The 139,127-nt window shown below is 52.8% G+C and overlaps 5 protein-coding genes and 1 long non-coding RNA gene across 19 annotated transcripts; 3 read left to right on the top strand and 3 right to left on the bottom strand.

Moving 5' to 3' along the window:
* Positions 1-13,914: 13,914 nt before the first annotated feature.
* On the bottom strand, positions 13,915-21,392 carry NT5M (5',3'-nucleotidase, mitochondrial). The gene is made up of 5 exons (XM_062618977.1): positions 20,753-21,392; positions 17,710-17,810; positions 17,554-17,614; positions 17,049-17,163; positions 13,915-16,850 (listed from the first exon to the last, which is right to left on the bottom strand). Exons 1-5 carry the CDS (start codon positions 21,014-21,016, stop codon positions 16,693-16,695), a joined length of 699 nt encoding a protein of 232 aa, XP_062474961.1. The 5' UTR covers positions 21,017-21,392; the 3' UTR covers positions 13,915-16,692.
* Positions 21,393-22,896: 1,504 nt separating this feature from the next.
* Positions 22,897-34,522, top strand: COPS3 (COP9 signalosome subunit 3). 4 transcript variants are annotated; one of them, XM_062618973.1, is made up of 12 exons: positions 22,897-23,052; positions 25,431-25,560; positions 27,082-27,194; positions 27,300-27,349; positions 28,320-28,412; positions 29,073-29,252; positions 30,518-30,658; positions 31,724-31,897; positions 32,755-32,841; positions 33,160-33,273; positions 33,858-33,938; positions 34,183-34,522. In XM_062618973.1, the coding sequence occupies exons 1-12, from the start codon at positions 22,998-23,000 to the stop codon at positions 34,234-34,236; spliced, it is 1,272 nt and encodes a 423-aa protein (XP_062474957.1). In that variant the 5' UTR covers positions 22,897-22,997; the 3' UTR covers positions 34,237-34,522. The 4 variants fall into 4 exon arrangements, with proteins under 4 accessions (XP_062474957.1, XP_062474959.1, XP_062474958.1 ...); XM_062618974.1 differs by lacking the exon at positions 22,897-23,052 and adding an exon at positions 25,113-25,262; XM_062618975.1 differs by lacking the exon at positions 25,431-25,560 and having other exon boundaries at positions 22,934-23,052.
* Positions 34,523-38,401: 3,879 nt separating this feature from the next.
* Positions 38,402-50,113, top strand: FLCN (folliculin). Of its 5 annotated transcripts, none has more exons than XM_062618967.1 (12): positions 38,402-38,552; positions 39,243-39,521; positions 40,290-40,436; positions 41,085-41,306; positions 41,783-41,943; positions 43,178-43,269; positions 43,982-44,172; positions 45,115-45,228; positions 45,588-45,711; positions 46,021-46,152; positions 47,442-47,547; positions 48,646-50,113. In XM_062618967.1, exons 2-12 carry the CDS (start codon positions 39,273-39,275, stop codon positions 48,845-48,847), a joined length of 1,740 nt encoding a protein of 579 aa, XP_062474951.1. In that variant the 5' UTR covers positions 38,402-38,552; positions 39,243-39,272; the 3' UTR covers positions 48,848-50,113. The 5 variants fall into 5 exon arrangements, with proteins under 5 accessions (XP_062474951.1, XP_062474955.1, XP_062474952.1 ...); XM_062618968.1 differs by having other exon boundaries at positions 38,534-38,666; XM_062618969.1 differs by lacking the exon at positions 38,402-38,552 and adding an exon at positions 38,687-38,751.
* Positions 50,114-51,764: 1,651 nt separating this feature from the next.
* On the top strand, positions 51,765-52,880 carry PLD6 (phospholipase D family member 6). Its single transcript, XM_062618972.1, has 2 exons — positions 51,765-52,186; positions 52,298-52,880. Exons 1-2 carry the CDS (start codon positions 51,766-51,768, stop codon positions 52,534-52,536), a joined length of 660 nt encoding a protein of 219 aa, XP_062474956.1. The 5' UTR covers position 51,765; the 3' UTR covers positions 52,537-52,880.
* A 7,088-nt stretch (positions 52,881-59,968) lies between these two features.
* Positions 59,969-132,691, bottom strand: MPRIP (myosin phosphatase Rho interacting protein). Of its 7 annotated transcripts, none has more exons than XM_062618963.1 (26): positions 132,502-132,691; positions 122,598-122,675; positions 120,796-120,861; positions 101,893-102,044; positions 99,201-99,285; positions 94,886-95,096; positions 93,161-93,677; positions 87,565-87,706; positions 86,932-87,048; positions 84,131-84,187; positions 83,267-83,335; positions 82,969-83,058; positions 82,517-82,626; positions 81,542-81,580; positions 77,737-78,322; positions 76,738-76,854; positions 70,101-73,961; positions 67,457-67,604; positions 66,268-66,385; positions 65,693-65,852; positions 65,456-65,575; positions 64,959-65,045; positions 64,069-64,231; positions 63,589-63,674; positions 62,474-62,539; positions 60,018-60,156 (listed from the first exon to the last, which is right to left on the bottom strand). In XM_062618963.1, the coding sequence occupies exons 1-25, from the start codon at positions 132,619-132,621 to the stop codon at positions 62,507-62,509; spliced, it is 7,332 nt and encodes a 2,443-aa protein (XP_062474947.1). In that variant the 5' UTR covers positions 132,622-132,691; the 3' UTR covers positions 60,018-60,156; positions 62,474-62,506. The 7 variants fall into 7 exon arrangements, with proteins under 7 accessions (XP_062474944.1, XP_062474948.1, XP_062474945.1 ...); XM_062618962.1 differs by having other exon boundaries at positions 62,478-62,539; XM_062618960.1 differs by lacking the exon at positions 62,474-62,539 and having other exon boundaries at positions 59,969-60,156.
* Positions 89,305-93,154, bottom strand: LOC134163801 (uncharacterized). Its single transcript, XR_009964858.1, has 2 exons — positions 90,404-93,154; positions 89,305-89,694 (listed from the first exon to the last, which is right to left on the bottom strand). It is a non-coding gene; the product is annotated as an uncharacterized LOC134163801 (long non-coding RNA).
* Positions 132,692-139,127: the final 6,436 nt, after the last annotated feature.

Below are 139,127 nucleotides of genomic sequence, written 5' to 3'. Positions count from 1 at the left end.
ATGTCCCACCCGGACGCAACCTTGTTCCTATAGGATGCAGAGGGCTGTAAGAGCATGTGCACATGCATGGATATGCACACACATGGATGCACAACGCTACTCCCACACCAGGAACCCATGGGCCTGTTTCCCTGCTGACCCAGTGTGGTCCTGCTCCAGCCATCCCCATGGAGGGCTGCAGTTTGAACCTCTCCTTTGCACAGGTGCTGTATCCATGAGCTCTTTAGGATGAGGGCTCTCTGAAGGTCCCTCTTTGGTCCCTTTGCTGAGTTTTATGATGTTTTAAGCTACCGGGCTCATAATCCAGGCAACTGCAGGGGGGAGCAAGGCAGAAACATCCTCCCCTTAGAAACAGGGGGATTGCTTTTACAGTGCACAGTGTAATGTTCTCATACACACCACGTTGCTCTCGGTCCGGTGGTGCCCCTCGTTTTGGGTGATGCTGTTGCAGGCAGCAGGGCTTGCCACAGCCTCCTTGTGCTGTTGCACAGGGCAGACCTGCTCCATGCTGGTGAGACACGTGGCTGGGGCTCGGACCGCAGCGAGCATCACTCTGAGCAATGAGGAGGATGAACAAGGCAGAACCTCCTGACTAAGCATTGATTTCTGGTCCACCAGCAAGACCCAGGAACCTGCTGCCTCCTGATCAGGGCTGACCACAGCAGAGGCTGATGTGAAGCACAAGGCTTGCTTGGAGACTCTTAGAGCGAGCTGAGAGCACCGTGCTTTGCTCTCTGCTCCCATCCAGCACCTGCATGGCTGCTGCTGATTGCTCGGTGATGCAGGATGTGTTGAGTAGCAGCTGCAGCATCCCCACTCTGCTCATAGCACGGTTTGGGTTGAAGGCACCTTAAAGCTCATCCAGTTCCAACTGCCTGCCATGGGCAGGGACACCTTCCACTAGAGCAGCTTGCTCCAAGCCCCCGTATCCAACCTGGCCTTGAGCACTGTGTTAACCCCCTGGGCATTTTGGGCTTGCAGAAGCTTTTAAACACCATTTCCCTCTCTCCTGCTCCAGAGATTTGAGCTACAGCGCAGCAGTGAGGGGGCAATGCTGGGCATTGGGGTCTATGCCCTGTGCTTGGCTTTCCCCATCCCTGCCTTGGGTGCTGGAAGGGGTTTGAGGGCATCAGTGTGGCGTAAAGGTGTAGGGCAAGAGGTTTTGCTGCTGCATGTTCACTTGTGCCAATCATGGGGTGCACAACCCCCTGGAAATGGGTTTGCAGAGGATGCTGCTGAGCTTGCCTTGGGGAAGGGGTGATTTGGGCTCGAGATAAGAGCCCTATGAGCTGGTTGGAAAACAGAGAGAGGAAAAAATGTGTAAGGGCAAGAGAGGGGAAGAGATAAGCGATGAATCCGGGCTGGAAGCAGAAAGCTTCCCGCCTCCCTGGCGCCATGGCGCTGCAGGGTGGCTGTATCCGTGCCCTGACAGCCTTGGATGGAGCCGGCCACTTGGCAAAGCCTGCGTGCTGCCAGGGCTCAAGGAGAGCCATGGGGGAGCCCTGTGCCAAACCCTGTGCTGCAGAGAGCAGGGAGGAGGCAGCTCTATCCGGGGATACGCTCCGGCTTCCAAGGACTGCGAGGGGATGGGGTGATGGGGATGGCTGCCTTCAACCCCATGCAGCCTGCATCCCGTTCCCTGCCAGGGTTGCCGTTGTGGGGCACAGGATTTGGCATGTGCAGTGCTTGAGGTGGGGAGGATGCTGATTTAAGTCAATGAGCTTGTTCTATGACTACAATACCTTGGGAACTGGAATGTGCTGCCTTTCGTATCAGCTCAAGCTCTTGGGTTGGGGTAGGTTTTGCACTGAAACAGCCTGTCCAGAGCGGGTTTTGATGGCTGAGAAGGGAAGGACCATCCCCAGGCACCAGCTGGGCCCTCGTGGCTGATTCCACACATTGTCTCCTAATTGCAGTTCTTCCCGTTCCCTCAAAGCCAAAGCTGCAATTAGCTGGAGGATGGGAAACATGGGGAGCCGGGAGCAGCCTCCGGAGCTGGATCCTTTCTCCCTCCAACCAAACCAGCATTCCTACTGTCACTGCCCTCCCTTGGTGTGCTGCATCCACTTGGGCATCCCAGGAGGAAAAGCAGGTACTGGCGGCAGCTCCTCTTTCCCATCCAACCACCCTGCAAGCACTCAAACCCTCTCCCTCCCTGCCAGCTCTGTATTTGCAGCCACTGTACATACAGTCTAATCCACCCACAGGGTATCCAGGCTGTACTTGGCTGGGAAGGACAGAACATCCTTGTGATTGGAAAGGTCAAAATGAATGTCAATGCCCCGACGGCTTGAGGGGTAAGAATGCCAAAGCTGCCTTGGGGACACAGGGTGCTGGGAGGAACAGCCTTGGCTGTCGGGTACGCTGCTCCCTGCACAATAGGCACGGGGTCCCATGTTCCTGGCTCTGAATCCCAGCCCTGCCTCCTCCCAATGGCTCTGGTGCAGGATTTTCCTTCCCTCCGCAGAGGCTGGTGTGGATCCAGGGGCTGGTGGGTCCCCCAGAGGGGTCCAGGCTGGATCAGGACCACCATCCATTCCCATCAGACCCCCTTTTCCTCCTCGATGGAGGGAAACTGCTGTTGCTTCAAGCTGGGCTGGGCTTGGGCAGAGAGCTGGGATTGATTTCCAAGCGTCCATTTTGCTCCCAGCCTTGTGCCTAATGATTTTCCCTGTTAGGATCCCTGCAGCAGCACATGCAGGGACCAAGCATGGGGACAGGGGGATAGTTCAGAGCCTGACGTGGTGATGGCAAGGCCATGCTGCTGAGCTGGGCATATGGACCCATTGCATTTCATCCCAGCAAGAGGGCTGTTTATGAAGCCCCCAGTGCTGGCAGCACCAGCCCCTCTAATGACGTCCCCATCTAACGGGAGCAAAGCCTTGTTGGGGCTTGAGGGATTTAGAGGTGAATTAGGAACCCCCTCGGTGGTGGCAGCGCAGATCCCAGGAGCTGATGCATTTTGCAGTGGTGCTTTGTGGCCATGGTGGATGCAGGGGGTCCATGATGTGGTTGCATCATTCCCATGCATCTTCCTTGCCCTCTCCCCATGCAGTGCAAGGAGAAGGGATGAGACATGACTGTGGGTGCAGGATACTCCAAACAGGAGGGTTGAGCTCTCCTCAGCCAGGCAGCAGCATCATTCCCTGCGTGTTCCCAGGCCGGTGGGAGCCAGCAGTGCTGCCCAGCCTGGCCGGGCTCGCACGGCCCCGACCTTTCCGGCTTTGAAAACAGGACGGGAACAAGACGCGCTTTTGTTTGCAGCCCGGGAGCTGGAACGGGACCTTGGGGCTGTTCCCTCGCCGTTCCCGCATCCCGGCTGCTGCGCTCTGACACCAGGGGCAGCCTTGCTGCACCCTTGCGCTTGTTCCCATCCCGTCCTTCGGCGGCACAGCGCAAAGCTCTCCGTTAACCCAGGGCCACCGGCAGGGACGAGCGGCTCTAGTGAAGGAGCAGCTTTGATGTGGAGACCCCACGGGCTCTCGCTGCTGCTCATGTGCATGGTGAGGCCCGGAGGGGTCAGGGAGTTTGTGTCACTGCTCCGTGCACAACGTGACTGTTGCCCGCAGTGGCACAGGGCACTGAACTGGAAAACCAGAGTATCAGGCATGTGGGTGCCCCCACCTTGTCTCACCCCTAAAACCCAGCTTGTGGCCAGCAGCCCTGGACTGTGCTGTGGGGACACAGCCAGGGACAGGGAGCAGATGGGGCTTGCAGCAAGGCCGTGCTTATTATACCCATAACATGGGGTTGAGCCTCACGGCGAGCCGTGGAGAGAGTTGGCTGGTCCTTACCCAGGGGACCTTCAGGTTACAGAAATGAGGGACAATGAAGGGGGCTTGGAAGGATGCTGGGGAGGGACTCTTCATTAGGGACTGTAGTGATAGGACAAGGGGTAACGGGTTCAAACTGAAACAGGGGAAGTTTAGATTGGCTATAAGGAAGAAGTTCTTTACTGTGAGGGTGGTGAGGCACTGGAATGGGTTCCCCAGGGAAGTTGTGAATGCTCCATCCCTGGAGGTGTTCAAGGCCAGGTAGGACAGAGCCTTGGGTGACGTGGTTTAGCGTGAAGCGTCCCTGCCCATGGCAGGGGTTTGGAACTGGATGATCTTAAGGTCCTTCCCAACCTTAACTACTCTATGATTCCAATATGGACCACCCAAAATGAAGGAGATGCCCCTGGGCAGCCAATCCTTGCGCTGTTTTGCTGCTTGCCCTATCAGCCGTGATGCAGGCAGAGGATGACAAAGGTGGTTTTCCCTTCTAGTGCAGGAAGAGCTATTTCTAGAAGAACAAGCAAATCACTGCGCTCCTCTGATAGCCAACAGGGACCTGGCACTGCGCTGTCACCCACTACCTGCCCCGGAGCAGCCCCAAGGACAAAACCTCAGCGTCTCCCGGCTCCTTATCAACCTCCCACACGCCCAAGAGCAGGAATAACCTGCTGGGTTCCTGTAGATGTGGTTGCAGAGCCAGGTGGTGATGAGAAATGACACGGGCTCTGCCACGCCGCTGCTCGCAGCGATCGCCGCTGGCACGGATGCTCCTCCGGCACATCCCTGGGATGTGGCCCGATAACTCCCCCGGAGCCACCAGCGCTGCCCCTCTCGTGTGCCAAGAGCCTGTTTAATCCTATTGAGTGACAAATGCAGCCACCCTCTGCTCTGCAGCAGCCGTCACAGTGAGGAAAACAGGATTTGCTAAGAGCAAATCAAGCTGCCTGGGGTAATCTCAGCGCTTCGCTAGGAAATGGAAAGCCTGTTCTGCAGTGCCACAGAGAGCTGCTGTGAGGCTGTTTGTGTGTGTTTGGTCCCAAATCTCCCCAAATCCTTCTGCTGGCAGAGCTAAGCCGAGGCTGGGTGAGGACAGGTCCTCATAGGCCAGGAGTCACTATAGAATCATAGAATAGTTAGGGTTGGAAAGGACCTTAAGATCATCCAGTTCCAACCCCCCTGCCATGGGCAGGGATGCCTCACACTAAACCATGGCACCCAAGGCTCTGTCCAGCCTGGCCTTGAACACCAACAGGGATGGAGCATTCACAACCTCCCTGGGCAACCCATTCCAGTGCCTCACCACCCTAACAGGAAAGAACTTCTTCCTTATATCCAATCTAAACTTCCCCTGTTTCAGTTTTAACCCGTTACCCCTTGTCCTATCACTACAGTCCCTAATGAAGAGTCCCTCTTCAGCATCCCTATAGGCCCCCTTCAGATACTGGCAGGCTGCTATGAGGTCTCCACGCAGCTTCTCTTCTCCAGGCTGAACAGCCCCAACTCTCTCAGCCTGTCTCCATACAGGAGGTGCTCCAGTCCCTGATCATCCTCGTGGCCTCCTCTGGACTTGTTCCAACAGTTCCATGTCCTTTTTATGTTGAGGACACCAGAACTGCACACAATGCTCCAGGTGAGGTCTCACAAGAGCAGAGTAGAGGAGCAGGATCACCTCCTTCGACCTGCTGGTGGGAAAGGAGGGTTTGTAAATGTGGGGCTGGGGAAGGAGCTCCGTCGCTGTTGCCTTTGGCCACAGTCCCTCCAGCATCACCCTCCCGTGCTGTTTATTCCTGCCCTGCGCCCTTGTTGCCCTCATCAGTCCCTTTCCCTCGTGCTGGCACACGGATTCACGCAGGAGCCGGGTCAGGGAGTGCATCCAGCTGGAAGCATCAGCCTTACCAAAGGTTTGTGCCCTGGGTTGTCCCTGCACAGGTCCGGCTGGATCGGTGCCGTGGTGCCAGCACCCCCCTGCTCCCAGCTCGTGTTTGTGCCCACAGGGAATCTCATCCATGTGAAACACGCGATCTTTGGGTTTGCTGCCTCAGGACTGAACTCCGTTGCCCTCCCCAAGGATGGGTCCCTGAGCGCTGGCAGGGATTTGTAACGTGCTGTGATTTATGGTGGAGGTGGAGCAGGACGGAGCCAGCATCAAAGGAACCCCAACATCAGGACTGTCCTGGCATGACCTTTGTGTGGCCATGCAGGACAAAGCCCTAGGGACTCAAAAGTGTCGCCTGAGGACAGCAGTGGCACACACAGGATGGAAAAAAAACAGATGTGAGATGTTAAAATGCATATTCTTTTGCCTCTGGTTCAGGCTTTTGCTTCTCTGCCCCTGTCCAGAAGGGCCACAAGGAGACCCAAAGGCAATAAGGATCGGGGTGAGTGGCAGCAAACGTGGTGTTGTACTAAGAGAAATGAGCTTAGAGATGAAGCAAAGGGGCTGTGGAAATCAGGGGCTACTGAGTAACCAGGGCCTGGGGAGCAAGGAGGGAAGAGGGCAGAGCAGGTCCTGCAAGCTGACCCCAAACCCCAACCGCTTCCCTTTGCTGCTGCTGCTCCGTTCCCACCTTACCAGTGCAGGGCTCTGTGGCCAGACCAAACACCCCCCATGCACACAGGGCAGCAAAGGGACCCAGACGATGAAATAAAAGCATCGTGTCTCCTGCAGGGTGTTGAAATCCAACCCTGGGTGCCCCCAGGCAGCTCTGCTCTCCCTGCCCTCCTCCTCTCCTGGGTGAGAGGTCTGTGGTTGCTCAGCTCTGTTTTCTAACCAGGGATTTGTTTCCCTCCCAGCTGGTTCTTTGTTTTCACTGCAAAGCGATGCAGAAACCGCTTTGGCTGAGAGCAGGTGAAAGCCCAGCGCTGGTGCCTGCACCAGTTCAGACCAGTAAGGAACTGGGTATCCTGCTGGCGGTTGGGATGGAGCATGAAGGGACATGGAGAGGTCCCTGTGGTGGGATGGAGTGTGCGGAGTGAACTGGAGGACACTTGCTGGGGTATGGAGGGCTCACACCAAAGCCAGCACTGGGGACCACCATCCTCTGGGCACCTCAGGAGGGACCTGAGGCCATCAGGATGGGGCTGTCCCTGTTCTGAACCCAGGGCTGGAGTGTTCCCACCTCCCACGTCACCAGCATCCCTCTTGGGACAGTTGGGGACAGTGGCTGGCCTCCCAGACAGAGAGCTTATGGTGATGAAATGCCTCTTGAGCAGCTCCGTACCCGTGCAGCCGGACACACAAGCAGCCTGTGCCCAGGTCACGCTCTTCCTGCTGGGTTTCCACCAGCCAATGACTTATTGCAGGAGGAAAGAGCTGATTCAGCCTTAATTCACCCTTGAGGCAAAGAGCTGGTGTCTCTCCACACAGCCCCAAACCTGTGTGGATCCATGGTGATGGGATCCATGTCTCCGCGCATCCCTCACTGCCTTGCTCCCGCAGGGTCCCTACTGCCATGGGGACCCCCTGCATGATGAAAACAACTTCCAACACAATTCCCATTCACTGGAGCCTTGGCAAACCCTGGATCAGCCCCAGTTTGGGTCCTCTCCAGGCTGACCCCTGGGCAGAGGGAAGGCAAAGGGCTCCAGCACACACGGGCTGTGCCAGCCCCATCCAGGTCCCTGGCACTGGGAATCACCTGGTGAGCCACAGGCTTGTACTCACAGGAGTATTTACCTGATGGTTGTTGCTGATAACAGCCTTTTACAGCTCTCTGGGAGAGGTGAATCAGTTCAGAGCCTGAAGGGAGGTGCATTGAGCTAAAAGGGGGTTTAGGGAGAGCCAGAACCAATCCCTTCTGCTTCCCAGTGGGTATCAAGGCAGGCATCACACCCTGGGAGAGCCCATTTACCTGCCGCTTACCCCCCACTAATACTTTCTGACTCCAGAGCTCATTTTCACCCAAATTACACACAGAGGCAGAAGTCAAAAGGCTATTTCTATGCATGGCAAGAGAATTGCTGACGGAGAAACAGCTCCTGCTGAGAAAAACACTGCAGCGGGAGTCCAACCCTTTAGTAGACACCGGAGCAGCTAAACTCCATGGGGAATCGGGCTTCCTTGGGCCGCCTGCTCATGGGACTGATGGGATTGGTTTGTTCTGGGTTTGAGGTAGTGGTCAGACAACAAAATGCTTTGGAAGCGTTGGATTCAAAGGATGATTCCAAAGCCGGAGGGGGCTCCGGTTGGGAAACGTGAGCGCGGCGTAGGGTGTTTGGAGAACATGGGGTTCCTGCCATTAGCCTGCTCATATGACTCAATATATAACCACCAGTTACACACTAGACTTCATCTTGGGTCAAAAGTCATGGATAATTCAAACCACGCAGAAAATGTGGATCTCATGCTTGTTGGAGCTGTATTTTTCCTGCTATTCCTTGTTGGCACCCAACCAACCTCTGCAAAGCAAATGCACCCTGGCCCAGGGCAATAGTGGGTCGGTGTTACCGGTGATCCCACTCCGGGAGCTGCCTGCATCCCGCATCTCGCATCCCACATCCCGAGTCTTGTTTCATCACATGCACTTGCACAAGGGAGGAAAAGGGATTATCCATGCTCCCGTTGGATCACGGCATCACTCCTCAGCCCTGTTACTTTGTGGGTGACTGTAGTGAAGGAGCCCTCCTCACCACACATTAGCAGGGGTGAGGATGCTGCTGCTGTGCCCCTGCAGCACACTGGGTACCTCGCTCAGTGCATTCTGTATTTCACTTGGTCCCTCTTGGATGCTGCCCCAATTTCTTGTCTTGGGTAATGTCTTCCCCCACCGAGTGATGAAGGCACTCTGGGGATGCCAAGGGGGATGTTCAGGGATGTCCTGCCTGCTGAAGTTAATTGAGCACAGGATTTCAAAGCAGAAACATTGATCTTGTGCTCTGCAGTTTTGGCATGGGGTGGGAGAAGCGTTTATGGCTCTGCGCACCCACGAGCCCATCACTGCCTTTACACAGAGGCAGCATCCACGGTTTCCTGTGAGCTGCTTCTCTGATGAAGGCTTCACCTTTGGAATACAGGGATGGTTATTTGTAGGGAATGATTGTCCCATCTGCCAGTGGCAGCAGACGTCATTGCCTGGCTGTTGCATGGGGACAAGGGCCTGTCATGGCCCGTGGCTGAGATCATCCATCACTGCACCTCCTCTGTGCCTCGGTCCCCTCTTAGGTCATTGGGAAGGATGAGCGATCTCTCCCTTTCCTTGCAAAGCCCTTTGCTGCGCAGTGACAGTGAGAAGGATGCAAACAGCCCCTGCAAGCATGAGAAAGCTTTTCCCTGTGGGAACACAAAGCAGCATCGTGTCCATTCCGCAATCAGGAGGGGCAGAGAAACAGGCCTCTCACCTACAGCTGGGTATAAGGATGCTAAACCCCATCTCCGGGCAGTTCTTGCCTGCTCCTGTGCTTACCATGGAACCAATGACTCCATCCCAGTGGTGCTGGCACAGCCAGAGGGGTTTGATGGCAAACAGAGATCTGAGCCTGTGCTAGAGCCAGACAGAGCTTGGGAGGGCTGATTCCTCTTCCCAGCCCCCTACATCTGCACAGGGAGGAGGGAAAGCCCTTTGGGACAAGGAAGAGAAAGCACTGGAACAGGCATACGTAGCTCAGTAATAACATTAATGCAAGCACTTAGCACATAGGCAGGAGTTTGCAGAGCAGAGTGCTTCACAAACATTAATTAGTGCTGGTAGGCAGGTCAGAGATAGGGTTCCCATTTTGCCAAAGAGCAGAGAATCATCCATCTGCTTAAATCCTCTTTAATTTAACCTTGGGACGTCCATAGGGAAAGCCTGAGCCTGTTTCAGCATCAGATGAAACCACCCATGGACCCTTCAGACCCTCTCAGGAGGCAGCACGCACTGAGCAGCTCGGAAGAAGGATGTTATGGAGGGTGTTGGTGGCTTGGATTGTGCCCAAGTGTGGACCTGGGAAACACAGGGCATCTGTTTTCCATGTCAATAAACACACAGGTGTAGGCAGGGTGCTGGTGCTTGCCCTCAGGACACGTTGTGTTGCTGGAGCCTTTGGGGTTTGTTTGGGCTCCTCTCACCTTTTGCTGCCTCCTGCTTGATTTGGGGCAGGTTTAGGACCTCTCAGGACACCCAGTTCATTAGCAAAGGTGAAAGCAGCTGCCAGGAATGATTGGGGTGAGGCAGGAGGGTTAAAGCTGTAGCCAGGACTCATGGGGAAGTTGGGCCAGTCTTGGTATCACGGGTATAGGACACAGCAGCTGAAGATGCTCCGCAAGCAGGATGAGCCAAAACTGCTTAATTTAAGGTATTCAGTGCTTATTCCTTTAAAGATACCTACTTTGTATTGCACAGCGAGCATCCCTGCAATGCACGCTGCAGTGGGGCTTGGCTAAGGATGGGGTCAGGGGCAGAGGCTCAGCAAAGAGGCTGGAAACAAGTTGAGCCCCAGCATGAGCCAGGACCCCAGAAAAGCCCTTTGGGGAACGCAGGTATTGCAGGAGGATGGGTAGCTGAGGGCAGCAGCCAGCTCAGATGGAAGCAAAGCTGCTGTCACACCTTGAGACACAGCACAAGCAGCATATGGGGCAGGCAGCCATGTGTGGTGTTCCCTGTACTTTTCCCTCTCTCCATGGACCATTTTGCAGCAAGAAAAGTGGTAGATAAAAGCAGAGGGGATCCCTTCTGCAAGGAGACCCACTTCAGCAGCAGAAACTTGTTTGTCTGCTCTCAAGCTGATACTGAGACCTGCAGTCCCTTCCCAAGCACTGCATTTAAATCTCCCTCTGCATATGATCCCATCGGCCCTACAGATGGAGAAGCGTGCTCAGACACAGCACTGCTTAGTTTTCTCAGCTATTAGGATTAGTGGCTTTTTCTATGAGGTATGGATTTAGAAGCCTGTAATGCTGGAATTGTTCCTCCTCTCGGGGTGGATGGGCGCTAACACAGAGCATGGAGGAAAGGGGCAAGTCGGGCTTACAGTGGATTTCATTTCTTCTCCAGACAAAAGAGCTCCTGAATCACTTTGAGCACACCTAAATCCCTTGCTGAGCTCAGCTGGACTTGCCTTTACATTGCAATTACACAGATGCTTAAATGCTTGGCTAAATCACAGCTTCCCAATCGCTCACCATCTCCAGTGCCTTTCTGAGTTATCCCCCAACCCAGCCACTTTTTGGGTCCAGGAAGGTGCAAATGATGCAGGTAATGCTGATTTCCACTAAACCGGACCTAAGCTCAGGCTCTCACTCAGTCCTGCTTTATGGATGCCTTCCCCGGGCAGCTCCCGCATCCCATCTCCACACCAGGTTGTCTTGTTAAGTGTCTGGTTCTAATTTCTCTCAATCAGGAGCCGGGCCCGAGCAATTACATTGAAGGACCTATTCATCCAGAGGGAGAGCAGGGATCTAGGTTAATTGGGCTCACAATTGAACCCAATCCTTTCTGGTTTTGCCCAGCTTTCCTGTTCTTGCTCTCTCTTCCTGCACTGTATCTGCAAAGCTCTCTGCCTCGTTAATTAAGAAGGTAACTGCACCCCGAGGGCTGTTTTGTTCTCCCTTCCCTCCTTCAAAAGCAAGCATAGAAAAAGCAGCAAGAATTAGCTAGTTTGGGATGAAGCAACCACCTCCGAGCAGGCTGGAGCTGGCTGGGTCTGACTGGGTCAGAGCGCATTGAGCTGCTGCTGTTCTCATGGGCTTTGGGGGAACAATGCGTGGTGAAAGCAGGTGCTGGGTCAGAAACACTCCTCCAGGCACGCTTGATGCGTTCTATAGACAAAGCTGGGGAGCATGGAAAACATCAGGGTCTCTAGGGCTGGATGGGTGCTGGGTTATTGCTGGGGTTTCAGTGCTGGGGGAGATGCAGGTTTATGGCTTCTTGGAACTGCATCCCTAAAGATTTGGGTGCTTCTGAAATGGTTTTAGCCCACAAGAACGGTTGTAAATGCACAGGGGTTTGACGAGAAGGGGATGCTGGAGTTCAGCATCATGCCCCAAGGCCATGCCAGGCGAAGCAGCAATGAAGAAATGGGTGTCTGCACATGGAGTGGCCTGAGATGGGCGTCCTCCCCTATGATGGGTATTTATGGACATCAGTGTCATCCCCTGCGATGGGTATTTATGGAGCTGGATGGCATCTCTGGAGCCCTTGCACCCATAGCCCAGTGTCTGTATGAGATCATGATCAGACCCTTCCCCTGCTTGCATCCCAGCTCCAGGACCATGAACTGGGAACCTCCAGAAAAGAGCCACGGATGGGAACAGTAGGCGAGGTGGCCTCGTGCTCAGGGCTTCGGGTCCCAGTGGTACCCGCAACTGCAGCATCAGCAGCCAGGTTTTGGCAGCTTTAAGCCATGAGCCTGGCCCTGGGGATGCAGGGAGGAGGAGGTGGCCGTTGCTCATGTCTAAATACACCGTGTTCCATAAGTGTTTGCTATAACACGGGGGCAAACAAACACTTTGCAGGATGTTTGCCAGGAGAATGGGCTTCGTGTGTGGAGCCTTGAAGGACATGAGGAAAGCTGATGCAGCCTATGGCTGCGGGCTCTCATCTGGCCTCCCCAGCACTGCTGGGCCAAGGGAAGCTTTATTGCCCTCTGGGGAGTGCATTACTTAAGTCCTTGTGTACAAATTGAGCAGCATTAATCCTGCCAGGAGGAAATGACATCGTGGTGCTGGGGGAGAAGGAGAGGGCAAGAAGACACCAACAATTGCCCTGGTTCTGCCTTCCATTGGTACACAAGGCTCTGTCGTCCCCCCCCAAACAGGCTCTGGCTTCAGGGTTAAGCAGGAGCAAAAAGCCAAGGAACAGCCCTGATCCTTGTGGGATTTGGGGCTTGCAGGGATAGGAATGAACAATTTCAGCCCTGGGAGAGTTGTGGGGACGCGGGGGTAAAGCAGGGACCAGGAGGCATGGAGGAGACTGGGGGATGCTCTGAGCTGTTGGGGCATCTTCTATATGGACCCTGTAAACCCCTCATTCCTCTTCTAACCCACAGGCTTTCATGCTTATGCCCATCTCATTCTCTGCCCCATCCTGCTGTGGGGGAAAGCAAGTTGCTGGGAGGGGGCTCTGAAACTGCATTCCCGGTACCCCATAGAGCTCCATTTGCCCCCCCCCCCGGTTTCAGTGCCCAGCGGGAGGGATGCTGAGGGCATTGGGAACCTGGACTGGGATAACGCGGAGCGCTGAGGGCTGGAGAAAGGTGGCTTTTTACAGGTAGAGGAGCCAAATCCTGCTCTGCGGTCCCTTTGGAGGCAGCGCGCTCCTACACGCGATCGCACAGTCCCCTCTAGTGGATGTTTCACCAGCATCACACGGTTCTCCTGCTCTCCATGCATGGGCAGCCCTGGGCTCCAGACCCTGATCCCAAGCAGTGATCCCAGGGCATCATCCTGCTCCTGTCCTGTAGCTGGGCATGGCGGAAGCAAAGCTGGATCCGGTCACCACCATGGGCTGAGCCGTCTCTGCTGCTGCTCCATCTCCAGCTGTGTGTGGGGGTGACTCTACCTCCTGCTGTCCCTGTCCCAGCTCCATCCCACACCAGTCGCTACCCCTGCATCAGGGCTGGACCCTGCAGCTCTTACTCTCCCCCTTATCCAGGCTTTAAACTGGCTTGGAGCTATTTGGGCATCAACCAACATGATAAAGAGCTAACGAATACCCACATGGCGACAGCTTCTGAGGGATCCAGGCACGAGCATCATTGCTCCCACCCTGCCGGGTCCTGCAGGCTTGGACCGAGGTGAAATGGGCGGCTCTTGGGGTGAATTCCCGAAGGATTGGTTGCTCACACCCCCAGCCCACTCCTGGGATGCGAAGGATCCCACCACCACCAGCCTGCAGTGGTCCTCTGTGTAGAGGGCCAGGGCCAGGTCACCACCACCTCCTTCCCACTCCTCTCCATCTCCGCCTGCCTTGGAAACTGTGCTGGCCACCTGGAAGGTATGCGATACCCTGAGGCTTTGCAAGGGAGAATAAGAAGGCAGTGGGTGCAGCTGCAGACCCCCAGGTTAGCGTGCATCAGTGGGTTGTGATGCTCCATCGGAGGGATGCGATCCCTCCACCTCGTTCCATCTTACACTGGAAACATGGCCCTGGTCCCAGTGCCATCACCTGGCAGCCCTGGGGGGAGAGCCAGCCCCTTTTATAGCTTCTGGCACAACACAAGACACACTTTACAGCTTTATTTGTTATAAAACATCTTTAGGAAGCTGAGCGCTACCTAAACCCACCCCTTGGGCTTGGTTCTGCCAACAGGGACTCTGTCTAACGGCGTAACAGCACAGCAGGGCTGGTTCCAGGCTTTTTGGACCCCCATCCCCATGCAGAAGGCAGAGAAACTGCAAACCCCAAACTGCATTTCTAGGGAGCTGGATGCTGATGACCCCCAGTGTTTATTGCAGTGCTCCTCATCCTCCTCAGCTTTATAGATGTGCCTTTAAAACCAAAAGCTCTGTGCATCTTGGCTGGCCACAGAAGGGCTTGGATGGTGAAAGGGCTGATCCGTTGGGCAATGGGAAGCCACCTCCTGGTCCTGAATTTGGCAGCAGTGAACAGACCAGCTTCCTGCTTGGGATTTCTGTGCATCCAGTCGGAGCATCAGGGATGAGAAACCCCAGCCCTGCTTCCGAGTGTATTTAGTGTGAATGCGTGTGGTCTCTCCAGCATCACATGTGCTACCAAGGGGAAGACAATGGCTGGCCCTAGAGACCCACATCCCTTGGGTCTGCCCCAGCCATGGGGGAAGATGGTTGCTTTGGGGCATCACATTGCAAACACCCCCCGAACCAGACCCATCACCGGGAAAAGCACGCAGTGGTTTAAACAGGAAAGAAAGAACATCCTTATGGTACATAACCCACCACCGTGGGCCAACTGTGCTGTCTTCACCCTCCTGCCCCATCCCAAGATATGGGGCAGCAGAAAGTCCCAGGATGATGCAGGCTGCATCCCTGGCCCTGCAGCAGCCAGGGAAGGCACAGGTTCAACAGCCCCAACTCCAGTAGCCCCTCAGGATGCGATGGGCTGGCTGCTGCTGCTGAAGCAAGTATTTGTTGGCTATGTAGCTTTAAGCTTACATAGGTTTGAGCTGATGGGGGCTATAGGAGAGAGGAGAGGCAAGCTGAAGGGATGAGCAAGCAGCACGGGGTGGCAAAGCCCAGCCAAGCCCTGGCTACCACCCCTGCCCATGGGGCTGTGTCCCAGTGGGGCATTCCACTCCTGCAGCCAGCAAGTCCTTGGACCAAGGAGAGCAGGAGCACACGGTGGGATCCCACGTGGCCATGGGATCCTGGGCTCTGCAGTGATGTACATGAGCCATGATGCAGCCAGTGCGTCCCCGGGGCACTGCATGGGGCACCGGTTCCCACTTGGGAAAGCCAGGCTGTCCCCTGCCCTATAGCAGTGCCATGGGCAGGGATGGAACACTTGGCTCTCCTCAGTAACTGGGATGTCTCTTCTGGGACCAGGCGGCTGCTTTCTGGTGGCGCTGGTGCGAGCTCAGTCACTGCAGTTTGAAGCTGGATTGGTGCAGAGTCAGGGAGGCAGGAAAGAGCCAGGCAGGGGAGGAAGAAGCTGTGGGCACTGCTATGCAAAAAGCATCCTTCTTGGAGCTGCTCCTTCATCCAAACGGTCCCTTTGTGGTACCCAGCTGCAGCTCCCCTGGCTGTGTGCCTGGCACACACACTGTACATGCTGCAGCCTCATAGGCATCTCTAATGGGCTCCCCAGCCTTTAGCAGCAGTGTCCCCCAACTTCTACCCTTATGGTAGGTAAAGACTGGTAAGAGCATCCATGGCTGTGGCCATGACAGTCCTCCACCAATGCAACCCTCAACCTGCCCTTTGGACACTTGTGGTGCCTCTGCTTTATCCACTTCCCAGTGATGCTGTAGCTTCTCCACCAGCCCTGTTTCATCCAGCAGCATCTTCCCAGTGGCCCTGCACTGAAGGCTTTAGGATGCTCAGTGGCATTAACATCCCACTTGCTGACCATGCCGGGGTGCAGCACCCAGGACTTTCTGCATGGAAGCAGTGCGCTTGGTGCATGCACACCCAGAGCTTTCCTGGTGTCAACACTGGCAGGAGGAGGAAGATGGGGTGGTGATGTGAGCATGCAGCCGGCATGTGCAGACCTTCCTGGCCTTGAAATCCATGGAGCTACCATTGGATCAATGCCTGTTAGGGTGAGCCATGAGCTGCCCAGCTCCCAGGAAGGGCTGGTGCTGGCACTGCTGCTGCCTGCTCGTTGTCCCAGAGATTCCCTGGATGAGCAGCCCACGAGCAATGAGCAGCTGGGAGAAGAGTCCTTCTCTTCATCCCAAATCAGCTCTAAAGCTGTGGCACTCCTCAGGGATGAGGGCAAGCAGGGATCCCTCCCATCAACTGGAAGATGCCTCTGGATTCTCTTTCCATGGCCAGATCCACGGAGGAGTGGTGTTGTCCCCATATCACACTGCAGGGTCTCTTCCTGCAGGGAAGCACAAAGCTGTCCTGTTGCTTCAACTGAGCTGGTGCAGGGAGCCTGGGCAGCATCTGCCTGCTCCCCCTGCCCTTCCAGCCACCTGCATCCCAAAATCCAAGTATGAAGCCCTCCGAGGACAGAACAAACCACCCGTGTGATCCCTGACTGTAACGCAGAGAGGAGGATGGAGAGCCGGTCTGTGCCACACAGACACGCTGAGGGTGACCTTGTCCATCAGAAACACCAGGATGGCCTCGCAGAGGGTGCAGATGCAGCACATGGACCCCAAGAACCAGTGGGATACGCTCCCATTGGGTCCAAGGTGCAATCCTGCTGCTGCAGCACAGCTGGGCTTGGGGGCTGCTATGCGGGTCCGGGTGGCCATGGTGCTTCAGCTCGCCCTCCTCTTCCTCTCCGCAGCAGGGACGGTGTCTGTGTGTCCATGGTTTCACCCTTTAGCAGGAGTGGCTGCGGGATGCTGGTGTTTAGGTGGCCTGGCCGGGTGGCAGGCGTTTGCTATCCAGAATGGCTTTCCAGTCATCGGTCCAGGACTGCAGCCTGCGGCTGGGGGGCTTCAGCTGCAGGTGCTTGTTGTGGCAGGCTGTGAAGAGCACGTGCTCCCAGCTCGGGTTCAGCTCGGCCCCTGCAAAGCAAGGAGAGAGGTTGGCTCTCCTCACAACTCCTCTGTGAGACACAAAGGGTGACCTTACTCCGACACAAGGAGCCTGCGGACACCAGAGCCTGATCAAGCAGGGAGGGACCAGCACCCATCACACCCCCGGATGCTCTCCGCCCCTTGGGGCTGCCTCTGGTCACTCCTAGCACCCTGTACCTCCCTTACCTGTTATATCAGGTCTGTCGTCTATCAGCAGGTCAGCAGAAACCACTGTCTTGTCTCGTGTCAAAACGATCTGCTCCAGAAACTCGGGGCCGAAGTGCTTCTCCACCCAGGCATACTGGAAGGGGAGAGAACAGGGAGCTCAAGGAAGGCTGATGGACAGGGCTGCTGGGTGGAGCAGCAATCGAGCATAGCGCAAGCCCTGTGCCCCACACAGGGAGGACATCTCTCTCATCACGAGTGGGAAGGATTCGGATGCTGCTGGAGCGCAAGTTCTTTTAAAGCCAAGCAGCTTTTGATGCTGTGATGAGCTACGGAGACCAAGCACCTCCGTGCATGCAAATGGTGGAGGTTGGCCAAGAGTGGGGCTTTTTGAAGATGCTTAAGAACAAATGGGGTGGAGCAGGGAAATATTGCTGTTGGTTTACAGCTGGAAGCATGCAGGGGTCAGCTGGCTTTCACTGGGCAGCACTGTATGGAAGAGGGGTCGGGATTCGGACCTGCTCACCTTCTCATATGGGCAGTAGCGATACTTCTTGATGGGGCTCGTGCAGATGAACACATCAGTGCTGCCAGGAGGAGGAAAACAGGGGCAGAGTGTTATTGGTAGCCACTGCTTCACCCCCCCATCCATCCCAAACACCACAGGCAGGTTCCTACTCACTCGGCCAAGTTTGCCATTTGCTTCACAGCTTCCACAGCCCCGGGGAGTGGGTCCAGCTCGATGAAGAAGTTCTTGGACTCCCAGATGCTGATGGCTTTCTCCTATGTAGGAAAAGAGAGCAGTTACTGCACAGGGCTTCTCGCTTACTCTTGCACATGCATCTTCCTCACCCTTCGCTAGGACAGAGGATGGTGACAGTGGGAAAGGTGGGAGCGCTGGCTCCGGTCCCCTCCTGCTAACCCGCCTTGCCTCTGTGGGCGCCTCTGTTCCCCACCAGCCAGCCTGCACCCACTCCACACCATTTAGACTGGACATCCTCTGGAGCAGCTTGGTTTTGCCTCTGCAGCCCCAAACACAGAGGGAGCAGCATGTTCCTTCTTATCAGAACACAAGAGATTGTCCAGAACCAAATCGAACCCTGGATGTGCATCCAGAGGGGCGCTTCCATGTGGATCCGGCTGATGGTAGCCCTGGTAGCCCTGCTGTAATGTGGTGCTGTTCAGCCACAGATGCTGCCTGGCCTATTTGTTTCAATCAGATCACTTAAAATAGCAGCTGGGCTGCTCTCATAAGAGAACACATATTATAGGGTGAACTGCATGTCAGGAGGAATGCAGATGCTCATCCTCAGGGATGTCTGGGCAAGGTCTGTCAGGCAAATAGAGCACCTCCAGGCAAGGGTTTGAGACACTTCACAACCAGGTCAGCAGCCAGGCTGCACATGGCACAGAGCAGAAACTACAGGGAGCAAAACTTTGGGACCAGGGGCTGCATGTGATGGGATCCAGCTCTACGGAACAGCATCCATCCCCTGCACTCCCTCAAGCACAGACACTGGGTCCTCAAGGAGGAGAGAGCCTGGTTGTGCTGCAGTATGGCTGTGGGGAGCAGAAGCAGCCCTGTCCTGGTGTTGCAATGCAGCCAAGTAGCTGTAAATGCAGCTCGGAGAAGGTTTGAAGGGAGCTGTGCCCTGAAGGACTGATCTTCATTTTAAGCAGCTCTGCTTCTGTATTTGAGGTAGGAAAACAGGGACAAAAGGAAGTTTAAGCCTATCCCAGCCTTCTTGTATTGCAAAGGGATGGAGGAGCCAGCAGAGCATCAGAGTAGGAGCAGCCTCAGTGATGCTCGCTCTTAATGCTCATAGGAACAAACAGGCTGGTTGGACACGTCGGCAGCTCCCTCCTGCCTGCTAAGTGGGAACCTAGTGGGTAACCACCACGTTATGCCTTTAATGCATTACTTGGGGAAGAAACTTAAAAGAAGAGGCTACCCACATCAACTCTTGCTCTCTTCCCCTTTGCCTGAGCAGCAGCAAACCTCAGTGGTTCAGAGGAGGGAAGAAAAGCTTCTTCATTCATGTTAAATATGTATGAGAGACATACATATATATGTACGTATGCACTCCGATTCGGTGCAAGGGAGCCAGGCAAACACCCCCTGCTCTGCTTTAGGCCGGTGAGCAATGCTGCTTTACTTCACCATACTGACTGCAGCTGCACAAGAGACGTCTGGGAAGAGAGGCCCGATGCAGCAGAGCACTTCAAACTGCCCTGAAGTGTTTTCCTACGGCAAGGACTTCCGCAGCTCTTTGGCTTCCACTCACTCATGTCAAAAAGCATTTTGCAATCAAGTTTGATGGGGGAAGAGCTAAGGAGAGACCTGCTTGGCTCCCAGCGCCCGAATAATTCCCTGTGGCACCACAGGCAGCAGCAGATGGAAAAATCCCCAGGTTGGGAATCCTACCACATGCCAGGCAGGGCAGACCCTCAATTTCCTATGTCTCCCCATGAGCCATTTTCCTACCCATCCAAGGCTCCCCCATCCTTTCAGGTCTGTATGCTCAATGTATTGCTGAGCTGTTCTCCTTCTCAGAGCTGGGACCTCCAGCTCATTGGTCTCTTTAGCTTCTATTTTCCAGTCTCCTACAGGAGGTCAATGGTGCTGTCTGATGTCTGCAATGGTCCGTGGCCCTGCAGCCACAGAGCAGCTCCTACTCTCTTTATCCCTGGTCTGAAATCATGGATGAAATCAGAGCTGCCCTGATGTCAGTCTGGGGAGGTTTTGCTACTTGTTCAGTGCAAGGTTTTAATGGCTTTACATGATCACAGCAGACACAAAAAGAGCTCACTTCATTTAACACATCCAAAGTAGTTAAGATCAAGCAGAAACAAAAGGGTTATCACGCTCCTGTCATACTTTTAGCATCTGCTTTCCCGCATGAATGATGTCCTCCATTCCCCTCTCATCAGCTAGAGAGGACACGTTATTCCTTCAGCTCATCAAACTGTTCAGGTCTTTGCCAGTGGCAGAGCCTTGGACCTTATTCACCCTCCTCCTTTCCTTGCAGCCATCACACCTCTAATGATGAGTAGTTTTATTTGCCCCAACACCATTCAACTACAACTGCAATCTGCAGGTGAGACCAGAGACATCCCATTGAGATGGGAAACTGGTAGAGGCAGAAACCACCTTTGTGCAGCACTCAGCCCTTTGCTGAATGATAAAGGACAGCATAACAAGAGCTTCTGCTTTTAGGCTTTAATGATTAAAGGCAGCGCAATAATTCTGAAGCTTGGGATTGATTTAATATAAAGGAAGCCCTCACATGAAGCATCAATTGCATGGTTTGCTCTCAACTTCTCTGTGTCCCACTCCTCACATGGCTCTTGAGGAACTAAATAATCCACCCAGGAACATTATCAATCCATGCAGCTTGGCCATGTCAGAGCTAGAAAACCCCAGCTATGCAATTAAACCAGCTCTCCTCTCTCCTTGCATCCATCTCCATCCATCCATGCATGCAGGGAAACAGATGTGCATGGAAAACACCGGATTTCCAGGAGCAAAGCGCCTCAGGAAGCCCTCCTGCATGCAGCCCTGCGTTTCAATGGGAGCTCCATCCAGCACCAACAGCGCTGCACCTCGGACATGGAGGAGTTAATGGGTGGTGGTGGGGGGGTCCCATAGGGGCCAGAGCTCCAACCACACAGCACAGAGCAAACCAAGAGCCACGCGCAGAGCCGGGGATGATGCATAGACTCACACTCAGCTCAGGTCCCAGGCGCCCGTATTGCTCCGACACCCAGAAGCCCCTCCGGTCCTCCAGGGCAATGTAGGGCTTGTCGGGATACCTGGCTCTGAACTTCTTGAGGAAGCCTCCTTCGAAGTCAGCCAGCACCCCATCCATGTCCACCAGCACCCGCAGCGCCCTGCGGGACCCCGCTAAGGGGCCGGGACCCCTGCCCAGCCCTGCGAAGGGACCGCAGCGCCGAGGCCGGAGGTGCAAGAAGCTGCTCAGCAAGATCATGATGGAAAGGGGGCTTAAGCAGGGGATTAGGGGGGGTCTGCGGGCAAGGGGAGGTGGGGGGGGGGGCTTTATTTCAAGCACGGCCCCTTGCAGCAGAAGGGAGGAGCGGGAGGGTGCAAGGGGGATGCAACAGGGAGCAGAGGGGCTGCAAGGGGGGGATGCAAAGACCGGCGCTCGCCTCCTCCCCGCCCCATCCCTCCCTTTTGCAGCGCAGCAAAGCGGCAGCGGGACCCCGGTGCTCGGCGGTGCGTTCACCCCGACCCGGCAGTGCAAAGCCCAGTTCCTCTTCCCGGTGCCCGACCGAGCTCGGAGCGGCGGCACCGCCTTCAAGCGGCACAAACGCGGTGCGACGGCGCCGATCCCATCCGCCCGCCCCTTCCCCGCAGCCCCCGCCTCAGTTTACCCGAGTCCCAGCTTGGGGGGTACCCACAATGACCCCTCCGAGCCCCGTCCCTGCGAGCGGGTGCTGGGGTGCACATAACGCAAGGATTTTTGCAGCTGATTTGACCTAAAACACACCGATTTCAACCAATTCGTGCTCTGCCCAGGTTCTAGCTCGGTGTGACACAGATCCGTCCCCACGGGTGACAATAGGAACCTTTAAAAGACAAAACTAGCCCCAAAAGGAGCGCTGGGGGCACATCACACTCTGGGCATTCTGGTACAGGACCATGGATGGCTGCAGTCACAAAACACTGCAGGGATTTGAGCTGCTAAAGGAGGGGGAAGCCTCTGAGTGTGACTAACGGGATTAGGCAGCCGCTGAGCTGGGGAAGATCTCGACCGGTGGCAATAATACAGCTTTAGCAGCTCCAAAGTATTCCATCTTTTAATTCCAGAGTGTGTTCCAATAGAAGGCATCGTCCTTGCTTCACAGAAAGGGCAGATGAGAGATCAGGTGGTTTGGGAAAGGTCATGGCGTGAAGGAGAACTGGCAGCCGGGCTGTACGCAGTGGTGAATGTTGACAGGGAAGGAAAACGTGAAGTTTTAAGGCTGAGTTCTGCTTTCCCTTGTGCCAGAGGCATTTGTGTATGGTGAGGAACAGGATTTCAACACAGCTTGATGTGTCTGAGGAAGCAGTGAGAGAACACGCACACATCCCACAGTGAGACCTTCTTCCTTGTGGTACGGTGAAGGGTACTTCCCTGCCCACCAGCTCCTGCAGCGATGGAGCACACACAGAGAATCCCAACCTGGTTTGGGTTGGAAGGGACCTTAAAGCTCATCCACTTCCAAGCAGGGACCCCTCCCACCAGAGCAGCTTGCTCCAAGCCCCTGTGTCCAACCTGGCCTTGAACACTGCCGGGATGGGGCAGCCACAGCTTCTCTGGGCACCCTGTGCCAGCGCCTCAGCACCCTCACAGGGAAGAACTTCCTTTTATCCAACCTCAATCTCCCTGTTTCAGTTCGAACCCATCCCCTCTCGTCCCGTCCCCGCAGTCCCTGATGCAGAGCCCCTCTCCAGCATCCCTACTCAGACAGTGGCAGGCTGAAGGAGGTCTCCATTCACTCCTCCAGGCTGAGCAGCCCCATTTCTCATCATAGGGATGGTATTATTATCCCATATTATCCCATATTGTCCCATAGGGGCGAACCGTCGCCACGCTCAGCCTCCGGTCACCCCGCCAAGGGGACAACGTGCCCGAGCCCCGCGCCGCGGAGGGGGTGACGCCGCCGTGACGTCATCACGCAGCCCCGCTGAGTCACGGCTTCCCGCTCCTCCCTCCCTCGCTCTTAACGCGGGCTTCGAACGGGGGGGGCGGAAGGGCGGTGGTTGCCATGGCAACCTCTTTTCCCGCGAGAGGTGGCGAAGCGGCGGAAATGACGCAGCGGCGGCGGGCGTGGCGCGGCTCCGCGCCGCGGCCGCTGATTGGCTGGCGGGTAGGTCGGCGGCGGCGGCGGCGGGGCCCGTAAGCGGTGCCTCCTTCCCCGTGCGCGCTCCCGCCACCCCCGCGCGCGGCCGCGCCGCCAGCCGCCAAGATGGCGTCGGCCCTGGAGCAGTTCGTCAACAGCGTCCGGCAGCTCTCGGCCCAAGGTGACCGCGGGGCGGGCGCACAGCGGGGCTTGGAGGCCGCGGGAGCCGAGGGGGGCGGGCCGCGGCCTTCCCCCGTGTCCTCCTCGTTCCGCTCCCTCACGGCTCTCCCTCAGCCTCCTGTCCTGTGGGGCCTTCACCGGGCTGTGGCCTCCGGGGGGTCCCGGTGGGGTTTGACAGGGTCCGGCTGGCAGCGGTGGCCATGAGGGAGAGGTCCCGGCGGAGTGCGGTGAAGCCGGCAGTGATTCCGAGCCTTCGGGCACCGCAGGGGCTTTAACGGGGGGTTCGGCAACCCGGCCTGTCACCTCGGTGCTGAGCGGTGGGCTTTAAAGTGCACTGCACGAGCGGTATTCCATGGGGATAAAGCGGGGCATGAACAGAACCGCATGGGAGGAAGGCTGAGACTCCACCTCAGAGGTACCATAATCCGAGCGCTTAGAAAAATGTTTTAATAACCATAGTTAGAATCCTTTCGGTTCTTTGCCAAACTCCTGCTTTCCCTGTGCGTGGACACAGCGGTTCCTGGTTCTTGAACTTCCCGTGTTGATGCTTCCTAGAGTGTGTGCTGAGGGGTTGCTCCGCGTGGGATGGTTGCTCCGTGGAACTGATCACGAGTTGATGCTTTCCTCTGTGTCCCCAGGCTTTATCTCTGCATAGAGCTCCAACTTGCTCTTACATTGCTTTAATTTGTTGCATATAGAGTGTTTTTACTGGAGGGTATCACATGCAAGAGAGAAATTATACCTAAAAAGTGTGGGTACAAAGGTGATTCTTTGCTTAACTGGAGAACTTTTTACTACAAGGCTTTCTGGATGCACAAGGGGTTCTGGTTGTCTAAGTGGAAGTTCTTCCATTAGGGATAAGCCAGATAGGGATAAGCTTTCTGGATGCAAAAGGGGTTCTGGTTGTCCAAGTGGAAGTTCTTCCATTAGGGATAAGCCAGATAGTCATTCCCTTGAAGAAGCAAATCCAGGGAGGCTGCTGGAGACTGGGAGAGCCGATGGGAGAAGTCTGTGTGCTCGCGGTAGTGGTGTTCGGTTCTGGTTCTCAGCATTGGGAAGTGCATGGGAAGTGACATAAATGGATTGGTTGGGCCTGGTGTGGGTAACGTCTGCGTACACCGCAAGTTGTTCAGTGATGCTGGTGGGTAGAGGGTTGCTCAGGAGGGGTTTTGGCTTTGGTTTATAGGGGAGTGCCAGGTGATAGCTGTCATATGGAAGGATTTCTTACTAGGGAGCTCACCAGAACTAAGGTTTTCAACCTGTTACCAAGCTACAGAGCATTTTACAAGCCCTATCTCTTTCCATGCTTATGGCAGGAATTTGAATTCCATATGGAGAGAGCGGTTTGGGGTGTGAGGGCTCTTGTCCCCTGTTTGGAACTTCTGATCCCTCTATTGCTTCAAATCCAACATTTCATTGCTAGGGTTTCCCTTTTTCAAAGGAAAAGGCCAAGAGAGTTGAGGATAATGCATCTCTATGAATGGAGGCACTATTCCTCTTTTTATGAAGATTTTTGTAGGGGTGAGAGGAAACTCTGCTTTTTCTCTCTAATCTACAAGGATTGAACGTTCAAACAATCCTCTGCTTCAGCAAAGGTTAGTTTAATTCAGGTAATGGTGGGGAAAGAGTTTGAAAGCAGTTTGTGACAATCGATCTGCTTTCTTTGTAAGGTTTCTGGGCTTACTGTACCTTCCTAATTCAGAGTAGTTGCCTTTCATGCTGTGTTCATGGCTCACAACAAATAGAACGCCACTGCAGTTTTAATTACACAAACCAGATTTAAGAACAGATCTTTAAAGCCTTTTCTTGTAGGTGCTTAGTTGTAATGTTAATGTCAGCTTCAAAGAAACATGTTTATGAGCAGAGCTGGAAAGTGGTAAATAGGGCACTGGAGAAGCAGCAAGGAACAAGCTGTGGTATTGGGATTTTCTAGAGAGTGGAGGAGACTGGTTTTGGTCTTGTTTTGTTCTGTTTTTTTCCCTTTACAACGCCCCAAAAGTACAAGTGAAGATAAATTTATCCACCAGGCAAAATGTTGCATGGCAGTACACTGGTTAGAGTTTGGTAGACTTGGCTTAGGTGGAGCTTGGTGGTGATACCAGACCGTGCAGCCCATCTCTGAGGTGAGTTGATGCTGCTTTTCCTGCTGGGTTTATGTTCTAAGGGCTTCCTTTGCAATCCCAAAGGCCAGAAGCTTCACTGCCACATATGGTGGGTACCTCGCTGTTGAAAGCTGATGCCCACTGAATGAAAGAAAAGTAAATTCTCTGGGTGATGCTGCTTTTTCCTCAGGTTATACAGGGCAGGAAGAGTGTCATGAAGTATGGGAATGTGTGAGTGTTCTCTAATTAGAGTCTGACAACATGTTTTGTGTTTCAGGGCAAATGACCCAGCTTTGTGAGCTGATCAATAAGAGTGGAGAGCTGTTGGCAAAAAACCTTTCCCATCTGGATACAGTCCTTGGTGCCCTGGATGTGCAGGAGCACTCATTAGGTGTTCTGGCTGTCTTGTAAGTGGTGCTTCCTTTCAGTTAAATAGCTTAGTATGTTGCCTGGAGTTTTAATACTGAGTTGTCTCCCAGCTGTTTTTCTTTTGCATGTTTTCAGTCTGTGTTTGTTAGAATGGTGCTTAGTGATGCACATTTAGGAATAAAAACACCAACTCAAAACTTACGTTTTCCAAAGGAAACCTCTGGAGGTTGTAAATGCCATTACTGTCAAGTGTTAATATTAGGGGTTGTTTTCCTTATGGCTGTATCTATAAGTGTTTTTCCATATGTGTGCAGCAAAAAGGTATAAAACTGACTTTTAAGACTGTAAGTGTGAAATAACACTTTTCTTTCCATGGGTTCTTCTGACAGTTCTTGGCTGTTTGCCTCTGGACAGCACTGAAGCTCTTGCTGTTGTCTGTAGTTTAAGATAATACTTGAGTTGGTGATGCTGAGATAAAGGTATTTGGCCTTGAAGCTCCAGCTATTGTTTCTAGCTGTACCTAACTATAAGTGGAGCATCTACAGGTTTCACTATTACTTAACAGTTCTCTTTTCAAAGGAAAGATCAGAATCCTGGTACTCATTCTGCCACCCTTTTGAAACAAAATTACTGGAATACATGGAGAAAATGCTGTTTAGTATTACAATCTAGCATCTCATAAAAATGCAGTATGGACTTTACAACAAGCAGGGCATCAGTACTGCGTTAGCAGAATTGTATCATGGGGTACATGGAAACAATCATTAAACAGGTAGAGGAAGGAGATAAGTGTGTAGAGGAAATAGAATCATAGATTGGTTTGGGTTGGAAGGGACCTTAAAGCTCATCCAGTTCCAACCCCTGCCACGGGCAGGGACACCTTCCAATAGAGCAGCTTGCTCCAAGCCCTGTCCGACCTGGCCTTGAACACTGCCAGGGATGGGGCAATAATATGTAAAGTGTATTATTTGAAGAGATGGTATCAACAGAGTGTACTGATAGCATGGAACAGAGGAGTTTTCCCATAGGTTTTTGTGGCATTTCTTGGATGCACAGGGATTCATTGCCCTGAGGTGGGCATAATCATGGCTCATCCTCCAGAAGCAGCAGTGTGCAAGCCTATAAGGTGCTAAGGAACCACCAGAGAGTGAAGAGAAAATGCTCCTAACAAGAGATACACATCTAATAATGTAATAGCTGAGATGACCTTGAGCACATCGAAGCAGGAGACAGCTGTAGGAGAGGCAAAAGTGGCCAGAGAGGTTATGTGGCTGAGTATTACAACTCATCATCATTAGCCAGTGTTTCAGTTCTGATTGTAACTATTGTAGCAGACAGAATGATCTTTGTTTGCCATAGTTTGTTCTAAATTGCAGTTTGCACTACACTGAGAATGGGGGTGTGCAGGGAAAGTGTATTTTCAAACCTTGTGCAGCTCGTCTGCCATCTGTCATAAACACTTTGGATTTGTTTGCAAGCATCTACGTGCATCTACAGAGACTCAGTAATGAAGCTCCAAATGTGAAGTGCTAACCCTTTTGTTTGTTTGCTTGGTTTAGGTTTGTGAAGTTTTCTATGCCCAGCATCCCTGACTTCGAAACGTTATTCTCGCAGGTGCAGCTTTTTATCAGCACTTGTAACGGAGAACACATCAGATATGCAACAGACACTTGTAAGTTAAGCTTATTTTCAGACTTTATATGGGGTTTTGATAGTTTTATTCTGATTTTTCACTGTGTTGTGTTTTTCTTTGTGTTTTTTTTTTTACTGTATTTAGTTGCTGGCCTGTGCCACCAGTTAACAAATGCCCTTGTGGAGAGAAAACAGGTGAGCAACTGTTATCTAGTACATATAAGCTACCTACATATCCAAGCTCTTAAAAGGGACATGCCTTGGGCAACATGGTCTAGTGTGAGGTCTCCCTGCCCTTGACAGGGGGTTGGAACAAGATGATCTTGAGGTCATTTCCATCCCTAACTGTTTTATGATTACAGTCTCTTACTTGCTTCATAAAGATTTGCCACGAACTTCACGTTATGTATTTTTGTGCAGCTCCTTATTTGTTAAGTTTACTCAGAAGAAATGAACCTGAACCATGATTTTCCAGCTTTATTTAAGGAAAACATAGGGAAGCTGCATTATTAGGGGGAGAGTCACCTAAAAGCGTGCTCTGTCACACAAAGTACGGAATCTGTGGTACCCAGAATGTTCTTCAGGCAACGTGTGCTTGAGTAGGAGAGAGCTGCAACAATTATTAGCACTGGTGAGTCAGTGATACTGGTTTCAGTGTTATTCTCACCAGTGTTATATAATGTTCTTAATGAAATGCCTCAAAATATAAAGGAAACTTGATTAAGAAGTAGTTGACCAATGTTTCTGTTGCTAAGATACTGATCTTTTTCAGGCTACTTCAGTGAAATCTAGCCTGAAGTAGAAGCAGAGATCAAGTCTGGTCTAAGTGGAGCAAATCAAGAGCCTTGCCTTTATGACTTGCTGGGAGTCATGTCATGGAGTCAAGAAAGGCTTTTGTATCAATACAAACTCCTATATTCCTGATGAGGTTGGCTTTATGGAGCAGAATTGATGGCTTCATTTAGCTTAGCAGGAGAAGTTGTATAGCCCAGGTTAATTTTATTGTCTGAGAGACTGCAGTATCCTACACAAAGGGAACCTCAAGTTAACTATTACTGAATGGAACCTGTCAATTAGTGTTATTTTTCATTTGTAAGTGTCAACATAAGATCCAATGTGCTGCCATCTATGAGAAATTGTCTGAAAGAGATGTAATTTCTGACAGCCCCTGCGAGGAATTAGCATTCTCAGACAAGCCATAGACAAGATGCAGATGAACACAAACCAGCTGACCTCAATACACGCAGATCTCTGCCAGGTAAGGGGAGCTGTAAGGGCTTTTGGTGAGAGTAAAGCATATTTTATAGGTAGAACCCTTTGAGGAGATGCATGTTCATGTATTGTAGTATTAAATTGCCTTTTAACTGGTCTCCAGTCATAAATAATGATACACTGAAATAAAATGCCCTTCTGTGCATTTTAAATGTGCAGTGCATGTCCCCAGATCTTTTGGTTTTGTTGATGACTCTCAGAAGTCCTTTGCCATCTCTTCTCTCTGGGCTGAAAGTCACACACAGGCAGCGTAAGTGTAATACCCAGATACTGTTTGCTCAGATTTGACAAAAAGCCAGTTTGTTTCAGTGTCTTTGGCCTGAATTTGCTCTTCTGTCTCATTTCTTGGCTCCTGGGTTGGACAGGAATGTTTAGTGCAATATTTAGTGCAGGCAGTCTGTAAGGCCTGGAATTTCAGACAGCTTTGTCTCAGTCTAATTTCTTTAGCATTCAGATAATTTATAACAGCTCACAATCTGTGTTAAAGAATAATCTGTGTTACAGCCCTACCACATACCCTGTTTTGTCACTCTTGGAGGAGTGAGATTTATTGGCTAGCACCAGATGAATTCAGTTTCAGCTTCTTCCTCCTGGAAATTTGAATGGAAATGGCTAATTTATGGCAACCTGATTTATTTTCTTGTAGCTCTGTTTGTTAGCAAAATGCTTTAAACCTGCCCTCCCGTATCTAGATGTGGACATGATGGATATTTGTAAAGAGAATGGGGCATATGATGCGAAGCACTTTTTATGTTACTACTACTATGGTGGGATGATATACACTGGGCTAAAGAACTTTGAAAGAGCACTCTACTTTTATGAACAGGTAACTTGAAATCAAATGGTAAGTCTCAAGTGTGATCACTTGAAAGGCAGTAGTAGCGTACTGTAGCACTACTACAGTAGCATGTATAGTAGTGCTGAGCTAACATATCATCTTTGAATTGCCACCAAGGAGAGCAGGAAAAGCTGTGTACCTAACATAAGGCACAAGCAGCCACCAATGATTTTCAGTCTTAACCTTAAAGATATGATTCCACTAACAGATCTGTATTGCTGCTCATCATTCACATGGGGTTTGGTTGTGTGTGTGTGTGTGTGTGTGTGTTCATCATAGCAATGCATACAACCTGAGTTGGGTTCACGTTCACTACTAGCTCCTTTATGACAGGTACAGCCTGAATGGTGGTACTCAGCATGTAGTGAAGTACCAAGCAAGCTGTCCTTAGAGGTGTTTTCCTTTAAGAAGGTCTCTTCCAGCCAAGTAACTATTGCACCACAAAACTATGCATCTCAAAGGTTGATGTTAAATTTATCTCACTATAAATATTTTTCAGATGCTTGTTTATTGCTGCTGGCATAGCAACGGCTCCCAGGCTGACATGCACGATTGTGTGTTCTTAAAGCAAAACTAATGCAGTGGGTTTGCCTAAGACCTTTGCTAATTTTATGAGGGGAGTGACACGTCAAGGTTATCACAATATTGATTTCATTTTCTCTGTGAAAGAAGTAAAAAATCTCCAAATTGGGAAAACTTAGTGTATGTATGAGAGAAAAATGCTGTCAAATACATAGCAGTTTCTGTATGCAAGTGTCAGCCCTTGAGTAGCTTAGCAGCATCATAGTAAACTGAAATCCCTTTTCCTGATTCTGCTGGCCTCTTTCTGCATAATTAAATGTGAGATCTGATGGTGTAATAGCTTTATACAACCTCTTTAGGGATCTGTGTGAATCCAGGTTCTAAAGTGTATAATCACTCCTGGTAACAAGTAGCTGCAGGTGATTTCTAGTACAACTTTCGATATAGACCAAGGAAAGACATTTAGATTTCTCTTAACAGGGTTATTTGAAGGTAGGCACCACTGTAACACGATGTGTTTTGAGCAGCTTGCATAGAATTTCATATATTGTGGATGATTAGTTTTGACAGAAGCTAGTTTAAAGCTTTAATGCTCAAAGGTGAATTTCATGTCACTGTATCCCTTCCACATGTACCTTGAAACTGAGATTTTTTTTTCTTAATGCAATAGCTACCAGCACCTATCAGTAAATATATTAAATTCCTATTCCATTTCTTTCTTTCTTGCTTAGGCAATAACTACTCCAGCCATGGCAGTCAGTCATATTATGTTGGAATCGTATAAAAAGTATATTCTAGTTTCTTTGATACTACTTGGCAAAGTTCAGCAGCTACCAAAATACACTTCCCAGATAGTTGGTAGATTCATTAAGGTAAGTCTTTGTGAATACAGTTAAATAACAGAGCAATAAAGCTGAGTTTACGTTTCCTACCCTCATTTGATGGTACTTTTTAACATTGCAGATCATGGAATAATGTGCCAGAGGGCAATCTCCTGCTGCCTTTCTAGTGTACAATAGCTAAAGAGGGTCTTGTACAAACAAACTTTGTTGTTCATATTGGGATACAGGTTTTTAAACATAAATTTGGAGGAATTTTTGGGTTGAATGGTACTTACCAGTATTCTCTTCACTGATACTGCACATCCCTTGATACTGTTTTATGTTAGAACTCAAACAAGACTCGACTTTCATTTGGCTTTCAGTGTCCAGTGTCCTTGTAAGAACATTCAGCCCGTAACTTCATCTAGTTGAAGTATGAAATGCTAAATGGATTATTCCAAAACCCCAGCTTTATAAAGAATAAAAGCTGCTGAAAAAGCTGCAAGTTTGCAGTCTGTAAGCATTGAGATTAGGAGGTGTAAGGTGGAAGAGAAAAACATTAGTGAGAGAGTTCTGATCCTCAATAAATAACACACTTCTAGTTCTTATTTAACACTGAGTTTATTGATATGTGACCAAAATTGTAGAGCTCCCAAAATCTTGCAACTCCAGGTATTAATAAGCAAACTCAGACAGTTGCTGCTTTAAAGTGAACGAGTCTTCACCCTCTGATTCTCTTGGCCCTGCTGTGATGCATTGTGGTCAAGGTGACAGTGTCTTATAATCAATGGGCAGTGACTATGCACCTTGAATTCAGCTCACTTCATACACTGTTCAGCTAATGGCCTTTTCCTTGCACTTCCAGAATTAGAACTGTCGTACAGAGATCCTTGAATGAAGTTTATTAAATCTTATATTGTAGTAATACAGATTTAGCATATGAGGATCTGCCGCTGCTCTAATGCCGTGTACTGGCATCATCTATTTGGTATGAGAAATGGGTGAACTACTTAAGATCTGCTTTGATGCCTGCGTGGCTTCTAATGTCGAAGTAGTGAATAGAGGCTGGTTGAACAGCATGTTCTTTATAAAGGATTCTCATTTTTCTAATTGCAGCCCCTTAGCAATGCTTACCATGAACTAGCACAAGTTTATTCAACCAATAAACCCTCGGAGCTTCGAAACCTGGTGAACAAACACAGTGAAACATTCACAAGGGATAACAATATGGGGCTGGTTAAGCAGTGCTTGTCATCTCTCTACAAAAAGAATATTCAGAGGCTAACCAAGGTAAGACAAAGGGGGTGGTTTTGCTGAGGAATTGTGATTAGTTTTTCTCGCAGAGTATCTCTGGAATGTATTCAATTCAGAGCAAAATGATATTGCAGTAATGTCATGGAGAAATGAGTAAAGCTGAGATTTGTGTCTGAAACAAATGAGGCTAAAATACTCTATATAGAAAACCACCTCAGGTGGCTACTTATGCTTTATTTAAAAGGTGGATAAATGTGTCTGTCTATCAAGGGGGTTTGCCCATGAGATTTTCATACATAATTCAGAGAAGTTGTGAGCGCAGCGACCCAGTGACCTTCATCTCTGTTCAGAAGAGAGAACTGAACTTTACAGGATGCTTGATTAGAGAAGAGGGAGTGAATAGGACAGATTTTGGAAGTATCTGAAGTAAGGGGAAAACCAGAAGCGGTGGAGCGACGTGCTCCTTCATCTGAGAGGTCAGATTAATCCTTAAAGATGATCGGGGAAGGCTCTTTTATGGCACGCGCAAATGATGTTTGCTGCAATATAACTAACCTCAGAAGGAATACAATACATGCATCTCTTGAAGGAGATTCAAGGGATGGACAGCCACCTTATTCAAGTAAAAAGGTGAGGGAAGAGGTTGGGCATGGTCAGGACTGTGCTTGGGGTAAAAAGGAATAGCAGAAATGGAGTAACGACTGTTAGTTTGGTCTGTGTATGTGAACAGTGTAAGAGATTCATGTCTTCAGAGGAAGAGCTGACTTCTCTCTCATGGGGCTTTTATAAGTAATAACTGTGTCCCACTTGTTTTTTCCCATTGGGCTTCACAAATTGGATTAGAAAAGTTCTTCACATCTAGCTTTAATGGTTTGATACTTTCTACATTTCAGACATTTTTAACGTTGTCATTACAAGACATGGCAAGTCGAGTGCAGTTGTCGGGGCCCCAAGAAGCAGAAAAATACGTCCTCCACATGGTGAGACTCGAGACTTGGCTGAACTATCCTCACTTAAAACTTGTTCCAGTGTATTTAAGTGTCTGGGTTGGTGGTGGGTGTTCTGAGTGCCTGAAGAATGGTTCCCTTTCAGGGTGAAGGAAATACTGTCAGTGTGCTGTGGTGTTTAGACTGTTCTCAAAAAGTCATAGCAGGATTCTCCACCACGCAGCATTTGTCTTTGGGAAGCTGTTAGGAAATAAGAAGCAAACAAGATGATTCTACAAGGAGCATGTGTGCTGTAGTTACTCAAAACTCTCTTCTTGGTGATGCCTTATGTTAAACCTTTTCTCATTTCAGATAGAAGATGGTGAAATCTTTGCAAGTATTAACCAGAAAGATGGTATGGTCTGTTTCCATGATAATCCTGAAAAATATAACAATCCAGCTATGCTCCATAACATTGACCAGGAGGTAAGTCTTTAAGATCTTAACTGCTTTTGGAATTGCTACCAGAGTACTTTAGCCTGTAATCAGAGCTGCTGGGAGAAGCCAGTGTAGGTGACTTACATGAAGAGATTGAGGGCTATGAATCATTATTAGCCTATTTCACAGTAGTGGTATTTAAAGGGGGTTTAGATTGATAGTCAGTTACTGTCAACACGTTCCCTATTGTATCCTCTGTACAGCTTGAGATGTTTCAGCAGATCGACTGCTTGATGTTGATGTGGAGTTACTTGAACTGAATGGATTGGAAAGATTGGGTTTAGAGTTTTAGCCTTCAAGGATCACTTCCACTGGCTGTCAGTAACCTGCCTGTAAGCTGAGGTGGTTGACCCTCATGGGGCTGTCTGTCAGTGGCCTTGGAAAGGATTGTTAGGAAGACGTGAATCAAAATAAGAGAATAAGAAATAATGTGACAGTTATGAGAGATGAGGGATAAGAACATTTTGACATGGAACTTTGGTGATGGCAAAGGTTATTGGTTCTACACAACACAGCCGTGAAGTATCTTGAGCAAGCTGGACCAAGTAATTAACTTGATATGTATTTTTAAGATGCTGAAATGTATAGAGCTTGATGAACGACTGAAAGCCATGGATCAAGAGATCACTGTGAACCCTCAGTTTGTGCAGAAGGTAAGTGATTTAATGTCTTGCAAGAGATTCAGTGTAGTATGTGTTGCACTGAATGTCAGTGTATATAGTGTTAATAATAACATATTAATACACGCATAGACATCATGCTTTAAACATGTGTTTAAGGAAGTGCATGTTATCTGATACGCACTTTATTTTCCTACCTGCTAACTTCAAAGACCTGTCTGTCTCAAAGGTAAACCTCAGACCTGTTTGTGAAACGAGCTCACTCTCTCCCTTGCAGAGTATGGGCTCTCAAGAGGATGACTCAGGGACCAAACCATCCAGTTATTCTTGAAATTAATGTTGCTCACCACTCCGCTTTCAAGTAAAAGCTTATGAAAGAATCACGCCTGGAACAGGGCATTGAGGAGTTCCACGAAGAGAGCAGAGAGAACTGAGCTTTGCTTTTCACCTGGACATTAAGAACATAAAAGAACACCCTCTCAGTACTGTATAATATCAGAAATATTCTCTGCAAAGAAAAAGGAAATCTCAAAAAGAAACGTAAAAGTCTGTTGTGGATTTATTTATCTTCAGATTAACATCATTAATGCATTAAATAATCTACCTTTTGTTTTAAAGGGTTTGAATGTTGCTGTGTTTCTGTAGCAGTCCTTTATTTCCCTTCTGCAAAAGAAAAGTGTTATTCAGGGAAGAATACAAACTAGTGTTGGTTCACATCCAAGATAATTCCTCGTTCTTTACTCTGTATTTAAAGTTGGCTCAAAGTGCAGATGTGTATGTATGGTGGGGGGAGAGGGCTGGAGTTTCACTCTCTACATGATGATTTGCCTATGCCCGGTGTAGCTGGCTGCTGTCTATTAAAGGATGAACGAAGACCTGTGTTCTTCCCAAAAGGATGAGCGTATTAATGAGTCCTTGTGAGGTGGATGTGCTGAAAACCCCACTATTGATGGTGTTAAGTTTCTGGTACAGAATGTCTCTTAATGTTTCCTCTTGGGTCTGACTTACTAGACCTAAACCAGAGGATATTTGGAAGAGCTCAGTGTTCTGGAGGATTCTAGATAGGATGTTGTTTATGCTGAAAGACATTTAAATCTTTGTTTCTATCCAATTGGCATGAAGGTATTCAACAAACTGGTAATCAGTTCAAGTGAAGGTGATGCTGTAGATCTTTGTTTCCAAAGAAAAGAATTCTCCATGGAACATAAACAGAATTATCCTTTAGAGCTCTTAAAAGTCAGGATTTTATTTGGAAATAACATGCTGGAATCCTACCTGGGTTTTAATTCACTGTTTTAAACATGAAAACTCGGTGGTTGGATGCTTCACCACTTAAATCAGTGGGCTCTTTTTCTGTAGTTCTCGTGTATCTGACGATTCTCGCTGTTCAAACACCTTTGACACACTTCATGTAGGTGCAAATCTACTATCAGGCATAAATAAATCTGTCATCGAGTCAGAACATGAGCAGCTCAGCACCCAGTGCTTCCTACTGAAACGCCTAAGAGCTGCTTGCTGCTGTTAACCTGCCAGCTTTGTTTCAGGTGCTGAAGCAGGAGCTGAGCTTTTGTGGCTGTTGCCATGTGAAGCTTGTAGATATTGAGGTCACCCATGGTTGAAAATAGCCTATTTGTGCTTCCAGTGTTGATACAGACCCACTGGGATTTGCACTTGGAATTGGTGTCAATTCCAGCATAGCCTCTGTGACAGCGGGTGCTTTCTAGTAGAAGGGATATGTGCCCAGGTGCTTGTCTGGGTGGTGAAAGATGTCTTTAAAAGTCTAAAATTGCAGTTTAGTATCAAACACAGCATAATCCCTAGTGTTAGCAGCTCACCACTGAGTACTGCCGCTTCCTATCATAGACACATCCATATTTAAAGGCAATTTTTCCACCTTAGGTTTTTGCATCGCTTGCCTTACTGGTCTTGCAGCTATAGATATTTATCATTTTTGAAGGTGTGTTTTGCCTGGTTAATCCTGCAGTGACTTCAGTGCTGAACATACTTATGCCTCTGGTACCATGGAAGTGTTAAATTAGTAATCACTAATGCTGCGGGCTGAAGCACAGAGCTGCATTGTCAAAGTGTTCACAACTGGGTGGCAGCCATCGAAAGGGCTGCAAATGACTATCCCCAAACTACTACCTATAAAAGGATGTGGATGGCTTATCTTTCACTGCCAAGGGCTCAGACTGTCACAGCCAGCAATGCCCATGTTGCAGTGGCTGGGCTTTTACACCACCAGTTGTTACTTGTGAGTGTGGACTTAAAATCTCAGAGCTGCAGGATGGCTTTGGAGCTATGGAATTAGAAGCAAGCTAATAGATGCAGTTGGCAAATAGCAGCTTATTTTCTCCTTTTTATTCTAGCCTAAAGTAACTAAAATAAATCCATGCTCACATCAAAAGGACGGTAGAAATAGCAATGTAATGGGTTAAATGATATATTACACTATATTTCTTAACCTGTTTTTTTAAGGTTCCTTTATGAGTTGTGCTGTTGAAGATTCAAAGTCAGGTCCCACCTGTAGAATCCATAGATAAAGCGTTCACCAAAAGTGCTTCAGGGAAGGGCTTTTAAGTAAGAGTGTGATAAACAGAGTCTGGCATCTGCATGGCTGGAGATGCTATTGAAATTAAGTCAGATTTCTAATGAAGGAGCTCATTCAAGTCTTGGAACTGCCTGCATGGGCTGTGGTCAGCTGAGGCGCTTTGAGAACGCTTGAGCTTTCTGGTTTTAATTTGTATTTATTGCAGGGAAGGGCTTTTGATCAAGTGCAAGAACACTGCGTGCTGGGCTCCTCTGAGCTGAGGCTCTCTGAGGTCCCGTCTCTGGCGCTTCCCATCGTGCATGGCCACAAGATGTGCTCATGAGATAACTGAGTGCATGCTTGGATCTCTGAGTCCTCTTTTCATGTAATCAGCAAAGAGAAAATGCAGGTGTGAAGGTAGCACTGGACGTGCAGCTACACTTCTTAGCCACAGGAGGGGTGTCTGATTCAGTTCCTATTAGGAGGTATTAAGATGTATTAAAGAAGACGTGTTAGAAGCTCTTTGTGTGCAGCCACCCCTCCTGGTTTTGTGCTGCAGAGGAGCCTTGGTTGGTGACCTCTGTTAACACACCCATGCTTCTGCCTAACTCCAGCTGCCTTCTCCAACCAGGCTGGACGGAGCCTTGGGTGCCATGGTTTAGTGTGAGGTGTCCCTGCCCGTGGCAGGGGGGTTGGAACTGGATGATCTCGAGGTCCTTTCCAACCCAAACCAGTCTGGGGTTCTATGATTCTGTTCTATAACTCTTCTCCCGAACAACAACCATGTGTTGTCACAGGCACTCTGTATAAGCTAGGAGTTGTTTTCCACCCGGGCTGAAGAGGTTAGTCCTGAGCACCTGTTTAAATGTACCATTGGCAAATAAAGCTAACAAACGAGTCATCCTTAGTTTGTCTTAAATGAGACAGAGGGTCTTTTATTGGGCTTTGCCTTAGGGGTCTGGGGGGGTCTTTTGTCCTTGTTGCTTCTCGGGATGTGTGATTTTGGCTGGCTGGCTGCTAGCGTGGCAGCATCCTCTCTCAGGGCTGGTTCAAACCCCTTGTCCAAGCTCTATGGAATTACCTTGAGTAGCAACGAGTTCTTCTCGTGCAGGCAGTGCGTTCTCCTTGGGAAGTGTTGCTACAAGTGTCCAGCATGGCCTCCAGGATCAGATGTTGGATCAAACACTTTGGTATCTTTGTGTGCCAAGAATCCTCCGAGTACCGTTTCCTCCAGAGGCAGAATTTAGCCCATACATGATGGATCCAGAGGCAAATGTTGCACTGGTATTGGCGATAGCTGCTCTTTCTTGGGATTTAAGTACATTTTACTCAGTGGAATGCTCTATCCTGGTACCTTGTGGAAGGCTTAACTGCTTCTGTTCAGAATTGGGTGTTTAAAAGACATCAATGTAAAGCAAATGGTGGGGGGCTCCAGTACTTCGTTATTCTGAAGCCTGAAAGGATTACTAGTTCCCATGGAATTTGGTTTATCTTTCCATCAGCTTTCTAGGGATAGCGATAAAACTTGATTCGGTGAAGAGGAACTGGGGTAGTTTAATGGAGAACTGGTATCGAAGAGACTCCAACAAGCACGTTTCCCTGTGTCTGCTCCCTTCTTCCACGTTTTACCCTGCTTTAACGCTAGAATGTTCATAATTTAATGAATTAATGCTCATCCCATGGTTCGGTTTATGGGAGCCTCCGGCCTCAGCCTCCCCTGACGCCCTCCATCACCTCAGCGCGGCCCTTACCCCGCACGGCGCCTGCGCGACCCCGCCCGTGAGCCGCCATGCGGCCCGCACCATGTGGTGCGGGGATGGGGGGAGCGGATCCCGCTCCGGGTGCAGTCCCTGCAGGGTCGCAGGAGGCGGCTTGTCACCTCTGGGCTCCTGAGGAGCGGGCACTGCTGTCAGCTCTCTGCGGTGAAACAGCGGGACACGGGATAACGAGGGAAGGAAGGAGAAGTGTTCCGGACCTTCTCATCCTCCCCCTCTCTTAGTAATGGTTTTGCCCAGCCCCTGTGGAGAGGGCGGCCGTGGGCCGAGTCACTGCCGCACCGGGGGGGGGGAGCGGGGGATCGTGTGGAGGGCGGCGGGGAGGCCCGGCTCGGTACCGCGGTACGAACCGACTCCCCTTCCCTCTCTCCCGCTTTCCGCTCCCTCTCCTTGCCGCTCCTCGGCGGCGGGTGTGCAGTCGGGAAGCTGCGGGCTCCTCTTCCCCCCTAGCTGCCGGTAGGGATGGTACGGGCCGGTGGGTCAGTCAGTGTCAGGCGCCCGCTGGCACGGGACGGGACGGGACGGGGGAGCCGGAGCCGCGGTAAGAGCGGTCTGGGCCGGGTCGCCGGTGCCCGGGACCGGGGGGGCCGGGGAGGCAGGCCTGGGTCCGGCTGGGCCTGAGGCGTTCGGGTCCGAGGGGGCTGAGTAGAGCCGGTTACCCCCTGAGGGCCTCCGGGCACGGGGAAGCTGCGCTGGTGGTGTCCGGGCACGCAGACCCCAGCCTGTCCCTGTAAGAGCAGAGGTAACCGGTCACGGGGGGCTCCGGTCCAGTCCCCGTCCCCACTGGGGCTTGCGGTGTCGCGGGTTATTGTCGTTGACCCGGGTTAAATCAGCGCTGTTCCCACCCTGTCCGGGTGCGAAGGGCTGGGCCTTGCTCAGGTCACCCCGTGGTGGAGCTGTGCTGGTTCCTTAGGCTGAGCTTAAGGGCAGCCGCCCATGTAGGGGTACAGAACAGGACCTGTGGTGACCAGGCCAAGGAGATGCTTTAATACGTGTCGTTCTGATGTTGTGTGTGTTCTCCCTTACCCGCAGGAGGCCTGACGCATGTGCTGAGCTCTCACTATGAATGCTATTGTTGCCCTCTGCCACTTCTGTGAGCTCCACGGCCCTCGCACCCTCTTTTGTACTGAGGTTCTGCACTCACCGCTCCCCCAAGGCGCGGGCAGCGGGGACATCTCCGGGCAGAATGAGCAGGCAGAAGAGGAAGAAGGTGGCATTCAGATGAGCAGCCGCATCCGGTCGCACAGCCCAGCGGAAGGTGCCAGCGCTGACTCCAGCAGCCCAGGGCCGAAGAAGTCAGATATGTGTGAGGTAAGTGTGGAGATCTGTGTGTGGACATCGGTGTCCTCTGCCTTAACTAAAGGGCTCTTGGATTCGCTAATGCAAATCCAGTTGTTTAAGAGAGGACAAACAGTGATCTGCGCTTGTTTTGTGCGTGATTGCTGGTACCAGAAGATCTGTGAGTCCTCCTAATGATCCTAAAGGATAAGGAACTGTTCAAGATGGTATCTTGAGGTCTCCTTAAGCCTTGTGTTCTGTGAATCTCTTGTGTCTGGGAAGTGCTTTCCTTATGCTCGAAGAGGGTCTAATCGTTTATTAATAGTCATTTTAAGAGCAGTATTGATTAGGAAACAGGAAAGAAAAGGCAAAAGGCATTAAAAGAGTAGAGTAAGCATATGTTCTCAGTCATTCCTGTCCTTGTCTCCTATTAGTGTTTGTTCTGAAGTATTTGTTATTTGGTTTCCTTTAGGTTTTGGTCAGTTTTGTTAGATCAGTTGGTCTCAGAGCTGCTGTTAACTGAATTTTACCACTTGTAAAGCCAGCACCAAGTTCACAATCAAATTAAATAGTGGAAAATGAGCATAAGAAGAGAGGGAGTATATCACACAAAGTTCTGTGTGAGGAGCTGGGTCCAAATCCTCACCCTGACTCCTGTTTCTTGTCTTCTAAGTAATCTGTGTTGTCATCAAGAGGTGTAACTAACATCTCCCTATGTTTTGAAGGGCATATGCAGAGGCCTTTGGAAACCTTAGACAACTGCATGCTCATTTATGGCTGGATTTGCTTTTCTATCTTCAGGGTTGCCGCTCTCTTGCAGGAGGACATCCTGGATACGTCAGCCACGACAAGGAAACGTCAATCAAATACGTCAGCCACCAGCACCCAAACCACCCCCAGCTCTTCAGCATCGTGCGCCAGGCCTGTGTTCGCAGTCTGAGCTGTGAGGTAACTGTCTGGGAGAGCAGGGAGAAAACCTGGCCATGGCTTTAGGTATCAGCACTCTGCTCATCCTGACTGCTCTGTGCAGCCTGAAGCAAGGAGGGAATGGAGGTGGAAAGGCAGACACAAAAGTGTGTCCATGCCAGGTTTGATGGTAGCTTTTAAGGTTGATCTTTGATAACTTGAGGGTTCCTTCCTCTCACCTTGTGAGACTGAAAGTTTCCCTTGATTTTGCTCCTACCTCTTCATTGTTTTCCTCGGTAAGATAAACTGGGTTTATAAGAACATTGGACTCTGTTGTTTAGTGCCAAGGGATATTTGATCTTTGTAGACCATTAACGTTCTACATCTCGTAGAAGCGAAGGGAGAACCATACAGATCAGTGAGCATTTGTGTGTCAGGATCAGCAAAATCCCTTGTGGATTCTCAACAGTATTGTCACTGAATAGAACTGAGTTCTTAACATGCTATTAAATTGAAGCTTTTATAGTGTTTGTAGGGTATCTCTGGAGGTCTGTTTGACCACATATTTTCGATAGCAGCCTAAAAAAGGCTTGTTTTCTTCACTCAGAGTAGGAAGCTTTGTGCAGTTTATTACCATTTCAGCTGTGTGATCTGCTCAACCACTTTGGTGTATGTGCCCTTCCCCTTCAGGTCTGCCCAGGACGGGAAGGCCCTATTTTTTTTGGCGATGAACAGCATGGTTTTGTGTTCAGCCACACCTTCTTTATCAAAGACAGCCTGGCTCGAGGCTTCCAGCGCTGGTACAGCATCATCACCATCATGATGGACCGGATTTACCTCATCAACTCCTGGCCTTTCTTGCTGGGAAAAATCAGAGGCATCATTGATGAGCTTCAGGGCAAAGCGCTTAAGGTAGGTCAGTGCACAGAGTCTGTTTGACTCAACGTTAGTAAAACATTACAATAACTGATGTGCAGCTGAGTCAAAAAGCTGATCCAGCTCATTGCAGTCAGGGTGGACGTTAAAGTTGACACAAGGGACAAGGGGATGGTGTGTATCTGGGGGGCAGGAGGGAAGGAACAGAGTGCCTCTGAGATTTTAGAGCAGTCGTAACACACTTCACAGCCCTAACTGCTAGACAGTAGCTCTGTTAGAAATTTAAGTAACTAAAGCTGAGAAGGATCATGCTTTTGGAGCACTTAATGGTCATTTTAGTCAATCTGAGAATAAGATGTCCCTTCCCTCTCTTTTCCCGTAATTTACAGTGTATTTTGGATGGTTGTGTGTGATGTGCCTTTTCACTTTGTACTTTTATCGGGTGTTTCTTGCCTCAGCTCTACGTAAACATCTCTTTCAGTCTCTTACACTGCCCTTCTTCCATGGTGTAGGTGTTTGAAGCAGAGCAGTACGGCTGCCCTCAACGTGCGCAGCGGATGAACACGGCCTTCACTCCCTTCCTGCACCAGCGGAACGGCAACGCAGCCCGCTCCTTAACGTCCCTGACCAACGATGAAAACCTCTGGGCATGTTTGCATACGTCCTTTGCTTGGTAATGCCACTTGTGTTTCTAGCTTCTACACCTCCTTCATGAAGAGAATACTGGCATGTTCTGAAAGGGTGGAAATGTGATTTGAGTGTTTGGCCGTTGTTTTTCTTCTTGACGTAGGAAGTTGGACTTTGCTAAGTAGTTTCTGAAGTGGAAGGAGCTGAGCACAAGAAGATGGCAGCCTGCTGATGACTTTAGGGCAAAAAAAATTTTGTTGCTGTGAAATAATCATGGAAGGGTCTGGGTTGGAAGGGTCCTTAAGGCTCATCCAGTTCCAACTGCCTGCCATGGGCAGGGACACCTTCCACTAGAGCAGGCTGCTCCAAGCCCCTGTGTCCAACCTGCCCTTGAACGCTGCCAGGGATGGGGCAGCCACAGCTTCTCTGGGCACCCTCTGCCAGTGCCTCAGCACCCTCACAGGAAAGAATTTTATTCCTAATATCCAGTCTAAATCTCCCCTCTTAGCTGCTCTAAGAGCTCCCCTTAAGGAGCCTGCTCTTCTCCAGGCTGACCCAGCCCAGCTCTCTCAGCCTGGCTCCAGAACAGAGCTGCTCTGGAGCAGCATCTCCATGGCCTCCTCTGGACTCACTCCAACAGCTCCATGTCCCTGTTGTGTTGGAAGCCCCAGACCTGGATGCAGTGCTCTTGGTGGGTCTCATGAGAACAGCATAGAGGTGAAGAATCCCCTCCCTTGGTCGTGCTAGAGATGAAATAAACCTACTAATGTGACAGCTAATGGAAGCCATGTGTACCTAATGAAAAACCTCTGCAGTATGAAAGTAGGCGTGGAAGACAGCATGGAAAGATGCTCCTACCCTCAGTGTGTTGTACCTTGGATTTGCACTTGAAGTACAGCGAGTGTTCACCTGGAAGTGCCGGAGTATTGTGATAGGCAGTGTGGGAGGTGCACAGTAGCATGTCTGTGGCAGTCCAGTTGCTCCAGTACCTGACTTCCTCATCAGACTTCCCTGGAAAGATGCCACAGAGAGGGTTGCAACACCGGCATGTGATTTGGGTGGGGGATAAGTGTTCTGCAGAACAGTCTTTTTGTGACTCTGTGTGGCAGTGGTTGTAAGATGCACTGATAGTTACCACACCGAGGAAGGCACAGAGATGTGTTGAAAGCAAATACGTGTTGGTTAGTGGTTGGATTTTTGTTGAGCTCATCACACCAAGTGTCTTGCTAGGCTTTTGCAGGTTTAATGAATGCTGCTTATGTTTCTTTCAACGTTTCCAGGCTTTTGAAAGCTTGTGGCAGCCGACTTACAGAGAAGCTTCTGGAGGGAGCACCAACAGAAGACACCCTTGTTCAGATGGAAAAACTTGCAGGTGAGAGGGATTTCCAGAGCTGGAAGACCCTCTTTGGATGGTAAAACACCAAATTCTTTCATCTCATCAGCATCATAAGCACAGCCATCTCTCATCAACTTTAGTGGCAGCCTCTGCAGTAGCTGATGTGCTTTCCCATGTAGAGATGACTGACAGGAGCGTGAAATCCTTGTCCTCGTAGGCTCTGCATGCGCACATGATCTTGGTTACTTGAGTAGGAGTGTTGCATCATCATGATTGTTGTTCTCTCTGGCTGGCTTGGCCTTTCCAATGAATCTTTACAACCAGAAGAATTTGCAGTCACTGTGTAATGGCTTCTTGCTCCTTTTTCTACCACATTTCTAAAGGATCGTCATTGATTTCTTGCATTGAATTATTTTATGAATCCACTTAGCTTAGAATCTCCCAAACCTGCCTCAAAGCTTTGGCCATGCCCTTTAAAACAAGAATAGAGAACTGGTCAAAAGATGTGATTGTGTGTTCTCTAGAAGCTGGAAATTCCTTCCTGAAGCTTCAAGTGCTTATCTTCTATCTGAATTCCTAAACTTTGTTAAGACTTTGGGTGTGCCTGTGGTGCCAGTACTTCCAGTTGCTGTGTTCTGAACTCTCTCTTCCCACATCCAGCCAAAATCAATTGGCTGCAGCATGTGTAGGTAGTTCCTATTCCTAGAGAGCAGCAGTTCTTACGACCTCTCTGCCCTTCTTTTGCTAGATCTGAAGGAAGAATCAGAAGGCTGGGATGGTTCTGAGGAAGAAGAGAAACCTTCTTCCCAGCCAGATGCTGTGGAAGGGCAGGAACTATCTAAATGCTCACCTGAAACATCCCTGATGCCAGATTGCAACAGCTGGAATGTAGCTCACAGAAGGTTGTCTGTCTTTCGCTCTCTCAGGCACATGAGGCAGGTAAGAGAGGAGCATGTGAGGTGTCCCTGCCCATGGCAGGGGGGTTGGAACTGGATGATCTTAAGGTCCTTTCCAACCCTAACTATTCTATGATTCTATGTTACTGATGCTGAATTCCCAGCTAATAACCTCTTTTCTCCCAATTGTTCTTTAAAAGATACATTTATTTCCTGCAGTCTGCACTTCTTCCCTGGCTCTGTGTTCAACCCAGAGCCTGCACAGCTCATAACACAGTGTTCACTGCGTCTAGATCATGTGGGCCTCCAGTGATCATCAGTCATGTGGGATGGGATCATATGATTTCCATCAAATTCCGCACTCCTCTTCTTCCCAAAAGCAGTGACAGTAATTTAACACAGAGGTCGTGCAGCATCCCCAAAGCCAAGTATTATTTGCTTAAAACAAAAGTATTTCAGAAGGAAAAAAGACCATTTACAAGCAAACAGATGGTTCTGTACGCATCAAGCTTCTCTCCAGTGCTTCCAGTTACCTGGCTGAGGGGGAAGGTGCAGTGCATTTGACCCACGGTCTCTGTCACATCAGCTTGTTTTCCTGGAAAAGTACCTGCTTTATGTCTTCAGCCTCCTTTTGTTCTACTGTCTCCCAATTTAGAAGGCTCGAAGCTGTGGAACTGCAGCACTGTATTGCAAGTGTGTGCCTTTGGAGGCTTGTCCAACACATTGTTTCATCTCTGTGCATAACCCAAATCAGAGAAATGCCTGAAAGCTGTTACCATCTATCAGAAGCTGTTCAGTCCTGCCCCAAAACACTTGATCTTGGTGCTGTGGTTTAGAGCTACTACTCTGCGTACAAGACCTGCTAAATTCTCATGTTTGTTTCTGCTGTTCAGTCCTAGCCATGTTCTTATGTGGCAGGCATGGTTTTAGTGGACATTTCACTGATTCTCATAACCAATGCAGAATGGTTTGGGGTTTCTTCCAGGTTCTGGGGGCCTCAGCATTCCGCATGCTGGCTTGGCATGTTCTGATGGGGAACCAGGTCATCTGGAAAGCTCGAGATATGGATCTTGTCCAGTCTGCTTTTGATGTGCTACGGGTAAAAGCTTTTTCCTTGTGTTTCCTGGTTGCATATTTTTACATGCATTTCCTTAATAGTCCAGTCTTCATAATGGCCTGTCTCTGACGGTTAATCTCATGGAGAATGTGGTCTGACCTACGTGGGTTTGAAAACACAAAACCACCAACAAAAAAGCCACCAAAGAAAGGAGACTCAGCCTTTGGATGTTGTGGTTCTCCAACTTTCAAGCTGATTTTGGGGGGATATTTCTGATCCCCCAAATCAGGAGCTTCTCCCAAGTAGTGCTCCAAGTCTTTCTCGCTGGAAGTCAGGAAGAAAATTGTATTGTACTCCTTTACTTCCAGGGTTTCTCCTGACCTGTTTCCTTCCTTCTCTAGACTATGCTGCCTGTTGGTTGCGTGCGGATCATCCCCTACAGTGACCAGTATGAAGAGGCGTACCGGTGTAACTTCCTAGGGCTTAGCCCACACGTCCAAATCCCATCCCACATCCTGTCATCTGGTAAGAACCTGGTGCAGAACCCCCTCCTTCCCCTGTCGTGTTAAAGGGCACAAGAGTCTTATTTTCTTTATGGAGTATTGGCAGATAGTCTGACAGTGCTGCATGAACTAAAACTTGTACCACATCATTTTGTTTTCCCTGTATCCCTGTAGTGGAGAGGTGTGACACCTGCTTTAAGCACTGAGCAGGCATAGCCAACAGTTGGACCAAACACTGACAGAGCTGTGCTTTCTCCAAGCAGGGCGTGGAGCTGTAGTTTAGCACCTGGGCTGGTTCAGTTAATGCTCTTTTGGGCTCTTGTCACTCTAGAGTTTGCGGTGCTTGTGGAAGTTCGTGCTGCAACCCGGTCCAGCCTCTACCCCACGCTGTTTGATGAGGAGCAGTCCCTCAACAAGTACGAGTTTGTTGTCACCAGCGGCAGCCCTGTGGCAGCAGATCGAGGTGGGTGATTTGAAAGCCAGAAGAACCTGTATCACGGAGATTACACACACATCTTGATCTTTAACTGCTTTTTATGCTGTTCAGGTACTAGGGTCAGAAAACAACTGGGTTGGATACTGAGATGAGGTTTACTGCAGTCTGTTTAATTATGAAGGGTTTGTTTTACCAGATCAGCATTTTGCTTGACTAAAAATAGCAGTACTTGTAGGGAAATTCTTGTGTAACCCCCAGTGAACACTTTATATCCTGGAATACTGTGTGTTTATTTTGAGTACATCTAGCTTACAAGAACTATGACATTACTCATCTCCCATGTGGCAGATGGTTAAATCCTTCCTGCTCTGTGCTCTGAAAGTACAGGTGCAATGGAGAGCAGAGACTTACTCCCTGTGTAATGCATACTGACAGTATGATTACAATAGTCTACTTCCCATCCAACCAGTGTCATGTCCAGAAGCTTCTGGACTAGAATAGTCACTGAAATGTCATTTCTCCACCACAGCATCAAAGTTATTAGGCTGTGGACTGCTGGGAGAAAAGCCTCCTAAGGAATTCCAAAAGTGGTTGGGGAGAGGAATCCCTTGGGATGGTTGCTGGTTTGGGTTTTTACTAAGTACCCTGGAACTGCCCTTAAGAAGAGGAAGCAGAGACTTCAAAACTGAGGGCTTATATTTTTATGTGTATTATACAAAGTAGGAAGACTTTTCATAACTTGGCATTTTTTAAGGAGCTTTTGATACGAAACTAGAACCAACAAAATCTAAACAACAGTTTAAAATGGGTCTGAAGAAAACAAAGGCCCCTTTGTTGCAAGTCCTGTTCCTTCACAGAATTCCATGTTGCTTCTTGGATCAGGTGTTTCTCTAGTGGGATGATCTTTAGCTCCTGCTGCATTGAAGTGAAATCAAGACAGGCCACTGGGGGGAACATTTTCCTCCTTATGGAATATGCAGGTTTCTTCTGGACTCAAGGAAGATTATTATCTGTGAACTAATAGAGCCAAATCCTATGTTGAAGTTGGCTGTGCTGTTATGAATAGTGTAGCTTTCTCCATGCAGAAGAAGCTGCATTAATGCACCAGACCAAAGAACTGGTGGAAAATGAGTGTGGACTTAAACAGAATAAGAGGTGGAACAAATATGTATTCTTATCTGTAATTCCAGCAGGTATCCAGGCCATAGAATTAAATGGACTGGTCCTTGCTAACAATGACTAGTAAAGGTGTAAGCGGGTAACCTATAGTTTGTGTTCTCTTTCTCACCCTTTTCCCCCTCTTTCTGCTGCTGTAGTTGGTCCTACAATCTTGAACAAGATCGAAGCTGCCCTGACCAACCAGAACCTTTCTGTAGATGTTGTGGATCAGTGCCTTGTCTGCCTGAAGGAGGAGTGGATGAAGTAAGTGTGACTGCATTGCTTTCAGAGAAACAGCTTTGGCACTAATCCCAGAATGGTTACAGCAGAGTACAGGACAAACTTGTAGTCAGGTAACTTCTGCTGTAGTGTTGACAGTAGTTGGCTTTGCTGTTAGGAGCTGGGAATATCTGAGTTGTTCTACTCCAGTCATAGAAATCCCAGAATGGTTTGGGTTAGAAGAGACCTTACAGCTCACCCAGTTCCAGCCCCCTGCCACAGGCAGGGACACCTTGCACAAGAGCAGCTTGCTCCAAGCCCCTGTGTCCAACCTGGCCTTGAACACTGCCAGGGATGGGGCAGCCACAGCTTCTCTGGGCACCCTGTGCCAGCACCTCAGCACCCTCACAGGGAAGAGCTTCTGCCCAGTATCTAATCCACATCTCCCCTCTTTCAGTATAAAGCCATCCCCCTTGTCCTGTCCCTACAGGCTTTTGTCAAAAGCCCCTCTCAGGCTTTCTTGTAGCCCCCTTTGGGTACTGGAAGTACCTTGAAGAGCAGTCCTTTTGCCTGCCAGCAGTTCTTAACCTTTATGCTTCAGTTCACACATCTGTAGGTTTACCTACGTGACAATACTTGTCTGCCTGATACACGTGAGGATTAAGCCTGCAAATCCAAAAGTGCCTGTCCATGTGAGCTATATTCCGGTGCAGATAACATGCCAAACAGATGTCATGATTGTGCCTTGAGGCACTACGTTTTAAGGGTGCAGGTATAAAGGAACACCAGACAGTCATGTGGAATAATTCATGGAACGTTAAGATTCTGTGGATTTACCTTAGGGCCTGATTGGCACTAGATGTGTCTCCTAGGGAGGTTCCCAGTTGTCACAATGAATTGGTTTACCTTCCATTAGAATGAAGAAACAGACTAGAACTGTGCATATTACAAGTGGAAATGAGTAATCCCCCTTTTCTTGTACTCTTCTTCATTCAAAGCATGGGAGGTTTCCACAGGATACTGCTTGAAGCTGTTATTAACATTCTCTTGCAATAGGTGCCGAGAGAAGCTGCAGTTTACTGCTCATTCCCTCTTTGACATGTGCAAATCCGTTGTAATGACAGGAGTTTCTTGTGCCCACAGTAAAGTGAAGGTCCTCTTCAAATTCACTAAAGTGGACAGCAGACCCAAGGAGGATACCCAAAAACTGCTGAGCATCCTGGGGGCTGCCGAAGAGGACAACGTCAAGCTGCTCAAGTTCTGGATGACTGGCTTGAGCAAGACATACAAGTCCCACCTGATGTCAACAGTTCGCAGCCCCACATCCTCCGAGTCCAGGAACTAAAAGGTGCCCAACCTCACTTGCTGCCTTCAGATAACCGCAGGGACCCCGAGTTACCGCTGCTGAGCCCCGCAGCATGTGCATCAGGTGGATAGTGCCACTTCATCACTGTTCTCCTGGTCCTCAGACTAACTTGAAGAGCCACTTGAGTCTTTTCTAATTGCTGTGAGACTGGACTAATACGTGCTAATAAATAGTGCTGCTGTCTGTCCTAAACTCAGCTCTGAACCTAGACCTGCACACTCGAGACTAAAGGGACACTCAAAGCATCGGTGTGAGTTGATTCAAATCCCATCCTGCCTCACTAAGCACTGTGGTGGGGCAGTAGAGCTCAGTTTTAGCTTCCATTGGCAACACTTGGCTACCTGTGACAACATCCAGATCTCCTGGGAATGGATACGGTTCATCTCTCCAAATCCCACATAAATCTCCCGAATACCTGAGAAAACAAGAACCAAAAACCAAGTGAGAGCGTCACAGGGTCTGGATCCACGTGTAAATTACTTCAAACCACTTTCTGTTCGGATTTACAAGAGACTTCTTTTCTGCTGTAGCATAAGTCAGGATATCCCATTGGAGTCCTGTCACTCCACTTTATTTATTTATATCTTAACTTGAGACAGTTTCAGCATTTGCTTCGGAAACCTTGTTGAGGAGGGAGAATTGTAATATAAGGAGTCTCTAAAAGCAGCCTGCTTGCCTCTCTAGAGGGTCAAACACTCGCCTTGTTTTGCCTGCAGTTGCAAAACTTCCAGGTAATGAAGATTACCTCGTCAGGATCCGGTTGCTGGTGGTTTCCTATCTCCAGAAAGAGTTTTCTAGCTTCCTAGTGAAGTTAAGCAGGAAAGATCCAACCTGTAGGTGCTCCCTTATCTAACTCTATAGTAGCCATTTTTTTTGCTTAATAGTTCATGGAAACATTGGTGCATTTTTTTTTAATGACCTAAACCAGATTTTTTCCTTATCTGTATTGTGAGGAATTACTGTTTCTGTTGTGAAGTCTTTGTTCTGTTGTTTCCTCTGGATCAATGTTGGGAAAACTTGACGTTACCACAGACATTTGTACCAAGCTAAAGGCAGGTTTTACCCAGGTGACCTTCTACACTCATTCAAACAAGACTCGAGCTCAGAGGCGATGTTCCAACTTGTCGTGAGTTCTGTTCTTATATATATATATAAAATATGCAGGTTGATTTTTTTCAGTGGAACATCTGTAAAATGGAGACAGGCATTAAACCTCAGTAAGAGCTATTTTTGTAAATGGACAAAGCCTGGGTTTGTGTTCATTTCCTGTGTGTGTTGCTGTGGGGGAAGCAGCAGTTGATCTGTGTCTTAGCCTAAATCTAATTTAATAGGCCTTTTCCTCTTAACTTTGTATTAGTTTCTAGTACATCTGGAGCAAGAGATGCTCAGATACATTCATTAAAACTGCTTGACTGGACATAAAACAACTGCAGGAGATTCAAGCAGCGAACATGCTTGGGCAAAGGCATTACTCTGTTACTTCAAAACCAAAGCACTTGTTGAAGTTCAGGCTTTGGAAAGAAGCTTACATTGTGAGTAAGGAAACAGGAGATGGGGCTTTGAGTAATGCATGCATCTTGTTTCCTATGGGCTAGTCATGAGGGGAGAACAAAGCCCACTGTCAGTGGGGTGAAAGCAACAGAAGTAATTAGAAAGGCACAGACCAGTAAATCAATTTCCAGTGCTTGCTCTTGTAGCAGTCTTTTCTGAGATCTTCTTTTTGCCCTTGAAAGCTATTCTGGTCCAGTCCAGAGCTGTGTAACACAGCAGGTAAGACATGACTTGGCACTGCTTGATTGCTGAACTCGTTTTATCTTTCAAAGACTAGCTCTCCCAAGCAACCCGATGTTAAAACCTAATGTCCATCAAACCCGCCGCTGGTGCATGAGCATCCTGTGTTTGTGAACAGAAGTGTGGTTTCTTCTGAAGCAGCAAACAGGTGGGCACAAGGTCAAGCATGAGGCTTCATCTTCTTCTTCCTCGTGCTCGTGGAAAGGGTGAGTTGTTTGCAGTGTCACTGTCTCTGTCCTGATCTGTGTCATGGACAACCAGACTCTGGATAATGCATCATTCCTGAGCCAGGGTAAGGAAACCGCTAGCTTGGTGCTTATAAACTGCCACAGAAAGGAAAGGGGAGAGCTGCTACGTCTGTGAACACATAAAGCAGATGCTCTTGCCTGCCAGAACGGATCTATACATGGGATTATCAAGTAATTGCCTGGGCAAGTTCCTGCAGCGCCCAGATTATCCCGCGGGTGCTCCTTTTGCCGTCAGTGAGAGCTGGAATGTGCACAGCTTAATTAACCAGAAAGCATGTCTGCAGCCGTCTTTCACCACCCTCCTTCCCTCGAAACGCTACGCCTTGAAGCCAAACTGATGGAATCATGGAAGGATAGAATGGTTTTGGACCTTAAAGCTCACCCAGTTCCAACCCCTGCCACGGGCAGGGACCCCTTCCACTGGAGCAGCTTGCTCCAAGCCCCTGTGTCCAACCTGGCCTTGAACACTGCCAGGGATGGGGCAGCCACAGCTTCTCTGGGTGCCCTGTGCCAGCGCCTCAGCACCCTCACAGGGCTGAACTGCCTTACCTCCAACCTGAACTTCCCGTTTCAGTTTGACCCCATCACCCCTTGCCCTATCACTACAGTCCCTGATGAGGAGTCCCTTTCCAGCATCCTTGTAGCACCCTTAAGTCACCGGAAGCTGCTCCAAGCTCTCCGCACCACTTCTCTTCTCCAGGCTGCGCAGCCCCAGTGTCTCAGCCTGTGCTCCATCCCCTTCACTATCCTCGCTGCTCCAGCAGCTCCATCTCCTTGGCACCCCTTGCGGTACCCTCCCTCCTCCGCGCCCCGCATGCGCCGGAGGTGCCGGGGCGGGGGGGGGTGTCGTTGGCCACCATGTGGGTGCCGGTTGCAACGGGGCGGCGGGGCCTTACCGTGGCCATTGCGGCGGCCGCGGCCGGCTTAGCCCTGGCCATGGCGGCTCTGCGCTGGCGGCGTCGCCCCGTCCGTGAGGTGCTGTTCTTCCCGTCGCAGCCCAGCTGCACCGAGGCGCTGCTGGCCGAGGCGGCGGGGCCCGGCGCTCCGGTCCAACCCTGCCCCTGCCCGCTGCCGCGTAGCGACTGCTCCCTCAGCCGCTTGCTGCGGCGGCTCCTGTCCGCCCGCCGCTCGCTCGACATCTGCCTCTTCGCCTTCTCCTGCCCGCAGCTCGGCCTCGCCGTGCGGCTCCTGCACCGCCGGGGCGTCCGCGTCCGGGTGGTCACGGACGCGCAGTACATGGCGCTAAGGGGGTCGCAGATCGGCCTCTTGCGGCTCGCCGGTGAGGCCTGCGGTGGTGGCGGTGGTGGTGGTGGTGGTGGTGGTGGCGGTGGTGGTGGTGGTGGTGGCAGAGGGTTCGAGTCCCGCTGAGGACGTGGTTGTGTCGTTGTAGGGATCCAGGTGCGCCACGACCAGGGCCACGGGTACATGCACCACAAGTTCGCCATCGTGGACCGGAGGATGCTCATCACCGGGTCCCTCAACTGGACCACGCAGGCCATCCAGACCAACCGGGAGAACGTGCTGGTGGTGGAGGATGCCGAGTACGTGAAGCTGTACCTGGATGAGTTTGAAAGGATCTGGGAGGAATACAGTCCCACCAACAACAGCTCTTTATCCCAAGAACAGTGATGGAGCTGCCTTATATGGCTGGTGGAGTATTAGCAGATGAGAGCATTCGCAGCCTGTATGGACATCACTGTAGTATCCACCTGGGTGTAATTTAGGTAAGCTCTTGAGAAGCAAAGTTCTCTCTCCCCTGAATGACCCGCTTTGCTGTGGGTCAGTCCCATGCTAGGGGGAACCACACAGCTAGAGAGGGAGCTGTGTTGAGGATAGCTGTGACAGGGCTGCCTTTGTAGGCCTTAAAGCAGGCAGGCTCGTTGCTGTGCCCTGGTGCAGGTATGTTCACACGGTGCTGGCGGGTGTTTCAGGGGTATTCCAGGAAGGAATTGTGGCCCAGCACGAAGGAAGAATTAAGATAAAGTTTGCATGCAGGAGTTAAATGCCTTAGTTATGTTTCTTAGTTACGTGTTGGCTTTAATTGTTGAGAGTTTGTAAAGGAAATCTATAGACGTAAGGCGGCAGAGATTAGAAGTGTGTTTTGATTGAGAACAGGGTTCCTCTGGTTTAAGGCGAAGGTTTAAACTGAGCAGCGCTCCAGTGTAAAAGCCTGAGGTTGCCGGTGCTAATGAGCCCTCATCTTCCAGCAGGGAAGTGTTGGGATATCTGGGAAGAACAAAGATATTTGGGATCAGTCGGTCTCGAGTGCAGACCTGGCTGCAGTTGACAGCGACAGAATGGGGTGCAAGAGGGAGGGAGGTGAGATCCCTGTCCCTCCAGGGTGGAACACAGATGGGTGCACTTGAGACCATTCAAACCCTACCTACCATCTGTGTATGAACTCCTTAAACCTGAGTATAAAGTGCCTCAAAATCTGTCATTGTGATTTAAGGTTTTGCCACCAGTTTTGCTTTGATAACAGCAGTGCCGTGATGGGCGCTATCAAATTAACTGCCTTCACAGAGAACCTCGATGTCAGTGTCTGGTTCTTGTGCTCCAGGCAGTCCCTGCGGGGTGGTTGTTCCAAAGATCCAAATCATTAACATCTCCTGTGGATCCTTAAGTGTTATTTAGGATGCATGGACTAACATCATCAGAGAGATATGTTCTATTGGAGAAAGCTGGCATGGGTCTGGGGGAAAAAGCATCCCTATTAAAGAGCACCAGTGGAAGAGGCTGGGGAAGGTGGTTCTCTATTAAATCCCCTTCAACAGCATTAGATTTACACTACTTCAGCCATATTACTGCTATTAAATGCTACCTGTTTCAGTAGTAGTAGTGACTGTAAAGGCAAACAGCTCTCCTGTTCAGGCTCTGGCCTCTGCTCTCCCTGTAGCATCCTCCTCTTTGGAAGAACACACCTCGGTACACGGCATGCAAAGGGTGGTGCAAAAATAGTTTATTAGGATACAGTTAATGTAAAGTTAGGTAAATCTATTTACAAAATAAAAAGGATCAGCTACATCCATGGGCACCTAGCATGTCACACAGGGCTGTAAGGAATAAATACGGTGAGAAGTGACCTGTTACACGTGGGGAATGGCAGCTCTTAAGCTCTGGAATAAACTGGAGTGGAAGGGAGAAGGGAAGGAGAGAGGAGCTCGCACATATTGAGGAACAGGAGCCTCCAACACCCGCTCCTCTTTCCAGAGGGGAAAAAAACGACATGTGAGATGCCATTTCCAGGACTGATCCATGTGGAAAATCCCCTTAAAAGAGACTGTTCTGCCCTATGGATGGACAGAGCTTGAGGACAACTGTGTTCCCTCCTCTCCTCGGTGTGAGCCTGCCTGGGTTTGAGCCACTGTGCTTGGACAGAACCAAGGCAAGCTGCCTGTTCCTGTTAGGATGAAGGAGGAGGGTGGCCAATACCACTCCAGCTACCACCACAGACTTGCAGAACTGCCCTTTTCCTCCCCAAACCTTCATCCTTTCCCATAAATCTGAGTCTTTAAAACCATTCCTTAAAATCTCAAAGACGTCCACAACTCCAGGTCCCAGGAGGGTGGGCACAGGTCAAAGCCTCTGTATTCGTATCTGCTTCCCACTTACCATAGTCTCTAGTATCTTACAAGCTGCTTTGCCATCTCTAGTTTAGAACAAAGGGTGTTCTTGTCAGTATCACACAGGCAGCACATGAAGAAAGCACGAAGACCACGAGAGTGATTGCACTCATCGCTGAGTTCATGGCCAGTTGGCTTCATTCAGTTGGTACCAACCTGGCTCTCGGCTCTTTAGGGTTCTGCTGGTAAATCCCACACCCTTGGTTTCCTTTGGTAGTCACAGGCTGATCAGGGCGAGCCCACTGCTTCCAGCCTGGTGCTCCCTGCTCCTGTGCATTGGATCCTCTGGTGTGAAGCGATTTCTACTGCAGGATCACAGCTGTGTTGTACTGGAAGTCGTGTCTGAAGTTCCACACGACGTGCATCCTTTCTGCTGGACAACGTGTGTCTGTGCCCTTGTGACATCCAAGAGGATCTGGAATGTGCTGCACACGTGAGTTCCAGCACTACAGCAGTGCCTCACGGGCCCCAACCCACTGCACAAGGTGGCTCCACCACCAAGTAGCTCTACAGTAGCACACCACCAGGTAACAGCCTGCACGTGTGTGATGTGCCACATAAATACAACATCAGGGAGCAATCCGTATGCAACCAAACCAACCTAAGTTTACAGGTTACTGTGCATGATCTTTGGATGAGGATCTTCAAAACTGAAGGTAGAGCTCAGCAGAAAAGGTTTGTAAGGACATTTGTAAGAGTCATTAAAACCAAACCAGGCCAGTTTATAGGGTGGGTTGGCCACATCACACTCATTGCTCTTTTCCCAAAGCGGGGACATCTGGGTTAGACCAGGATTTAAACCCCCAAACCCACACCGTAGGCACAAAAAGAGGCCCCCTCCACTGATTGCTGAGTAAGAAATAGGTACAGTGCGTGCTCTGGATGCTATAATACAGGCTTTAAATTAATCCTTTCAAAGACAAGACTAGCAAAACTTGGGGTTTTCTCTAAAAAAGGGGGAAAAGATTACAGAGCAAAGGCAAGCTGCAGTGAGTGTGCTTCAGGGGTCACAACCCAGGTACTGCATCCAGCCAGGGCAAAAGGCAAGGGATTAGTGGAAGTGCAGAGCTGGTACAAAAGGGAGACACTTTACAGTGCTGGGGACAGTGCTACCCATACAGAGACTTCCCTGGGTTGCAAGATTCAGGGTCTGAAGCGAATGAACACGATTTGCTGCTGCTTTTATATGTGGGCAAAGGAAAAGGTCACATTTAAAGAAGGATTCAGCCTGTTTCAGCAGAGACAAATGGTAGGAAAAGCTCACACAGGGAAATCACGACTCAGAGCCTGTGTCTGCACCATCCTCGCACTTGACTCTTCCCACACCTCACATTTCAATGCTATCAACAGCACAGAACTGTGCAAGATGCAGCAGCTTGGGTTTCACGTGCTGCTGTGTAGATGTGATGCCCTGGAGAGCACCTGAAGCAGGTACCCGCAGTGGTACCACACACCGAAGGGTGATGCTGGGCAGTGGGACGATGCAGGTAGGGAGCTCACTCTTTCCCTCCCAATACTTCCTCCCACCTTTCCACTCTTTCTCATTTAAATTGCCACTGATTTATCTCGACAGATGAGGGAAGCAGGAAGCAGCAACCGGGTAACTACGGCACATTGCTATGGGTAAAAAGCTTCCCCGTTGGCTTTCTGCTTTGTTTCCCCTTATTTAAAGCACTGCTCTCTGCAGAAATAGATCTGGTTTCGGCTGTTTATTGGTGCTGCAGGTTCTATCTATCTCTTTAATGCCTCCTGCTTTGGAGAGATGCTTAAATACTTGCCAGGCTACAAGTGAAGCACAGCCTGAAGCCTGGAGCTTGCAGCCACCATTCACAGAGGCTATCTGCATCCCACAGCATCCTCTCATCTTTCTCTGGTACCCTCAGAACTCATAGCTACCACCACGGGACATCACATACAGCATTCCCACCGAGTCTGTGCTGCTCCAAAGGGCGCAGGTGATCCTGAGGATGCCAAAAGGCCCCTGATGCCCTCTTGGCACAGCACAGCCAGGTTCTCCCTTAGCTTTCAAAGGAACCTAATTCTGCAGTGGCAGACGGCTGCTCCTACACGCTGCAGCATGAAACCACCACCACATTCATGAGAGACCCCTCTGCTTAGGAATAAACTCTCTGAACACACAACATCCAGCAACCGGATTCACTGATGCATTAAACATTGCTAAAACCATGGCAAAGGCGGCCAGTCCCACTGCTCCCTCACACACACCCCATTCCCTGCGCTGCCCTCCTGGTTTAAGTCAGCTACGCCTGTTGTTAGTGCCAGTTTATACCCTTTATCCCCAGCAAACCTGCCTGCTCTGCTTTCCTCAGCCATCTGCAGGTCCAGAGCAGCTGCCAATGTTAAATGAAAGCATCCTGATAGCAGCTGATCCTCCGCATCTGATCCTGTGCATACAGGGGTCCTAGCAAACCTCAATTCAAATACCTTTACAGGTGCTTTGGGGTGACCACAGGAAGGTGGGGAGCGATGGGAAGACTGGTGTTTTCTGTATAATAAGGTAAAAACACAGGAAAGAGTGAAGAAAACCTAGCTGCACCCCTGCAGCACCTCACTTGGGCACATCCATAGGAAGAAGCAAGAGCTGTACAAGTGCTCCTGAATGACTGCCCCATAAACACCAGTGTGTATTTGTATGTATATAAATAAGAACACTGCATCCCCCAGCCTCTCTTCACAGGGTAATGGAGAGCCAGAGCCCAAGCAGAAAGCGCATCTCTGCACCTTCCCTATCTCCTGTAGCCCTGTTTTTATCCCACCTTCTTCTGCCTTCCTGCCCCATCCACCACCAAAGTGCTGCTGCCTTTACCAAAGCGCTGCAGCGCCTTCCTCACCCCTCTTTACCACCCAAATCCCATCAGTGTATTTCCACATGAGCTTCACCTCATGGCTCTGCCTGTTCCCTCCACTCACCCAGCTGTTCCCTATGTTAAGTATTAAGGCTTCGAGCAGAAGCACTGGCAAAGAAATCAAGTGCTCCTACTCAATACCCAGGACACCAAGAGAGGATTGCTTGGTATGAAATCATCCCTCCCATGGAGAGCCTCAAGATGCTCAGTGGCATGATCCCGGATCAGAAAAGGTCCATCTTGTGTTATCCACACCACCCGAGTGCCAATGCAGATAGCAAGTACATAACTTCCAATCCCCATACTTAAAATAAGTGCTCCTGAGCAAATGAAGTATGCAAAGGAAAAGCAGGATTTGCTGTGGGGATGCAGGAAAGGTCGGGGTCCACATGGCGAGGAGGAGACCAGCACACGTCCTTCTTGGTTGGCTAAAAAGGACAAAGTCCCATTATATGTCTTGAGAGAAGAGGAAAAGGGAGGCATCCTGGAGCCAGTGATGTCTTGCAAGGGTAGAACACGGGCCATGCTCCTCTATGGTGGGACGGGAGGACTAAGGCAGCTGCTGGCTGCTGGGTTAAAGCAAACACGATGCCAGGAGCAGCACTGAGACTCCTGGAGGAGGCTGGTGGCTGATCCGATGTGGTCCACGTGGGTCGTAGCTGGAAAGGCTCCTGGGTCCATCCGAGAGCATGTGCCTGCTGACGAGGGAAGAGCCTCTGCATCCGAGTGGTCGAGCATCCTTCCTGCCCTGCTCCTGTCTCCAGGATGTCCGTGTACACCCGGGCAGAGATTACAGAGCATCGCAATGGGAGAGCATCCCGGTACACGCTCTGCTCACTGCTCAGCGCTGGCATCTTGGCTGGGGACGAATGGGGCTCCTATGGGCAGCACCAGATGCTGCCATGAGGTGCCAGGCCGAGCACCTGGCCATGGCAAGGCCTCACAAGCTGGATGAGAGCCTGATTCATGGTTAGATGAGGCCATCTCCTGCTGAGGGTCCCAGACAGAAACTTGCTGCTGTGATGGAAGGATGAACGCTCCAGAATGGTCCAACCTGGCAGGACTGGAGGTGCCTGGAACCACCACCATGGTGCTCACTGCTCCAGGGCTGCCGTGAGAGTTTGCTCTCTGGGCTCTGCTTGTACAACCACCTAACAGCCCCAAAATCAGCCATGAAAGCACACAGAGCTGCCTCAACCTTGTGTTAAGCACCTGACAGACAAGAGGAAGCTTTGCTCCACGTGAAGGCTCGGGTGCATCTTTAACAGCCCAGCACAACGTGACGTGGGTCAACCAGCAGCTAAACGGGGCCAATTGGGAAGCCAATGTGCCAGAGCACTGCTTTAGCTCTGCATGGTGAGGCAGGACCAAGTGGCATCTTTAAACTCAGCCCAGGATGAAGCAGCACAGGCTTCCTCTAGGAAGATGACCTCATGTGCTGCGTCCAGTGCTGCCAGCTCCCTTAAAGCTCACTTTGCATCCATGGATCAGCCTCACGGTGCTGAGCTGGATGCTCTTTGACTACGGAAGCCATCAGGACTGAGAAGGTCTGAAGCATGGAATGGTTTTGAGATCTTTATTTCAGGAAAAAAAAAAAAAAAGATTAAAGAATTAAAATAGGAGCTGCCCTGCTGACAAGAAGAGTTTGAATTCAAGAAGCTGATAAAAAAGGAGCATTATATGCATTGAGCACTGTGCATTTTCAGTCAGTTATCGGCTCTACTTTTCTACTCTACTTTCCTTTGACTAGGAAAAGGGAGTTTCACATGCGCACAGACCCTGGGATACACGGGACTCAATGAGAGGAAGGGAGTAACAGCAATAAAAGAGAGTGCTGGGCTTGATCTAACAGAGGCAAAGAAGTGATCTTACAGCTCGGGCCCCCAAAACACCAACTCCAACCACCAGCGAGACGGGAGGCAAAGACACGCCGCTGGGGCGGGCTCGATGGTGCCCTGGAGCATCTGCAGCTCCATATCCACAACCACTGCAGCCACCAAAGCTCCACCAGGCTCCGGCATCGCCTACATTCAGGATACAGCAGAGTCACGGGGCAGGGGGAATCACTTCTCGCATCCTTCTCCAGCGGGATGTCAGTGTTTGTACCTCCAGGCTGCGCTCCCCGACAGCTTCCCCCAGGCTTTTCCCCTCCTTGTAGGTGCAAGTAATGCAATCGAGATCCAATGGTTAAGATTAGGCTCCTGGTGTGCTCTGAGCACTGGGTCTCTTGACAGCAGTAAGGGCTGGGTATGGCTGATACCACCACCCAGGCCCTGCTTGCATACCAAAACGGTTGGTACGACAGAGCTAGCTTATTAACAGGCTACTGAGCCTTAATACTGACACTTAGTGTAATGGTTTACAGTAAAGGAAGGATTCTCCTACGAAGCGCCAAAGAGAGGAGTGGGGCAGGGGGGGGGAAACCACCCCACTCCAATCCCTTCCTCTCCCTCTCAAGAGTCTCTGGAGCATCTCACAAGCAAGGGAAAGGAGCTGGGGAGGCAAAGGGGTGGCACCATCACCGCGGCGCCGGGTCCCGTCGGTTGCGTGTGTGTGTGTGTGTGTGTGTGGGGCATCGAGACGAACGACAGCGAAAGGACAGTCGTTAAGGAAGGAGAAGACAAACGGTGCTGGTGCTGTGCTGCCTCAAGCTGGGAGGTGCGCGTGGTCAAGCGGAGCGGGGAGAACTAGGCATTCTTCAAGTCCCTGGATTCAAAAAGCTTCAGGCGTTCTTGCACAGTCAGGCCTTCCTTCAGACTCTGGCAGAGACAAAAGACACGCGGCGTTGGGGTACGGGGCGGTGGGACCTGGGGTACCACGGAAAGGGTGAGATGCTCAGGCGAAGATGGGGGCAGCAGGAGAGTGGCCTCGGGGTGGAGGGGTTAGTGGGACAGGCTAAGAGAGAACACAGGGTTATTATGGAGGGTGGTTATTGGTGAAGAAAGCCTAGAGAGAGAGTGAGATTGAGGATGCTGCAAGCGGGATTAGCTCCACATGGAAAATGGCCCAGAGCCTGCGGTGGTGCTGGGGGTGATTTCAGTGGAGCCCAGGGCAGGAGAGCTCGGATCTGCTATGCTTTAAAGCACTGTGCTGCTGAGCAGGACCTGCAGCCTGGTGCTCCCCCATCACTGCATCCATGTGGGACACCCCTGGCTCCAGTCAGTGTATGGGCTGTGCTCAAGCAGCCCTGTAACTGCGTTCTTATTGCCAGAGACAATCCCACTCTTTCTCTAAGCCCACTGGGGGACTCTCCCAAGCCAAAGCTGCCTCTACTGCTCCGGCTTAGACAGAGGACGCGCTCAATGCCTGCATTAGGTATAGCAGGATGTGATGGCTGATCCAATTCGGATGCAGCATCCAGCCTGCAAGGCACAACACTCAGAGAGACACCAGGAAAGCCCATCCCGCTAGTCCTCAGCATGTGGATTTGTGAGCTCTCACTACACGTGGGCACCCAGGAGAACAGGGGTAGAAACCCAGAAGCAAACTGCTTGCCCCTATACAACACCTTTAACCTGGCACTACCCCCAAGCAGGTGCACAAGCCTAACACCAACCTCCACTCCATCCTGCAGCCCCAAAGCTGTGGCCTAGGCTGGGTCATGATATGCTTTAGAGACCACGACAGGGCAGGTTCAAAAGGCACTGACCTGAACACAAAGCCCCTTCTATTAAGAGGCAACCAGCTCCCCTTCTGCTTGTACTTCCCTATGTACAATCATAGCACAGGTTAAGACTTTGGGGCTGGCTTTCTTTAATGTGTGTTTATCAAGGCAGGAATCCAGGACGAACTTGCCCTGAGGCTGTGCAGATTCCCATGGTTACTGAACTGCTTTCCATGTTCCTCCTCCCACAGCCCCCCAGATACAGAACGGAGCAGCACGGAAATGAAAGCACTAAAAGGGACTGGGCTGTATTCCCAAATGCTGCGTGCTCTCTTTTCAAAGGGCAGCAGAGCCTCTTGGGATGTATCTGAACACACACTTCCTAAAGGAAGTTTACTTTGGGCCTCGTTAAATGGGCAGCAACCCATGGATTCCAGTTGGTGCATCTGATTTCCAGTGGGATGGAAGGAGACAACGGGAACCATCAGCCTGCTCTGCCTGATGGTACAAATTCCAGCAAATCCACCCCATAGGCACTCTCACAGCCCATTCAAGTTGAGCCTGATGAAAGGAGACTAATGTAGGAGGATATCTGTGACAAAGGCATCCTTCATCAGACTTCTGGGGCTCTCCATCGAGCTGGGGAGCTCCCCTCCCTTCCCTAAGCTCCCTCTGCAGGTGCTCTAACTTCAGTCTTTACCATGGGTCAGGAAAGCAACTATTGCTCCAGTTACTCAAGGGTCATTAGGATCTGCCTCACAGCTCCCTCCTTTTGCTGGATGAGCTCGGAAGCCTCAGGCCAGCGGGATGGAGGTGCAATGCCAAAGGGATGGAGAGCGAGTAGAGTGGACACCGGGAAGCAAGAGGAATCCTGGAAAGCAGGAGGAGAAGGTTACTGTGTGAGGAAGACTCTTTTTGCTCAGGCACAGAGCAACCTAAAGAAGCAGCGACTATAGGTAAAGGAAATTTAGGGCTGCTCGGGACATCCCCTCTGCAGCTGAGACCAGGGCCACCACTTTACATGCTCCAGGCCTATGTGGGAAAGGCATTTCCAGGCATCCCCAATCCACTCCTCATCCTGGCTAACAGCAAACAGCTGCTGTCCTACAAGACCTGGATGCTGCTGAAGTTTAGCCCGAGGCATGCAGAGTCATCCAAGCATGCACACTCAGTGTCCCACGCTCCCAACACGGCCAACAGGAACCGTGTCCAAATCCTCTCCGTGACGGGCAGCTGTGCTGGCGAGGGTGGGAGGAGCAGGAAGACAAGAAACATATTCCCTATGGAAAAGAGCTGCATTTCATCTGCATCTTGGCTACACTGACTGCTCGCCTTCCCCCCCCCTTTCCTCCTGCAGTAATTAGCCATAAATAAACCACAGTCATTCAGAGCAGAAGGACTCTGGTTTGCCATGTGCATGCAAAAGTGGCTGCTCCGGTGGTGGTGGGCTTGGTGGGTGCTGGTCTGTTTACCTACGTGGCAGGGAACCTGGACTCGGGTTCATTTCAGTTATCCCATGAGACCTGCTCAATAACGGACTGTGGAAGGAAGAGGCAAAACAAAGAGAAACAGAAACACAACGAGAAGCTCATCAATCCTGGATGCATTGGTACAGCCCCAGCATCCCCCCCGCAGCGAGGCGAGCAGGCAGAGCCCATGCTTGCTCTCCTCAACTCCTTCCCCACCAAGCAACACACACAGCGGGGACCAGTCCATAAAGGGCCATGAGTTGAAGTGGTGAAGGGAAACCCAACGTCAGACCTGGCCCAGCAGGTCTGGGCTGCCCTGAAATGCAGGAGGATGCTCTCTGCATTTACACCGTGCAGCACAGCCTGTATCCCCTGCAGGGGCACCGAGCTAGAAGCCTTCTGCCTGCCCAGCTTCTTGCTCCACACAAGGTCACAACCACTTCAAACATCAGCATGAGACACCAGGTATGCGGTGGTGAAGGCAAAGCAGGCTTTGCCCATGCTGATCTTCCTTCAACTGACCTATGGTTAATGATGCCTTGAGCAGATTTGTTTGCCCTTTCCATCCCTGTGGTCCCAAAGCAACAAGCCAGTGTGGAACACAGAATCACAGGCCAAGCAGGAGAGTTTGGCTCAGCATCACTGGACTTTGGGACCAGCAGCCAGAGGAACATAGGGCCATCTGCACCGTGTTAACACACAAGCAAAGTGTGTGTTAAACACCACCAGGACCAAGGCATCGCTGTTCCACATAAAGACCAAAAACCTTGCAGTGATGAACACTAAACCCTAGAATGATGTGCCTGTTTCCACCTAAATTTCAACTGAAAACGGGGAGCAAATACTGGGAGAGTCCTCCTGTGAAAGACCAAAGAACAGGGTGAGCTTCATCCTTCAAGTGGAGAGCAACTTCACCCCTCCCTCTCAGAAGGGTCAGGAGTGTTGTGGGTATCATGGGGGCCTGCTCAGCCAACCATTCCACAGTCAAAAGCTCACTTTTCTTCCCAGCACTAGCACTAGCGACTGGGAAATTCCCAGTTTTCTTCCCCTTCCATTCCTTCCCACTGGAGAGTAACACTGGGTATTCCCATCACATGGGGCAGGAGATCTGTGCTCACCTTTGACCTGATATTCCTTAGTTGCCGGCTAACACTGGATCTGTCTTTCTTCAAGAAATCAGGGTTGCTTTTTGATTTCATTATATCTGGGAAGAAGCAGAAGAAGTGGTGTTAATGTGGTGTCCATTGCAGCCCTGCAAGGAGCGGGGTTGGGGCTCTCCTGCCCTCCCATCCCAAGCGAGTGCCTTGCTGTGCCCAACTCAAGCAGCGCTGCTGTATGCTCAGAGGGGGCTCTCAGGGGTCTCCACTCCCTTGTACCGTGAGGTTTTCCCAATGCAAAGGGCCAGAAGGCTTTCAAATCCCATCCACTTCCCATCTGTGGGCTGGAAGGAGGAACTGCCACAGGAGGGCAGCTCCACTGCAAGGAGTGGAGGTGGGAAGCAGCATGAAACAGCAAAACAGCCTCGTGGCAAGTCCTGTACTTGGACCTATTGCTACACAAGGGCTGGGATGCCAGGAAACCCACGGAGGAGCACTGACCATATCCCGATACAGTGGTGTTCACAGGGGATTTCTCTCCCTGAGCTTCTGTGGCTGCTTTCAGCTGCTCTTTCAACCTGCTGATATCACAGTCTGCCTTGGCCTTCACGATGCTCAGCTCCGTGTAGATGTCCTTGTACTTGTCGCTGGCGTATTTCTTATCCTGGCAAAAGGAACGAGAGCAACCCAATGGAGTCAGACACGCAGCTGGAGCCAAGGAGGTTGTGAATGCACTGAAGAGGAGCTTGGCAAATGCCCATGGAGGAAGAGCCGGCAACAGGGAGAAATGCTTGGCCGGGGCCATGCACGCATTTCATACACACCCTCAAAGCTGCCTCTGACAGTGGGGCAGGGGTTGGGAGAGGCACAAAGCTCTTCCAGTGGTGAGCGTGGAATCGTGGAATGGTTAGGGTTGGAAGGGACCTTAAATACCCTAAAAGACCTTAAAGGGGAAGAGCATACAGCACTGCCCATGCATGTAGCCCCTTCGTTACAGGATTACTTGTCTGTGCTTCAGCAAAGACACAGAAATCCAGGAGAATTCCCAGAAATAGCCTTGGCACAGAGGCCACCCAGGGCAAACCAGATCCAGTGCTGGGAGGCTGGGCATATCCCTAACCCTGATTGTTTCTACCATTTAAATCTGATCTGATGCGATAGGAATAGGGGTAAAGCACTGGAGGGATGTCTCCCACACAGTCTCCCTTGTGGGGGTAAGTCCTAAGATGACACGGTTGTGGAGTGCTTTACTGATGACACCAAATCGGTATTCAGCCCCATGCAGGGGAAACATTAACTACTGCTTCAAATATGGCTCTAAGTGAGCTGAAATGCAAGCACACACAGGAGCAGAGCCCGTAAGAGGATGGCAGAACCACCCCTGGCATTACCCTCAGTGCTGTCTGCAGCTCGTCTTTGAGGGAGCTGATCTCCTGCTTCAGGTACTGGATTTCTGACTCTTTGACCCGCAGCAGGACCTGTGGGAACAAAAGCAGCCCATGTCCACACCGAAGAGATGCAGCATGAGCCCGAGATGCTCTCCCGCTGTGCCTGGTGACTCCGGGGCACAACCTGCTCCGTAAAGGCTGCTGGTTCACCCATCTTCTGGCTCACCAACAAGATGAGCCCTGGGTCTCTTGGGAACGTGCCCAAGCTCCCTGCACACCCCTTGTTTTCTGCCCCCACTCTGCTTTGTAGGGACTGGATCGCAGGGGACAAACAGCCTCAGAAGGGTGTGTGTGAGAAAGGAACATCAGGACTCCATAATCATGTCCCAGTGCACAGCACTGAGCACCCACACAGACCCACTGCACGGCGCGATGGAGGGCTGTGGGATGCTCTCAGGGGTCCAAAGTGCTGCCCCTTGGGCACAGCAGAGCTCACTCACCTCCAGCTCATAGGCATCCTTGCCCTGTGTAAGAGGCGACCCAGCAGCCTCTCCCCCGCCCTCCCCGGTCAGCAGGGTCCTCAATCGCGTGATCTCCGCAGCCAGGCGGTTATTCAGCTCCTGGGGAGGAGAAGGAGAGAACCGTGTGGGAATGGGGAGCACGGCCACGGCTTGGCACCCACCGTGCTGCCCCATTGGGCTGCCACCCCCTGCCCTGGGCACGGTGGGGAATCTCACCTGGTTGTGGGCATTGAGCTCCTGGTTCTCGCGCTGGCACTGGCGGAGGGCCTGCCTCTCAGCCTCCAGCGCCTGCGCCAGGTGAGCGTTCTCCAAGCACTTCTGGGAATACTGCTCCGAAAGCACCTCCAGCTCCCGCTGCACCGACTGCAGCTCCTCCCTGTGGAACACACACGGGCAATGCCCTCCCTGCACGCACACTCTGCTGCCGGGACAACACCACTGGGATCTAAGCACTGGCACAGGGTGCCCAGAGATGCTGGGGATGTCCCATCCCTGGCAGTGTTCAAGGCCAGGGGCTTGGAGCAAGCTGCTTCTAGTGGAAGGTGTCCCCGCTTGGAGCTGGATGAGCTTTAAGGTCCCTTCCAACCCAAACCATTCCATGATTCTAAGCTTGCTCTGGGCACTTGGGACCAGAGTATTTGCACGCTTACTTACACATCCCACATGGATGCATCAAGGTTAACAAAGCTGCTCGGCTGTTTTGCTCAGCCAAAATCAAAGGGGAGAAAGGAGAGTCCCGTATGTGTGATCTCCTTATCAGACCCAGTGATGGAGGATGATGATGGTCTTACAGGTATTGCCTTCGAAGGGCCTCGATGTCAGCATTGACGCTGCTGATCTGGGAGCGCTGGGACTTCTCCAGCTCTCGCTCCAGCTCCTCCCGGTGTGCGTTCTTCATGGCTTCAATGGCTGTGGGGGGACAGCACAGCATCAGCACCCAGCACAGTACTGGTACCCAGCACAGCATCAGCACCCAACACAGTGCTGGTACCCAGCACAGCATCAGCACCCAGCACAGTACTGCTACCCAGCACAGCATCAGCACCCAACACAGTGCTGGTACCCAGCACAGCATCAGCACCCAACACAGTGCTGGTACCCAGCACAGCATCAGCACCCAGCACAGTGCTGGTACCCAGCACAGCATCAGCACCCAGCACAGTACTGCTACCCAGCACAGCATCAGCACCCAACACAGTGCTGGTACCCAGCACAGCATCAGCACCCAACACAGTGCTGGTACCCAGCACAGCATCAGCACCCAGCACAGCATCAGCACCCAGCACAGCATCAGCGCCCAACACAGTGCTGGTACCCAGCACAGCATCAGCACCCAACACAGTGCTGGTACCCAGCACAGCATCAGCACCCAACACAGTACTGGTACCCAGCACAGCATCAGCACCCAACACAGTGCTGGTACCCAGCACAGCATCAGCACCCAGCACAGCATCAGCACCCAGCACCACTCCACCCAAGGGCATTCTATTAAGAGCTTTAGTTTGGTTTTTAAAGGAACAAAACCCGACTCATCCCCATGAACCTCCCACTGCTTCAGTCTGTGTCCCTGGCTTCTGCCAATTTTAATGAAGTCCAAACAATTGTCCTATTCCCATAGTTTTTTCCTGGGCTGTGGCACTCCTAGTGCAGAGCCCTGGGCTCCAGTGCTTTCAAGCTCCCTGGGGCACTGAAGAATGAATTCAGTGTGAAATTGGCAATGAATTAACCACAGGAACGACCAATGCCGTTATGAGATGGAACAGAAAACAGATCAGACCAAGACGAAGGGTACCAAGCTTGGAGAAGGACCAGAAGATGGGCCTCCATCCACAACATCTCTCCCACCAGCCCTTTCCCATCACTCTGTGATGCCTACCCATCCCACACTCTGCTCCTCTATATTGGAGCAAACCCCATACCCTTGTCCCCATCAACACGGAGCTGCCCCATGGCAGGGGACACTGTGCCATGTCCCCATACCTGAAATGGTGGCAGCTGTCTCCTCTGCCAGCAGGCGGTCCTTCTCCTCACGCAGCTTCTCCAGCTCCCGCTGGTGCTGCCGCTGCAGGTCCTCAATCTTCTTCTGGTGCGTCTCCTCCATGGCTGCAAAGCCCCTTTCACATGTTGCCTGCAAAAAAGGGACCAGGGGAAGGGGTTGGCCTGTGTGGGGCTGGCATCGCAGTGGAGGTGAGAGCACCAGGAGCTGCACTGCAGTGGGTAGGTTGGCACTCAAGTTCCATCGTGGGGATGCTCCATCATGGGGATGGACCTCACGAGGTCAGGGCTTGTCCTGCAGTCACTAGACCCTACTGTGCTCTTCCTGCTCTCTTCTGCACTGTCTGATCCCATACAGCCAGCTCTGGGGTGGACAGCAGGTGACTCCTGACAGCAACAGGACCTTAACTCCCACTGAGCATTGCTTCCAATGCTGCATGGGCAATTACCTGCTAATGGAATTAAAAGGAGTGAACTTAGGCCAGGAGATGGAGCAGTGCTCTGGGGAGCCAGGAGTCATCAGGGGTGAGATCCTGCATTCCAGCATGGTCCTTCTGCCCCACACGCCTGTTTCCAGCTCAGCCAGCAGCCTGGCAACCCCACTGAGGGCTTTGGGATCCCAATGGACACACAGCTGCAGGACAGAGGCAGGACAGCAAAGCCACAGGCAGGCTCAAGCTATGAGCTGGGAAGAGGCATGCACTGAGGACAAGGTGCAAGAGCCCCAGCAGACAGCTGGGGGCAAAGCTGATGCTGAGCACGGCACTGGGCTTTTCTCCCTCTTCATGCTACAGGCTGCCTGTATTTCTTGATGGATTCCTTCTGGAATTCGTGTTTTCCAGGGGAAATTTAAGGGGGACAGATTCACACACCACCCCCCCATCCCCCCCAAGTGACCAAAATGCTCATGACAGTCTCATACCATTGACTTACACTAACATACACCCTCCTCAGCATCACTTTCTGTCCACTGCTTTGTAGCCTATGCCCATTCTCACTCCCTGTTTTCAGCTCTGCTGCTTTTTCTCCTCACCTTTATGTTTTAACCCCAAGGCACTGCTCACTTCCTCAGCCTTACTTGCTTTTGGAACTCGTAACTCAGAGCCAGAACCCGTCTGGACTTGTCTTGGAGTGGCATGAAGCAGCCTTGCAGAGTTCTCCATTACACCTTTAATGCTGGAGGAAAACACTTCTCCATAGGTCTGGCTGTAGGGGCAGTATTTAATGTATTGTAAATGCATTGCTATAAATCCAGGACCATTTGAACATGTGCAACCCAGCACCTCGTGTTACTGATGCTACGTTCTCCATGGGGTTCAGATGAGAAGAATCAAGCACATTTAAGCCTGTAAACTGGGCAGGTTTGCCATAGCCTGGTTAGCTTTCTAGCTGAAGGAAGTCCCTCTGCTTCCTACCAAGGTGCACAGAGAAGCTGGCTCACTCTGCTCTCCTCCTGGATACCTCTGCTTCCAAGATGCTTTCTGCCTTCTTCCAAAGCAAGAACATCCCTTGGTACCAGCACCACACAGGGTGCCTGGCTCACAGAACAAGGTTATCCCTGTGTCCTGCTGACCTGAGTGAGGAGTTCAAGGACTTTCCCTTCCTAAGGGTTAAGAGACAGCATTGAGTGAGCACCACTGCTTCACTCTGCTCTCCCCAGGGCACTTGATTCATATGATGGGATGCAGCAGAGCTACTGCTCTCCCCACGTTAAAACCAGCTTTTGGCTGGAGCTGAGCCACACGTTACCCCCATCCACTGAGGATCTCATGGCTGGAAGGAAGCTTGCCTGTACTTCTGCTGACTGAAGAACTCCATGGAAGCCTCACCAGCACGGCCTCTGCACACAGCCTGCGCGCTGCCCTTTCAACCTGGTGCTGCCAGGAGTCCTCTGCCACCTTAAACCCACTTCCCAACTGGAAATGCTCCTCCAGCAACAGCCAAACACCAAAGCCAAGAGGGTTGTTTGAGATGCTGCAGCATCTCAGGCCAGTTTGACAGCCAGTCACTACAGGAGGAGCGATGCGAACGATGGCGTTCCATTGCCAATGGGTTCCTCTGCACATCGCCTGGGTTGCCTGTAACTGTGCACTGTTTGTTGTGTAAGGACTCGCTGCTGTGCACCATCAGGGTGGTTCTCCTCACAGCCTCGCGGTTTGCTATGGAATTTGGCATGGTTGCAGCTACTTTTCCCAGGAAAACATTAAGTTTCCATTTCGTCCCGCATTTTTGAGGGCAGCAGAGACAGGCTGGAGATGGGATCAGATTGAGAAAGACAGAGTTGAGGAATGCTTTTAAAGGGAAGCCACAAATAAAACGTATGCCTCAGGTATGAGGAGAAACACTACGGTCTTCATAATGAAAGAGAGTGAAGTTATCAAGCTGCTTTGTCACTCTCCCTCTCTATACAAAGACCACCTCCAAGCATTAACTCCCCCACTGAGACCAACCCTTCAGCAATGCATTTAGAATACCCAACCATGGGGATGCTTTATAGAGACCCTGGGGCTCACTTCAGCATGCTGGCTCTTTAGGGGAATGCCCTTAGGTTCAACAAGCAAACCCCAGGACCAAACACACCCTCCCAGTCACTCAGCAGCAGGAAAAAAGTGTTAAAACATATCAAAACCTTTAAGTTTTCAAAGTCTTTCTGGTATTTCTCCCTCAAGGTGGAAGCGTTCCCCTCCAGATGCTTGTTCTCCAGCTCATCCCTCATGGCGTTCATCTGGGCCTCCAGCTCCTGGATGCGTTCCCTCAGGCCATGCATGGAGTCCAGGTCACTCCCAGGGTCCTGCCCAGTGCCACCAGCCTCAGTGGGCACCCAGGCATCCCCATCACCCGGGTCCATGGCGGGGGACACCTCGGGGTGCTGCCTCTGGTACTCGTCCAGGGTCTCCTGCAAGCGCTGCAGGTTCTGGCTGTAGTGCTCCTGCAGCGCCTGCAGCTCCTCGCCATGGATAACCTGCAGCTCCTTGATCTTGGCCTGGAACTTGTCCTCCAGCATCTGCATCTGCTCCACGTGGTACCGCTCCATGTTCTGCTTGTCACGGACAACAGCATCCAGTTGGCTGAGCCCTTCTGTCCTCTCAGCCTTCAGAGCATCCTCTGTCCTGTTCAGCTGCTCTAGCACGTTTCGGATCTCCTCTTCGTACCGTCCTTGTAACTCGCTCAAGCTCTTGCTGTGTTTATGCTCTTCTTCCTCCAGGAGCCTCCTCTGAGCGTCGAGCTGGGCCACCTTCGCTTTGAGATCAGCGTTCTCCCTTTCAAGCATGGCAATCACCTCGCTGTACTCCCCCTGCTGCTTCCTGAGCAAGTCTTCATACTCATCCCGAAGGAGAGAGACCGTCTTCACGCGCTCTTGGCAGAGAGCATCCATGCTCTGCAAGGACTCCTTGTAGGACTTCATCTCTCTCTCGTACTCCAGCCGCACTTTGCAAGCGGCGTAACAAACCTGAGCCTGGACAATTGCATCATGGACTAACAAAGAGGAATACCTTCCAAGGTCTCCCATGCACGAACGGTACGAAAGACTCTGAGATATCTTCAGGAGCTTCTGACAGTCTCTCATTGCCTCCTCAGGAGGCAGAGAGAGTAAGGCAACAGATATCTCCTTCAGAACATTAGCTTTGTCCTTCAGCTGCTGGGCAAGATCTTCCTGAATGGAAACAAGAGCTTCACCACTACAGTCCGCCAGGCTGCCAGGCTGCTCCCTCTTGGCTAATTCCTGACACGGCCCCGTCTGGAGATGGCTCCCATCCCAAGAGATCTGGGTTCTTTCCGAAGCATCTTTCTGAATCTCGAGTGCTTCAGTGATCTGGCGCATGACTCTGTCAAAAGCAGGAGTCCTGTACGCTCCGATGATCTCCTCCAGCATGCACTTATGCTGCTGGAGGGCTGTTTTGGTATTATGGAGGTCTTCTTCGATGGTTTTTAATCTCTGATGAAAAGACTCCCTCATTTTCTGTGCAACGAACCCAAGTTCTGCCTTGATCAACGCAGCATCTGCTACCGCACTGAGAAAACACGGAGCAAAGCCCAAACCTGTTGCTTCTGGTTTGCCCTCAGCTTCTCCTTCTCTGGTGCTCAAGTGCACTCTCAGCTCCTCCACTTGGCTCCAGAACTCCCCTTCCAGCAGCAGCTTCTTAGACAGGACGCTGGCCAAACTGATGGCTGTATGAGAAACATTCGCTGGCTCCAACAACACCACCTCAGCCGTGCCCTGGATCTCTCTCAGAAGCTGGGATATCTCGGAGCTTGCGTTTTTCAAGGACTCAGCTATTTGGTTGATGAGAGAAGCCTCAAAGGCCACTCTCTCTGAAAGCCACCTCAGCTGGCTCATGTCAAACACTTCCACTCGCTGCTCCTTGGAGACATGCTCCTCTTCTCCCAAAACCCCTCCTTCCGGAGCAGGGCTCTCCGTGATAAGCCTTTCACTCTGCTGACACTCAGATGGTGCCCCTCTCAAGGCTTGGATTGCGTTTGATAAGGTCGTTTCCATGCTGGAGAGAGTAACAAGGAACAAATCACCTTCTTTCTCCTTGTCGGATGTGGGGAAAGACCTCAGCTGCTCCCTGCACTTCTCTAAGCAAGTCAGGGCTTGATCATTCCTCAGCTGGAAAGCTCCCAGCTCCCTCACGTGGCTTTCTATGAGCTTCAACTTCTCCTGCCTCTCACTCTCGAGCTGTGAGATCAAAGCACTGACTTGGGATAAGCTGGTCTGAAGCTGTTCCCGCAGCTGAGACTCGGTGCTGGCCCACTGATGGTGGAGGGCAATGAGGGTCTCCTGGTTATGGCCGTGCTGGCTCTCAAGCTTCATCGTTACGTCTTTGAGCTTCTCCTCTGTGATGTACAGTTTGGTTTCCAGGGAATGGATAATGGAGAGATAAGTCTCAGAGTCACTTGTCCCCGACGATGGGTAACCAAGAGCTGGCTCCGATGACATGCTTTCTTCAGACAGCGACCTGTCTTGGCTCGTGTCTGATGAAGTGCTGCTTGTCCAGTTCTTCTCTGACCCATCTGGATGGATGTATTTCTGGCACTGGATGCTCGAGAAACGGATTCTTTGCCTCTTGGCCCCCATGATTCCCACATCGGGCTTTGTTAAGGCTTTCTGAACCAGCTCTTGGTCCTGGAGCTCTACAGCTTTGGATGGGGAGTCGAATTCTTCCGCTTGCCTCTGGCTGGTCTCAAGAACCTCATCCTCCTCCTCCTTCAGTGCATAGGTCAGAGCTGGGAGGACATCCTGAGTTGGCAGAGGCTGCCCTAACGGGGATGGATGACTTTCATCGGCCTCAAGATTGTGGCCAAGCTCTTCTGCCTCCTCAGCACACGGACCTGTGCCTACACTAGCCAATTTCCTTAAAGCCTCCTCCTTGACCTTCAGCTTTATTTTAGTCTCCTCCAAACTGCTATCTAAAGCAACCATTTTAGCCAAAGCCTCACTGAGATCTTGATCTTTCTTCTCCACAATTCTCAAGTGCATTTCCTTAACGTGTCTCAGCTCTTCTTCTTTCTCCTTCAGCACCTCCTGCACACCCTGGAACTGATAGGACACCTCCTCGAACGACTGCTCCAGGTTGTGGTAGTTGGTCTCTTCCATTTTCAGCTTCGCTTGCAGCTTTGCCACTTCGTTATCTGACTCCGCGACCTGATTCATGAGCTCCTGGAACCGACACTTGATCTGATCTCTCTCTCTTTCGAGCTCCTTGATGTGCTCTGCCAGTTTCTGGATGCTGGCCTCCTTCACCAGCAGCTGCTCCTCCAACTGGTGGACAAGCTCGCTGCCTTCGAACTTGGCACTCAGCTTCTCCTTCTGCAGGATCTCCATTTGCTGCTCGCTATTCTGCAGCTGGATCTCATACTCGTTGGCTTTATCCTCCACCTCCTTCAGGCTCCGTATTAAAACCTGCTTCTCCCTCTCACAACTCTCCAGCAAAGCCTCGTAATTCTTCTGCAGCTTCTCCTCCATGAGCATCCGCGCTTGCTCGCTGGCGTTCAGCTGCCCGCTCAGGTCCGCGATCCTATCTTGGAGCCGCTGCACCTCCTTCTGATGGTCCCTCTGCAGAGCCTGCTGCATTTCCAGGTCCCGCAGCTCCTGGGTCTTCTCCAGGAGCAAAGCCTCTGCGCTCTTCAGCTTCTGCTCGCTGGCCTTTAGCTGGGAGCTGAGCGCGGCCTCGCCGTGCTGCCACTCCTCCAATTGCTCTTTGGCTTTCTCCTTTTCGCTCCTCAGGTCGCTCTTGAGCTTGGCCAGGGTCTGCTCCTTGATGGAAAGCTCGGCTGCTGCGTTACTGAGCCTTGCCTGCAGGCTCTGAATCTCGGCTTCGTGGTGCCGGATCACGTCCTTGGCCTCGGCGTAGCTGCGCTTCAGCGACTGAATCTGCTGATTGATCAGCTCTTGGCGCTGGCATTGGGCTTCCAGCTCGCTTTGGAGGTCTTGGTTGACTTTGTGGAGCCTCTGCCAGGCACCTGATGGCGAGGCGGCCACCTCGGTCTTAAAAAGATCGATTAAATACTAGGTTAGTAACACTCTTGGCTCTCCCTTCTGAGTGTCACACCTCTGGCCAGGCAGGCCACGGGAAAAGCTCCTCGCAGTGATTTGGCTGCTACCCACATGCTCCAATTGAGATGATTTGGTCTCGGCATAATTTGTATAGTTTGGTTTAACCTTTTATTTTTGTTAGTTTTGAATGAGCAACGACTGCTTTCCAGTAAGAGAAAACACGGACCACAACATCCAAACAGCTGTACAGTAACAGGCTCAAAAGGAAAACAAAATAACCCAACCAAAAATCAAACAGAACCAAAATAAAACCACAACACACGATGGAAAAGAAACACCAGCAGTAAAACAGAGACAGACAAGAGCAAAAACAGGGTGAGAAGGAAGGCAAGGATGGTCACAGGTTGAGAAGAGAAGTGCTTGCTGAGCATGTTTGTTCGGGTTGTTGTGGAACAAAAAGTGCACAGTTCAGGTAACACAGTCCTACCGACCCAAAGCAACAACAGAAAGTGAGGTGACAGCAAGGACATCACATCCCACCCCAACGCAGGACAGCAGCGTGGCGATGTCATGTCTGTGCCTGCCAACAGGACTTAGCGGCTGCTCATCGCATGACAGAGATGCTGGTATGTGAAAGGTTAAGACTAAGGAGGATCTAATTCCTCTACCTGCAAAATAAAACAACCCCAAACCCAACGAAGGACAAAATAAAAAGAGCCCGACAAGTGAAGGGAGGGGGAAAAGGTGTGAGGGGAATGTAAACTGAAGGAAACCAACCTTTGTGAGATTCAAACCAAAGCAATGTAGCATGCAACGAGAAAACTCACAGAGAGAGAACCCATGCATGAAGGCGACAGAAATGATGTATCTTGAAACAAAATACACAGACAGGAAGAGGTGAGAGAAGCACAGCGTGAAGCCTAGGAATTTGGCCTGCCTTTGCTGTACTCTGGTCGCTGATAAGGAAAGCCCACAGATGTGACACTCAGTTATGTTAAGTTATATTTCATGCTTTACACCAAAAACATGCAAGAACATCCGCCCAGGACAGGTTAGTACGTGACCCTTCCCACCCACCACAACTGGAGCCCGGGGGCATCTCCAGTCTGTTTGTGAGGAGCAGGAGCTCCCACTGTTTCGCCCAGCAGGGATGTCCCATCCCAAGGAAGCTCAGAGCAAGAGAGGGGTTACACGAGGCCGGAGAGGCTTCGGTGCACGGCACATGCATCAGGGTGCGGATCTCAGTGGCTGCCCTATGAAACGTGCGGCATCTTCTATGTCAGGGGAGTGCTTGGGGGTCCGTATGGGGCTGCTCAGGCTGCCAAGGAGGGGTTGGGTTCCCCTCACGCAGCTCAGGAGGGATGGGTTAGCAGCAGCCAGGCTTCTCCATCATCCCTCCCCACAGACAACATGGGAACCTCTCCAAAACTAGGCAGGATGGAGGTGGGGACCACAGTTCAGAAGGTCTATCCAAAAAGATGTTTGCCCACAGTGTGGGGCTGCAGGAACATCCCAGGGATTCCATTCCTCCACCCCAGCAGGGTTTGGTGGGGTTACTCCCTTTGCAACAGGACTTTAATCCCTCTGCTCCCAGGGAAACGCAAGGGAAATCCCCAGAACAATGAAAATGGAGCAAGCAAAAGCCTCCAGCCCTTCCAAAAACCCTCTCCAACTCGTAAGCCACAGCCTGGGTCACTTCTCACTGCAGTGATGACTTCTCAGCCCTCCTGCAGCCTTCCTCCTTGTATCATATGGCCAATTTCAACTCAGCCAATCTGATGATGGATTCAGCATCCAGCTTTTAGCCCCATTCCCTGAGTTTTTCCAGGCTCCAGGCAAAGGAAGGCCTTTGCCCCAGGGAAGTGGGAGTTAGTTACTCTTCCAACACTGCCAATTGACAATGGAACTCCTCCAAGCAAGCACCGTCAGCCTGGGGACTCCAGAAGTAAATGTATTAAGAACTTCTCCAAGGAGATCACTGGCAAGGAAGGCAAGACCCTCCCCTACCTGGGCTGGTTCCAATGCCTATGGAACTCCTTCAGGGGAGATTCCTCCCATGGGAAATAAGGACACAAGATTCAGCATCAACACCGGGTTTGCTGCCATGGGAGCTCAGTGTGTGGCCGCTTCCATCCAGAGCCAAATTGGCCAAGTAGATTTGAACAGGTCAGAATGCTGCCCCTGCACAAAACAGGACTGTGGACCCACGAGAGCAGCCAGGAGCTGCCCTGCAGGCGCCACGGCTCCTCCAGGCACGGATGCTCCCAGAGGAAGGGCTGGGAAAAGTCCGCTTTGTTTGGAGGAGGGGAGGAAAGGCTTCCCAAGAGACTCTGCCATCTCTTTTGCCAGCACCTCCAAAACACAATTCAAAGCTTTGCTGAGGAAAAGCAGCTTATAAGAGAAGAAACCACCAAGATCCAAGACAACAGGCTGTGCCGGTGCAAATCCTGCTCTGGCTGCAGGGAATGTGCCCAGGAGATCCACCTGCATGTGCTGTGTTTGCCTATACAGCCACCACACCAACTCCTCATCCAGGAGCACACTGGGCTACACGATGCTTAGGAAGCCTTATTCCCACAGCCTGAAGGGAGTATCTGGGATACAGAAAGAGGGGAACAGCGGCTGCTCCTGGAGCCCACTCAGTGATGTACATCTCTGCATCAACCAGGATGCAACCACAAACACCCCAGACCAAAGCCCACCATTAGGTCCCCCTCGGGCACACACAGAGAAGAGGATGGTTTCTCTCTCCTCCCTGCTCCCCTACCTGCAACACGTAGCCCTCCCGGGCGCTCTGCTCCCGGCCTAGTGCCACTTTCAGCTGGTCCTGCAGGTGCCGGTTCTGCTCCAGGAGCTCCAGGGCCTCCTTCTGCTTCTGCTCCAGCTGGAGGGACACAGAGACAGAGTCCAGAGAGTTGAGCAGGGAGTCGGTCATAAGGAGCAAGGGGTTTGGAGGGGATACAGAACAGCATGAATGGGGCTGTTGATGGCACCGCTGCTTTGCTCTGCTCTGGGATCCGTGTTTCATTTTGCCAGGCCAAATCCCTCCCCACCGAAAGAACTGTGTTATGATTAGTTTAGTCCTTAAAGCTCACTGCAGCAAAGGATGAATGGCACCAGCTCATGCCAGGCATGACCCTGGCAAATCCCAGCCCAGTTCGGATCGGCGATACTCCTGGTTACTCCACGCCTGTACCCCTAATACACCTCAATCCCAACTAACAACAAGCTTTGTTATCTCAGGCATGGGTCTCTTCCAAATGAGCTGAGTCTCCTCCTTTCTCTTCCTCAAACCTAAGATTGTTTGATGGAGGCTCCACAGAAAGGGAACCTTTGTGGTGTGTGCTACAACTGAAGCCAGTTATGGTTTTGTGGACATCATCACAGACACAAATCTCTACAGCCATACAGAAGTAGGAGCTTGATGTTAGGGCCTGGTTGACACACACCAGTTGTGCCCATCTCATCAGAGCCATGCTGGCCAACAACCAGTTGTTGTACAGAGCAGGCTGTACTGGCTGGGAGGGGGTAACAAAGTGCTCCTCAAGAGCAGCCCCTTCTGCAGCCGTGGGAACACGAAAGCTGCTGGCAGGGCTGAATGGGAATGGACACGGATCTGCGCCCTGCCAGCTCCCCAGGGGACCCTACAGCATCCCCGCCCCTTGCCACTGCAAAGCAGGCATAAAAGCAGCTTTTTAAAGCCTTGCTCAGGCTTCCTACAGTTACCCCAGGGACCTGTTCCAGCCCCCCGCACACCCCCCTTTACCTCCTTCTCCAGCAGTGTGGTCAAGTGCTGCTTCGACAGCCCCTCATCCCGGTCCTCGGCGTTTGCGAGATGCAGCGGCGCGATGGGGATCTGCTTCTCCTCCCGCAGCGGCGTGGTCTCCACTTGGTGCCAGCGCTGCTCGATCTCCACGTGGACGTTCTGCGGTTTGATGTCTGCCGGGACGGGCAGGATCCGATCCACCTCCATCCTCAGCGCCTCTTCCGACCCTGCCCCATCCACAGCGTCGATCATCTCGAAGCGCTTGCGCCGTTCCTCCCGCCGCCGGGCCCGCTCCCGTTCCAGCTCTCCGGTGTCGGCGTCGGTGGCACCGGTGTCCCTGGGGAAGGCGGCAGAGCCGCTACTGGAGGAGTCTGCAGCGTTCGCACGCTCCTGCACCAGGGCTTGCTGGATGGGGCGAAATTCAGCCCAGTCAAAGGTCTTGGACCGTCCTTCTCGCCGGCGCTCCCGCGCACGGCTCCGCTTCTGCTCCGGGTCCAGCTCAGCTTGTTCCGCATCTGGCTTCTCGCTCGGCTTTGGACCAGTCTCGAAGGAAGAGCTTGTTTTGCTTTTCTCTTCCGGCAGAGAGCTGTGAGGACACAGAGAGGGTGAAGGGAAGTGTCAACGGGTGCTCGAGACAGCCAGGCGCTCCCAATGCATGCCTTGAAGAGCTGGGTGGAAAGGGGCTGCTGGAAGCCCAAGCCAATGCCACGTGGGTGCCCCCCTGCCCCTCCATCTCCCATTGCCTCTCAGGTGCAGGAGCTGCTGCTGCCTTTGCCCAGGGTCACACTGGTGTGCAAAGCTTTGGTGCAAGCAACCCCGGCTGCTCTGCAGCTGATCCCAACCTCGCTCCTCCTCAGCAGCCGCCCCAGGGCTGGTGACCATGACCCAGCAGCAGCCTGCGGCCGAGGCAGCCACCCCAAACCATCCTGCCAGGCAGGGAAGAGGCTTCCAAAGCTCCTCCATCCAGCACCCGGTGGCTGGCTCAGTGCCCACCACCCTGGTTGCAGGGCTCCATGCACACACGCTGGTCGATGCAGCCACAGTCATGTACTTGCAGGGAGGAGGATGCCACCAGTCCCACCAAAGTCAGTCTGGCTTCAGAGCTGCGGGGCGAAGAAGCACAGAGCAGCTCCCAAAGGTCTTGGGTAACAGGGGGGGAAGGTTTTCCTTGAGCTTGGCAAAGTCGGGGTATGAATGGGTTGAAAACTTCTCCGTGCCACTATCTGCACTGAAAGCACAGATCTCCCCTGGGGAACCTTGAGGGCAGCACGGGGTCTGCACGCTGTACGAGCGGTTGTCAGTGCAGCAAAGGAGAGCCAAGAGTTATTCAACAAATGCCCATTTCTCAAGCAAGGAATAATTCTGAGTGCTGAGGTGGTGGGCTGGGAGGGGAGACAGACTTGTCAGGCAGGGAGAAGTTAACAGGGGAAGGTAATACCGTTTCCAACCTATGGATAGACCATAATGCAGGATTAGCTTATTAATACATGCCGGCCTCGTCACATGCAAATCAAAATCAAAACAGAAACCAGCAGTGTGCTAAGCCTGCAGAGGAAGCCATCCCGAGGGAGTGGCAGGCATGTGCTGAACCCTCTTTGCTACCAGAAGCTCCTGAGATGCCTCCGGAGGCACAGCCCTGCTTGCCCAGGCTGACTCCTGGCTCTCCCTGCTTCCAGTACAACCACAGCCTCCCCGCAGGCTCCAGCCTCCAGCATAGCCTCGATAAGCTTTCTACAAGGACGCAGTGGGAAGAGCTGGAAAGCAGCTCCCCAGGCCCTTCGCTGCAGGTAAATCTCTGCCACCATGGGACCACATGCACTGAGACTGCAGTGACCAGGAGGGAGCAGCACGGCTTCTCCTCCAGCCTTGGAAACACACCCCAGCAGCCACCAACCTCGATATGCATACACCCAAAACAAAGGATGGAGCAGAAGAGATGACTCTGCATGGGTCTGGGGCTAGTATCTTCCGATGCACTTTCATCCACGATCAAACCACAGGCTCAGTAGAGCTGGGTTGCAAGACACACAGGCTAAAAGCAGCTCAAGAGATAACTCCTTTTTCAGCTCTGTCACTTGCAGCTAATAGAATAAACCCAAAAGGCAGCACAATGAAACCTCCTCGCTCCGTAAGCATGAGAAGATACTGCACAACTCCAAAGCCAGGCACTCAGTCTGGAGTCAGTGATTACAGCTGCATTTAAAATCAGCACAACAGGGATGAGATTGAGTCTTAAACTGGAGAAGAGCACTAGGAATGGGGTCTTGGGGCCCCTTGGATGTTGATGAGAGACAGAAACGATGCTGCTCTAAATACCACATAGAATAATCTTGGTATTTCTAGAGGTGACACATCTCCCAAGCTCATTTCTCCTCTGCTGCTTTGCAAAGGGCATGGATGTGTGTCAGGAAGCAGCACTGGGGACGGAGTTAAGACACTCATAAGATTGACCCAAACATTCTCATTTCATCCCCCGCAAGCGCCCATGGCTATTAATTCTGCTCACACATCTCACATCTCCTCCATCCCAAATCAATTCACATCACGTGGTGGTGGGGGGGATCTCTGCCTTGAAATGGTATTTATAGGTCCAAATGAGAAGTTGGGGAGTTAACACACGTGGCTGTGGGAATGGTGTGTTCAAGAAGCTGCAGGCAACTGGGGGAGCTCTGGGGAGCTCACCCTCACTGAGGAACCAGTGCCACCTTCTTGCTTGTGGGTATATTATATCTGCATGGTGATCATTAGCAGAGGGTAATTAGTGTCTCTGCAGACTGCAGGGCAGTGCTGAGGGCAGGGAGCAGAGCAGCACCTGCCCCCCACCAGGGGCTGACACATGAAGCAATCTAAACAGTAATTAGGACTTGAGTAACGAGTGTGTTTGGCTCAGTGGAGACATGGCAGTGGGTTAATGAGAGACACAGCTGCAGGTGTGTACGGAGTCAGACCAGCCCTAGGGATGGGGTGAACACCAACACCATCCCAGCACAGCCAAGCACCCAGGCTAACGTCCCTCTTGCACCCCAGCCATGCTGTGCAGACATTGGCCACCTCTCCATCACGAGCCCTCTGGCAGTCTCCTTTGGCTTTCCAGCAGCCCTGCTCACAAGGTGGGTGCAGGGGTTAATGATGGGCCTGAAGCCAGGTGGGATGGGATGGGATACCCCACACCACGGCAAAGGCCTTGTGAGCAGGCACCGGTGAGCACAGCCTTGCTCCACACATGGTGCAGCCCTTCAGCCCCCAGCAACATGAGTAACCCACGTACCCCATCCAAACCAGTGCAAAACGACAGAAGTGCACCTATAATTCCCTTTTCCCCAGCTCAGGATTGTGATTCATGGTCTATTAATGCAGTGCAACAAGTTACTGCCCAACTGGTACCTGCGCTTGGACCCTCTCATGAGGGTAAACCAGCCAAACCACTTTGCATGGGCTTGGAGCAGATGCAAAGGCAGCAAGCACAGGTCTGCTGCGCTGCAGTAACCTGTTGGGCTATATCTGGCTCTTAAAAGAAAGAGAGATGCCCTCCAATTTCCTGGGTCTTCATCTTCATCTATAGTCACATCGGAAGATACCAGTGTGGGGAAATCAAGTGTCAAGACCAGGTTGCTTCTTCCCTTCTCTCTGGCTTTTATTTAAGGGAAAAAAATAATAAAGGGGGGGGGGGGGTGAAAAAAAAGAAAGAAAACTAAATGGAAACTGCAGGACTTCCCATCCGAGGTGCAGAAAAGGAGCATGCAGTGAATCACGAGATAATACAAACCACAGAACGTTAATACAGGAGAGAACACAGTTTTCCAACCTGGGCTTCAGCACGGATAGTTTCAAAGAGAAGTTTTTCCTGGGATTGCATGGAAATCAAACACACACAGGAATGAGGAGAGAGGCGGCTTCCCCGAGACCCCCCGCGAGATCCACCAGAGCTCGGGCAGGGCTGGGAAACAGTGGCCGAGTGCCAAGCGGGATGGGGAAGGAGAGGCTGGAGCATCTCCATGTCAACAGCACCGGGTGAGAAGAGCCATTCCATCAATGCAGGGACAAACCTGGCAAAAACCTGCTTGTTTCAGCTACAGTAAGGACAGGAGACGGAGTTAATGGTGTGTCCGTGTCCACGAAGCCTGCAAGAGGTGGCCCATACGAGTGTGGCTGGCACAGTTAGCTGTGAGGAGGTCAACCACCCTTTGCCCACAGCCACAAGCGCCCACAGAAGGGACTCTGTGAAGCGAGGGGGTCCCTTCCTCTGGCACTGGTGGCAGGAGGAGATGCGAGTGTTACTACAGGGGAATGAGCTCTGGAAGATCAAAAGAGGAGGGAAGATTTGGTGGCTGGAGTTTAAAACACATCCGAGCCAAACAGCTTCTAAACTGAACCCTGGGCTTGTGCTGCTGTGACCCGTGAAGGGGATGGGCAGCTCGTGCTGAACAGTAGCCAGAGGAAAGGGGGAACCCTTTCACACAACTGAATCCAAGTGGTTTCACAATACCTGGTAGGAATCCAGAGGAGCCTTGATATAGGAACAGTATTGCATATTCCTACGCACAAATTAAAGCCACATTTTCAACCCTCTTTGAAACGTGCACGCGTTAAAAGAGTAACTCAGCATATCAGCATCCCCACAAAGCGTATCCAAAATAAGCCCAGAGAGAGGGATGTGAGAAAGAGCCGCAGCTTCCAGGAACGGACAGGCTCAGAAAGAGGAGAGAAAAGGGATAAGGGAAGAGTTATTCCTGCGCAGCAAACCAGACAACTGCAGGGGCTGCTAAACTCCCCCCTTTACCTTGTTACATCTGGAGCAGTGGTGGGGCGAACGTGCTTCATGATGGTCTGGATCCAGTTGCGGCGAATGCCTGTCGTCATGGCAGAGAGGGTGAACTCCCCTTCCTTTGTCTAGGGAGGGAGGAGGACGGGCTCAGAGCAGCTGATGGCACCCATCAGGATCATCCCATACACCCCAATACCACCCTGCACCCAGCCCCAAGCACCCAGTGCTGGGGCACTGCTGCCTGGCTGCGTGGAGGTCGCATCCAGCCCCTCCATCCCTGAGCGTGCTCACAGTGGGAATTAGGCCATAAACCCCTGGAGCATTTTGGGGGTGCTGGGTGGCCTCTCTTATGTGCCTGGGGACATGTTTCCTTTGCCACAGATGAGCATCCCCAAGCAGCAACACAGCATAAGCGGCCCCATTGGCTGTCCCATAGCCAGACTTCCTCCTTCCCGTGTTTTCCTTACATGGATCTGGAAGCCGTAGTTTCGCTGAACCGGGTACTCAGTAACATCATAGCACGTGGATAAATCGATTTCTCCATCCAGGTCAGCTGCCTGGAGAGGGAAGAGGTGAAATAAGACGCTATGCTTTACAACCCCAAAGTGTGGTGGGCTCACAGGGAGCAGGGTCCTTGAGAAGCACAAAGCTCTCAAGAGTGATGCTCAAGGACCTCAGCATTTGGGAAGACAACCTGTCTGGGGCTGGTTTGGGAGCACCTGGGTGCAGAGCAATGGGTTGAATACTGATGGAGAACACACTTACCTCCTCAGCCACTGAATCTCGGTAGTATCTCAGGCTCTGGTCGGTCAGCACAAACCAGTGCTTCTTCCACTAGGAAACAACCAAGACGGAGCAGTTACACTCCTGCTCCTTCCCCACCAGCAAAGCCCAGGCATCTTGTCACAGTCACCCAGCACAGACACCCTCATTTCCCCTCAACAGGATGAACGGGAGGAAGGGAAGGGGATTGCTAACAGCCAGCAAACCCATGCTGGCATCAGTGCCCGCCTCTAAGGCTGTGATAGAGCAGCGCATCTTGCATCCCTCTGGGAATGGACAGGAGGAAGGCAGCAGTGGCTGCTCCCCTCAGAGCCAGCTCAGAGACATTTATATATTCCTTGGCCTTGCCATTTCCCCAGTGCTCTGAAGGCCTTATCTGAGCCATTACTGACGCCAAAGGGGTTGCTGGGTCACAAGGGAGCCGGCTGCTCCTGGTCTCATGACTAATAGAGAATGGGAACACTAAACCGGTCCTGCTATCCAAGCTGCCCCAGCTCCCCAGGACATGATATCCCACTGTGGGTCTCTGAAACGTCCCCAGGACAGAGAACCAGATACTCCTGCTCCAAGACAAACACCACTTGCATAGGGCTTGCACACAACCACTGCTGCCTGGCTCCAGCATTGTACAAATTCCCTGTCACTGCTCTGCACCTGCAACTGGTTTCTCCCATCTGGAGCATGGCCCAATACTCACCCACCCTGCAAGGACACTGGAGCTTTGTCAGTGCCAAGAGCAGCCCCATGTGCAGCCAGGACATCCCAGTGAGCACTGGCTGCTAGAAATCAGGACTGACAATGGCACCAAAGGATCGATGTGAAGGGCAAAGCTTCTCCCAGACTCACCTGCCCATCCTCATACTGCTTTGTCAACCAGCCCTTCTTGAAGTTCAGGAGGTCAGGCTGCAAGAAAGGAGAAGGGGGATCAGAGGGGAGGGCAAAAGCATCTGCACTCAGAAGCAACAGCAATAAAAGAGGGCAGTAACAGTTAAAGTCAGAGAACCATAGAATAGTTTGCGTTGGAAGGGACCTTTTTAAAGGTCAACTAGTCCAAACTGGATCGTTATACTGTGTGGTGGCTAAATGTCTGCTCCCAGAAGGAACAAAGACTTGCTGTACGGTTTATTCAGGCTGTTCTCTTCCTAGCACTCCCCTTGGCAATTTCCTACTGCTACACCAGCGTTACAGAGGAAGGAGCAGCAAGGAATTAGCAAGACTGCAGGCAGTTCTGTTCCTCTATTATATATTACGAAAGAAAAACAGTGTGCTGTGGATGCAAGGCTGCAGGGTTCAAAGCAAGGCTGGAAATCCAGGGGATCCAAGCACTGCATCACCCACATGAGACCTGCTCTTTACTCCAAAGAGGATGCATTGGGATGTTGAAGCCCTGAGCAAAGCAACCAAGGCAGCGTGGGATAACCCCTGCCAGCCCTCACTCCCAGCCCTGCCCATGTGCAGGGAAGGATGTGGTGGAAATGCTTTCACTCCCTCGAGGCTGAGCTCTTCCAGCTGCTCCATGTGCTGCAGAGTGGAGGAGGAAAGGACAGCAGCGTGTGAAATGCAGCTGTAGTGCCTGAGACAGGGTACAGCAATGGGATCAATGGAAAACTGGGGTCTGGAAGGCTGTTCAATCAAACCGATGCTGTGAAGCACACATATTCGGGTGCTCCCATCGTGGTGGGTACCCAGCCTCATTCCACAAAAACACAGGGGGAAGTAAATGCCATGCTGCCCTTCATGAATGCATGTGGAACAGGATGAGGGAACAGGCAGACACCAGCTGGAGCAGCCCTGGCTGGGATGTGGCTGCAGGCAATAAACCCACCGAGGCCTGCCAGGACCTGCTGATTAGGCAGCAATAAGCCATGGACAAACTGCAGAGAATATTGCATTGGCCATGACTACATCCATCTCTGAAGCAGGCTGAAAGCTGGGTATCCTGATCTCAGCCCTAACTGATCCTGAAAGCAACACCACCACTTCTCTGCCGAAGTGCAAGTGGGATCATGCTCTTAAGGTCTGGATCCTGTTGAAGCCCCTCCTTGTACTATAGGAGAGCATCAAGAAAAGAATCTATATTTGGATCAAGGATAACTGGCTCCCAGCTATGCACTTTGAGGAGACGGAAAACAGAAGGACTCCAAGAGTTAGTTTTCACCTGTTTTTTATCAACTGGGAATAAACAGAATCTTCTGGAAAAGCAGATAAACCTCTCCTCAGCAGCATTCTTACTCACCTCTTAGTTTCCCTAAGATTTAAGCCAAGCTGTAGAAGCAGGCAGAGAGGAGCGATGCTGCTAAGCAGTGTATGCATGTTTCAGAGCAGGCTGCAGTGAGATACTACAGAAACACCAGGAACAGAAGGTTTCTCCTGTAGGTCCTGCTCCATATGGAAATCCCTTTGCTTTCCTCTCCTCAGGCAGCCAGGAGAGCACAGACTGTGCCAGAAGCTGCAAAGCTGCTCCAGCATGAAATGTCTGGGACCAGCTGCCACTGAAGGGTGTAGACTTCAGAAACCAAACTCAGATGAAGCACTTGATGGAAGAGATACCCAATGCAGCAAAGCCCCAGCTCTGCTGAACTCACAGAGCCTAACAAGGGATGAACTCTCCCTTGGCTTTTATCCTGATGGATAACCTGATCTGACACAGTGAACTTAATGGGTAGGGGAGAGAGAGGGTTGCAAGGCAAGCAGGCATGCAGGTTTTTATGTTCCTACTTTGTTAGCAGGAGTGGCACAATAAAGGTGTATTTAATGCAAGGAAATGGTTTTCTTCCCACTGACTTCCTTGCCTTCACTGGATGCTGTGCATTTCCACTTCATGCGCACTTCTTGCACCTTTCTGTTACCACCAAGAAGTTACAATCACTCTTACGGCTGTGTTAAGTCCACATGAGGACTCAGCCACTGCATTTTCTGCAAGTCCTTGAATGGAAGTCGCCCATCCACAAAAAATGCAGCTTGTATTTACAGTGGCTCTGTAATCTCTGTGAGAGATTAGCAAGTGTATTTATTCTGTTCCGACAGAAGGGTGGTGAGCGAGAGAAAAGCATTCTGTGTTTGCTCTGTACTGTTTGCCTTCAGGTCTGGTGAGCATCTGAAATATGCAAAGGGAGGAAAGCTCAGGAGGGACGTCTGGCCCTTCCTCACAGCCTTCATCCCGCTCACACTCACCTGCAACTGCACAAACATCAAGGTAGTGGCATTAGAAAACTGAGCCACGTGTTACCTCTGTCTGAAGATGCATCAGTCATGACCCAGAGACAGCACAGGGCAAAGAGGAGCTCTGGCTGGCGACCCCAGCACCTCAGGGGTGACCTACAGCATCAGTGTCTAACACATCGAGCAAAGCACTGAGGACATGGGGTATTCCAGGGAAAAATAACAACCAAAATGGCTGATTTCCAAGATGCTACTGTACGTGAAGGAAAAGGACTCCTTTTTAAACAGTAGATGGAAAAAAGTAAGAAGTGCAGCTCTCTCCAGCTGAGCCCCTATGACTCTCACTGAAACCTGCTCCAAATCTGCGTGCATCCTACATCCTAGTTATGAGGAAAGCAGCAGACAGCCCAGTTTTCACCGGACCTGCCTGGGAAGGGCCTCTCACATCCTCCCCCAGGGCAGAGGACACAGCCCTGCTGTCTCACCGTCATAGAGGACTCCGTGGACCTTCTGTCCAGTGACTTTGCCCGACGGTGCGGGGACAGAGGAGAGGCAGACACGTCCAGGATGGAGCCCACAGCTGCAGCTTCACAAGTGAAGTCCTGTGTGAACAGCGTTAGCCCAGATCAGTGCAGGAACTAGGACAGAGTCCTGCTCTCTTGGCTCATGGCATAAAAATCCCTGTTATCTAAGGGGCATCTCAGGCTCAGAACAAGTGTCATTGCACTGGCGACACATTTTTGTCCTCTCAGGTGTTAATGTGTTCCCAATATATCCAAGTGTATCTGGGACTCTCAAAACTCCCCATTTCTTTTGTTACCTCGCCCCATCCTGCTGTGTCCTGCCATGGCAGATCTGAAGTTTCCCTGTTTCTATTTCGGAGGAAGGAGAAAAGACAGCCTGGTTTTCCACCACCCTCCAGCTGGGCCATGGGAGCAGAGCAGCGAGCAGCAAACCTGCATAGACTGAGCACACAGAGTGGTCCGGCTCCTGTATGAGCCTGCCTGTGATCCAGTTCCCCTCTCCACCCAGGGACAAACCCTGTATAACTAAACCTATAGCTAAACCTGCCAGATCCCATCTCCCAAACCCCACAAGACTTGGGATGAGCAGCTTACCCTTTTCCGTGGGAAAACCCTCTTCTCGCTCCTGCCCTGCCGCGTCTCGCTGGAAAGGGCGGCACCGCCCGACACGTTCGTTTCCATGTGCTCTGCGTTCTCAATATCTAGTGCCTCAAACTTCTCAATTACCTGGGATCTCCTGGAAAACAGACAGGACAAGGGAAACCAGAGCCGGTTTAAATCCCGGAACTGAGCTGAGCTGTACAACCCCACAAGTGCTTGACCCAGTGCTCACGGACACCGCGCTTCTGGTCCCCGTTTCTCTGCATGCCCCAGCGTGCACAAATCCAGGGGAAACCACCCCAATCTGACAATGCATCATTGAAAGTGGGGACAAAACCTCCCTCGTATCCTCTTAAATCCCTAGAAACCCCTTGCAAAACCAGCAATAGCTTTTTACGTGTATATTTTACAGCCCTTTGAGAGGCTGGGATTGAGCTTTGGCTCAAGCTTTGTCTTTGCCCTCCAGTCCTGCAGCTATCAACAGCCCTCCCCAGACCACAGAGCAGAGACACATCAGACCCAGCTGGGGTGCAGAGGCAATGGGTGCCTGTGGGTCACCCTGTGTGTTCACTGCAATAGACAGCCTGTAAAAACAGCCCCACACAGGTAACACCCAAAGGGCTCCACTGGGAAAGGGGTGTCCATAGGTGCCTCTGGACAACAGGTCTGCCTTGCAGGTTGGACCAGCTGAAGAGGCATGAGATGAGGAGCACCCTGCACAGGCACACTAGGGCATCCCCTGTAAAACCATAGAGCTCAACCCTCCTCTCAAACTGGTCTGCAAATCCAGTATGGACAGCAGGGAGCACTGCTTGGGATCTCAGATACCGCCCTGGTGACCCACTGCACTGTGGCACTTATGTCTCTGAGGATGGAGGAGAACTACGAAGAAATGTGGACAGAACAGGAGCCAACCCCAGACCAAACCCAAATGGGATGCTCCTAGGAAAGAGCCTTGCAGGTGGAATTAAAGCACCATTTCAGCATAAAAAGCTGCTTGCTGACCCACAGGAAATAGTGGAGTTTTCAAAGGACCTACTGGGTGTCTTAGGTCTGCATGCCCAGGTCTCTCTATCAACCTCAGGTCTTTGACCACAACATGGGAACATGAAGCAATAACCCACCACCACCACCTCACATGCCAGCTGAGCTCCAAGCTGTGGGGTTTAAAGCTCAGTTTTGAACCTCCCCAAAAGCTCAGTCCAGGTGGGTTCCGGACACAAAACCTGGACCCACTTGTGCCGCATCTCAAATCAGGGCTGATTGCTCTGTGTAAACCTCTAATGTGCAAGAAAACCACACTGGCAACCACATGAGGGGAAACAGGTTGTCAAAAATAACATTTTTCACACTTCCCAGAGAAAGAACAGCAGATTCAGGGCTCAAAACCCATGAAGCATTCAGTTTTTAACCAATATTTGCACCAAATTCCATCAATGAAATCAACAATCTGAGCACATCACATCCCCCAGGGGGCTGGGGCCCTCCACTGCTCTCAGAGCCAGGCTGCCAGGACTGGGTGCTGAAGCCCACAGCCAAAGAGGAAGGGACAAAATCGGTTATGGGAGACTTTGCTTTGTAAATCCAAACACCTCTATAACGTTTACATGGGACATCTTCTCAGCTCCTGCTGCCTCCCAGTTTGCAGAGTGCGAGCGGGCAGATCCCAGGCTTGCACAGAGCTCCCAATCCCACTGGGATGTTCTGCTCATGAGATGCACATTCACATAAGCCAGTCTATGAAGCATAAATCCACATCCTCCATCCACCAACAAATGGGGAACTGCTTTAGGAACACAGTATTTGAACCTTTTTCACACTGGCCCAGCCTTCTCTGAGTTTCAGTTTAGGAGGGAGTAAGAGCTCCACGAATTAACATTGTCTGTGCCCTATTTAGGTGAAGGCCTGAAGAAAACCAAAATCAGGAGGAAAATAAAACCAAACCAAACCAACCAAATAAAACCATAAAACAAAATCAAAAGCAGGTTGATTTCTCATGAAAGGGGCTGCACCACCAGGTTGTTCTACGGCTTGAGATTGAGATGAGATGGTAGCGAAGCAGGCGAAGTAAAGGTGGACACGTCACACAGCAACACAGCAGGAGAAGGTGGAGAGCAACAAGACCTGGAAGAAAATAAGGCTGGAAAATGAATGAACAGAAGAGGAAATTATATCTCTGCATCTACATATAAAACAAAATGAAAATCATTCCAGTAATTCGTCATTAAAAAAAGGGAGGAGGAAAAAAATAAATCACTGCAATCAAATCACAGGCCCAAGGGTTAATATCATCCGGATTACAGGAAAGAATCGTCTTTTATTTCCCATTAGCTCATTTCAGAGAGGTTACTGCTAGAGATCCTGAAGGAATGGGGAGGGGAAGGGCTGTCCTCTCCTCCCCATCACAAGGGGAGAGCTGCTCCCTCCCAACAGCAGCTCTGTGTTGCCAAACCAAGGCCGCGGGCAGGTACCAAGAAGCGTTTGAAAAGCTGTGGTGCCATTCAGTGCTTTCTCAACTACAAAGCTCATCCCAAGTGGTTCCTCGGCCATGCAGGCTGTTCATCTTTCCCAGGCCATTAAACCTGAGCTGCAGATCTGGGCTGTGAGGTGGAGGGGGGTGTGGGGTGGGAAGAAAAGCTATAAAGACCAGCACGAGCTATCGTTCAAGTGATTTTCTTTGATTGGAAGAAAAGGGCTTGTTTTTATTGGATTCATTCATTATTGAGCAGCAAGAAAGACAGCAAGTGTCAGGGAAAGGAAGAGCAATTTTCCCCAAAGGCCCACAAAAATGAAGAAGCTAGTTTTACAAGGAAAAAAAAATAGATATATATACTTGGGAAAGCAGGCGCTCCTCTATGGGTAAAAGCAGCATTCAGAGCAGAGCCTGCCACATCCAGAAGCTCCAGAGAAGGGATTTGAGAAAGGAAAGTCTTTTAAGCGATTTCAGGCAGCTCTTTATCAAGGCTAGAAATAGACCCTCAGCCCCCTGACCATGCTCCTACAGCAGATCCAGCAGATGCCACAGTGGACTCTTGCCAGCATGAGCAGAACACGGGGTCAACCAGGAAAACGCACAGGCTTAGAGGCTGCATCCCTGAAAGCGTGCAAGAAAAGCCAAGTTTGCCAACCAAGAAATCCCAACGCTTCCCAGGAAGCTCCATGAGGAAAGGGCTCCAGGTCTTTGCACCCCAAGGACTCCCCACCTGATGGTGGTCTCCTTCCCACCCTTCTGAGATGTGCCAGGATTTATCCCTGCGGCTGCAAAGTCCCACTGGGATACAGGGACCAATTGGCTGGGGACATCCCTGAAGCTCTCTGTGCCAAAAGGCTTCAAGATTCATCCACGAGGTTTCCCAAGAGCTGCCCCTGCTCTTTCTCCCTAGGGATGGGTGCGAGATGGGAATGTGGAGGCACGGCAGCCCCGTCCTGCCACGTGCCAGCAGAGGGAACTCGCACTCTGCCGCTGTGCCAAAATCCTGGAGATGATCTCCTGCTTCCAGATTCCTGGCTCTGAGTGGCTGCGAGCTCAGACGGGGCGTGGAGGCAGCCTCAGGTATAAGTGGTCAACATGGAAAACTTCCATCCCAATCCTGGATTTAAGCCACATCGTTATCTCTTACTGTAAGGGAACGGGACAAGAAGCCTTGGAAACGGCTTTATCTGGAGCTTAAGCCTGCAGGTGTGCCACGGGGTACCCATCCATAGCTCTGACACTCGCACTGATTTATGGTGGGTAAACAAAGGAAAAAGGGGAGGAAGAACCAAAAACGCCACCAGAATCAAAGCAAGTTCATTTGGCTGCACTGAGGGATGAAAGGCAGATCTGAAGCATGCCTGGCTGGCGCCTATGGGGTTGGCATAAGGGCAAGTGACTTCAGGCAAGTGTTTCTGATTGTGTTAGTGGGTTATTGAGAAGGATGATGAGAAACTCCAAGGGAAAAGCTGACCCCAACAGCATGGAAGTGAGTTATTGTATTTGCTCAACCTCAAAGAGCACAGCCTGAGCTTGGAGGAATAAAGTGAGAGGGATACGTGGACTAAGTCAACTCCAATTCAAGAAGCAGCCAAGCCAAGCTGAGCAGGGTGCTGGTGAATGGTCATGCTCTGGCATGGTGCTGGACCTGCTCTCTGCCATCATTCCCCTCCCAAACACTGGTCAAAGCTCAGCCCCATGGGCTGCAAGACCTGCAGGGCCTGCTCCTCTCCCTATACCCACCCTGCTCTGATAAAAGGCCCTACTGATAAAGCACTAAAAAGCTGATAACAGGTCCAGGAACCCAGCTGGGCTGGGAAAACAGACTTTCCTTGGGAAAAGGCACCCACCAGGAGGCACTGAATGGGGCTGACATTAAAAAAGGACAGTCTATGCCAGCAGCATCCTCTCCTAGGCCTATTATCTGCCTGTAAATCCATTCCTCCCTGCCCTTGGCTGGTACATCCCAGCTCCATGCTGGATCCCAGTGCTGCAGCATACCCCAGGGCTGGAGCAAGGACTTAAGGAACACGCTGTCCTCTCACACTGGGACAGGTGCTGGCCAGGGCGTCCTGTGCAAGCAAACCCATGCTCTCAGACCCACACCTGAGCCAACACACTGCACAGCCAGCAAACCAGCAGTCACTAGCCTTCTCTCAGCCCTGCCTCCAGCCAAAGTGGCCAAGTGACCCGTGTGGCATCCTTCTCCATCCTGGGGAAAGCCTAATTCATGAGGCAGAGAAAGCCAAACCTGTGTTTGGTTCCTTTATTCCCAATCCAGCACTCGCTGTGCACACTGCTAGGGCTGGGCTGGGTTTGGGATCCTCCTGCTGACTGGCACAAAGTTGTGCCATACTTCCCAGACCCACTTCCAGCTCTCGGAAGGCAGGCTGGAAAACAATCCTTTAGGGGCTGGGAAGAAACAGGGGAGAAGAGCCTGCTGAAACCGTGCGAGAGAGAACATGCCCGGAGGAAAACCAGGGCAAAGGAATCAGACTGGCAGGCGGCCCTCTCGCCCGGGGCCCGTCTCCTGGTTTGCTCTGCTGCCCTCCCTGCACAAATCCATCTCTCCCAGGGCAAGACGAGCCTGTCCCTCGCCCGGAGAGCATGCAACATGCCAGAGCGTGGAGCAGGCGTGTGTGGGGATGCTCTCCTTCCCTGTCCTCCTCCACACTAAGCTGTTCTGCAGCCCTGCTTTGGCACTGCACCCGCCTCTCCTCTCCCAGATTAATGCCCTGACATTCTGCAACCTCTCTCAGCTCATTAGGCAGTTGCATAAGGCACCTGGCACTAACACCATTTAGAGAGCTAACCTAGTTAATGGTGCCAGCTGCCAGCGTGTGCCGTGCTGGGGAGGGGACAAGGAAGGGTGGGCTTGTTTGCAAATACAGCCACTGAGCATCACCCACCTCAGCCAAGCACCCTCAGAGCAGCCAGGCAGGGCAATACCTGCCTGTTGGCACTACGAAGGACATCCCACCGCCTACTCGGTGTGGATGAGCATCCTTAAACCCAGAAGCACTGAATACAAAGGGATTCCATCCAGGGCTGCAGCAGGGATGCAGCCTCGCTGCTGTCGCAAGCATGCAAAGAGGAGTTTAGCCACTCATCCCTTACCTTCTCTCATTGCCAAATAGCCGGGCCACTTCTTCTCTCCCAGGGCTACGGGCCCGGGTTCTCCGCTCTAGCCTCTTCCTCTCCACCTGGAAGGCCTCCCGATTACTGATCCTAATGGCCTTGGGAACGTCGGCCAGGGTGGTGTACTGCCGGCTGGCTTTAAAAGAAAGGGGACGCCCCGATTTTTCAGCTCCCCTTCCTACATCTCTGCTGCCGGAGTCCTTGTGCGTGGGGCAAGTGCTCTTCGAATCCAAGGAGTTCAGAGAGAAGCTGTGACTCATTCGGTCGCCTGCTCGGGTACCTGGGGAAGGAAAGGGCTGGGCATGCTCCTGTGAGGGCGATTTGGGATAACTGTACCTGTTGTTCGGGGTGCTGGGGCTGGGGGGGCTCGGTGGGGGCGGCAGCTGCTGCTCTTCCAGCTTCGAGTCTTGCTTGGTCTTCTCCAAGGAAAAGTATCCGCTCTCGACACGAGTTTTCCGCCCGCAGTCTATCCGCTCTCCGTTCATGCAGCTCTCATCTAAAGGACACAGAAGGCATCGAGCTCACTTTCAAGTCCAACTTGGCTCCAAGTTGGATTCTGCTTTTAAAATCACCCTCATTCCACCCAGGACAGGGACAGGAAATGAGAGCCCCAGCCCCAAGCTGTGCCACCTCTTGCACTCTTGGCTTTTCCACCCTCACCACCCTTCATGCCCATGGTGGTGGTGGGATGGTCTGGCAGGGAACCGGGGATGCAGGTCCAGCTGTTGGGTTGGGCTTGCACAGATGAATCACAGATGATTTGGGTTGGAAGGGACCTTAAAGCTCATCCAGTTCCAACCCCCTTCCATGGGCAGGGATGCCTTCCACTAGACCAGGTTGCTCAAAGCTCCATCCAACCTGGCCTTAAACACTTCCAGGTGTGCGGCCCAATTTCTTTGGGCAAGCTGTTCCAGTGTCTCACCACCCTCATAGTAAAGAATTTCTTCCCAGTATCTAATCTAAACCTACCTTCTTTCAGTTTAAAACCATTCCCCATTGTCCTATCACTACACAACCTAAACCTTCAAACCAAGAAATGGAAGGCTGCAATCACAGCTCTGCACTGATTTCCATCCCTGTCCTTCCCAGCCTGGCATCAACCACAGCTCTATGGGCACAAGGCAATGGACACCTCAATCTTGGCAGCCGGGAGCAGGTGGGAAGCATCCCCCACCCAAGCAGGCAGACAAAGGAAACATTCCCAGCCCATGGGACCTGTCCCCAGCCCCTGCTGTTCCAGGGAGAACAATGTCAAGGCCTCGGTACCTTCCAGGGACTCATCTGGGAGACCAGATGTAAACAGGGCCCTGGAGGAGGAAGCGACACATAGAGTTTGGCAGCCGCAGCAGCCAGGCCCAGGCTAGGATGTGGAGGGGCTAGAAAAGGCATTTTCCCCCTTCATTTTGCCCCCAGCATGAGGGTAACATCACCTTTGAGGGCAAGCAGCCCCATCTCCCTGCTGGGGCGGGACTGGGCTCCACACTGTGGTTTCCAGCATGTGATGCCCATTTTTTCCTTCTTAAACTCCACCCTGTAATGCCTTGATCCGGTCCCTACACAGCAGGGATGAGGTCTGCCTCCTTCTCTTTGCTGGGATGCTCCAGGAACCAAACCCACAGAAAACTTTTCCTTCTATAGTGGTTTTCAGCCAGCTCAGCTGCTCAAACCAGGTCACAGCAGCATCACACCATCCCCATCCCTCACCTTCCTTGCTGTCCAGCACGGAATCCTTCAGGGAGCTGGCAGCCCCAGCCTGGCCTTGCACTGTGTTCTGCGCTTGGCTGATGCTGCTGCCTCCGTCTGCTTGGTCTTTACCCCTCATTTCTTCCTGCCAAAGCGTGGACTTGGTGGCAGGGACCTTCTCAGCACTGGGGATGTTGCTGCTGGTCACAGCCATCTTAGCAGGACCGGGTTCCTAAGGAGAGCAAGGAACATAGCAGAGTTAGAGGGGTTGCCCCAGCTCCACACGGGGCTGTCCCTGGAGGTATGGGTCCCACATGGCTTGGGTGCTGCCCACGATGCTCAGTCCTGTGCCATCACCACATTCCCAAAGGGAAAAGCTTGCAGATGGAAACCCTGCCTGGTGGCAGACAGGTCAGGACAGAGTGACCATCACTTTGAGACGAGAGAGCAAACATCCCTTGCCAGGGAGGGCTCCCAAACCCATCCACACTTCCCAATGCATCCAGCTGGAAACAGATCCAGAGCAAAGCCAAGCCAACAACTGCTTCAGCCAATGCTGCAGCAGCACCTGGCTTTGTTTGGGATAGGAACTGCTCCTCCCAGCATGGCACACAGGATGCTCTGGCTACCAACACGTAACTCCTTGGGAAAAGCTCATCTCGTGCTCACACAGCACTCAAGGTCCTTCACCATTGCCCTTACACTCCAGCTCTTCCCGAAAGCTGCCTGGTGCAAGCATGGGGCCCTGCACCCATATTCATGTGCAGCACCACAGACCCACAGAGAAACCGGTCTGTCAGGTCCTGACTCATGGGGAACCTGGAAATGCTCCCCTCACCTCTGCCAAGCCCCAGGTTGGGGTGACACTGCACCCTCTGTCACTGATGCAAGTGAACACAGCAATTCCTCATTACCCTCTGCACATCCCCGGTCCTCCTGCAAGCTGTTTCCCAGCCTTTCACAAACACAGACCAACATAAGGCTTGTCTCCTGGGCCCCATTTGCCAGGACTGGATTTGCTCAGTGTTATAACTAACATCACCAAACACCCCAAAAGGAATCAAGCTAAAGGATACAGGATGGAGGAGAAAATGAATTCCCTGCCTCCAGCAGCTGTGTTGTTTGTCTGTCACAGCTGGTTTGCTACAGGCCACTGATAAAACAGTAAACCAGTGCTGTTCTCCTCCTGGGTGCTTCGTTAACAGGCTGCTTGTCTGACAAAGCAAATACAACATCCCATTGAGCTTTATGCTTTAAAACAATACCCATCATCTTCACTGCTTCCCAAGGGGCTCTGGAGTCCATCAAATGATGACAGCACTTTGGTGGCCACTGCCTGGGCAGCCCAGGTTGGGTGCATGCCCCAGAAGAGGCAGCATCTTTCTCAACAGGGGCTGGCTTTGCTCTTTAGCAGATGTTTTGCTGTTGTTGTATTAAGCTCCTGCATTAGCAGATTATTTTCCTTAAAGCCACCAATAAATCAATGGCAATGGTTAATTAACCCCCCCCCCTTCAAAGACTCCGGATTGTGGGAAGTTTCCCAGCTGCTTGTTCCCTTCCCACAGAGCAGGGGGAATCCAGGAGTGCCTGAGCCAGCAAACAAGGGCTGGGGGACAGGGCTTGCAAAGAGCATCCTCTGCACTTCAGCATCTGGGGATCTCCCAGAATGGGTTCTGGCTTCGTTCACAGCCACAAGCAGCAGCAAATGACCTCAAGGCAAGCGAATTCCCCCTTGGAAATGTCACTCTGAAGGAATGCAGTGTTGGAGGTAAACGGTTCATGGGCATCCTGCTCCAGGGAACCCTCCTTGAGAACAGGCTCCGAGGTTCCCTTCGCCCTCAACCACGCTCCCATTCACTGATCAAAAGCCCAAAGCTCATCACCAGCTCAGCATATATATTCTTACATATCCCTTCCACACACCCCCATATAATTAGTTGTAGGTATGTATTGAATTAGACAGAGAGATGAGGGCCAAACAGCGGTCTATAAGCAAGCAAAGAAATTAACTCTGTGTATAAAGAGCTCCAAAGAGAAGCAGTAACCAAAATCAGCCAAACAGGCCTAAAACAGGCCTCCAGTTGCATGAAGTGTGTCTGGGCACGCTCTGCTTACCTGAGCCTGCCACACCCCTGTGCAAGCAGGGAGCAGCACCTCAAATCCCACATTTCAGCCCCAAATCCTGCAGGCAAAGGCAGCCCAGTCTCTCCTGCTGCCTGCACTGGCGTAAAGCAAAAGCTGCAAGAGAAACCTGCCCTTTTTGCCCTAAAACTGCAACTTTGCTTGTAAAGCAAAGGTGAAAATGGCTCCAGGATTGCACCAAACAATCCCTGTCCTGTGGCTGGAGTGATATTCTCAGCTTCTCCTGCATTGCTCCCACCCCACTGATGTTACAGGGCGAAGATGCAAAGTGATGGCGGGAGATGGAAATAGCCCTGATGCCCCATGAGTGCCAAGCTGCAGCCAATGAAAAGCTACATAGGAGTGAGAAAAAGCACGAATATCCATTGTTTCAATGCTTTTTTCAACTCCTAAAGGTGTCCGTCCCTCCCTGAGCAGCTCTCAGACAGGATCTGCTGCTGGATTAGCATGCTGCTGTCTTAGAAAGAAATCAGGCTTTCTCCACCAACACACAGAGAGGGAGCTGAACAGCAGCCAGCTCCAGGAGAAGCCATTTCACAGAGGGGGATCTGGTGCTGCTTTTCTCCCCAGCATCCTCTCTCCTTCCCTGGACCAGCTGCCTGCATCGGCATGGGTCAGGACACAGAAGGAAGAGGCTTTGCAGGTTGCTCTGGAGTACCCAACACAACGCAGCACTCATCTGGCCGCAGGTCCCACACAGAGGTTGGTTTTGCAAGTGAATTTGAGCCTTTTTCCAGTGCCAATGGGATGGAGAGAGTGGAAGGAGGGTAACAAGTGGGATGGAGCTTGGAGTGGATCACCCCAAGCCAAGGAGGTGATAAGGGCCACCAAGCTCCACGCTCACCCCATCCCCAAGCACCTGGGAAGCCCGTCTGCCCACAGGGAGCCAGCATCCTTCCCACAGCCGCTTCCCTTATTTGGTGCTCAGGAGCTCGGATCCTGTACAGTTTCCAAGAAGTTTCCATGGTGATGAAACGTAACCCAGAATGATGTTTTTCTGGCTCTGCGCCTCTTCTCCTTTCCACCCCGTCCCCCTCCTGAACCCAGCCTGGGTTTAGTGTTGCGCCAGGGATGGGATGAGCATCCCTGCCCTGCTCCATCAGCTTGCTGGGGTGCCCTGAACGCAGCAGCCCCCTCCATGGGGCTTGAGGATGGGCAACTCGTAACACACATTAGCTTTTAGCCACGGAGAGAGCAGGCATCTTCCTTGGAGCATCACCAGAGCCAGTGCTCGAGGGGCTGTGATGATCCCAGGAGGAGAATTCCAGCTTGATGCGCAACATAACATCATCTCCCCCCTATTTGCTTTTCCCATTGCCCAAAACCTCTTTACCCACCGGAGCAATGGAAACTTAAACACCATATCAAACCCACCATGGCCCATTTTCCACCAGGACCACCCTGAGGTCTTCACCGAAGGGCACCTTAAGACTGGGGGGGGGGCTCAGGGATGCTGTTTCCAGCCCCACGGCTCGGCTGCAGGGGCCCTCACAGCTGGTCCCCTGCAGCGGTGGGACACACACCCGGAGGTCAGGCAGCCTCAGGGACGCTGCTGTTCTCAGCCCCGGCGAGGGACCAGGGTGGCCTCGGGGTCACGTTCCCCATCTGAGGGATTCTCCCCCATTCCGGCCACGTGGGAGCCCGGCAGGAACGAGTGAGTCACGGCCAGGCCCCACTCTTTACCATTTATAGTCAAATTGAGCACGAAGCCACTGCTGAGTCCCTGGAGAGCCCGGCTCCGGCCCCCGGAGCTCCCAGCCTGGCCCTGGCCTTTAGTATTTTCCTTTCATTCCCATTATCTCCGGGGTCATCTCAAAGGGGGTAACCGGAGCCTGATGGAATTTCAGCCTGTTTCTGCCAAAACAGCCCAGGAAGGGGCAGCACCTCTCCTTGGTCCCCCATGGGGACCACACGGATTTGTGTGGGACACCCAGGATAGCACGTGTGGGGCTGGTGCCACTAAACAGCACCCAAGGGGGTAAAACGTGGCCCCGCAGCAGGCAGAAAGCAGCAGCGTGTGAGCCTGGGAAGTGATGACCAGGAACGAATCCACATCCCCATGGCTCTCATCCTCTGCACAGGCAGCATCAGCCCGCTGGACCAGTGGGTTTGGGGGGCATCTTCCCCAGCAGCAGAGTAATGCCATGGTCCTGAGAGGGAGGCAAGCAACAGATGTGTCACCTCCTGGGGTTACCTGGGGAGTTGGAGGCTCTACCTTCCTCTTCTTCTTCTGATTCTGCTTGTTTGTCCTCGGATAGACTATGAGCATCTCCAGCCACCTGCAGGCAGAGAAAGCAGAAGGTGAGGCGTGTGCTGAAGGGCAGCGCGCAGGGATGGGAGCGATGCTCACACTCCTGTAACACTGCTTCCCACAGGCCGTGGATCTCAAAGCCCACCAAGGGGGGCTCTGATCACACTGGCTGAGGGGATGCTTCCCCATCCTGCCTCGAGGGCGGGCTCCCTGCAAGCCCCAGAAACAGAGCATCCACATTTCATCCCTAATCACAGCCCTGTAGGGTTTACCACTTGGCCATAAGCACAACCTCAAGCTGGAATTGGGCACACAGAGGAGCTCTGCTTCTCAACCTGGTCAGCATGGTAAACAGTACTCAGAAATCATCCCAAGCAGCTCCTGGGGGACAATGAGGCAGGATAGGAGGGGAGGAGGGATGACCCCACGGGTGCTTTGGCTCTAACCCCGCTCACTGCAAGAGTGAGGCCACGGCCAAGGCTGATATGGGGCAGGGATTCAAGGATCCTGAGAGGGACAAAGCCTCCAGCAGGACCTTCCCCCTTCAGCGATGCCAACACCTGCACACTGCACACAAAGTGCTTTTGTCCAAGAGCAGCACGAACTTGGCATTGAGAAGCTCATGCCCTGCACAAGCTGCCTGTTTGGGGGACCCTGCTATCACAGCCTGACAACCTACCCCTGCATCTCTGAACATCACAGGGACCCATGGGCCACTGGGAAACGTACCTGCTTCAGCTGTTCCCGCTTCCCTCTCCTGTTCCCCCCACTGCACACACTGCTGCAAAGCGTTTTGGGATGACCACATCAAGTGGGGTTTGGTTAAGCAGTAAGTGCCAGAAGCACGGAATGAACGTAAACCAAACTCTCCCCCGGCTGCGGGAATCTTCCTGTCGTGCTGCAAGTGCAGATGGAACCCGCTTGGCTCCCAGTCAGAGCAGGACTCTTTGGGGATGATTAATGCTTGCAGTCAGGAGCAAATGAGCTGCTTCAAAATCCAGTGCAGGGCCAATGAGCAATAAATCAGCCCCACCTTGCTCTGCAATGCCTCTCCCTCCCGTGCAGGGAGAGCAGGACCAGCAACAACAGACTGAGCTGTGAACCAAGGTGAAGGGAAAAGAAGACAAGAGCAAGGCTTGTCAAGGGGACTGGCTGTGTTTTGGGGTATAACTATTGCGTCTGCCTTGGTTAGAGGAGAGGAGATGGCTCCCCTGTGCCACAGTTCCCCTGGCTATGAAGCTACTGCAATCCCACCACTGTAAATGGGGACAGGAGCGTGGTTGTGCTGCCAGAGGACACCAAGGCAGTGCACAGAGGGGGAATCACCTCTGTGCAGGGAAGTTTGAATACATGAAAACATGAATCTGATCAAAAGCCCAAGCTCTTGCTAGAAAAATGCCCATTTTAGCCAGTATTTACCAAAATGGGGGGAGCTGCAACCAAACAAAATGTTTGGAAATAGAAATCCTCTCAACAGAAAGCACTGACTGCTGCTGCCAGGGCTTGGGTAAGCAGAAGATGCTGTACCTCAGGAAGTTATGCCCCATCCCTGGTAGTGTTCAAGGCCAGGTTGGACAGGGCTTGGAGCAAGCTGCTCTAGTGGAAGGTGTCCCTGCCCATGGCAGGGGTTGGAACTGGATGAGCTTTAAGGTCCTTTCCAACCCAAACCACTCCATGATTCTAAGAGTGAGAAAAAGCGTGCACTTCATCCCTTCAACCTTCTGCTTCGGTTTCAAATGTCAACAAATTCTGGGAGTGAGCACTGAGCTCCAGGCATTCCACATAGGAAATGCTCACAGAAGAGCAGCAGCACCCTCGCAGTCCCATCGCTGTGTGCTTGCAGCTCAGCTCTCCCACAGCTCGGCACCGTTCAACCCAGCATATGAGTGATGGATAAGGATGTTTCTAGGTCACCATCCAACACCTGGAGTGGGGAAACCTACCACAACCTGCTCATTTTAGTGGCCTAATCAGCAGCGTTGCTGTGCAACCACATCCCAGCGGCAGGCGCTCCTGTGAGCAATGATATTTTAATCACCCTCAGAGGTCAGATGCTCCACTGGGACCAGGGGAATGGGCTGCATCCATCCCCACAGGCTCCAACCCCATTCTGGTGTTCACCCTGCAGCCAAGCTCTTCCCCTGGCCAGCAAACAGCTGCTTTCTGTTGAGGCTCAAGCTGCCACGGCCAGCCCAGGAGCACCTTGGTATCAGATGCACCCTCTGAGCATCCCACAGATACTCCAATGTATCTCAGCTTGCTCCCAGGGGTAAATGCCCCCAGGAATGTTGCTCTGCAGCAGGAAGCAGGATATTGCCCAACGGCAGACAACCAAAGTGACCTGGAAACAGTGGCCTTCATAAGTAATGAGTGACTTAGGAGCATCTTAGCTCTGGGGCCTGGCCAAGGCTCCTAGCAGAGGCTGAGCTTCCTTAAGCACTGGCTCTGAAAGGTGTCCAGCATGCTGGGAAGCCTCAGGCTCCAGCACGGCATGGCCGAGCACATGCACTAGGTATGGAGGAAGGACTTACTGTTAGGCACTGCCACAGCACCTAGTCTGGAGCAAGCTCCTACCCACCATCCTCTTCCTCCTGGCTAAGGGAAGAGCCCTGTGGTAACTTGGCCCAGCACTCACCCACTGATGATCTCCTTGTTCTCAGCCCGGATGAAGTGCTCCTTCTCCGGCGTCAGGATGCACAAGGAGAACTTCTGCCCTGTCCGGCTCTCCCCGTCCACCACATCTGTGCACTGGTTCATGTTGATGGTGCCCTGCGGGAGGGTTGTTGGCTGCGAGGGAAAGGAGAAAGGAGCAATGGTTAAGGAGGGAAGAGCAGAGGAGTGCAGAGTTGAGCCCTAAAACCTCTGCTGGTGGACACCAGGAACCTACACACCAAGATGCTCTGCCCAGCAGTATCCAAACCCAACCATGTGCACTGCTGGCACACAGACCAGCAGGCACAACCCCTGCCAGTCCAGTCCACTGCTACCAGCAAGACGCAAGACAAAGCACCAAGTGGGCAGGCTTTGAGTTTGCAGCTACGAACCATACGGGGTGGTGGGGTAGCAGCTGGGGACAAGGGGTGGCAAAGCAGCAGTGCTCCCCTGCCCTCACTGCAGGGCAGCACTATAGACAGACACACATGCCAGGTTTTTCCCCATTAAAAACAGGGAGGGACCACAGCATGGAAGGGATCTAGTTTGCCTGATGGGCTTTATAACACACTGTCACCTCCCAGCCCACTTGCTCCAAGCAGACACAGCACAGTGGGACTGGCTGTGGGCCCCCTGGGATGTGAAGGGGCCCAGAGAGGTGTCAGCACTGACAAGAGGTGACAGGGCCATCTGGAGTGGTGCTGGCTCATCCGATTACAGCGTGGAACCTGCTCCGGGTGCACAGTGCTCTGTGTCACCAGGCTCAGTGACACTGAGCTCCCCACTGCATCCTGGTGTGAACCTGCACCTGGGGCATAAATGACCAGGCAGAGGGACCCCTCTGAGTGGCCAACAGCACCAAAGGAGCATTCAAATCAGCTCATGGCCATCTCCTTACCCCACCAAAGACTCCTTGTGCCCTCCAGATAGCCAGGCCAAGGTAGAGATGGATTTAAAGATGCTGTTAAGGTTTCTACCACAGAAACCATGGCTCCCCTGCCAAAAAAAAACCCTTCCAAAAGCAGCAAAGAAGGGGTGAATGGGGAGAATGTGAAGACCCCAGCCTATGACCCCATGAAATTCAGATCAGCCCCCTAAGGCCCTGGTTTACAGGCTGTGGGAAATAGCCCCATTTTCCAGGAAAAGGGCTTTTCCTGCCCCAGGAGCATCCTATGACAGCCCAGGGTGTGCATGGAGTTATCATGGGTGCTGCAGCATCAATGGCCAGCACAGAGAAAGAACAGGACCAGTTGTACATCAGTGACATCAAAACCTCCTCTTTTCCTTCATGGAAATCAGCATCCACAGACCCCAGGGGATGGAAGGAAAAGGAAGGAGAGCAAAGCCAAGCCCAGGCCCTGGCACGGCGCAGGCACCGCCGCGGGGAGCTGCCTCCTAAGAAGATTTTTTGTCTTAAGACAACAAAAATAAAACTGGAAGCTATAAAAACCCAATGGAAAAACTTTCTTCTGCTCCAAGCGGAGCCTTAGAAACCTTTTTGTCTCACTCAGCAGAGCCAAGGCCTCCAGGACTGCAAGGGAAGCAGAGCACCGGGGAATGCAACCAGGAGAGGAGAAAAAGGGGATCTCTCCACTTGGTCCCTCTTTCACCCCTCAACTCCCAGGCAGGCCCTGCAGGGAGCTGGTACAGGGAAGCAGGAGAAGCCTTCCTGCTCTCCTCCCTCTTTAACCCCATGGCAGTGTTCAGGGTGGCTTCCCTGGAGCTCACACCTAACCCAAGCGCGCCTGGAGTGGAGGAGCCGGTTTGGGGCCCCATCACCACCGGACCAGCCCATGAAGTGGTTTTGCCACACGCCTCTCCTTGTGAGGGTGAAGGCTGGCATCATGCACAGCCCAACCCATCCCCATCCGCTGCTGCACCTCCAAGGGGCTGCAGGCAGAGCTGGTTCTAACCCCCTTGTGCCTGTGGCCAGGGACAGCACCAGGGATGAATCCACCACCCCGCAGCATCCCATAGCTCTCAGGAGCAGATGAATCCTGACAGACCAGCAGCCTGGCTCGCTTGGGATATAAATCCCTTTACACCATTCTCTTCCTTCCTTGGAGGCAGCGCAGGCACTCTGAAGCAAAGGGAAATGCAAATGGCATCAGGTGGAAATGTGCAGGCACACACAAGCTCCACCGAAGAAAAGGATGGAGCTGGGGCAGCACTGATCTCCGGGAGCATCCTGAAATCACCCAGGATCCCAATGGAGGAGCTGGTCATGGCACACGGCTGCTCTCCCTGAGGGACCCAGAGAACAGGGACAGCCCTCCCATGCTGAAGCTGTGGTAGTGGTGTGAGCACAGGCGAGATGGGAGAGGCTCTGAAGCATGGGACAAAGACATACAGACTCCTTTCCCACCTATGAACACCCATTTCTGTGCTGGGGGGTTTCTCAGGGCTGGGGATGCTCAGGGAAGGATGAGCAGAGCTGGTCCCCAGGCGGGTCCCAGTTCAGGTGAGGACTGCGCAGCCCCAGCAATCGGAAGGGGATAAATAAATGCAAAAGCAGGGAGGTTTTATACAGCAGAGACACCAAAACAACAACAGGGCTGGGACCTGAAGCAGCCTTTTGAAGAGCAGATGCTTTGATACAAACTTGAACCCAGCCTCAGCCCCCAGGGCCATGGGGAGGCTTCGTGTCAGGGTGAGGCAGGAGCAGATGCTCAGGCTCAGCTCCGGCTTCTGCTGATCCCCACCTTGGGGACAGCCCCGTCCCCAGGCACTGACCCTTCCTCTGCTACTCCCATTGCTGCAGTCAATGGGATGGAGCACACAGCTGCCCCACAACGGGATCTGGTGCCTGGAAACCCAGCAGAGTGCACCAGAACAGGACACCATTGCGGGCACCATCACAAGCAGCATCTCTCTCCTTGATGCCTGCAGCCCAGCCCAGCCCCTGCCACATGCAGGCACGGGGAAGGCAGCACTTGCACCATCTGAGCAGCTACAGCTCTCCACGCTGCCAGTATCAGCACAGGAACCAGAGCCAAGAAACAATTGGGTTGTTGTTTCCCGCTGGTATGACAGATCCATATTTACACACGCACGTGCTCGCGGTCTCCTTCTCCGTGTTACACAAAGCCTATAGTATGCCCTCCTCCTCCTCCTCCCCTCCCGTCACCAGGCACCCAGGAAGGGAGTCACGCCATGCTCTCCCCATCCACAACCCCAGCAGCCTCCAGACAAGATGCTCTTAGGATGCAGAGCCCAGAAACTGTAGCAGCCCCCACTTTATATAGCGGAGAGGACCTATTATAAGCCCAAAGGAAGACATTCCAAGCAGGACATTAACCGGGGAGATGCAAATGCTGTGGCAGGAGGATGCACAGTGCTGGATGCTCTGTGGGTGATGAACACGCAGGTATCCTGTAATTCAACAGGGTTTATCTGCAAAAGTCCCTCATTTCCACACAGTTTTGAAGGGCTGAGGTAGAAATAGAGCATTATTTAGGTCCAGAAATGTCCAGATTTTCCCCAAGCACCTTCCCCATCGTTTCTAACACACTGCAGGAGCTCGATCCAAAACCACAAGAGAGCTTTGCTCAGCCAACTGCACACAAGATGTTTTCTGAGCAGGTAACCCCAGGGTCAAGCTCCTGCCACAGCCTTGGTGGGACAGGGCCAATGCCCACGCCGCTCTCCAGGGCTCTTACACAACGTGGGTTGATGAAATCTGCAACACAACCCTTAAAGAAAGGCGACGGGGCAGGGGGAGGAGGCAACCAAACAAAAGGCACATTTTACTTCCTGCCAAGAACCAGGAGGGGAAGGGAAAGAAAAACCCCATCACCATTTGTCTACCTCGCATGGCGGGATGGTTGCCTTGGCACCGGGGGCTGTCCCGGCGGGGGATCATGGCTCTGCCGTCCCGTTCCACTGCGATGCTGCATGGGAAGGGCTTGGACTGGCTCTGCCCTGGCTCCCAGCACTGCTTGGGGGAGACACATCCATGCTGCCTCCATAAATGCTTCTTGACAAATGCTAATTCTCTGAGCTAAAATATTCATGAAGGTGGCTGCCGAGAGCGCGTTGCTCATTCGCGGCGCTCCTCGGTGCTCTGCAAAGGCAGCTGCTGAACACAGGGCCACAGAACAGTCAGGGTTGGATGCTAAAAGCTTCATCCATCCCCAGCGTCACTGACTGTGGTGTTGGAGGTGGGATGCAAGCAGGAGCGTTGCTGTGGTGTGAAAGGGAGCAAAACACTGCCCCGTCGCATCAGAGCAATGAGGAGACAACCATGCCTTGGGCAAGGGTAGCAACGCAGCTTGGACAGGCTGCTCCCAGCACAGGGAAACCACACCAGAGCCACATCCACCATTCCCACCAGCAAGAAAGCACCAACTCCTTTAAAGTCACAGAGAGCTCCCTTATCAGCTATGTACGGCATCCCTAAGTCCCAGAGAGGGATGCACCAGCACCAGGGATACCTCATCTTGCTGCTGGGGTGCTAAGCCTGCCGGTGCTGATGCAGTAGCCATGGTGTGCCCAGCGCTTCCCAGGCGCCAGGCTGGCACAGGAGCAGGGCTTTAGTGAGCCTTTCAGGCTTCCTGCCACCAGGAATGAGGTTATTGATACGGCCACAACGCCAGCGGAGCTCTGTGGCGGGCAGATTTTATTACACTTATAGATCATCTGACAGGCTGAGCATCCTGGGTTTATTAGATCAGACAAAGGCTCTTGAAAACGAGCTCTGCAAAAGGATGGACTGGAGCAGCCACCCATCGAAGGGGAGCAGAAGGTTGTGCTCCTCTATCCCCACACAGCTCTCTGCTCTCCCTGTGCCACCCAAGCAGGAGGCAGGCAGCCTTTCTTGGCCACCTGAGCACACACTTCCCATCCACAGCTGCCTTCTATCAATGGCTACTGCTCAGTGAAGCCACTGAGAAACCTCTGGCTTGCTTGGGCCATGTTATGCTCTCCACAGCAGCCTCCAGACACGACGCTCTTAGGATGCAGAGCCCAGCAACTGCAGCAGCCCCCCCTTATACAGTGGAAAGGAAGGAAAGAAAGAATGGGGACCTTTCATAAGCCCAAAGGAAGAAACCCCAAGCAGGACATTACTGGGGAGACCCAGATGCTCTGGCAAGAGGATGCACAGCGCTGGATGCTCTGCGGCAATGAGGCTGATGCTGCAAGTCAAAAGGGTTTAATCTGTGAGAGTCCCTCATTTCCAGACATCACACAGCAGGCAATAAAAAACCAGGTTTCTACCATGGGAAAGGGAACTGAGGTACCCCAAGGAACCAGCTCAGGGAGGTAGACTTGGAGGATGCGTTAGCCCCATACCTGCCTGTCCCTGCATGCCAAGCCCTGTAGAGCCTTCCCGAGCCTCTACCAGGAGCTAAAACAACATCAGCTCCACTTTCACCATGGGGAAGGAATTTTCTCTTTGGGAGCAGTTTGGGGAGGGGGTGAAGTGCAGGGGCTGGGCAGGAGAGTTCAGCCAGGGGCCGCTTTTAAGCGGAGTTGGTGTTTATGTCCACAGACAGCGAGTCTAAACACTGAGTGAGGCCATGGGCTGGCCACAGGCACCCTGGAGCTCCTCTCCCACCCAGGGCCACCTCAATGAAGCATAAGCAGCACCCACCCTGGGGGTGCCCAGGCAGCAAGTCTGGATCCATGTACCCCATCCGCACCCATCCCCATGGGCACCCATCCGGGGAGCCGGTGCTGGAGCGGTGTGATCCCTGCCGGAGCTGTGCTGGAGGGGCTGGAGCCAGCTCCTCTTGGCCTTATATGGGGATTTTCGCACCAGTGTTGCAGCTCCCAGCTGCTCCCAGCCCAAAGCGGGGTCGGGAGCTGGCAGCCAGCGCTTAGCCTGCCTCCTTCCTGTTAACCTCTTTCCTGCTGAACGGCATCCGAGGGGTCCCTGTGCGATGGGAACAGCCAGATCCTGTCCTGACAATCACCCGTGCCAGGCAGGGAGGGTGACCAAGTGGGTGGCAACGTCCCTCAGTGCTGGGGTCCGACCCTCTGGGTCCTCTGCAGCATCCCCAAAGCCAGAGAGCCCTTCAGGGAAACTTGCATCCATGCACATGCACACTCCCATGTCCAGCTGGAGGGGAAGAAGGACAGAAGATGCAGAGAACATCGGCACTGTGATGGGAACAAGGGCCAGGTCCCACTGGGATCAAGCCAAGGGGCTGCTCCCAGCTCTTTGGGGACCAAAGAAAAGCCCAGCATCGCACAAAGAGCTTGGAGCAGCTCTTTGGGGACCAAAGCAAAGCCCAGCATTGCACAAAGAGCTGGAAGCAGCTGCTGAACCTATATCCTGGTTCTTTGGGGACCAAATGGAGCGCACAGGCACTTGCCAGCCCTGCCACGCTGAAAGCACCATCTCGCAGCCCTACAAACCCAAGGGCTTATTCTTCCCTCTTGCTCACTGGGATTTAAATGCGTTTCAAATGCAAAATGTCCTCCTCCCCTCCTAGAATGGGGTGGGAGGAATAGATGATAACGGATCCGACCCCATCTGCTCGCAGCTGCCAGCGTGGCATCTTCCCCGCTTCCCAACACGCAGGCACAACAGCTACAATGATTACCCAGCCAAAGGGGAAGCAAATAAGCAGCATTCCAATGAGTTGTCATGGTAATCTGCCTGATGGCAAAAGCATGGTGAGACCATGGGCCTTGGGACTGTACAGGCGGTGATGGACCAGAGCTTGGTGCAGGGTTGAATTGCCTGGAGAGGGAAACACAGTCATTTGGGGGTGGGAAGGAAAGGAGGGAATCACTTGCATCTTGATAGTTGAATTTTAAATTGCACTGTTCCAAATTGGCCCTGTCAGCTTTGTTCTCCACCCCCTCGGTGTAGGAGACAAGTCCCAAGTGGTCCCCTGCACCTCGTGCTGCCAGGTACACAGCATCACCTCCATGCAGGCAGCATCACCTCCATGCAGGCAGCATCACCTCCATGCAGGCAGCATCACCTCCATGCACACACGTCCCTCCCCAGCAGCAAAGAGGCTCCACCAAAACAACATCAGACACCACATCCCCATTGCAGGGCTCGTCAGGTCACCCGCACACACAGATGGTCACAGACACGGTGACGCCAGCTTTGGAGACAGCTCAGGAGGTGGGAAGCTTGGATGGAGGCTGGATGATCTCCACCCATGCTGGCCAGTCATCCAAACCCTGTCCAACCGCACCTACGCCTGGACTGAGCATCTACCTGGGCACTGGCTGTGCTGAAGAGCAGAGGCCAAACTGGGGCAGGCTCTGCCCAACCTGCCCAGGCTGGCTCTGCAAACCAGTCACACCAGTGCTGAGGCTGCTTAAAGCTCACTCAGGTCCAACCCCCTCTCCATACACAGGGATGCCTTACACTAGACCAGGTTGCTCCAAGCCCCATCCAACCTGGCCTTGAACGCTTCCAAGGATGGGGCATCAAAACAGACTGTTTGGAGACTTGGGAAGATGCAGACTAGAAACCAGAGAAGGGGCTGCGAATGAGCTGCTGCTTCTGTCTCCTCTGAACCAGCAAGGATGGGCATGGCCAAGGTAAAAGCCATCAAAGGAAAGCAGCAAATTAAATCAACCAAAGCCCTGTACCTCCCTAAGTGACTCTATCTCCCCTCCCGCCCAGAGGGAAAGGAGGGACAGGTCTCCTGGTCTCCAGCCATCCCACAACCTCCTGCAAGCAAACCAGAGCAGAGGAATCAGAGCAGACACACACCATCAGCATCTCCACAGCCCTGCAAAGCCACCTCTGACAGCCATCAGCTTGTAGCTCTGGATGATTTAAGGCCCTGCATTACACCAGCTCAAGGAAGCAGTGAACTAAACAGAGAGGAAAGAGAAAAACGCCAAGTGCTTCCCACAATAAAAGAGCACATAAAATGGCAACACATTTCCTGGTGTCTCAGTAGAAGAAACAACTTCCTATTTCATAGGAACCAGACATTTTCCTTCTTCTTTTCCACTAAAACACAAAACTAAAAGCAAAGCACCACCTCATGACGGATAAAGTCAGCAGACACCTCTCAGCTGCACCCTCACAAGACACAGGGTTAGACCCACTCAAGCCAACTCTATGCTGACCCAATGCTGCACTGCAGGGCTGTAGCTGTGGTTTCTCCCCAGTTTGGCTTCTTTTGGGCCCAGCAGATTTTGCTTTACAGCGGGTAAAGGCAATTTATGGGTGGTCAATGCTCTTCCCACCCCACCACACAGACCACAGGTCACGCAGCATCCTTCTGTGGGGAAGCAGCAGGCTCTGGGCTGGATGCAGCAAAGCAACACCAGTTACATCCCACACTGCACATCTCCTGCTGGAGCCATGCACTACCCCCCATGTGGTGGGGTTTCCCCAAGCTCCCCCCCTTTCACCCCTAAGGATGACCAACGCAGCCCCTTGCACCAGCACTCAATGATAAGGAGGTGAGGAAAACCCTAGGGAAGGGCAGCATCAGATCCGCAGGAAGCTCGGGCAACTCCCACGAGTGCAGATGCTTCAGTGGAAGCTCTTGAATGCAGCTGAATGAGTCTGGGAATCTCATTACTCCCCAGCACTGCTCTTATGAGCTTTGCAGAGCTTCCTGCTGGGCTGGGAATACCACGCACCCGGGCTCCCAGGGTCCTTGGGGGGCTGCAGCTAGAGGCCAACCCAAGTAGAAGAGGTTGGGTTGCGTTGGCCAACCAAGCAGCAGCCACATCCTGCACCTCAACCCTATATAAAACCCCCTATCTGCTCTGCTCTCTGTTGCTCCCAGCAGCTTCCAGACAAGCCTGGACTTTCCAAACCTTCCCAGAAGCCGAGGCAGTGGCTGGAAAGTGTTTTCCAACCTTTGACCGCCGGCCGTTCCCCCAAATGGCATAAAACGGGAAGCTTTTTGGCCAGGAAAGGCAGTTCCAAGCAGAAATGGTTCCAAACAGGCACACATGGCTGTTACAGGGCAAGGAGAATGCCCAGCCAGCAACCCAAGCTGGGCTTTGCATGGTGCAATGGAGGCACTGATGAAGACTGTTTTCTCCCTAAACCAGCTGCTCACATCTGGCTCCTGCACTTGCACAGGAAAAAGAGCAGATTCACAACCATGAGCTCCCCACAGCCTCTCATTTGGCCCCAGCAGAGAGGAGAACTATGGGTCCGGTGCCCCCGAGGGGCATGAGCCCCAAGAGGCTTCTCCATCCCCCATGCCTGGGACTACAGACTGCACAGCATCAGCCGGCACGGCATTAACCACTCGTGCAAGCCAAACGTCCCCTTCCTCTACACATCTGCTCTGTCCATAATCCCCACTGTCCCTCCCCTAATGGGAAAGCAGCCAGAAAAGTGAACCAAAGCCCTAATTATATCCCAGTAGCTCCCCAGTGCCCCGGTGATCTGCTGTGACTTTACTGATGCAGTTACTGGTGGAACAAGGAGGAAAGGGATGAGGATGGGTGTGCTCCAAAAACCCACCCTTTCTCCCCAGCCACAGCATCACAACCAGTAGGAACCCCTTTGTAAGCCCAAGGTGCTGCTGGGACACATCTAAAACCAACCTGTGCACCCATCCCCTCCACAGGGATCCCCCAGCAAAGGGAACACTGCAAGTGCCACTGCAGAGGGAATGGGAGTGGTGAGCACCATGGACCACAGTGGGAGAGCATCCCACGACCTCACTTGCAGATGCCCAAGCCATAAAATCATGGAGAGCCACAGCTATGGAATCTCTAGCTACAACATACGGGATGTGCAAGAGCAAGAACCCACATCCACATCCCTGCAGCTCCATGGCATGGAACCAACAGGGCATGGCCCTGGAGTGTGTGCCAGGAAAACATCGGGAAAAACCCTCCCTGGAAGGTGGGAACCTTCCCAAGCTCTCCCATGGCTCCGGGAGCAGCACCTCTGCCCCTGCTCTCCCTGCAGAAGGGGTCGCAGAGAAGCCGTGTTAATATACAGACAAATCCACTCCTGGATCCAACGGGAAGGAGGTGAAGGGTAACGTGGAGCTGCTACGCACGCAATGCACCTATGGTGAGTTTAACCTGCAGCGAGACTGGCTGTTTTATCTGGTTGCCTACTTAGAATCTGACTTCAGTGACTGCAGCGAAGTCCCTGCTGCAGCTCTGAAGGGACAAAGTGAAATAAAGAGGTCTTAGTAAACAGGGATTACCAAAAGCACATTCATTACCTGGTCAAGAAGTGTTTTGCTGGGATTTTCCCCCTACCTTCTATATCTTGGAACCCGTGACAACAAAACCTGCCTGGGAATTATCCTTTTTTTCCCCTACCCGAAATGCCTCAAAACCACCCCAGACAAAAAGGGGAAGACTCCAGTGAACCCCCTGCATTCAGCAGCGCCGAGAAAAGCCGTTCCCAAAACCTCCCTGAAGCCCTCAGCTTGCCTCCACGCAAGTTTTAAGCTGACAATGTCCCTTTTACAGCCTCCAAACCTGATGAATAATGCATGGCCGGGATAAAGCAGGAATATAATATTCACTAATGCTTACCCTAACAAGAGCAACAAGGCCTGCAAATAAGTCATTTATTAACCCCAAACCGTGCTGCTGCTTGAACAGAGCACACACCTCAGCTTCCAGCCCTGAAAACACCAGTGGAGTTTGCTCTGGAGCACGGAATGAGCATGCCAAGGGCTGGCTGAGACACCCCTCCCTGCTCTCATCACACAAACAAGGCTTATCCTGGACTTTAAGAGATGCTAATGGAATGAAACCCCCCTGAAAACAAGGCTGGGAGCTGCCACCCTCCTTTTCCCTCCTCCTTGGGAGCCGCAGCCTTCCCTTTTCCATCGGGATAAGAGCGATGGTGGGAAGCCCACAGCTCCAGCCGCTTTCTCAGGCATTCCAAAATCCGGCCGGAGCCTCTTTCTGCAGCACACCCCCTCCATAAGCTGGATGCCTGCCTAATTGTCTATTTATTTATCCCTGCCTTTTCCCAGCTCCCCGCACACACACACTGGTGCAGGGGGAAAGCCAAGGCCGGCTCCCAAGGCAGACCCCAAAATAAACCCCGGGGGGGGGGGGCAGCTTTTCTCCCCCCATTCCCAAGAGGAAGCCGGGAAGCACTGGCCAGGCAAGGGGTGGGAGCAGGAAGGGGGGATGCTGGAGGCATCACCCACCCCCTTTGCTTAAAAATAGCTGCATCCAAAGAGTGGCTGCAAAGAGCCACAAAGAGCGTGTTGAGCAGAGGCAGCTGCAAGCTATTTGCTGCCCCTGGTAATCAACATCTCAGCTTCCAGAGCCCGCCCCCCCGGCCCCTTCCTCCCCTGCCAGAAGCCACTGCTGCCTTTCTCCAAGCCACATATGTCATGTCAACAATCAATGAACACAGAGATCTCTGCTGGGGAATAAAGGGGAATGAGCTTTGATTTTGTGGAGCAGCTTCGGTGCCTTGTTTCATACACGGCTTCGGTCTCCTCTCCGAGCTGTCACCGAGGGGTCTGCTGCACCACGTCTCATCAGGCAAGGCCAGGAATCCTCTTGCCACCTTTAGTGAGATCAGGGATGTGCCAGCCACCAGGATGCCACTTATAAGGATTTCTTAATGCAATGGGAAAAGGGATGCTATCACCCAGCATAAACCAACCCACTGGTGGTCCTTACCGATCTCAGCCGGTGGCCCCTAACAGGGCTGGAAAGAATTAAACCCAGCCCTATCGCCATGTGGTGCTGCTGGCAGGTACCACAGGCACCTCGTTTCACATCCCTCCCTGGCAGCAAGCAACAAAGGGGCAAAACCCTGTGGTTTTGTTGGTTCTTTGGGTGGGTTCGTTGTGTCTGTGGATGGGTACAGGGGGATGCTTGGGAGCCCAGCACTGCCCTGGCTTGCAGGGAGATGGGATCAGGAACCCACTGCTGCAGCCTGTAGGGACTACAGCAGAGCTCCTACTGCCTCCAGTTCCAGCACCAGGAAAGGAAAAAGAGGGAAACACAACTGGAGCAACTGTCTGTAGTAAATACCAGATTTACCACCTGTCACTCAATTCACCACCACGTTGTTTGGGGCCACTGACTGAGTGCTGTGTGTTGTTAGACACTACAGCGTGGTGGGACGCAGGGAAAAGGCAGGTCCAAGGAGGAGGGTGGGAATGCCAACAGAGCCCAAAGGGCTTGTGTGAGGGGATTCATGTGCTCAGCCATCAGCTGTGTCATTTCAGTCCCAGCTCTGCCATCCTCACTGCTAAACACTGTTAGAGGAGGGCTTGATTTCTGCATCAGTTTTACAGTAGATCATGGGGTTTCTTTCACCAAGAGCCTGCAGCCAGGCTGGAGGCCATGGGTACAGAGCCCAGCTTTCCACAAGGCATGAAGAAGAAACTCCAGCTGCTGCAAGCTCCTATGTTACTCTATTCCCCTGCCTCTGATGTACTAGATAAATGCAGTTTAAAACCCAGCTCATTTCCCTTGCACACATCTTCTGCACAAACATCTTTGCTAGGGCTCAAGAGATGGAGGATTAGGGTAAAAGCAGAAAGGACAGAGCCACTGGAACCCGTTCTCAACATAAGAGCAATTCCAGCTTTGCAGCTCGCCCTGCAGAAGACAATAGGGGCTGTGTTGTTTCCAGGAAGGAAGCACCTGGGCCAGGTCATCAAAGCCGCTTGTTCAATAGGAGGTCGCTGGCTCTATGGAGCATTCCCAACTCTGCTTTCATCCTCTCGCCATCTGTTAACTCCCAAACCTCCCACCACAGACTGCTTCACACTGGGGCCCCTCCTGAGTGGGTCCTGCAGGCACCAAGCACCCTTCTGGGAGGGCTTGGATCCACATCAGTGTCCTCCATCCATGTTCAAGACGATGCAAACAAAAAGAACCAGCTTAATCCACCTAAACGGCAAACCCCGGCACTTTTAGGGCCCCAGTGATGGTCCTGGCCATGGACCAAGTGCCAGGACTGGTGCTGGAGTCATCCCTGAGGAGCCCTTCCCTGTTCCCTGCTCTCTCAGCCCCCATGAACTGCGCTATTGCAGCTCAGCAGTTTTACTTCTCCAAGCACCACACTATACCGGACTAAAAGAGGTGAAACAGAAGAGGACAGGGAATCATTCATGGAGGTTCAGTAATTCCTTTCCCCAAAAGCAGTATTGAGAATCAAGCACAACAAATCCATCAGAGATCTCCGAGCTCTGTTGGGAACCACCAGCACTTGGGCTGCCTCTACATCTCCTATAGGGCAATCACAAGGATGTGCTATGCACCTTCTCCCTTGCACCTTGATTTCAGGTGTCCCTCTGCTGCCCAGCTCACCTGGATAAGAAAAGAATCCAAACTGCTTCCCAATTGTTCCCAACATTCCCTAATTTCTGCTGCATCACCTCTGGGATATGCACTGAACATCCCAGGTGAAACCTCCCCATGGATCATCTTCCACCCCACTCCCCACCAAGTCAGTTATTCCCCCAGCTCTGCTGCCGATCACTCCCTTCCCAACCAGCTCACATCCTACACCACTTCCCATCCACACCACAGCCACGAATCCATGAGATCCTGGATGGAGCCAATTCCCCCAACACTGCATAAACCGCTGGGACTTTCTCCCCTCCATTGAGATCAAACTGAACACCAGAGGAGGCAGGAACAAAGTCTTCCCATTGCAAGACCAAGTCAGATCCACACGCTGGAGAAATCCAGGATGGGAGTCCCTGCTGCCATCCCAGCCTTTCTGTTCCAGCTTGCTCTAAATTGGAAACATGCTCTGATCCAAGCCAAAAGCTTTTTATGCTAAACAGAAACTGAAAGTCTTGAAGATCTGGCAAACAGAGGCACTGGCAAAATCATGGCCTTGAAGGGAAAATGCTGGGGACGAAGGGAAGAGCGGGGTTTGTAAAGCCTGGTGCTCCCACGGAGGAGGGGGCAGGGAGAGCTTGGAAACACTTAAATGGCAAAAAGTGTGGAAAAGGGACGGACAGAGAGGCCAGGATGTTTAAGGTTTGTTTTTAATCCCTGCCAATGAATTCCCGTCCTGTGCCAAAACTGAAGTTAAACGGCTTTGATCTAAAACGGAGGAGAAAAACACATGCACAGATTCTTGGCTTCTTCAAACAACATAGATGACAAAGGAGGGAATGGCAGTGAAAATTAGCTCTGCTGATGGTGACATTTCAAAATGCCAAATAAAGGGGGGGGGGCAATGAGGAAGCAATAATCACACACATCTATGCATCACAGCATCACTGGGCACACATCCCGCCCTCCCTCTGATCCTTCCCCCCAGAGCAGCCACTGATGCTTTACACCAGTCTCTATTCACCCATTTATCAACTCCGTAGGTTTCCATGGCCAGGAGCAGGGCTTGGGGCTGTGCAGGGCTCCAGATGTGACCCTGCAGCCCCCCTGTGCAGTGCCAGACCTCCCAGCTCTGAGCTGGCCTCTCTCCTCCTATTTATACACCCGGCCCAGGGGTCCTGGTGCTCCCCTAACCATTGCCAGATGCCATCTGGTCTCGCTCTTCATCCCACCCCAGTTCCATCAGCTTCCAGCTCCCTCCTGACCTCCCTCCCAGCCATTCCAGGCTGGAGCAGGGATGTGTGCTCCATTAAGTGGAGTTAATGCTGTTAGAATCTATGTGAGTTCCTGTATTAAGAGCAGACTACGGTGCTGCAAGGATCTTTGCAGAGGATACAACCACCCAACCCCATATGCATGAGCAAACTCTGGCATGGAGGTGGCTGACTACTGGTTTAAGCATCCTCTCAGAAGCAGAAGTCTTAATACCACCTCCCCCCCATTTTAGAAAGCCATTTGACTCCAGCAAATAAGAGGTATGGTAGAAGCAGGGCTCACAGCCCATCCTCACACTTCCCTGCCACACTGAAAGGTGCCAGACATGGAGCAAGGCCAGTTTGCTGGGATAAGGGCACGTAGCGCACAAGGATGCTCCTCCTGACCCTCTGCAAGGGAGCTGGGAAAGCCCATCCAGAAGATGCTCTCTTCTTGGTGTTAGTTATCCACATACATCCATAACTTTAGTGTCAGTTATCCACAACAGCAATGCTCGAGATGCTCCCAAGTGAGCCTCAATTTTGTCCTCAATTTTGCCCTGCTTTCAACCAACATATCCACAAAGGAAAAGAGAAACAAACAGTCCCAAACAGCCAGTGAGAGCACCCGGGTGTGATGGGAGAACACCTCCAGGGAGGATGCAGCTCTTGCTGGGCACAAATGCCACCCTGGTATAAATCCCAACCCAAGGGAAGTGGAAGAGGAGCAAACAGAGGCACAGAGATCAGCCTATGGGCATGAAGTCATTAAAAGGCTGGGCTGGAGTTCCAAACCCTCTTCTCTGAGCTGCTCTATCCACAGGGCTGGATCCATCCATCCAGGGCTGGATGTGGGAGGTCCAGGGAGGGATGGGACAGCACTCTGCATCCCTGCAAACCCCTCCTGCACAGCCTCTGCCCCTCCACTGCGTTCCCACGCAGCAGGGCTCTATTTATAGAGACCCTGGCCGCTAAGTATAGACCAGCAATCAAAACAAAGGGAGGAGAATGCTCTGCACTTGCCACTCTCTGGCTCCATCCTCTCATCCTCCAGCCCTGGATTTGTGGCAGCTCCCATACCCCAGCCAAAAGCCTCCCAAACCACCCCAGCACTGGTTTTGCTCATCATCCTGGCAGGGGTTTCCCTTCATCCCTGCAAGTGACAGCACCATTCCTCCCAGCCCAGGCTGCTTCTCCATGGGCTGAAGACTCTAGAGAGGCTCAGTATCAAATATGAAGTACCAAAGATGACTCCTCCACCTCCGTAACAAGTCTCTGGGTGCCTTTGGCTTGGCTTGTGTGTTTTGGCAGGCTTTAATCTCACTCTCCACGCAACAGGGAATAAGGGAACATGGGGAAAACCAAGGGAGTGCCACAGGACTGGGGAACACACAGAGGCAAATGTCCTCAGACACTCGCAATGCATGAGCCTGTCCCTGACTCTCTGTCACCTTCTTTCCTCCCTTCCCTCAACTCAATGCAGGAGTGGGTTTGCCATCCTTCCGCTGAACCCCCCTGTACATCACCTGGCCCTGCACGGAGGGCAGGAAAAAGCCAGCACCGAGGGGTAACTGCAGCAGCTCAGCATGGGAAAGCAACGCCAAGCAATCACACAATCCACATCCAGCCGTGGTTGGGAGGGAGGAATTTCTGCACGTCTGAGCAAGCTCGGCTTAGCCAGGGCTCAGCGGAGCTGGGAAGGGCCCCTGGCACGCTCCCCGCAGAAGGGAAAGGGATGGGATGTGCTCTGCTTGGCATTCCCAAGGAGGAACAGCACCCGGAGTGAAAGAAGGAGACCTTGGGGGGCACATCTGGCAGCTCAGCCTGCATCCAAGGGGATGGAAGTCCACAACCTGTGTATGCTCTCCCCATTAAAACCATTGTGCAGAACTGGTCTGAGTCTTCAGATGGGAAATATGATGGATGGATGGAAGGAAGGATGGACATACAGAAAGAAGGTAGCCAAGCAGGAGAAGAGACTCGGGACTGGCTCAGGGACATGGGTAGCTCTCAAGAGGAAGCTGGGTGCCAGTAGAGTGGCTGGTGCCTGCTTGTCCCACCTTTTACTAAGGCTTTCTCTATTCAAACCACTCCAACACCAAACATGAGTAAGTGAGGGTCGGAAGGGACTGGGGCTCCCCTCCTGAGCCCACCCCTCCTGCTTTTAATAGGAGCAGAAATTGCCCAACCCACAAAATCCACATCTGAGAGGTTCAAGGCACAGCAATCCCATCCCTGCAACTGCCTGGGAGGTCTCCAGCCAACTGCTGCCTGGCTCCCATCACGCTGAGGAGGCTACCCCTATGAAGAAGCCCCCATGGGATGCCTCATCCCATGAGGATGTGCTTGCTGACAGCCTCACCCAGGTACCACCAATCCCCTCCAGTGACCCCCAGCACTCAGCCATCATAACCTAACGCTGTGGGATGGTGGCAGTGGGTCCCAAACCCACTGGAGCTGTGGCACCCTGAGCCATGCTCTTGCCCTGCCTGGTGGGAAGCCAATGCGCTCCACTGCAGGCACACAGGGAATGAGCCCGGCCCTGCCACAATGGACAGAGCGAGGGCATCATGGGCTGCTGGAAGAGGCCCTGCTCCTGCCAGCCAAGCCATGCTGGCACTCGATGCACAGGGATCAGGGCCTGGTGGTTTGGCAGAGAACAGCTTTCCCAAGGTCAAGCACAGGACATGCCCCAGGACAAGTTCCCACATGCAGAAGAAGGTCCCTGTCTCCGGAATTCCTCAGCCCCGACCCCCCCAGCCCTGCTCCTGCATGGGCTGAGCAGCAACAAAACCTTCCCTTTCCTCCTGCTCAGAGGCTTTTCCTCCTGCCCCAGCCCAGCTTCCGTGTTTAGGGATGCTCCAATGCAGATGGAAGGGGCTGGGGCAGGCTGTGCCCAGCTATGGCCAGGGAACACCTTTAACAGAGCTGGTGCCCACAGCCGCAGTGTGGATCCCACGCAGGGATGTGCTCTGGAGAAAGGTCAGGAGGGTATTTTTACACCATGTGTCAGACCCCAAGGAGGAGGAGGAAGGAGCTGAGACCATCCCCTCCATCTATGGCTATAGCAAGGCCAGACCAAGCTCTCCTGCCCTCCCCTGTGGGACCACAGGGAGTCCCAGTGCCCCATCCCAGCAGCTGGGTCAGAGCTACATCACAAGGCTGGAGGGGTGCAGAGCAGCAGCCAAGGAGAGGTCCAGCATCGAGATGCACATCACACTGCTCAGCACACCGACCCACACTGCACATGTGCACACTCCCTTTTATGTTTGGGTTTTCCCACTTTTTCAAAGGGAAAAAGCCCAAGAGGTGCCTGGAGAACTGCAGGATGCTTCCCTTCTCCTTTGTGTGCTCTCGGCAACGATCCCCTGTGGTGCCAACAAGGCTGGATTGCTCCCCATCTGCTCCTGCCCTGAGGCAGATCAACCTCCTCAGGATGCAAAGCACCAGTATCACAAACTATGCTTCCCAGCATCCTTGCACCTCTACCTCGAACCGGAGCATCTCCCTGCTCCAACCAGTCACACAGAGCTCTCCTTATCAGACATGAAACGCCAGGTTGCTGAGACACTAAAAACGTATTAAAAGCCTCCACTGCTCCTTCTCGAGCCATTTCAATTATTCAGGACACTTGGATCAACCCCAAGGAATAAATACAAAGCACCAAGGCATGAAACTCGAGCAACGCTCGCTGTGCTGCTGCGGCCCATCGCACGGTGCCCTCGCAAAGGCATCAGAGGAGGACCAAGGCACCTCCCCACAGCAGACACAGGTCCCCACACGTCCCTGCCCCACATCCCAGCATGCCTGGCTTCCCGAGCCTCCCGCCCAGGCACATCCCAGCACATGGTGTGTGCTGGCACACGCAAACATAGGCAACCTCCCATGGGTTTGTTGTAGTCAGGAGGATAAAACCACTGGGATCACGGGCTCTGCTTTGCAGCTTGCAGCAGATGGAGTTCCTTCCCTTCCTTTCAGCTCCTTGCACTGTTTTACAGAGGGGAGCAGTGCTGGTGGTGGGCTGCAGCTCCAGAGCAGGCAGCAGGAAGGTGTTCCAGCTGACCTACTTTCCATAGGCATCAGTAGGCAGGGCACTGCCAAGGTGATTCACCATCACCAATCTCCAGCTGGCACCAAGGATCAGGGCAAGAAAGAGGGAGGACAACCTTGAGGATGCCCCTAGTGCTCCCTACCAGTGTGGGATCTGTCAGCAACAGGATCCAAATCCCATGCCAAGTGGGACCCACATGGCTCCAAACCCCAATATCCCCCACAGACCCTCCATGCAAACCCAGCCTGGCGTTAAGTCAAGCCCAGCAAGCACAACTCTTCACTGGTTTGAAGAGACCTCCCCATGCCCTGTGCCAGAAGCATCACCCAAGGCTGCTCCATGAGCAGCAGAGGTGGCCCTGGTTGATCCCCACAGGCACCTCCATGGCAGCACTCACCATCTCGTCCAGGGCATAGCGCAGCAGCCCGTGCTCGTAGAGGATGAAGAAGCGACGCTGCCATTTCTGCAAGGGAAGACAACAAAGGTCACAGCAGTGCCCACCAAGCCCTGGGCCTTGCCAGGGGCACAAGAGCTGCACATCACCAAACCAGGGCAGAAAGGCACCAAAATGCCTTTGTGGCAGGGACTTGTGACAACAGGGCACAAGCTCAGGCCTCACTAAGCAGCAGAACGCAGACCCCAGCTGGCCTTGCTTAACCGCACAGGAGACAAAACCCACCAGCTTCTAGGCTGGAACCAGGCATTTCCTCCCCCTCCCCTCCTCCTCCTCCTCTCCCAAAAGATGCCCACAAGCCCTGTCACTGCTCTCCAAGAGAGCTGGAGAACAACTAAGTGCTCCCAGCCCTCAGCTTCACCCTGTGACATCTATTCCATCACCCAGCGCTGCAGGGGGACAGGCTGTCACATTACATGTCCCCCAGCAGGGCACGAGCTCAATTTGAATGCTGACTGCCCCTCCTTTGCCCAGGCCCTGCCTCCCCTGGCACTGCTGCTTCTGCAGCAGAGCAGATTGGAGAACTGATCTGGCTGGAAAACTGCCTTTTTTTTCCCCTTCTGTGCCAGGTTGTTTTCAGCCAAGAGCACAAACTGGTTGAACAGGCTGAAAGGAAAAAGGTCCCAGATTCATAGCCCCAGTGCAGCAATTCTTATCTTGCTTTTCTCAGCCCTTCAGGCAAAGTCCAAGCTGCTCAGGGACAAGCGGAACTCCCCAGGACCCTGCAGACCTCCACAAGACCCAGCTTCTGCTATAGCAGGGACCAGAGTCCCATGTCTCCTTAATGTTGGGCCAGCAAGCCTGCTATTAGCTGTGACTCCAAACCATGCCCCACATACCCCAGGCTGAATCAGAACCCTGAGTTCAGCTCTGAGAGCATTTTGGCTGCATGACAGAGGGTTCACGGGCCATTGCCATCGCTCCCATGCTCAAAACAGCCCTGTCCTGGTGGCCTCAGCAGCAAGTTCCCTGGAAGAGCAGTCTGGGGACAGGCTGGGAGTCCTTGTCTCAAGCCAGCAATGAAAGGATTTCAGCCTGGCCACATACTTCTGGGCCTCATATCCCCTTAGGGCAGGAAAGTGGGGGATGCTCTGCCTCCATATCGCGATGATGCTTCTGCAAGGCACAAGCAAACCCCTTTGGACAGGAGCTGAGTGTGCTCTGCTCTGCTGCCAATGCACTCCGCAATGAACAGAGCTCCATAGGGTTACAGCAGATAGGAATCACCTCTCAGCCCCTTCCTTGCTGCAGGACCTGACACAGAGGTATCCACATCAGGAGATGGGATGCAGCCTCTCTTCAAGGCTCTGGGCATGCCCATGATGAGCTGCAGTAAATAAAGGAGTTGTAAAAGGAAACTGGGTGCCTTGCTGATGGTCCCAGCACAGCTCAGAGCCTCACAGCCCACACTCTGTTGGCCTGAGAGCCTCCCCAATCAGCATGGCACATATCAGGCCAACCAGAGCATCATCAAGCATCAAAAAGCAACAGCAGCAAGCAGTAAAACTGCACAGACTGAGCCTGCCCAGCACGGCAGTGCCCCATCCTGCTGCCCAGCACAGGAGACCTTGCATCCCAGAGCAGGCATCTGAACCTTGCTGCAGGAAACCTCTTCCAGCTTCCTGGTTTGCACAAGAGGACGGATGCATGGAGGTGCCTGCAGCACTCCTGGGGCAAGGACAGGAACTCACTACTTCTGCCATCCCTACCCGCAGCACAGGGAGAGAGTGTTTGGCTTTGCTTACCCGGGAGCGATGGACAGGGTTGTCAAAGTCCGTTCCTTCCGGGGCCAGCAGCAGCCAGCCACCATAAATGGGTTTGGCCTGCAAAGAAACAGCAGAGAAACACGTCAGGCGCAGAGGAAACCAGCTCACCATGGAACAGCACCACGGCAGATCTACGGGAAACGGTACCAGACCCTGGCGTGAAGACAGCTCCATCAGTTCACCGGCAAACTGAGCCCTGACCCTGATGCTTAATGGCAACCTGTGGTCTTATATGCCCCATTTGCAGACAGGACTGAAATGAAGACTCGGGATGAGGTGAAATCCCAACCCCAACCTCCAATCTCAGCTGGTTTTGCATCGTACCGAGAGCACCAATCTCCCTAGCACTGCCAAGCTGCAGAGCTCATCCTCACTGACAACTCTTCCCCTCGCCATCAGCAGCGTGCCTCTACTCCACAGCAAAAACACACTCCCAAGGAGAGCTCCATGTTTTCCTTCTGTTAATTAAGAGAGGAAAAACTACCCATGGCTGGCAGTCCTCCAGCTCGCAGCCGCTTCCCTTGCACTGCACATCCCACACCCCTGCCAGCCCAGCCTGCTCCTCCCCATCAGTGGCTCCCAGCAGCCCAGGGCCCAGCACGCAGGAAGGTCAGAACCAGGCAGAGGGAAAAACAGCTCATTCAACCCGGCCGGGAAGAGAAAGGGAAAGAATACCCGGAAAGGAATGCCTTCCAGCACCATTTATCAGTGGAACAAAATAGCCAGGCTCCTTCCGCCAGTGCTTTGGGCATAGAAGCACACACAGAAGTCAGCGCAAAGCAGGCCCACGCTACAGCGAGCGATGGGATGGGCACCAGGCATGTTCTCCCCTCAAAATCCTATAGGCACCGCTCCTGCTGCCAACTATTAGCCAACCCCATTCCTGGCAAGGGCTGGGGCCAAATCCTGATACAAGAGTGACAAGGCATTGCCACACCGCTGAGGCGGCTCCACAGAGGTACCAGGAGTGAGGAAACCAAGGGCAGATCCAGCCCCGGGAGCAGGGACGCTGCTTCCCACCACGCAACATCCACACGCACCCAGCAACAAGGACCCACGTTCCCAGCTCCTCTTTGGTTATTCTGGTTGCTTCCATTCTTTTCCTTTCGGGTTTTTTTTTTCCCTTACAGCTTAACACCGTTCCCAATGCGGTACCTCCCTGAGATTCCTCCTGCCAGCTGCTGTGGTTTTGTAATGTTCAAAAGTTTCCCCTCTGGAAAAATCCCTGCAAACAATAGAAGAAAGTGCCTGTGCACCAAAAACTGTCAAACGCATGAAGCACTGAGTAAGCAAACTGGAAACAAGCTGGAGGAGCCCTTTTAGTGCTTATGAAGTGAAAAGAAACAACAGAATCTCTTCTCTCCCCCCAACCCCAATGTGGTATCTCAGCTTTAGGTGTTGCTCTGCCAGCAGCTGGGAAAACATGATTTGAGAAGATCTTCCTTCTTTCCCCCTCGCTTTAAAGGGGATTAAAAACAATGGAGGGCTGGGAATGGGATCAAGTTTGGAGGAGCTGGCCTGAGGCACCCCTGCACCCGCCTGTTCCCACAACCACCAGGGGCTTTGCTGACACCCCAAAGCCCTCCCTGGGGTTGGTGTCACCCCACTGCTCACCTGGGTGCTGATGCCTTGCTCGCCCATGGCCCCCATAGCGCCCCGGCACCGGCTCTGTGCCCAACCCGTGTCCGGTGGGATGAGCCATGCTCCGCCACTCCCCCGGCACACCCCGGCATCCACCCGCCCCGTGCCCCCACCCAAAGGTGCCCGTGACGCACCCCATGCCCACGCAAGGGGAGGACTTTGGAGCTGAGGCTCCCACTGCTCCCCGTGGTGCAGGGATGTGGCCGCAGTCACTTGTGTGGCCTTGGCAGGGATGCCTGCAATGGCCTTGCCCTGATTTCCCTTCTGGTTTACAAGGGAAAAGGCGGAATTCCAAGTAACTAACCAAAGGTGATCCAGCAGAGAGGCGGGAAGTGCCTTCAGTGGGTCACTGTAGCGGGAAAAGGGGTCCCCAAATGCGTATGTGAGGCACTCACAGTGAGCCCTGAGCAACCAGCTCTGATGCTTGAGAAGATATTGTGAGCAGTCTCCATCACTCAAGAACAAGGAAGAGGATGACAACGCAAGCAGGACACAGCATTCCCAATGCTTGCCACTGCCACACCAAGGCAGCACCCTCAGGGGGGATGCTATGGGTGGCAGAGCAGCCCGTAGGGCTCAGACCTTCCCTGTCCCTGTATTTTCTCCTCCGTGCACAGCCAAATACTCAACCCACAAGCAAAATCTCTTCCCAACACAAGCCACAGCACCGCAGCCCTCCCAGCAGGACCATCCCAAGCATCCCATTGCACCCCAGCACCATCCATCCCCAGTGTGACAGGCAGCAGGCGAATCCAAGTGCCACACCAGAGACAAATACCAGTGAAACCCAAACAGGGGACACCAAACTGGGTCAGCAGCAAGCAGCCTTAACCCAGTATTGCAGGTGTGAAACGCCGTCCTAGCTCAGCCTGGCTCACACCCCTCAGCAAACACTCTTTTACCCGCAACCACTCCACTTTTGGCTCAACTGACTGTATATAAAGCACTGAGCACCTGAAATCCCTGCCCTTAACACCAAGCACGGTCATTTCTTTGCCAGTGTCACAAAAAAGCACCAGTGGGCTATACTTATTTCAGCAGAAGAGTCCAATTTCAGATATTGACACCAAAATAGCTGAAAGGTAGGAATTCGAGCCAGGCAGTGTGGGCAGCCCAGTTCCACCCACCGACACATGAACACACAGCAATGCTTTTTAAAGCCAACCCAAAACAAGCTCCTGCTAAAACCAAGCCCAGAGAGGTACAAGCCTAACTAAAAAGGGATGCCTGAAATAAACCCATCACACCTGAATTGGAGTGGCCCTGCTGAAGTGAGGCTTAAAATAAACCTGCTTGAAGCTGCTGTGGGAGGCAGGTCCTGGGCTTGGTGGGGGGGTGTTACTGCACCAGGATGGAGCTGGAGCCACGCATTGCTTCACAGCAGAGAGCTCAGCAAGAGGAGGAAAACACAACACTCAGCACTAAGAGCTCAGAGGGAAAACTTCCCTTGTCCAAGCAGATCCGTCCGACCTCACGCTGTGCATTAGAGCAACCCCAAGGTTCTTTGACAGCAGAGCCCCGTCCACCTCCCACAAGCTCCAAAGAGCAATCCCAGGTGGTTTCCCCGCAACCACATGGGATGCTCAGACAGCTTTGCCTTTATCCAAACTGTACCTGGCCGAGGGGTGAGCCACAGACCGCCATGGAAAGCAGAGCAGAGGGCAGCTGCCGGCGGTGCGGAGCATCCACTGGGGTGGGGTGAGGCTCGCGGGGCGGGCAGGAAGAGGAGAGCCGGTTCCTCTGGCACAGCTCGCGGTGACGAAGCCAACCACCCACCATGGCCTGGGCCGGGAGATGCTGGAGCTGCTGCCTCGCTGCTCTGGGGGAGATGTGCACCTCTCGCCACCCAAAAGCAGTGATACAGGCACAACGCTTTGCAGTTGCAGGGGGGGGCAGGAGGTGGGAGGTGAGGTTGGAGCCCCACAGTGCCTGGTTGTGTCCTATCCTATGGGATCAGCAGAGGCTGACTCAGACAGAAACACCCTTTCGCCATCACTCCGCTTCCTGTCGCACCTCTGGGAACGCCCAGGTATCCCATCCCGCCTCTGATCCTGCCCGGCCCTGCTTGGCTTCGGGATGGGCCACCATCCTGCTGCTCCGCAGCCCCTTCGCCTGCCTCTCAGGTCACTGCCCCACCATGACCCCCGTGCTGCATCAAGGGGAGGACGCTGCCTCCAGCTGAGCACCCCAGGCTGGTGCTGGAGCACGGGGAGTGGGAAGGAAGCAGGGAAGGAAGCGGCCCCAGCTCGGTTTACACAAAGCTGTCAGGCTGCTGTGCTGATGCTGCCCAGGCACGGACAAGCCACCCCAGGCGGCTCCACCAGCACTGGGAACGTGATTCCCAGCAGCTGGGGGTCTGGGCTTAAAGGATATGCAGAGCCACACAGCACTTCCCAAAGCACAGGGTGATGCAGGAACCCCTGCACATCCCCAGGGCAGAGAAGGCACCGTCAACCTCCTTCCAGCGGGCAGGATGGGTCACAGGAGCACGACAGCCCACAGGGGGCCAGAGGTGGGCTGTGACACCAACCAGCATCACTGGACAGGCTTTCACATCTGCTGTGCTTGGTGGTGGCACCTTCACCTCTTCCATCCTTCATGCGCACCAGTTGGGCATACAATACCCTGCAAGAGCTCACAGGAAAGCTTTACTGACAGCCACATAGAATCATTGGACAGTTAGGGTTGGAAAGGACCTCTAATTTAGGGTCCAAATTCAGCCCCATCGCAGAGCACCCACATCCCTGTTAGGGGGCTGGGGATGCTCCCACAGCCAGCCCTTACCCATCCCAATGTGCTGTGAGGAAAGCCCGCATCCCTGGCCGGGAGAGAGTCCTGGCTGGGAGCGCGTGGCGGGAGAGATAATCTGTTTAGGCTGCCGGCAGACGTAATGAGCCCGTCTCGGGTGGAGGCAGGGCTTGTTTTGTTCAGGCTTGGCAACGGAGTGGGAAGAGTGATGGGGGGGAATGGACTGCTGCAGCAGAACTTTAGCCTCTGCCTCCCAGCGCTGAATGGAGCGAGCCCTGGGCACTGGGGAAGCAGCAGCCCCATGAGGAAATGATGTCCCCAGCCTGCTCCAGGCTGTGGGTGAACACATCGTGACCCCCATCCCACCACCTTTATGGCTTCAGTCCCAACAGCCACCAAAGGAACCTCTCTGAAAGCAGCCCACTGCTCCCTGCACTGCAACGGCATCCCAGCTCTCAGCCAGACCCATAGGAAAGCATGGGCACAGAGTGGGGGACAATAAGGTCCTAGCCCCTTATGCACCACCTCCTGAACCATTCAGGGCTCCCCAGAGGTAGGGACCTGTTTGTGGCACAGCTCAAAGGGAAAGTTCACTGCAAACGCTGTGGCTGCAACCTCAAAAGAGGAAATCTGGGACATTTCCGCTCCACTCTCGGTTTTGCACACCTTGGAGCCAGAGAGAACATCGCTGATGGGCGAGTCGAAGCTGCTGTCACCTAGCAGGAATGGGGAAGGTGACGTGGTGCTTAGGGAGGGAATGGGATGCCGTACCCAAGCAGGCTTTCCTGCTCACAGCACAGCTTCTAGGAACAGAGAGACAGGCGTTGCATGCTCCCAGCAGGATGCCACACAGACCATTAAAGCCCCAGCACCCTGAAGCCCCCTCTCCATCCACCTCCTGCTCTCCTGCAAAGCCACATTTACACAGCACAAGTGAGGGCATGAGCTGGCTGCTGCTGAAGCTGCAAATCACCAGGTCAGGCTTCCACCACCAACACACCTCAATGTGCAGGAAAAGACCAAACCAGACCGGACAGGCTGGACCTGGGGTGCGAGCAGCACAAGGTGACACTGCCATGGGGTGGCTGATGGCCACCGTGCATAGCACAGCTCTCTTGGCACCCCAACAACCCTCACCCTGCCATCAGCAAACCCCAAAGGAAAGGAGCTGCCTGGGCAGTGTGTGGGCAGCAGCAGAGACCGACTGACCAGAGGAACAGGAAGGGGAAAGGTTGAATTCACCCTCTGTGCAAACAACCAGTCTCCAGCAAACACCTTGGCCCTGGGGCTGTGCTTGCGTCCGAGCGCTGCCATGAGCTTGGGAAGTCGGGAGCCAGAGCTGGAAGAGGCCGGCTGCAGCGTGCACAGGCAATGTGTCAAGCAGCAGCAGCAGCAGCAGCAAGATGGGAGTAGGAAGGAACAGGCTCTGCAATCCCAGCTCCTCGCTCCTTGAGCAGCCCCACAGCCTAGCGTGCCCCGCAGCGAGCAGGCGTATCTAACCACCTCCCACGACGGGCTCCCGCAGCGCCTGGTAGAAGCCACAACATCTCTCTGGAGCGCTGGAGAGGGGATTTATCACTTCCTCGGGTGCCAGAGCAGATAAGGTGCGGCGCCATGCAAAACACACAGCAGCAAGTAAGGGTGCGAAGGAGACGCGGTTCTCCAGCACCCAAAGGCACCACCATGTCCCTTCCCTTGGGTCACGGCGAGGGTTAAGGGCATCCAACGTGACATCCCTGCCCTCAGAGCACACTCCAAGGGTGGAATGCTGCCCATTCCCCATGACTCTTCCCACCCCAAACCCTCTGGCCATGCCCCCCAAGTCCCCAAAGGAGGCGGGTCTGACATTTGCAGAGAATCTCCCCCCCTGTTTGGTCCTAATAATCAGTCAAGTACAGGCAGATTTTTGCAGCATGATACAACAGGGAGCAGGGAATGCAAGAGCGGGGGCTGCTTCCAGCAAAGAGAGGGCTTTTCCTTCCCCAAGAGCAGGGAATGGAAGCAAAAGCATGCCCGGGACATGATCCCTCACCCTGCTGCCCTTTGGACAATGCCCATAGCCAGGGTAAGACCCCAGCCCAGGGCATCACAGCTGCATGGATGTAATGCCCCAGAGCCAACACTCCCCAGCCTCAGGGCTGTCCAGCATCCAGAACAGTAGGAAAGTGATAATGTCCAATGGAGGAGAGCTGGAAATAACCACCCCCAGCACGGAGCAGGGGCATCACGGGTTGGGAAGAAACACTGGGAAAAGCCTGCGAGCTCCATTTTCTAACTGGGTGGTCCTCTGGGCATCCATGCCATGATCTCCAAAAGGAAGGGAGGAAAAAAAAAGGCACTGGTAGCTGGAAAGACGTCCTCACATTCCTCTATCTGTGCCAGTCCCCATGCCCCGAGAGAGCACATGCATGGAGCAAATTAAAAGCAACTGCTTTACGCTCTGCTCTTCTTCCAATCCAGGCCAAGCAGAGTTTTGAGGTTAATTCCCAGCCTGCTCCTGTTGGAGGGGGGGGCTTCATCTTCTTTATGAGCCAAAGGCATGTGCACACAGGTCCAGCCCAGCTGGTGCGGAGAGTGGGGACCCCTCGGGGACCCCCATGGACCTGCAGAGCCATGGGTGGCTTCCTTGGGAAGAGGGTCCCAATGAACTGGCTTTCCTCTGGAAGTAGAAGGGATTTCCAGGGACAGGCTCTGGGAAGCTGACCTCCCCACGAGGTCTGCAGGATGTTAAAGGCGACGGTGCGGTGCCAGCACAGGCACACCTTGCCAGGAAAGAGGGAATCCCCAGGAACAGGGAATTTCTCCCTTGCCGGGAAAGGGGCAGCACAAGGTGAGCTGGTGAGTGAAGCAGCCAGGACAAGGCCATTAACAAGCACTGTATCCACCAGGGACCAGAGGCCAGATCCTGCCACTGCACAGGGCTCTGAGCACACAGGTCACACCCATAGGAACAGCAGGGGCTGTTCCTACAACCACAGCAACAGATTGTCCCAAAGGGGAAGCAGACACAGTGCCTGACCCGGTTTTTCCCATGCCAAAGCAGGCACCCCAGGAGGTCAAACACAGGTTGGGGGCACGATGGAGGGCACATCACCTCCCACCTGCTGCCCCATGGGGGACAACCGGAGCTCCAAGAGGTAGCAGGACCACACGTAGCTGCCCTAAGTCACACTGAGCCCCAAAGGGCAGCACAGCCACACACAAAAACAACTCGTGAACGCAGCGCTCCCGGGATTAGGGACTTAGCGTCCACACAGCCCTTTGAAGTTGGAAGTGCTAAGTCTGATTATTATTAGAGAGCTCCAGATCATTAATCCTGATGTTTGGAGCTAGATTTCCACCTCCCCCCCCCTCCCAGCCCCATTCCTAATTCCGAGTACAACTGGAATCCATTCCTCCCACTAAATACTGGTGACAAACACACACCGGGCTCCAGCACACCGGGAAGCAGGAGAAGCAGCTCCTGACACCAACACAGGTATCTTGATGGCATAAAAAGCCAAAAGAGACCCGAGTACGTCAGTGTGAAGAACCTTCACCTTTCCTGCAAGCCAAGTGGAAAGGTCAGATGACTCAAAAAGCCTTTTCCAGCCTGACTCTAGGTAATCACCGACGCGATCCCGATCCATGGGCCGAGTGGGATGTACGGCGTGCAGAGCCCTAACACAGGGGTGTGGGATCCCCCACCCCAGCCCAACCCAAGCTTCAATAGAACTTGGAGTCAAAAGGAAGAATAACCCCGAGCTGTTAAATGAACCGTTATTCCTGCCGGAGCACACCCTCACATCCAGGCTCCTCGCTGCAGCCTGAATCCGGATGGGTGGCAAGGAAGCGCTGGGAATACCGCGGGCCGGGGGGCTCCTCGGCAAGGCGGGAGGGAGGGTGCGTGCCTGCATCACACGCTACCAGAGCCACCATCTTATCTGGGAAGCGGGATTACTTCACCCCAGCTGCAAAGGGAGAAGCCGAGAGCAGGACTGGTTTTCCCAACCGGAGCCCCTGCACGCAGGCCTGGAGCCGGCTGCGGGGCCGACCCTATATATCCCCATTGGAGCCAGAGTTCCATGGGGTCACCCACCACCCTGACAGGGACAAAGCAAACAGGGGGGCTGTCCAAAACACAGCCCTGGCTCCCCCATGGCAGAAGCAGGCAGCGTGCAACGCTTTGACCCCCCCCCCAAACACACTTAAAATCAAAGCACTGAAGAGGCAGCAAAACCCCAATCAGGGCAGTGGGAAGGAGCCAGCTGGGAGCAGGGGGGCTCTTCCCAAGCCCCCTTTGGGATGGCTCCTTTGTCTGGGCACGGCCACGACGCTCCCGCCCGCCCCTTCCCGCACACACCACGGCATTTTTTCCAGTTACATTTTTTCCATATTAGCCCTCAGATTTCATTATTCCCCCCCCCCCTTCCCTCGCCCCCCCAGCGAGAGCAGCAATATGTCTGATCTCATTGCCATAATAGGATCGGGAGCGAGGATGGCAGTCCCGGCACAGAAAGGTGTGGAAGAAGAGAGGGTGGCTCTGCTTCCCGCAACCCGACACCATGGATGGGCCCCCTACAACCCTAAACATTCCCCCCCCCTCCAAGCCTGCGTCAGGCCTGGGAAGAAGAGGAGGAAGGCCTGGACATGGTAGATCCCACGCTGGGAAGGAGTTGGGATCACCTCCCTGTCCCTCTGGGAATGCTGGGGGGGGGTTGTAAGATGGGGGGGATGGGTTCAGCTCATCCAGGAGAGGATGCTTTATTTACAACCGAGTTTTTCCCAGGACTTTCAGGATAAATCCCACCGGATACCCCCCACCTGCTGCCGTGCACCCCAAGAGGGGCTGGGATCACGCAAAGCACTGGCGCTGGTCCCCAAATGGCCTCAGGAAAAGGGTGAAGCACTGAGGGCCCAGTGGGCACTGTGGGGATGCCGGGTGCCCCATGGGACACCTGGGTATCCATGGGGTCAGCAGGCACCCCATGGGATCGTTGGACAGTCTATGGGACCAAAGAGCACGCATGGGGCTCCTGAACACGCCATGGGGTTCATAGACACCTGTGGGTCCCTATGCTGTAAGTGGGGTCAGCAGTCACTCCACAGGGCTACACACACCCCCCAACAGCCCACACTACCCATGACAGCAGCAGGCACCCGCAGAGCCCTTTGATATCCATGTGCCCAGCAGGCACCCCATGGGACCCCTGGAAATCCTACAGGAACCCACCCTAACCAAAGGGGCCAGCAGGCACCCAGGGGCCCTTGTGCTATCCACGGGACCCACAGGTTACCCATGGGCCAGCCCCTGCACCCCAAGCTACCCAGTGGACCCCGAGGTACCCACGGGGCCACCAGGCACCTCTGGGGCTCTACACAACCCACAGATGGGGGGCCAGCAGACACCCCACAAGGCCCTGAAGCCGGGGACGCGTAGGGGCGGGCAGGGGGGCGTGGCGCCGGGGGTCGGATTTTGGGGGTAAAGCAGCGTGTTTTGGGGGTCAGCTCCCACCTGGTTGAGGTCCTCGTCGTTGAGCAGGTGCGACTCGCGGGGCTTGAAGCAGTTCTGGCACTTGCTCTTGTTGAAGATGTTGGCCTGGAACTTCCTGCAGGGGTTGTCCTTGGCGGCCATGGCGCGGCCCCGCGCCCGCTGCGAGCCCGCTCAGCGCCCCGCCGAGCGCCCGCCCGCCGCGCCCATCGCCGCCCCGCGCCCGCCCTCAGCGCGGGCCGCGGCCTCCGCCTGGCGCCTGAGGAGAGGCAGAGGAAAACACGGACCGACACCGGCCCCGCTCAATGGAGGAGATTAAGGAGCGGAGGGAGCGGAGCACCGGATCATAGGCCGCGGTGCTGCGGAGCTGGGCGCTGCCGGGGTGCGGGGGTCCCGGAGGGTCCTCGGTGCTGCGGGAGCCGCCGCCGACTGCGCCGCCCGCAAAGTTTCCAGCGTCGCGGAGGAGGGCGGAAAGGAGGGCGGGGCCTCAGCGCTGACGGGCAGCCCCGCTGGCCAATAGAAACGGCGCTACGACGCTAACAAAAGCCCCCTCTGGCCAATGGGGTGCAAGGAGAGGGGAGGGCGCGGCGGGGCCGCTTCGGAACCGTTCGGCTGGGGCGAAGAGGGGGGTGCGCTGACAGCGAGGGCGGGTTCGGCTCCGCTCGGCTCCGCTCGGCTCCGCTCGGCTCGGCCCCCGCGGGAGGGGTTGCGTGGGGCCCCCCGCACCCTGTCCCTGCAGTGCACAGACCCCCCCATTGCGCACCAGGCCCCCTTCATGCGCTGCCCCATCGTGTTGTGACCCCTACAGGCCCCCTTCATGCATTGCCCCATCGTGTTGTGACCCCTATGCCATGCATTGCTCCCCCCCCCCCCCGACCCCGTCATACATGAACCCCAGCACACTGACCCCATGCACCGCACGCATTGTGCACAGATCCCCCCATATAGTGCAGTGACACCCCGTGTCATATCCCAGGACCCTCCTGGCCACCCAGCCATATGTGGGGCTTGCACCCCCAGAACCAGCCCCCCAATACAGGGGTGCTCTGGGGTGCAGCCTCCAGAGCCAGCTCACGCTGTGCTTGGGCAGCGCATTCAAGACAGACCAGGCTGGATGTGGTTCTGGGCAACCTGCTCCGGTGGAAGGTGGCCCTGCCATTGCAGGGGCTTGGAACTGGATGAGCTTTGAAGGTCCCTTCTATGGTGCCATGGTCCCACGGGTGGCACAGACCCAGGGTGCCAAACCCTTGCAGAGAGGCACTGTCCCCATCCTCTTGGGCACATGGAGGGGTTCCCCACCCATTGGAGCACCCAAATCTGGTGGGGGGCAACGTGGCCCCTCCAGCTCTAGGGACCCACCAGGAATGAAGCAGGAACATGGTTGCACGTCCTTCCTTGTCCACTGTGCCACCACCCCAGGGGCCAGTGGGGAGCTCATGTTTGTCCAGTGGGCTTTTATCTGGTGCGAACCCGCAGCACCGGCAGGTAAATACACTCAACCAGGAGATAAGGACCCAGCACAAGGGTGTGGGGTTTGGCCTCCACGTGCCACATCTGGTTTTACCCTCCCAGCCCTAACTCAGCACATCAGCCAGATACGGACCAGAACAGGGACCTCGGTGCCTCTGGAGCATCACCAGGGTAGGAGAGAGGTGGGAATGCCAGCCCTGGGGCAGGGGGGATGCGAAGCAGCACATCCAAAGCGCACCCCAGCCTGGCACGTCCTGCCACATTCGGATGCTGCAATGGCACACAGTGTCTCCCACTCACCCAAACATCCCCCACCAGCATGGGATGGGGCCCTGCTTTAAGGAAGAGCCTCCTGGACCTTCCTGGGATTGTTGGGACCAGGAAAAACCCTTTGGCGAAGAGGTGGTGGCGCGGTCCCCTCACGCCTGGCGCTGCCCCGCTGTTTGATGTGGGGCCCGGCCTCGCCACGCCGGCTCCACGCTGTCATCCCGGAGTAAATAAAGCCCAGCACAATTGCCTGCTTGTTTATTAACTTTTGCTTCATCAAAGGCTGCTTTAATCATCTCTCTCCCTCCTGCCATCGCCACTCGCGGCACGCAACGCCACGGGTTAGGATGGGACAACTGCACCCTCATCCCGGGTGGCCCCGAGCCCATGGGATGCTCCCAGGCGGGATACACAGGGCTGGGGGTACCCTCCAGTTCGGATGGATGTTCTCTCTTTTCCCTTGATCCTGATGATGTGAAAGCAGCACAGCCCTTCCCCAGGGAGGGGAAGATTTTCCCCTCTGGGACTCACAGACCCTGACGCCCTCGCTGTGGGTCCAGGGTTCACCTGGCACATGACTGCAGGATTCCTGCTCTGCAAGAAGGGGGGGCAGTTTTCCCAACTATTCCCCTGCCAGGATCTCCCTTTCTTCCCTCCCTCCATCCCTGTTGTCGGATTCTTCCCCACCACATCCCTTACTGATGCCCTGCATCCCACAGGTCCCAGAGATGCTTTTTGGCCACCAAAAAGCCCCTCTGCAACTCCCTGGACAACCTTGTGTCACATCCTCATGGGCCCCAGCTCTTTGCCACTTCCTTGGGGCAGACACATGGTACCCATGGCTGATGCAAGGTCCCCTGCACACAGCATCCTCCTGCGCTGCCCAAGGGAGGCAGGATGTGCCTCTAAAAGCACTTCAGGTGAGGAGCAGGGGGAGAGGGAAGGGGGGTAACCAGGGCAAGTCCCCCCCACTGATGTGCACAGAGATGGGGCAAGGACCCCACAGGCTGGGGGGGGGGGGGGTCCCTCCAGGAGCAACGGGGCTGCTCTTTCCCCAGCCCCACACAGGGCACAGCACTGGCACAGAGCATGGAGCAGGGGCCAGGGCTGGCGTCTCCCATGCCCTGAGCTGCAGCCAAGCTGCACCATGGCTTGGGGCCACGACCTGGTGCCATGCACGGCCCCGCCGGAGCCAGCAGCACCTCTCGGGAAGCGGCTCCAGCCTCTCCAAGAATCCAGCTGAACGGGACAGGCCTCTCCACAAACCTGCCGGGCTGCATTCACTGTGTGCGGCTCAATGGGGATGCCAAAATCTCTCCCCCTTGCATGGGCCATGCCCGGCCATGGCATAGCCACAGAGGTCCGCCATGTGTCCCCACCATGGGGACACCCGGAGCGGGTAGCTCTGCCTAACAGGTTCAGCTCAGAGCCAGGATGTTTGGTTTCCTCAAACGAGAGCAATTAAAGGGATGGGAGAATGGAAGCGTTTGGCAGGGAGCTGCAGTGGAAGGCGCTGAAGTGAGTCAGGGATCCCAAGCGGAGCCCCAGCGCCAGGTAAACAGGCTGCAAACCCGTGTTAGCCACCGGTTCTGGCTCTGCTGGGAAAGGGCATCACAAAAACCTCCTGCTCCAGGCAGCACCCACTCCCTATCACAGCAGGGGAGTGCTGCCAGGACCATCCACCACCTCCTCCTGTGACAGAATCACAGCATCAAGGAATGGTTTGGGTTGAAGGGACCTTAAAGCTCATCCAGCTCCAACCCCTGCCACGGGCAGGGACACCTTCCACTGGAGCAGCTTGCTCCAAGCCCCTGTGTCCAACCTGGCCTTGAGCACTGCCAGGGATGGGGCAGCCACAGGGATGCGGTACATGCGGCCGTGCCTTGTTTTGCAGCCCGGTGCTCTCCCCGGGGTGTCCATCACTCCCCACAGGACCTTGAGCAACTCATTTAATGTCTCTGTGCCGCCACCTCGCTGTCATTACGGTGGAGCCAGCCGGGTGGATGCCCAGGGGAGAGGGCAGGATCCCAGGCAAGCCCGGGGATCCCCAATGGATCCAGGTTGGGACTGAGCGGCGCCTGCGAGGGCTCCCCTCCTCCTGCCCTGCACCCAGTGGAGTCCCAGCCATGAGGGCTGGATGGGGCCCCTGAAGCAAACCATGCAGGTTGAGGGGGGGTCCACAGCCCCCAGCACAGCCCTGCCTGGGGAAGAAGTGGCCAGAAGAGGTTTGGGTGCCCCCTCAAGGCACTCTGCATCTAATAGGGATGACTCCCAGGTTAGACCGTGGGATGTGCAGTGAAAAACAGGCTCCTGGGTGCAGAGAACGTCCCCAGGGCTGGCTCTGAGCCCAGTGTTCCCATTGGGAAAAGTAAAAGCTCCCAAATCACCCAAAGGAAGAAATCCAAGGAGCTCAACTGCAGCTCAGACCAGAGCAGTTTAACCCTGTCCAACCCACTCCAGCTCATCACAGCCCCTTTAGCCCAGCGCAGCCGACTTTAGCCCACCCCAGCATAGCCCAATTGAGACCAGTTCAGCCCAATTCAGACCTATCCAGAAAAATTTAGCACAGTTCAGCAGGCTTTAGCCCAACTCAGACCACTCCAGCACACCTTAGCCCGCTTGAGCCCACTTTAGCCAAGTTCAGCCCACTTTAGCCTACTTTAACCCACTTTAGACCACTCCAGCCTGCTTTAGCCCAATTCACATCTCTCCAGACCTCTTTAGCACACTTAACCCCAATTTAGCCCACTCCAGCCCATTTAAGCCCAACGCAGCCCAGCCCACTCCACTTCAGCCCACTTTACCCCTTCCCACCCCAACATACCACACTTCAGGCCAGCTCAGGCCAGCCCACTTTAGCCCAGCCCAGCCTATCCCAGCCCAGTTTAACCCAGTTCAGCCCACTTTACAGCCCAGCCCACTCCAGCTCAGCCCAGACAAGTTTAGCCCACTTAGGCCCACTTGAGCACATTTCAGCCTGGTTTAGCTCACACCAGCCCAGCCAACACCTGCTCAGCCAATTCAAGCCCACTTTAGCCCAGCCCATCAAAATTGAGTCCACTTCAGCCCAGTCCAGCTGCATTTAGACAAGCTCAGATGTGTCCAGCCCCGTTCAGCCCACTTTAGCCCACTTTAACCCCCTTCAGCCCACCTTAGCCCTCTTCACACCACTCCAACCCACTTTAGCCCTGCCCAGCCCGCTTTAGCCCAGTTCTGCACTCTTTAGCCTTGTCCAGCCCACTGAAGTCTAATTTGGCCCAATTCATACCAGTCCACACAGCCCAGTTTAGCCCATTCCAGCCCAGTCCATTTTAGCACAGCCCAGTTTAGCCAATTCAGCACAGTTTACCCCACTTCACACCACTTTAGCCTAGTTTACCCCAGTTCAGCCCAGTGCAGCACACTTTAGCCCACCCAAGGAGAGCCCAGCTCACTTTAACCCACTTCAGCCCACTTTAGCCCTCTTCAGAAGAGTCCAGACCACTTTAGCCCGCTTTAGCCCACTTCAGCCCGGTTTAGCCCAGTTCAGCACTGTTTAGCCTTGTCTACCCTACATAAGGCTACTTGGTCTCAATTCACACCACTCCAGCCCAGTTTAGCCCAGTCCATCTTAGCCCAGCCAAGTTTAGCCAATTCAGCACACTTTACCCCACTTCACACCACTTTAGCCTAGTTTAGCCCACTTTACCCCAGTTCAGCCCAGGCCAGCACACTTTAGCCCACCAAGTAGAGCCCAGCTCACTTTAACCCAGTTCAGCTCACTTTAGCCCTCTTCACACCAGTCCAAACCACTTTAGCACACTTTAGCCCGGTTTAGCCCAATTCAGACCAGTTTAGGCCAGATCACTCCAGTAAAGCCCTGTCTAGCCTAGACCACTTCATCCCAGTTTAGCCCAATTCAGACCTCTCCAGGCCAATTTACAACACTTCAGCAGCGCTTATCCCAAATCAGACCAGGCCAGAACACTTTAGCACTCTTGAGCCCAGTTTATCCTACTTCAGCCCAGTTTACCCCTGTTCAGACCAGTCCAACCTACTTTAGCCCACTTCACACCAGACCAGCCCTTTTTAGCCCAGTTCTACACTCTTTAGCCTTGTCCAGCCCCCTTGAGCCCACTGAAGCCTAGTATGGGCCAATTCACACTGTCTAGACCAGTCCATCTTAGCCCAGACAAGTTTAGCCAATTCAGCACAGTTTACCCCACTTCACACCACTTTAGCCTAGTTTAACCCAGTTTACCCCAGTCCAGCACACTTTAGCCCACCCAAGGAGAGCCCAGCTCACTTTAACCCACTTCAGCCCACTTTAGCCCTCTTCAGAAGAGTCCAGACCACTTTAGCCCGCTTTAGCCTGCTTTAGCCCACTTCAGCCCGGTTTAGCCCACTTCAGCACTCTTTAGCCTTCTCCACCCCACATAAGACTAGTTGGTCTCAATTCACACCACTCCAGCCCAGTTTAGCCCAGTCCATCTTAGCACAGCCCAGTTTAGCCAATTCAGCACACTTTACCCCACTTCACACCACTTTAGCCCAGTTTAGCCCACTCCACACTTAAGCCCACCAAGCAGAGCCCAGCTCACTTTAACCCAGTTCAGCTCACTTTAGCCCTCTTCACACCAGTCCAACCCACTGGAGCCCACTTAAGCCTACTTTGGCCCAATTCACACCACTCCAGCACACTTTAGCCCACCAAGCATACCCCAGCATACCCACTTTAACCCACTTCAGCCCACTCTAGCCCTGTTCACACCACTCCAACCTACTTTGGCCCAGTTCAGCCCAGACCAGCCCGGTTTAGCCCAGTTCAGCACTCTTTAGCCTTCTCCACCCCACTTGAGACCACTTACACCTACTTTGGCCCAATTCACACCACTCCAGCCCTGCTTAGCCCATTCCAGCCCAGTCCATTTAGC

Source organism: Pezoporus occidentalis, unplaced genomic scaffold (assembly GCF_034315485.1).
Source record: "Pezoporus occidentalis ecotype Australia unplaced genomic scaffold, CSIRO_AGI_Poc_V1 ctg208, whole genome shotgun sequence".
Taxonomy (NCBI): Eukaryota; Metazoa; Chordata; class Aves; order Psittaciformes; family Psittacidae; genus Pezoporus; species Pezoporus occidentalis.
The sequence above is the reverse complement of the archived record's forward strand: the minus strand, read 5'-3'. Positions and strand labels throughout refer to the sequence as shown.

Coding starts and splice junctions, on each gene's coding strand:
- NT5M (XM_062618977.1), bottom strand. CDS start 21,016: ATGATCTTGCTGAGCAGCTTCTTGCACCTCCGGCCTCGGCGCTGCGGT. Junction 17,164..17,553: donor GCTACTGCCCATATGAGAAG/GTGAGCAGGTCC, acceptor CTCCCCTTCCAG/TATGCCTGGGTGGAGAAGCA. Junction 16,851..17,048: donor CGACAGACCTGATATAACAG/GTAAGGGAGGTA, acceptor CTTGCTTTGCAG/GGGCCGAGCTGAACCCGAGC.
- COPS3 (XM_062618973.1), top strand. CDS start 22,998: ATGGCGTCGGCCCTGGAGCAGTTCGTCAACAGCGTCCGGCAGCTCTCG. Junction 25,561..27,081: donor TTAGGTGTTCTGGCTGTCTT/GTAAGTGGTGCT, acceptor TGCTTGGTTTAG/GTTTGTGAAGTTTTCTATGC. Junction 27,195..27,299: donor CAGATATGCAACAGACACTT/GTAAGTTAAGCT, acceptor TACTGTATTTAG/TTGCTGGCCTGTGCCACCAG.
- FLCN (XM_062618967.1), top strand. CDS start 39,273: ATGAATGCTATTGTTGCCCTCTGCCACTTCTGTGAGCTCCACGGCCCT. Junction 43,270..43,981: donor TCAGATGGAAAAACTTGCAG/GTGAGAGGGATT, acceptor TTCTTTTGCTAG/ATCTGAAGGAAGAATCAGAA. Junction 46,153..47,441: donor CCCTGTGGCAGCAGATCGAG/GTGGGTGATTTG, acceptor CTGCTGCTGTAG/TTGGTCCTACAATCTTGAAC.
- PLD6 (XM_062618972.1), top strand. CDS start 51,766: ATGTGGGTGCCGGTTGCAACGGGGCGGCGGGGCCTTACCGTGGCCATT. Junction 52,187..52,297: donor CGGCCTCTTGCGGCTCGCCG/GTGAGGCCTGCG, acceptor GTGTCGTTGTAG/GGATCCAGGTGCGCCACGAC.
- MPRIP (XM_062618960.1), bottom strand. CDS start 132,621: ATGGCCGCCAAGGACAACCCCTGCAGGAAGTTCCAGGCCAACATCTTC. Junction 120,862..122,597: donor ACCCTGTCCATCGCTCCCGG/GTAAGCAAAGCC, acceptor CTTCCCTTGCAG/AAATGGCAGCGTCGCTTCTT. Junction 87,049..87,564: donor GGGTTTTCCCACGGAAAAGG/GTAAGCTGCTCA, acceptor CTGTTCACACAG/GACTTCACTTGTGAAGCTGC.